Here is a 139,951-nt window from a genome sequence, read left to right as displayed (position 1 = left end):
CCTGCCATGTGCATTAATTTTCCTGCTGTCTTGGCCACTCTCTGGCTCCCTGGCCCTCAAGTCCTGGCTGCAGGGGCTGACTGGCCAGAGGGCCGAGCCTTCTCCTACCCAGCTCGCTCCTCCCAGGCATGCCCTCGGCTTCCGGCTCTCAAGCTGACTTTGTAGATTAATTGCCGGCTTAAAGGTTTCCCAGTGCTGTCATGTGCTGAACTCTGGGGTTAGGATTTCAACACCTGAGTCTTGAAATGCCGTCTGAGTCCCCTCCTTGCTGGGAGGACTGAGGGCAGTCAGGAACCTGGAATGTTCCACTGAGTTTCTGGAACACTCCAATGAAGTGTGAGTCTTTGGTAAACGTGAGCGCTCACATCCACTGATAATTATCGTGCTGCCCCTGATGGAGCTCGGCCAGCACGTGCCAGAGACTGGACAGGCCTGTCCTCACAGTTGGAGGGTCCCTGCGGGGGGGCTCTGGAGCAGGGCAGCTTGCTCCCTGCCCCGCCTCCAGGGGTTCCATCCACATGGTGACCCCATCATGAGGATATTGATGAGGAAGGCTTTTCTGGCAGGTCTCTGAGGAAAAGTCGCCTTCCTCAAGTCCCCCAGATGCACAGTGTGGCCAGGACCATGCTGCCTGGAATTCCAGGGTCAAAGGGCACAGCGGATGAACGGGATAGAGAGAGAGCACCGTCCTGAGCAGCACGGGGCCGGCGCCTTCCCTCGCGGGCTCTGCGGTGCCCCAGCCCCGATGCCGTCTGGCAGAAGCGAGTGCTCAGTGTTTGCTGAATGACCTCTATGTGCCCGTTACAGCTGTCCTCCTGCCTTCCCGTTAAGCGAGTCTTCAGCCCGTGCAGGGACTCAGAGACAGTGCACCGGTGCTTACTGAGCCCTCCTGCCAGTCGGGGGTGACCTCCTGCGTTCTAGACTCTCTCCTTCCCTCTTCTACTTCTGACTGCCACAGCCCCGTGACGTGGATTGTTCTGGAAAGAGCGAATTCTCTATTAGACCCAGCTGCTTCAGTTCTCTGAGCCCCATTCCGTTCCCTTCCATTGGGAGAACCAGATGGCGGGATGCTTCTCTCCATCCAGGACTTCCCCATCATTGCCCCCAAGGCTTCGGAGGTGAAGGAGGAGAGAGGAGGAGACCCCAGCAGAAGGGAGTAGGGCAAGGAGGGGAAGAAGCCTGGCCCAGGCCAGGTGCAGGACCAGATGAGCCAGGCCCTGAGCTGGGAGCCTTTGGGGACAGGGCTGCTGCTTCACCCTCCCTGTGCAGGGATGTGTCAGTCCTGCCCCTCCCACGCAGCAGCCAGGGTGACAGGTGGCTCTGGGAAGGGTAAAGGCAGAGCTGCCCGGGGCGCAGCCTGGGGGAAGCACTGCGGCCCGGGGCCTGGGCTGAATGGGCCCTTTCTCTCCCACAACAAACGCGGGCCTTGTGTGCAGGTTTGTTTGTGCCGCTGCTTGCCCAGGCGGTCTCTGCCCTCCTCCCACGGCCCAGCCTCGGGCAGGCGCCTCTGAGAGCCCGGCTTCAGGAATTTCCAGAGCCTGGGTCATTGCCTCCCCCCAAGTGCCGAGAGCACCTGGGAACCCCGAGGTCCTCGTCTTCCCGTCCACAGGCCGCCCGACTCTATGCCCTCCTTGTAGCTTTCTACTTTGGTTGGTGGGAAGTGTCCACCCACAACCGGTCTGCTCTCCCCTCCCCCTCAGGGCAATGTATAGTGATTGCTTAAGATATTCCACACTTCATTGTACTCCGCGTCAGACCACTGAGCTCCACCGTGGGCTCTCGTGAGTGTTCAGAGCATGGTGAAGGTCAGGTGGGCTAAGCCGGACACTCGGTAGGGCCGGTGTGTTAAGTGTGGGTCAACTTAGGTGATCTTCAGCCTGCAATGGGTTTTTCAGGGTTGAACCCATCACCCGTCAAGGAGCATTGATACCTGGCAAGACAAACCTGTCTGTGGAGCAAGGACCGACCTTGGAGCCCTTAGGAAGGTCAAGTGCACCTGGGATTTGGAGGTCATCCTCTCTCCAGGGCCGGCAATTAGCCATATTGAACTGACCACGTCGCCACCCTGCTTCAGACCCTTGCAGGCCAGCTTTGCTGGCCAGTATGCGGAGCTGAGCAGAGAGAGCTCAGTGCCTGTCCTGCTGACTGGCTTGCTGATTCAGGAGTTCAGGGAGGTCCCAAGGTCAGCCCGGAGCCTTCTGCTCTGAGTTTCTCTGCCTAAGTGAGGCATGGCCGTCCCTGAGGAAGCCACTTCTGGAGTTGACATGGCCCCATAGCTGTGGACACTAGACACTGCCCCTGCACCTCCCTCCAGCCCCCTTCACCTGCTCCTTGCATGGGCCAAGCGTTTCCTGTGGTCACCTGCTCTGCAGCCGTAAGCCCCTGCAAAGCCACCCCCTCAGGCTCCAGAGCACCTCCTGAGGCCCCAGACTCGCCACGGCTGCCCACCTCTTTTAGTCAGGTGTGACTACAGGATCTGACCAGAACAACCGTAAGGAGGAAAGTTCATCTGAGGGCTCGCGGTTTCAGAGTCTCAGTCCATAGAAGGCCGGCTCCACTCCTCAGGGCTTGATCTGGGCCTGAACATCATGGTGGGAGGTGTGACAGAGAGAAGCGGCTCACATCACGGTGATCAGGAAGCAGAGAGAGGCTCCACTGGCCAGATACAAATATCTACCCAAAGCCACGCCCCAATTCCCACCCCTCCAGCCCCACCCCACCGCTTCAGTTACCACTCAGTCATCCCTAGCAGGGGATTAAGTCACTGACTGGGTCAAGACTCTCTCAGCCCAATCATTTCTCCTCCGAACCTTCTTGCATTGTCTCACACGTGAGCTTTGGGGGACGCCTCACATCCAAACCTTAACACCACCCAGGGAGCTGGTCTGCTTCAGCCAGTAGGATCTCCCAGAGCGGATTCTGTGAACCTGATGCCCCCTCGAATGAGAGGGAGAGGTGGGAGAAGGTGGAGGGTGAATGCCATCAGGGACTGCACTTGTCCACTTGTCCTGTGAGTGAAGCTGGACCAGCATAAAGCTCGCCCCAGCCCCCCAGACATGCTGTGGTCGGGGGAAGCTGCTGAATCTGCCAATCCTCGAGGGGGAGAGGCGGGTTCTTAGTTCACTGTTGCCCTAACAAAGTGCCTGGGACCTGGTCATTTATAAAGAAGAGAGGTTTTATGGTTCCTGGTTCTGGAGGCTGGAAAGTCCAAGGGAGGGGCAGCAGCATCCAGTGGGCCTTCCTGCTGCAGTCCGGTGTGGCAGAGTTACGTGCGAGCCCTCTTGACTTTTTCTTCCTTTCCTGATAAAGCCACTGATGCCACCATGGGGTCCTACCCTCATGACCTCATCTAGTCCCAGTGACCTCCCCGGTGCCCACCTCCAAATCCCATCCTCAGGTTAATTTAGTGACCAAGTTTCCAACACATGACGGTTGGGGACGCAGTCAAACTGTAGCCAAGGTCACTGGGTTTCCAGGTCACTTTGTCATCTTCCTCCTAAACTGTGAGTGCCTGTGTCCTGTGGACTACGACTCTGTCCCCTCTCTGTCCCCAGGCCCGAGCCATCCAGGTCCCACCATCTCTGTGCTGGCGTTTGGTGGCACTGTTGAGTACACACTGCCGAGCACTCCGTAGGGACTTCTCTGGGTCACCCTCCTGTGCCACAGAGGGAAAGGCATGGATTAGAGGGGGAAGTGCCATCTCTGAGGTGGGCAGGCTGACCAGCTCCCGACCCTGCCAGCTTCACCCGCTGCTGCACCAGGGCCGCCATGTTCTGGAAAAACTGATGGACAGGAACGCTCGCAGAGGCTGAGACTCCACGGGGCCGGCCTACCTGAAGAGCCTGGCATTCAGTAGGCGCTCAATACAGAACGTTAGGCTCCTCAGAGGAGCTCCCTGTTGGGACCACTGGCAGATCCACTTGAGCTGACGCCACACACACCCCGACACCCCAGGCACTCAGTGAACGCACCACTCTCAGGGGTCCTGAGCCCTCCCCGCCAGGGCAGGGCCTGGAGATGGGAGATGGTGTCCAGAGCCTCTTCCTGCCCAGGAGCTGGTTGGAAGTTGCTCTCCTCACTCACTGACATTTCCACACTGGGTCTGAGCCTGGCGCACCGCCCAAGGCAGAGGCAGGAGGCGCAGGCTGAGTCCGGACAGTGCTTCTCACTGGGTCCAAGTGAGTCCCTGTCCCTTTAAACATTGGAGCTTCAGAACTGTGTCTTACTGAATTCACTAGGGTCAAGGGCCAAGCAGGGTCCCTGCCCACTGGAAACATCAGCCTGCCCCTCCAAGCTCTGGCCAGTGAAGCAGTAATGTTTTCTGGGAGTAGCTATTGCCTGGGGGAGTGGGCAAGGGAGAGACCCCAGCCTTATCTGAGAACTTCAGGACTAACATCCTAGATAACAGGCAACCTCTGCTGCATTATTACAACTGTTCTGAGCACTTTATGTGAATCAACTGAGAGATGAGATAATCACTGTTATTATTCCCACTGTTAGATGAGAAGACTATGGTTCAGAGTGGTCAGATGATTTGCTGAAAGTCACACAGCTGGTATTGTGTGGGCTGGGATTTGAACTCAGGCTTGCAGGTTCCCCGGGGCTCCCAGTGACACTCTTACCCTGCTTTCCTGCCAGAGCCAGTCTCCAGCCAACTTCCCTGTGATGGACGGAGCGGCTTTCATGGTGATAGCAGAGAATGATCCTTATTCCATTTTGTTATTATTTCCTGAATTTTCAGAGCAACTTTATATGGGCCCAGAGGTGGGGAAGAGACCGTTGCCCGTTCTTGAAGGGCGGGCAGTTTAGAGGAGGAAAAGCGAAGCCACAGCTTCCTATCTCCATGTCACGCATGATGGCAGAACCCAGAGTAGAGCCATCGCAGGTCCTGCACGGAGGAGGAGCCTGGGCCCCGTGTGGATCTGGGGGCTCTCCTGCTCCCATGTCGGTGCCAGCAGAGGGGGTACCCGGGGCAGAGGCGCGGCTGCAAGCCAGGTGCAAGGGCCCTCTGCTATCCTAGAGGGGACTGGAGCCCAGCTGCCGCCCACAGGAGAGACCACCACCTGGTACGATGACCTCGCCCAGGGAGTGCATCTCTCTGAGGAAGGCCCGAGGGGAGCAGGGACATCTCTGGCAGGACAGGGGGCCGAGGACTGAGCCCCGAGTTGGCTTGGGATGGCAGAGCACAGTGCTGGCTTTGGGGGTCTGCTTCTGTTCTGTCTGGAGCTGGAGGTGCCTGGGGAACACCCCCTCCCCCTGCTCCTGTTTCCCACGCAGCAGCGGCAGCTGGGTCCCGGCTGGAATAAGGCTGCCCCGCGGCTTCCCTCCAGGATCCCCTCATAGACGGACACTAGGGAAAAGCCAGGGGGCCTCACTGCTCCTGGAAGGCTCCGGCAGTGTCCTTCTTACCTTTATAGAGTCCCACTTAAGAAATTGGTCACCTCCTTTCCTTTGATTGACTATGAAGATGCATGTTTGCAAGAAGACTTACAAAATGAACCCCTCAAGGAAAAAAAAAGAAAGTGGGGGAGGGAAAGACGGGAAAGGAGAGAGACTTCTGCTCCTGGGAAAGCGTCCTGGGCTACAGGCATCGGCCATCAGGAATCGGGGAGGGGTCAGAGCTGGCCTAATGGTCAGCAAAGCCACAGGATTCTAGGTCATGGGAGTTGTTTTGACTTCTCCTGACCATGGCCTGGAGATCGCAGCCCAGGATTTAGAATAACCCACACCCCTGGTCCAGCACTAGCCGTGGTCCTTGGTGACAGGGGGACCTGGGGAAGCCAGCACCTCCCACATCAGGCACAGGGAAAGGAGCCCTTATCCCTCCTGTGGGATCCCTGTGAGGACTAAAGGGGACAGCATGTGGGGTGCCGGCAGGCAGGCTCATGTGCTGAGAGCTTAGCTCCTTCCCTGGCGTTTAGAAATCGTTCCTCGTTTTATTTATTTTTTTTAACTGTAAAGCAATTCCTCCTATATTTAGCCAGAAGTCTATTATAAAAGGCTTTTGAAAAAATAAGTGAATAGTCTCCTTGTGGCAGGAGCCATTACTTGACCACCAATATGTGCTCTATTTCTTTCTTATAAGACCCTTACATTAGTGGGACGGCCACTGCCATCCAGGGCAGCAAGACACCACACAGCTCACAGGGCCACCGTGACCACCCTGTCCTCCTTCGCAGGGGGGTGTGGTTGGTGGGACTCCTTTTCCCTAAAAGAGGAAAGCATCCTGGGTTACAGGCTTCTTCTGTCCCTGCCTAGGCACATCGGCTGGATTCCAGGGACATCTCTGGCAGGACAGGGGAGCTGAGGACTGAGCCCCCAGGTGGCTGGGAATGGCAGAGGGCAGACAGCATCTCCGACCACAGGACCATAGGCTGCTGTGGAGAACAGAGGGGCCAAAAGACAACGGGGACTGAGTAGACGGTCACGGAGCCGGAGCCGCGCTCACCCTGGGTCATTCTGCGAGAAAAGTAAATCTAAGGCTGCGCAAATGTCAGACCCCAGATTTCCGGGGTTTCCCTCAAATGGACCTGATCTAGTTACCGCGGGTACTTCCCTCCCCTCCCAGCCCCTCTGGCACCTCCTGCTCTGGTCTATTCACGCACACACACACGTACAATGGGACATGCCACAAGCCACACTCTGATTTCTTAACAGTCCTTATATGGAGGTGAAATTCCCAGGTCAGGGTGCTCAGGTCTCTGACGCCATCCTTTTGCAGGTGTTTCAACTAATGGAAGAGATATGCATCGAGTACAGCAGCCCCACTTCCACAGTGGGATGGCTGGTCCCTGACCCTGCCAAGTCTCCCTGCATCTCTTCCTTTCAGGGATGAGTGGGAGGGCAGGCTGGACCCCTGGTTACGTCTAGAGCAGCAGCTTCGGGCTGTGCCTAACCCTGTGCTGCTCCAATTTGGAAAGCAGCAGTTTGTCATAAGCTACTCCACTTTGAGTTTAAGTGGAATGGGTCCACACCCAGTTGTACAAATAAACCACCACCACCTGCCTGGCACAACCATAAGCATGAACTGATAAATCAATCAATAATGTGAATAAGAATGGCCGCCTGTGAATTTATGGACTTTATCGGACGCCCATGGACGCAGGGGCAGATCAGACTCACACCAGGAGAAACAGGCCCATGAGATTATTACACACACACCAGCAAACACACCCAACCTCCCAATGATGCAACCCCCTCTCCTGAGACCTTAATAGTAGGAGCACCCTGGGCTGGACACTGTGGCACCCTGACCCCGTCACCTGGTCACTTGCCATGAGCTTTGCCCAGGAAATTCACCACAGTGGGCCCTTGGAAGCTCTGGCCTTGGGCCTAAGCAGAGTGAGGTTTCTCCTGCCCAGGATGACCATGGGTGTCCTGCCGCAAACTGACACCTCAGGCTGACACTCTGAAGCTGCCGTCCATCAGGACCTTAGCCTAGAATAAGCTCCGCTTTGTGGCTCTGTGTCCTGAAGGGGTTCCTGGCTGGCTCTAGTCTTACCTGACCACTGTGCATCTGCTCTCTGCCTTGGCTCTCGGCTCAGCTCCTGGACCCCTGCGGCTGCCCTCTCCCCTTCTTGGCCTTTCTGTAACCTACCTACAGGACTGTGTGAAGTGTGGTACGTGGTGTGAGCGTTACAGATACCAGAGAGTGACGCTGGAGTAGAGGACCTGGGATTGCCCGGCTGATGGCTACCAGGTGTCCCACAGGTGTTCCTGAGGTGCTGCGGATGAAAGTCGTGTCTCCTGTGAGTTTTTGGTTCCTCCCGCAGCCTGACGCTGTGGAGAGCTGCGGACTTGTTTCATCGGTGTCAATGTCACAGGTCCTGGCAGATGCTGTGCCAAAGACAACAAAGAAAGATGGCCTCCAGCCTTCTCCTGGGTGGAATCTGAGCCCCACGCCCTATTTTCCTGGATGGAGACGCAGTGAGATATTACCTGTGGAAGGAACATCCAGAGTGTTTATAGAAAACGTGCTGCATCCCCCTCGCCTGGCATGTCGCCGAGGGCTGGGGCTGACCTCGTTTCTCCTCATCCTGGAGTGTGTAGGCTTCTAGAATGTTCTTCCTTACGATATGCTGCAATCTGGGTGCAGGAAACTTGAGCTTGCTGGTCTCTGTTCTGACCCCTGGGGTCCAGGGGTACTGGTCTACACCCTCAGAAGACAGAAGGGGTTCCACAGGGCAAGCTCGTGGTGACGCGGTACTGGGTATGTACGGTGTTTGGGGCTCTTCGCAGTCGGGCCTTTGGAAAGGGCGCAGTGTGTGCCCCTCAGATCATGGCTCTTAGGGTACCAGGAGGAATAAGACGCGGCCTCAGGAGGTCACCATTCAGGGCTGGCAGGCATCTGGGGGCACAGAGATAATGAGCTCAGCTTTGGGGCACCGTGAGAACCCAGCAGTGCCACTGGGCGTGGTGGAGGAATGCTGGGAGGGGGGAGAGGCGAGGAGAGCGTGGGTGGGATTGAGGGCTCATTTGGGAGAAGTAGCTGGAAATAAAGTTGGCTAAGTGAAAGGACAGCCTGTCCTCCACCAATGGAAGAAATCACTTCTGCTATAAACATGGATTCGTTTTCCAAGGAAAGATTCCTTAGTCACAAGCAGTCACATTCCCATGCAATCCCCTCTCCCCCTCTCTCTCCCCCTCTCTCCTTCCCTCTCCCCCTCTCTCTCCCCCTCTCTCCTTCCCTCTCCCTCTCTCCATCAGAGTCTTTCTAAAGAAAGACAGGCCAACAGAACACAGACCCCCGCTGCTTTTCCCACCCAACCTGCCAGGGAAGCTGAGTGTTTTTGGCCACTGTGAGGGGAGATCACAGCAAGTAGCTGCACTCCTTTAAAATGACAGGTAACTCAGGGGCAAAACCAAAGTTAAGTCGATAGAAATTAAACCTCAAACAGTAAAGGGGGCCAGGAAGCACCTTGCAGTCGGCTGGACGTGGAGCACAAAGCCGGTGGGCCTTGAATTGGAGTCCAAACCTCGCTCTGTCACTGGAGGCGGGGAGACCTGGCCACAACACTTCTTGTATTTCCATATCCTTCTTGTAGAAAGAGGAAAGAAAGAACAGTGTCTACATAAAAGGTGTCTGCAAGAGAAAAATTTTTTAAAAAATGAAATAGTAGAATTAAAGATGTCTGCCAGGTGCTTGGCAGGCCTGGGGTCGGGCCCGCAGACCTGTCCTTGCTGTCTCCACTCGTCATGGAGAGGGTGCGCGTGCCCAGGTTCTCCTGCTCCTGCTGAGTGCTTGAGGATGGTGCTCTGATAAAGAGGTCCCAGCAGGTCCTCTTGTCCTTCCTACCCTGTGAGGACACAGTGACCCTTGTCTCTGAGCCCCAGTCCCTCGTGGTCCCAACTCGGCTGCACCTTGCGTTTGTGCTGTGAGCCTTGGGGGCGGTGAGCAGGACACTCCTGTGGTTTGTAATGTGTCATTTGTGACACCTGAGTAGATGAAGACCGTTTCCCTCGGCCTTCGTCCATGATGCCCACGGGGTCCCTGAGCCACCTGGGCCACTGGCTTGTTCTCCTGTCCAACGTCTTGCTGATGGCAAGTGATAAGCAAGAAGTGGCTGGACAGTGCAGTGGGTGTAGGGAACGAGGCCTGAGCCACGTCCTGCATCTGCTCTAGTCACGGGTGGGACCACAGTGAGTCCCTTCCCCTCTGCCAGCACCAGGCCCCTGCTGTGTAGACAGCGTCACTGACACCCGCCTCGCCCGGATCAGGTCTTCTTGTGGAATTCAACAGTGAAACGCATCCTAAAGCTATTCAGGGGTGAGAATCTGCAAATGGCGGAGGAAGCCCAGGGAACCCCAGCCTGTGGAGCTCCCCTCTGTGGTGTGGGGAGGGGAGAGTGCTGCACTGGCTCCTTCAGCTCTGTCTCACGTCTGGCTGGACCTTCATGTCCACGGTCTTGGTCTCATTGTCGGGGGCCTGGACTAGCAGCTCTGATGGTCCCCACTCTGCAGATCTCTACCTGCAGAGGTAAGTGTGGGGGTCTGAGGACCCCCTCAGAGAGCCAGCTGATGTAGACTTTTGAATTCAGTGGCACTTCTAAATAAATTGGTGCTGATCAGCAGCACCCAGGTGTACTTGAAAACTGACAGCACATTTTGTGGGAGACAAGACTTAGGGTATATGCTATGCTGGGTACATATTGGCTTTGGGTTCCTTCCCTACCATGCTCACTAACTCTTTGCTTATCAGCCACAGGTCAGCAGAACCTAGCTATGGCATTAGTTAGTGTACCTGTTTGGTTGCAGTAATAGACAGTCCCCAGGTAATGGCGTAAAATGCATGAATTTTAATCTACTTATTGTTCCCATAAATGTTTGGGTACAGGACAGAGGGCATGAATCGTGACTCCACAACAATCAGTGCTTAGGGTTCCTTGTCGTGCGGTTCTGTCACTCTCAAGAAGTACCTTACCTCTCGTGTTCCAAGGTGGCTGCTTCAGTTCCAGCTGTCATATCTTCATTTCTTATAATAACCAGGGAAAAGGGGAGTCACACATTGTACTTTCTTTTATATTCTGTTAGCCAGAAATTAATTGGCTTAATTGCAAAAAACTTTGCAAAATGCATATTTTGCCTGGGAGTCCTTCTGCTCAGGTAAGAGTCCCACAGTTCTAAAGAAGGGAAGAATGGCTGTAGAGGATTGGTCAATGTCTGGAACCATCCTATCAAATCAGGGAGGGGACAGCATTTCAAGCAGCAGGAAGATGCTGAAGGGCTTCAGTGGGAGGGGGCCAATCTGCTTGGAGGGTCAGAGGAGGCCCTGGGGATGGACTTAGTGAATGGCCAGAAGCTGAGGGAGGCAGCAGAGCAAGCACCCACTGCCTGTGGCAGGGCTTGTAGGCCACAGGGGAGACTGGCTGAGGTATGCACCCTAAAGCCACCTCTTGGTGGTAAATTAAGTTTTCCTTCAGTGCTGCATGGGCTGCTCAGGCATCTGCCACCTGTCTCAGTGGCCTGTCCTGCCTGTCCCATGTGCTTCCTGGTGTGGTGAGGCTAAGCCCCAAGTGCTCACCTGGCTCCAGGTGTACCACCCCAGGCCTCAGGAAGTGTAGAAGTAGCACAGCCCCCGGCCCCTCTCCTGCTATGGCTCAGGAGGGAGGCCCAAGGCCCTTCCCCCCACCCCAGGGGCCTCCTTCCTAGGCTGCAAAGTCCTTCTAGGTTTGTATAGCCCAGAGCTTTCCCATGAAGAACACCTCTGGGCCTTCCCTGCTCCTGTCTGACCTTAAAATTCTGTCCCCTCCTCCACAGTACTGGTGTTAAGGAGGCCTCCACCTATGCCTTTCTCTGCTCTGACCCAAATCTCCCCCTTCTCTGGTGAGAGCCATTCCTTTGTCTAACTGTGAGCTCTTTTTCCTCTAGTTTACTAGGACTTCATACTAGCAGGTAAAGGACATCGATGGCCTGGGGCACCCCAGCCACTGACACATATTATCCTCATGAAACTTGAAAGTCTTGATAGCATGCAATTTTCAGACAGGGAAACTGAGGCAAAGAGAGGAGGAACAAATTGTTGAGGGCCAGTGGCCCAAGCATACATTCACATCTAGGCCTGGCCTGCCGATGGGTATTTCCACCTCCTGTGCCAACCTAGTGGGGCCTGCCTTGAGCCTCAGTCTGCATCTCCAGTGAGCTATAGTTCCTGCCATCCCATGGCTGAGCACATGTGGTAGGCCAGGCCCTGCCCCAGCCTCGTGTGATTTGGAGATGAATGAGGTGTGGTCATGAGCCACTTGGAGAAGCTGTTGATAAAAGTGTTTCAGAGTTCACACTCTGAGTCACATTGACATGGTTCCAACCCTTGTCATGTGACAGCATGGCAAGCAATGTACCTTCTCTCATCCTCAGTGTCAAGTCCAAAACTGAGATAACTGCCCCTTCCTCCCCTCACTCACAGTGTCGTGAGGACCAAGTGAGATACAGTCAAAAGGGAACCATACAGTATCTCATCTTGGAGGCCAAAGACAGAGACTGAAACTGTGACCTCCATGTGGCAGTAAAAAGAGACCGCATTCCTCAGTGGAGCAGTGACAGAAAATTTTTACCAAAACAGAAGGCCTAAATGTGACCAGAGTCTCAATAATACTGGAAGTCACTCATTATCCCAATAACCAGGATGCTCTCAATCTGACTCAAGAGAGACAATCGATAGTTGACAGTTCCACAGTGCTGGGGTGTTAGGATGATCCAACAAAGATTTTAGAACAAGAGTGATGCAAATGCTTCAATAAACAATCACAAACACACTGGGACAAAATGAAATGATAAAAAGACTTTAAAAGAAACATAAAATCTCATCAAGAAATTGAAGAAATGAAGAGGAACCAAATGGGAAATTTAGAACTAAAAAATACTGTGACTGAAATAAAAAGCCAACTGGATGGGCTCACAACCAGAATTGAGATATAATCCTAATTTCAGGGTTCATCTTCCCTGTTTCCTGTGGTATTCTGAAAAGTCTTGAATCCTGAGAGCTGAGAGAGACCATCTCTGTACCCTGAGGATCTATCTCGGACCCCTCAGGGAGGGTTGCACTTAGCGTTAGCAGAGTTTGATTTGGGCTATTAGTCCAACGGGATGCTCACATTCTACCCCTCAGTCTCTTGCTCATCCACATTGTACATTGACTGTGACAAAGAAAAAAATATCTTTATTTATTTAAGTCTCTGAGATCTGGGCATGTTTGTTACTTCAGCATGATTTTTATTTTATTCAGCATGATTTGTTTTATCCACATTAATACAAGTCCTGACTCTGAGCCAGAGAGACAACACCCAGGTATGAATGGTGGATAGTTGAAAGTTGTGACCCTTGCCCTTGTGAGCTCACAACTTTGTAAATAAAAAATGCAATGAGAAAACCAAGGAAAAAAAATTTTTTAAAAAGTAAATTATAATGCATACTATGAAGGAAAAGAATAACATGGAGAAAGAAATGACTAAGGACAGTGGAAGAGGGGACCAACTTAGACCATGGGTTGAAGCCAAGCTGTCTGCAGCGAATGCTTAAGCCAAGACCAGAACAAAAGCGGCGTCCACGGAGGGAGCAGCATGTGTGAAGGCCTGAGGTGGAGGGGGCCCTGCTCGCTGGAGGGAGTGGGAAGAGGTCAGTGCACCAGGGGCAAGTGGGAGATGAGGGTTCCCAGGATGAGGTGAGGAGGAGGAGGGTTCAGGCTGCAGGTCCTCAGAGCCCACGGGGCAGCTGCAGCAGGAAATGCAGGCCCAGCTGGTTTGTCCTCTGAAGAGGAAGCCAGCTCTAGCTAGACCTCTGGGGGCCGCAGTGGTCCTGGTCCTTCCTTCCCATGAGCCTTTGAGAGGGCATGGTGTGTGCTGCCACAGCTCAGGGCTGGAGGGGGCTGTGGAGGCTCACCCCAGCCTGCACTTCTGTCCCCTGTACCAGTACCCATGGGTGACAATGTCCACACTCTTGGGTGAGTGCCATATCTGCTGGATGGTGGGTGGATGGAATCAAGAAGCAGGGGCAGCCCAGAGGGGTTCTCATATTGCACTCTTCCCAATTTTGCATCCACCCAACCACACACACACACACACACACACACACACATGCGTACACACACACACACATAAACCACACACACCAGCCCTACTACACACTCCGTACCGTACATAAAATCATACTATACACCTCCTTGCCATACTACATACATACTACACCATACCAAGTACACATGCTACTCCACACACACACACTACATCACATACCCCACACCATACACCCCACCCACTCAACCACACACACACACCACACCATACGCACATGACACCACATACACATAATATAACACATCACATACACACCACACTACACATATGCATGACACTTCATACGCAGAGAGACACATGCCACTCACATCACACCCAGACCACACACACACACACACACACACATACACACCCACGCATGCACACACATCACCAGCCATACATATCACACCCACATCGTGAGTACACAGCACACACTCCTTCTCCACTTTGTATCTCAGGGCCCTGCAGATGAGCTGGGAGGACCCCGAGCCTCTCCAGGGTAGGGGGTTTCTGAAGTCCAGCCTCCGTTATTGCCGGGGCATGCTGTTGTGTGTGTTTGGAGACGTGGTGTGCTGAGGTTCTGTGCCTTGCACAGGTCTGCCACAACAGAGCGCTACACCCTGTGTGTGAGGTGCCAGGACCGTGCTCTCTCTCAGGCCAGAGGTCCAGAGCCAGGTGTTGGTGAGGTTGGTTCCTGTCCAGCTTCTGGAGCTGCCCACGTCCTGCCCCTCTGTGGCTTGTAGGCTGCCGTCTCTGCCTCCACACGGCCTCCCCTTTTCTGTGTCTCCAATGTCCCGCTCCTTTCTCCCATAAGGGCCCATCCTAGGTCCAGAACAGCCTCATGTGCTCATTAAGTCTGCAAAGAGGCTGTTTCCAAATAAAGTGTTTCCAGACAGGTTCTGGGTGGGTGCCGGGGGTGGGGGGCACGGCTCCACCCACTGCAGTCCTCGGCCAGCCCTGGACTCCTAGGAGGGTCTGTGAAGACGAGCAATGTGGCTGGCTCCCTGGCTGACCCCGTGCACACCTGCGCCAGCCCACACCCCCACCTGAGCGGCCCCTCCCTCTGAGCCCTGTGAGACTCCCCAGGAGGAATACTGCCCAGGGAGGGAGCTCGGAGGTTCCTGGGGCCGTCTGAGTCCTTTTGCCAACTCCCTTGTGCTAATGGTGTCCTTCAGCAGGGACAGTGGGCCCATGCTGTCTGTGGACAGATGAGGAAACTGAAGCCCACAGTCACATGGGGAACCGCTCACAGAGGGGCCAAGGGCCAAGGGCCCGGCCAGGGGCTCGGACTCTGGATCTTCACGTTACCTGAGAGAGGACGCAGAGTGAGAGGGGTCGGCTGTGTTGCTGCAGCTGGGTGACATGGACATTGTGCAGGGGACAGCCAAGCAGGGAGACACCATGTGTCCAGGGGACAGGAAAGCCCTGCACCAGGACTGGCTCTTGCCTGGTAACCGTCCCTTGGAGGTAGAACCAACTTTTGAAGAGGAAATGATTCTTCACGTGAAGGCACAGAGGGTTGGCTTCCACAGGGCACAACCAGGACTCCTGAGGGATGCCACCTTCAAGACCCCTGAGCTGACTCAGAGATGGGGGTTGTGACTCGCCAAGACACACAGAGCCCAAGTGGCAGAGCCTGGGCCCCAGCCCCGAGACTCCTAGAGGGGCCCCTCCCGGCTCCACTGAGTCCCCGGGGCCGAAGGCTCTCATTTCAGAGAGAAGCGGGCTGGGGCTGCTGCGGAACCTTGGCCTTGGTGGTTTGGGAACAAAACAATAAAAACAATGTGTTATAGAGACTCTTGTTTTGCTCATAAGCCAAGGTCTCCTGGGGCCGAGTTCTTGCTGGGTCCTTCTGAGCTGATGATCCTGTGGGGGAGGGAAGCTCTAGTTTGGATCTTGAGGCCAAGGCCAGTCAGAGAAGCACCTTCCTCCCGCCCCTCAGCTCCATTCCTACGCTCAGAACCCTTGACCCACAAGGTCACTTGTGTTCTGAGAGTCATTCTGGGGAGCGGGTGTAGGGGCGCTGCGGTCTCCAGAAGTGACTCTGTATCCTGGGATCCCCTTTTCCTGGCTGCAAAACCTCAGGTAGGTGGCAAACCCCCCTCCTCTGCAGCGTCTGCCCTCCCAGCTCAGGTACAGGAGGGAAGGCCACCCTGCCCCGACTCAGAGCCCCGGGGCCTGCACCCTGCTCCAGCTCCGGACGGTCCTGCCCAGGGTGCAGACAGGAGCCCAGCCGGTGGAGAGAGAGGCTGTGCGGAGGTCTCTGGCCCAGGGAGCGGGTGTGTCCACATCTTGGTTCTCTCCCTCCAGGACCCTGGGAACAGCTCCAGGCTGGAGCAAGTTTATCACGTTCCTTTCTCTACCCACCCAGCCTTGAAGTTCACGGAAATCAAACAAGCAGCTGGACTCCTGCTTCCTGGGTTTCTGCGCCTGGTAACCAACCAGCTGGGTGCCCTTGGAGAGGTCTTTCCAGCTCTCTGTGCCTCAGTTTCCCGGTGTGCAGGGGGCAGCGAGGCTCCCCCTGTGTTTAGATGGGTGGTCAGTCTTGGAGGGCGGGCAGTTGGCTCTTGGCATGGAGCCAGGGCTGCTGGGGACAGTGTTCCTCTCATGCTGTCTTCTCCCTATAGTCTTGGGCTCGGGTCCTCTCTCTGGGATCATCTAGAAAATTCTGTCTTTGCTGTATAAGTGCTCAGTTGCACACTTGCCAGGGATCTTAGCCAAATGCCGCTCTCTCTGGCCCTGTGCTCTCTCCCTTGAACAGGGAGAGGTCTGGTGATGCCCGGGGGTAGTCCAGCTAGCTGTGACATCCTCGGGTTCCCTGTGGTCTTGCCTGTTTTGGAGAGTTGTGATTTCCTTCTCCTCACAGTCCGACCCCCTCTCTATCCCATGTGGAGCACACGTCCTGCTCCCTGGCTGAGTGGTGGGTCTCTGGTCGAGGCCAGGCCTTTACACTGTCTGTCTGGACTTTGAGTCTCTAGCCAAGTGGCCTAAGGTGGGGTTGGTGGAGGTAGGGTGCACTCCCACCATAGCAGGTGGGAGATGATCCTGGATGGTCCCGGAGACCAACGTCACCTCAAGGGTCCTCATGAGGGGAGGCAGGAGGCTCCCTCAGGCCAGAGGAAGGTCAAGTGGTGGAAGCAGAAAGAGGGGTCCTGAGATGCCACGCAGCCATGGCGTGTAGGCGGGTGCTCAGAGCTGGAAGGCAAGGAGTCGGGTACTTCCTGCAGCCCAGGACTCGGAGCCTTCTCCCCTGCATGGCTGTGGTTGCTTTAAGCCACCAAATGTGTGGTGGCCGTGACAGCAGGGGAGAATGCCTCCCGTGCTGAGCTCTGCAGCACCTGCCCCAGCCATCTCTTCCCCGGGGCTTCCTGACCCCGGCACTGGGCTGGCTCCCCTCTGTCCGCTCCCTTCCCTGTTGCCCCAGCCGAGTGCCTTTTCAGCTGCCATGTGGTGGCTCCAGCCTGGATACTCCTCTGCCCCGTGTTCCCCACCTGGGTTGGCAGTTCTGACTCAGCATGGCTGACAAAGCACCTGTGGAGGATCAGTTATTTGGACCCAACTGCAGACACTTGAGATTTGGACTCTGTGTGGACGTAGTGAATTCACGTTTTGGGGTTCCATGCCCTGCCTTCCAGGAAATGTGGGAGCCAGGGGCAGAAGTCAGCGGAGCAGGCTATGGAGCCTCTGATGCATGGGAGGACTGACTCACGAGGCTAAGGCTTGGGAGCTGGGGGAATGGAGGCCAGTTCTGTTTGTGACTTAGCCCGTTGTTGGCATAGTGTGACCCAGAGGGGCCATGGAAGACCAGTGGCTTTCCCTTTGATTTCATGCCTGTCTGCTCCCATGAATCCACTCCTGGTGCTAAAGGACTGAGCCTCTAGTTATCTGCTTAACGGGGGACCTCCCAGTGGCTGTAAGCTCCTGGAGGTCAGGGCCAAGTTCACTCTTCTCACGTCTCCAGCGCCTGGCATGAGCCACCGCCTTGGCACAGGGTGGGTACCGAAGGGCATTTGCAGAATGCAGCCTTCAGTTCCCTGGCTTCCTCTTCTGAACCGGACAGTGGCGTCCTCTCTGTCTGCTGCACGTGACATTTACTAAAAACTACCAGGAAGGTTCAGAGGAGAGAAACCTGAGTTCAGGTGGCTTGACTTTGGGAAGCCACCCCCACTCTGGCTGGCCCTCGGCCGTGGAGCAGATGGGACAGCATCTTCCTGGGGACCATGTCCATCCCCCCCACGGCAGCCCTACAAGGCAAGGACTCCCAGTGCTGACTTTGTACCCCGAGGAGCCCGGTGTGGCCTGGCAGAGTGGTGTGTGACCTTGCGTATTAACTCAGGAGTTTGTGGACGGCACGGCCCTCTCTGTTTCCTGACCACCAGCTTCATTTCCCATGCACCCTTTTCCCTTGGCCTCTGGAGTCTCTTCCCTTCTGAAGCTGGAGGGCTCTGTCTATGCAGCTGGCTGGGAAGTGCTGACTGTGGCCTGCTTTACAACCCTGGAAGCTCCTTCTGGAACTCAGGCTGGAGGCCCAGCTCTGGAGCAGGGCTGACCTGGCCTTCCTGCTCTGGCCCTGCCCTCTCCACAAGGGCCCTAGCACCCTATGCCAGTGAGGCAGGACTTCTCCAGTCTCCCACCCACTTCGAGGTGGCTCCATGGTGGGCTCGGATGGGTCACAGTTCCTGCTATTCTACCTCCTAGTGGCTTGGCCTTGGCGTGTGACTTAAGCCCTCTGACCGCTGTTTTCTCATTGGTCTGATGGGTAAAGCATCCCTGCTAAAGGGCAGTGGGGGTTCTAGTGATTTCTACAGGCAGAGCCTAGAGCAGTGCCAGGCACACACGTCAGGAGATGCCTTGAGGACCCTCTCAGATCAGAACATCTTTTCTGATTCTTTCAGCCCAAACCTGGATCCTTCCCTGGGGCTTCTGCGAGGGCTCTACCCTTCCCATGTGCTGACCTTTGCTCCCCCTCTGTTCTGTCAGTGTTGGCTTGTACACCCAGGGGCCCCGACGCTTGGTGCACAAACATTTTTAATTATTATATTCTCCTTCACCATTACTCACTGTCCTTCTTTGTGTCTGGCGACAGTTTCTGACTTACAGTCTGCTTTGTCCCATGTCAGCACAGACACCTCTGCTGTCTCTGGCTGCATTTGTGTGGGATTTCCCACCCTGACCCTCCAGCCTGCTTGTCCTTACAGGTGAGGGGAGTCTTCTGTGAGCGGCACTTTGGTGGATGCTGGTGCCTTTTCTCTTTTATCCCTCACCCTCTCCAGGCTTTGGATGGGGGTTAACACCCTGTGGAGCCTCCTTTGACTCCCTTCCACCTGCTGAGGGCCAGTGTCCCATTCTTGGTGTCTGGGAGCCTCACATCTCCAGCCTGGCTCTGGGCTACCTGCCTGATGCACCTGCTTGTATCTGTGTGTTTCATTTAAGCGCTTGGCCCTTGGAGAGCTGGGATTTTGTCATTTCCTGACACTTGGACCCAAGGCTGGGGTCAGCCGTCATTCCATGCCTTTGGTTAATGAAGGTGCTGGTGAGAGTCCACCGCTGACTGCCACCCAGCAGCCACAGTGGGTCCGGTTCAGCGTGGAAGCTCTTCAGTTGCAATATTTCTTTTGATTCCCACTGCAAACCTAAGAAGTAGGGACTGTGGTTAATGTCATCTTATAGTTAAAAGAACCCAGGGTCAGAGGAGTAAAGGAAACTTTCTGATTCACCCAGCTGAAAGAGCAGAGGCGGATTCTAGCCTGGGTGGGCCAGGTCTCAGCCAGGGCTTCAGCCTCCTCACCCCCACTTCAGTTAGCATTGGGTACTTCCTGCTGCATGTGACAGAAAACTCCGAGTAGCTGTGGCCTACACAGAAGGGAAGTGATTTCTGTCTTATCCAAAGAATCTCAAGGACAGGCAGCCTGGGCTGGCGTGGCAGTGTAGCAGACTCACCAAGACCCCAGGGGTCCTCTTTCTGTACTTCTTCCTTTACACACAGAGTTTACTCCAGGTCTTCTAGCCCAGGATGGCTGCCACAGCTCCAGCCAAAACAACACCCACATTCCAGGCTACCATCAGAGGGCAGCAGATCAGAGTTGCCTTAAAGGCCGCTTTCTGCAGGTTTTCTATTGTTCTATAACACATTTCCATGACTCTAGCAGCTTAGCACCATCCGCAGTCGGTTTCTGTGGGTGGGGTCAGGCCTGGCTCAGCTGGGTCCTCTGGTTTAGGGTCTCCTGAAGCTGCAATCTAGGAGACCATGGGCTGCGGTCTCCTAGGAAGCTCCACTGGGGAAGGATGGCCTTCCAAGCTCATTAGGCAGGTTGTGAGAACCATCCCTGGGGCCCTGGGAACGAGGCCTCTGTTTCCCGCAGGTTGGTGGCTGCCAGGTGCCTCGGTCCAGAGGTGGCCTGTTGCTCCTCCCCACCGGCCTCCTTGATGGGTCCCTTACTTCATCCAGGGAGCAAGGAAGACTGAGCCTCATTCTCATCTTCCTCTCAAAATTGGAACCACCAGAGGAGAGGACCACAGTGGCCCTGTGACAGCTGTGGCTGCATCATAAGACGCTTCTACTCTTCCCGTCAGCCAAACCTGGCCCCACAGTCGCCGTGGATGGAGAAGCTGGGAACCTGGTGCCTTAGCTTTTCAGTTGTGTGTCCAGGTAAGGATTGGGGTTGTGCTAGGACAAAGCAGGCCCAGCACAGCCCAGAGCCACCTCACTACCACTGTGCCTTGTGACAGAGTATGTGAAATTGAAGAAGACCACAGGCATTTTCTCTTTCCCCGAAGATTGTTCCTAATGCTCATACTGTTCGAAAAAAGAGAAAATACAAAAAAAGAGAAACTAAACAGGATCGGTGAGACAGGCCCATTCGGGAGGAGGTGTCCGGTGGACATCGTCCTGCGTTGCTGGCTGCTCTCCCGTGGGACCCATTCTGGCTCACCAAGTGCTTTATCATAATACTCTTATTTCTTGACAGTCAATAGGAGAGGCAGAAATAAACTGAGATGCCCAAATAGCTTTGGGACGTGGCCACAGCTTGATGTCCAGCTTTTACCCACTTAGTGATGAGCTGAAGCTAAACCACAGGTGGTAATGTCCAGCTGTCCTAAAACTTACGTTCACAGTGTTTTTTCCCCACAACATTCATATAATAAAAAAGTGCTCATGGTGTATTGGGTAAATAAAAAGTAGGATAGATAACTGTATACTTAATACTATGATTTTGTTCATGTGTAAATATGGTCACGCAAATCATCTCAAAGACACGTTACAAAATGTGGACCATGTTGATCTCTGGCTGATGGCATTTCACGTGCAATTTCTTTCTTTATTTCCTTCTACATATTTACATTTTCCAGACTGTATAATAAGGGAACAGCACTTCTTTGGTTTATTTATTTTTATGTTTTTGAGGTGTTTTTCACAGGTGCGTACACACTGGTGGAATTCGTTGCTGTATTTTTGTACATGCACAGGACATAGCCATATAATTTGGTCAACATCATTTCCAAGCACCTCCCCTAGCAAACATCACTTCTGGTGTCATACAGAGGGAGAGATGTGGACACTCTGGGCGCTGAGGCAGGGCATGGCTGCGCCCAGGTTGAATGGCATGGGTGGGTCACGGTTGAGATGGCAGCTGGCTGGAAGTGCCCCTCATCAAGCTGAAAATTTCTCCCAAGAAACTGTCACCTGGTGCTGAGTGAGGGACTCTCCACCCAGTAGACTTGAGTCTCTTTCCGCGGCGACCCCCGTGGTGACCAGGTGTGGGGAGTTGAGCTGGCCTCGGCCAGGGTAAGGCCGCCCTATCTGGAAGAGCATGCTGGGAAAACCTTTGCATCTCACCTGCTGCCAATGTCCTGTCCTACTCCCCAGCAAACAGTTGCTTTCTATCCAGAGCACTGGGGTGCTGTCATGGAGGGGTGTGGCCAGAGGCGCCAGGGTGCTGGTGCACACAGAGCCAGCTCCTTCAGCTGTCAGTAGCACTAGCTAGGCCCCTGCACTCCCTAGGACAGCCCAGGCCACCCGCAGATTAATGTGTCCAGCAGCATCACACCTGTTGCCCTCTGCCTTTCTTCCTGATTCCTGGGCTTCCTGGGCCATTTCCTGAATCCACGACCTCCTCAGATCCCTGTTAGTTTGACTATTGGGAAAGAACTTAAGCTCTGTCACATCCCCCTGGTCGTCCTACTCTAGGGACACAGCAAAGCCCCGTCTACATTTGGAGCATGGAGCTGCAGGAGCTGCCAGAAACAGGCTAATGAGGAACAGGGAGATGTGGAAGGAGCTCAAAACTAAAGAGAATAACAGCTCTGAAGCAGAGAGCAAGTTGCATTCACCCTGGTTTTGAGAAAAATCAGTAATGAAAAGCACAGCAACAGGCAGTGGGAAAGGAACACAGCCCAAACCCAGGTGAGGGCACAGACTTCCTCGCCTCACACACTGGGGCGTCAGTAGTTGCTGCTCCCCATCAGAATGTGTAACAACAACCCCCCTGAACCCCATAACGTTTTCCCTTTGTCATTGTGTGTGCTTCAAGACAGGGGAACATGCTGAGGTGTGTCGCTCCTGGCGGACACCATAGTGTGTACTTCCATGGACCTACAGGGTGTAGGTCAGCCGCTCACAGGGCCTGCCAAAGCAATCAGGAGACTCAGGAAACACGAGATCTAGGCGGCCGCTGCCTGCGTAGCATGGCGTATTGTTCACAAGATGCCACAAAAATGTGGGGAGTATGGTCTGAAGTCAATAAAGTACAGCAGAGCAAGCCCACAAACCACCGCACAGTCGGTGATTACAAAGGTGCATGCACTGCTTTGGAAGACTGGCAGCAACCCCGGGAACACAGGAGCTGGGTGGATGGAAGGATGGATGAGTGCATGGACGGACAGGTGGAGGAATAAGGGCAGAAGAATGATGAGCTCAAGGATGGACGAGAGCTGAACAGATGGGTGGACAGATGTCGACGTGAATGGGGGGAAGTTGAACTCAAGAAGAGGTGGATGGATTGAGTGCCTGGAATGTGTGGTGGATGAACTGAACGAGTGGACGCGGAGGCGGATGGATGGATGATGAGTTAAAGATGGATGTATAGTCGAAGGCGTGGATGGACAGGTGGACGGTGGTGGATGAGCTAGTCTTGTCCTGTGCACTCTACAATCATGCTCCATCCTGCTGCTGTCACTTAGAATCCACTAGTCCCACCGTTCTCAGAACCTGACTCTTCTTTCCGTTGCCTGCTAAATGAGTCCAGGCTCTTCAGTGTGGCATGTGATGTCTCTGATTCTTCCTTTCTCTCCATTTTCTCAGGGCAATTCCAGCCCTGGTGCAGCATCTTACACACAAGGACCTGCTGCTCTGAGCTGTAAGCCTACGGATTCCTTGACCTGGCTCCCCTGGGTGCTCCCCACCCTTACACGTTTGCTCCCTCTGCCCAGGACTTATTTCTTCCCAAGATCTCTTTCTCTCCTCATTTTGTCTCTCTTTTATTCTGCATAGAAGTGCATCTTTGCATCTCAGACTGTTTGAGTTTTTTGATTTGTTTCCCTATTTCTTATTGGCATAACCCAATGAGAAATTTGGAATAAGGTATCGTACTGCACCTGGCTCGATAAATATGTGTTAAGATATAATAGTGTTGCTGGGCACTGTGGTGCCTGCCTGTAATCCCACCCGCTTGGGAGGCTGAGGCAGGAGGATCCACGTTCAAAGACAACCTCAGCAACTTAACGAGACCCTGTCTCAACATAAAAAATAAAAAGGGCTGGGGAGGTAACTCAGTGGTAGAAAGACCTCTCCGTTCAGTCCTCAGAACCTATGGGCATGTTACTTCACATGGAAAAGGGACTTTGCAAATGTGATTAGGGATTTTGAGACAGGGAGATGGTACCAAACCATCCAGGTGGGACTGTGGTTGACACAAAGGTCCTAACAACACCTTTGTGGGAGGTAGAAGAATGAGGGGGGGAAACGTGAGCATGAGGGCAGGTGTCAGTGACGTGGCTGCCGACCTGAAGACGGACGAAGGGCCACTGGCCAGAGAATTCAGGAAGCTTCTAGAAACAGGAAAGGGCCAGGAGACATAAATTTCCCCAGGGCCTCAGGAAGGAAGGTGACCCTGTGGACAGCTCCTCTCATCCATGAAGTCCATTTAGAAGCTGGGTCCCTAGAGCTGTCAGGTGATGAGCTGGTGTTGTCAGTTTGTCCAGCAGCCATAGTTAGCCAGGGCAAGCGGTCACTGCTCACTTATCCTGAAGGCTCCCGTGGCTCAGCATGTGACATCTGTTGCTTCACCTGGTTCCTGAAAGCTGAAAGACGTGACGTAACAGCCACTGGGACCTGGGCAGTCTGGCTCTAGAGGCCCTGATGTCAACCAGCCCTCTGAATGAAAGACGCTGGAGACAGGCCTCTCTGTGGTCCACATACTCAGTGGTCAACGCTGAGGAAGAATCTAGAAAGAATGGCTGAGCTCCTTCCTGAATCCAGACCCAGGTAGCTGCAGGAACTCTTGTTCCTCTCCACTGTCCCATAAGCAGGCAGGAAGGGCCTGGGCTGCTTGAGGCCCAGACAGTGCCAGGAGAGCCCAGGGAGCGGGAGGTGGCTTCTGGAGCCTCCGCCCTGGCCATCCCAGTCGAGGCCTCCCACCGAGCAGCAGGCATCGTGGATACCTTTGGGTGCCAAGTCAGTCCCGGGCACTGGCCAGGTGGGCTGTGGCTTTTCCCAGAAACCTCCATGCTGTGCCAGATTCTCCTGGAACCCGCTGTGCCGCGTGAGCCACCTCCATGAGGGCAGCAGTGCCAGGTGGCCGCGAGGGCCGACTGTGCAGGCGTGACCGCCAGCCCTGCTCCAACGCAGCACTTGGGGTCTGCACCCTCGGCTCCCATAGGCAGCAGGGCAGGGAGAGGAAATGGGAACAGCTCATGAGGAAAGAAACAGCAGTTTCCCAGGAGCAAGCAGAGGACTCCCTGGTGCCACCAGCACATTCTAGAAACTCAACAGAAGAGAACACAAATACCAGTTCTCCTGCAGGTCCTGGGACACACCTTCCACAGGCTGATTTAACTTAAGTCTTCCTCTAAAAACCTCTTAACCCTCTGCCCCACTGACCCTACTTGTAGGGATGCAGAGAAAAAAATACAAAACAAAAATCATCATTGCAGAATTGATTATGAGAATAAAAATTAATAAATAACACATTTGCCAAATCATGGATAAAATATTCGATGATTCCATATCAGAAATCCATATGATGGTATGCTAAATAGATTGAATATTAAGTGAAAGTTTTATAAAACTTTTGAGCTTTTTTCTGATAAAGGGTCATGCAGAATAAACTACAAACATGTCTATGATGCATGATTCCAAAAGGACACACATGCGTGTACCTATGTATGTGTCCGTGCACACTCAGCACACACACTCCAGAACGCAAGCAGGGTCATCTCTGTGGCTGGGTTGCAGGTTTTTTTTTTTTTGTTGTTGTTGTTGTTGTTTTTGGGGGGGTTGCAGGTTTTGATTTCCCTTCTTATAATTATCTGTGTTGTCCAATTGAACGTATTAAGTTTGTGGGTTTTTTTTTTAAAGTGCTTCTTGTTTAATGTAACGAATTCAAAAAACGTACAGTCAGACCTGGGTGGATTGGTTCACCCGGCCAGGGAGGACCACAGACAGCCGGAGGAGACTCAGGTCACCTAGGACTAACCAAGACCTGCCTCACTGCTTCCAGGGGTACTTCTAGACAGCACCAGGGCTGGGCGGCCAGGCAGGGCACAGGTGCCACAGGCATGGGCTGGCTCTGCTCTACCCCAGGCTGCCAGGCAGGTCTGCACGATTTCCATGACTGTCACTGTCCCATATAACAAGTCTCCCACTCGCTGCAGAAAAAGGTCCTTCTGTGGGGTCCAGGTGACTCCAAATCCCTGCTATCTCCAGATGTGGCACCTGCCAAACTTGCTCAAGAAGGGTTGACCTGCTTCAGGGCCAGAGAGATAATGACGGTCATCTTGTTGCTCCTCACAGGTGGCTCTGTGGGTCCATCAAACCTGGACCTCCACCCAGAGGCCACCAAACCCTGGGGCTGTTGCGCATGGTCATGGTTCTGAGGAGCGAGGTAGAGGGTGGGACCCAGGAGAGCTTGGCCTCCACAGGCACCACCGCGCAGGGACCTCAACCTTGTGAGTCAGCATACACACAGCCTCCTTCATCCATCACCAAGTGCCTCCGTGGGGCAGTGCTAAGGAAGCCAGGAGCTGTGGAGCTTGGAGTCCTCAGACCTGTGTGGGTGAGGGCTGGACGGGCCAGTCCTCAAACTCGCGAAGCCTCAGTTTCCAATCTGTGAAACAAAAATTTGAAGCCGAGAGGTCAGAGCCTCTTCCAGGTCTAATGTGTTTTGATGGTATCAGTGGACACTCTGAAATGTCTTGGGCCTTTCGAACTCTCTGGATCTCAAGAACAATCTGTACTTCTGGATGGTCACAAGGATGCCTCCAGCAAGGACACACAGCCAGGCCCTGTGTCCTAGAGGGAGGCAGGTCTGTGGAACCAGAGTCCTGGTGACCTCGCTACCTCACTACTCTCCCCCACCCCACCCCATGGCTCCCGGTCTCCCCAGGGGTGGGCTGCCCTGGGGCGTGTTGCTTATGGCTTTAGGGCATGAGAGAACACCAACATATGCCGTCCGGAGTGCCCATGCGCAGTAGTCCCACCTCTCCACGGGGAGCTCCCTAACAGACACGTCTGGCCATACAGGACAGATCGTCTCCCAGTCCTCCTGGCAATCTTGGGGGCTCAACTAATTCTGCTCATTTTAGAGATGAGGAAGTCGGGGTTCTGATTCAGAGGGTCCCTTTCTTGAGGATGCACATGGTGCTGTGTGCTGTTTGACCCATAGCCCTCACTGAAGCTCCCTGGGATAGTAACCTGGACCCTGTTCGCCTCCCCGCTCTCCCCTTCCCGACACCTCGCTTAGAGGCCCTGTGTCTCTGGGAGGCCTTGATAGAAAACCCACACCACTTACGTTGGTGTCCAGGGCTGGGAGAAGGCGGTTTTCATCTCTGGGTCATTAATTATTAGGTGCCACACTTTCCCTCATCTGCTGTCCTTCCACTGCATCCTAAACCCCCTAATAGACCACAGAGCTCACGGTCAAGGTGTTCATTGAGTGGACACAGGCACAGCCTTCCAGACAGAAATGGAGGCTCCAGGAGGCTGGACACTCTGGTACTGTAAGAAGAGCAGGACTGAGACCCAGACCAGCTGGCTCAGGGCCAGGTCCCTGTCTCCCCAGAGGCCACTTCTCAACCATGTCAGGTGTGCCTCCCTGTACCGAGTCCCCAGGAAGGTTAGGGCCAACCAGCTGTGTTTGTAGAAGTAGGTGTGGAAGCCTCAGGACCCTGGTTACTCATTACATTTTATTAAATGCTGATATCGCAAACCCTCATAAATAGGTCAAGGGGTGGCAAGTCACCAGAAGGCCAAGTCAGACAAACAGGAGCCTACTTATTAACTAACCCCAGCCTGACAGCTGCTCAGCAGCCCGGGGAGGCCAGCACTGCCACCTCTGCCAAGGTGGCTGGGGAGGGGCTGGCCTTGCACTCTGGGCCCAGTTCCCTGGGAATCCAGAAACGAGTGGCAGGAGGACCCTGCACTTTGGCCCCGATCCCTGGAGCTTCTCCCTAGCCCTGTACCTGGTGTGCTCAGCCGCCCCTCGAGTCCTCCACTCTGACCTTGAGGCTCACGGTGGGGACATGTTCTGGCCTGGCCCGCTCAGGACATGTCTGAGGCTTGGCCACCTCGTTCTCATTGCACCCAGGGCCTTGGTGCCGCCTCTATGTCTACCCTCAAGCCGGAGCAGAGTCAGGGACACTGTCAAACACTCTCAGGCACCCCCAAGACAGGCCCCAAAGTCCTCTCGCCTTCAAAGTGCTCATGAGTATTCTTTGTGGAGAAACAGAAGAGGGGGGAGAAAAATAATCACAAAAGGAGAAGAACAACAACACTAAAGAAAAATTCTGAAATCTTTCAAAGTCTCCAGAGTTGCTGTCTTGGTTGATGGCCGTATGAGATTCATCTGGCTGCTATAACAAATTATCATGACAAATCATCACTAACCTAATGCTTCAAATAACATCCATGTGCTACCATGAAGGGGTGGCAAGTCACCAGAAGGTCTGAAGTTGGAGGTCTGAAGTGAGCTGTGTGGGCTGGAGTCCAGCCAGGCATCATTCATTCTGGAACTCCAGGGGACCATGTCCTGGTTCTCTGGAGGAAACCACTGTTCCTTGGCTCAGGGTGCTCACCCTCTAGGTTTGTGTGCATCATCACACCTCCAGCTCTGACCTGCCCCAGCTTCCCTGCTCCAAGGGCCCTTGTGATGGCCTTGGGCCCACCTAGGTAACCCAGGATCCTCTCTTCATCTCAAGAGCCTGGATTGTTTTTATCTGTTCTAATTAGTTATACGTGACAGCAGAATGCATTTCATTTCATTGTACACAAATGGAGCTCAACTTTTCATTTCACTGATTGTACACAATGTAGAGTCGCACCACACGTGCAATCAAACATGCACCTAGGGTAATGATGTCCTTCTCCCTCCACCATCTTTCCTGCCCCCATGCTCCCTCCCCTTTTCTCCCTCCCCTTTGTCAATCCAAACTTCCTCCATTCTTCCCATGTCCCCTCCCCCCATTATGATGATCCTCAATTTAATTATACCTGCAAATCCCTTTCGCTATGCCAGGTAACACATCCTCAAGTCCTGGATATCAGAGTGTGCACCCCATCTCCTTGGATGGGCTTGACTTGGCCACTCATTTCCTGCTCAATACCTTCTTCATCTCTTCCCACATTTGTCCCATCCTTCCCTGGATACTCAGCTGGACTCCTCTCCTAGCCGTGTGTGCAGTGAGGTGTCCCAGGACTAGGCTTTGGCCATGTGGGGACACGAGCTGGCCTATTTCTAGCTAGACCTGACTCACTAAAAATCCCCTGTGATCTGCCTGTCTCTGTCTATCGGGCCAAGTGCAGGGGGTCCAGTGAAGCCAGGAGTCCCTCACTGTAGGTGGGGTCACCAAAAGAACCCCAGATCAGGGGGGCCTCCTGGTACGCATCCCCGTTGGAACTGTCTCCACCTGACATTTTTACTCCTCTTTGCTTACTTGTTTATGGCCTGTCTTTCCCTTTGAAATGTGAGCTCCGTGAGGGCAGGCCCGGCTATCTTGCTCCCTCTTGTTGCCTGGGCAGCGGGCACCGTCTCTGTAAATTGGAGGTCCACACCAAAAGCTTGTTCAATCCATGAACAGGTAGAATTGGCCTCACTCCCTTTCTGAGCTCTGGGGGTGCCCAAAACCCACCCCAAGTTTCTGCAAATTCCTAAGGATTTGGGCTCCAGGACTCAGACTGGGCATTTGGCTTTGCGTCTGCTGAGCTCACTCTGTCTTTACTCATGTGACGATAAGCCGGGCATGCAGCTCCACCCCGCTCCCTGCCCCACATGCCCAGGGCCTTAGAGTGTGCAGGACACTGAGGTGTGTGGAAGGCAGGGGAGGGTGTCCCCCTGACCCACACAGCATGCCTGCAGCGCCAAATGAAGACAACAACTCATTTTTTAATTCCAGGGCTGCTCCACTCCCTGCTGGACAGTCTATTCCCATTCCCTCCATGTGTGTTCCAGCCCAGGCCAGCTTCCTGGCTATCCTCCCCTCGTGGGCTTCCCTCCATCTCCTGGACACAGATTATGCTTTCTTCCCAAAGGTAGTTGTGGCTGCCTAATCTCCCACCTTGAAGGCTCTCCTCCATGTGATCTTGCCACCCTCCTTCCAAGAGGTGGGGTCTCTGTCCCCTTCCCACGGTTTTGGACAGGCCTGTGACATCCCATGACCTCTGTGACACTGAAATTCTGCCTCATCTGCTGGAATGCTGGCGGCTATGTTTGAGTGTACCCCCAAGATTTATGCATGGGAAACTTGGTCCCCAGTATGACAATGTTGAGAGGTGGGATTTTAAGAGGAGAGTAGCTCTGCCCTTATGAACTGATTAATGCCAATATATCAGGAGTGGGATATGATGGAAGAAGTCTGACTCCCTCTCTTTTCTCCCTTGCCTCTCATCCCCTCCTCTCTCCTTCCCACTCTGACTTTACATTCTCTTGCCTTTCTGCCTTCTGCCATGGGATTAAACAGCACAGAGTTCCTCACCAAATTCATGACCTTAGACTTCCCAGTCCACAAAATTTCTCTTTTTTATACGTTTTCCAGTCTCAGGTGTTCTGTTACAGCAATACAAATGGACTAAGCTACTTGCTTTTGGAAACCTGCATTGACAACCCAGTACAACTCTGCTGAGGCCGTGATTCTGTGAAGACGTTCTGACCAGGTGGAGAGGCCATGCTTGATGGCCTGGTCTCAGCACTGTTGAGGTCCTGTGTGAAGACACCTAGTGACAGCTCCGGCCACCTGCTATTGAGTCTTGAGCCCCCAACCACCAGAGTCTGCCCAGCCAAGTCCCCAGACATCTTGGAGCACAAGGAAGACCCTTACCCTACCCTGCTCCAGCTCTTGACCTACAGAATAATAAAACAGTCGTCTCACGTCACTAGTCCCCATGCTTTGCTTTACAGTAATACAGCGACAGAAACCCCCTGCCCTGATCTCACAGGCGAGAAGACCCGCCCTGTTCCTGAGCAGAGCTGTGCAGTCCTTTCTTCTGTTGCTCCAGGCCCTGCCCTCTGGGCTGGCATTCTGCCCACGTGGCTTGTGGAGATATTTTCCTAAACAAAGCCCTGGGGAGAGGTGCTCCGATGCCAGCAATTAAAATAGCAAAGTCTTCTCTCTGCCAGGTTTCCTAGTCCCTGGAGCCTACTGATGCTCAATTAATGTTGGCCCTGAATTCCTGTCTTTCTCTAATTCCCGGGGTGTGGGAAGGTGAGGAGGAGAGGACGGGGCCAGGGAGTTAGGCTGGATTCCAGAAAATACGCTGCTGGATGCTGTTGGGCCTCGAGTAGGACCCAGCCACAGAAGGGCTCCTACCGGGAAGCTTAGCTGAGGAAGTTGAATACGGAGAATTAGGTGGAAGGTGCTGGAAGAGATGGGAAGCCTTACGGGCAGAGCTGCCAGATAAAACACCAGATACCAGTTCAACTCGCATTCAAGGAAACAATGGTTTTGATTCTTTCTTTTCTTTTTTTAAAATTCATATGAGTATATATCCCATAAAATACTGGGGGAATAATTATATGAAAAGTTGATTTGCTGTTTACCTAGAATGCAATTTGAACTGAGCTTCCTCTGTTTTCATTCCTGGTCTGGCCACCCTGCTCATGGGCTGCAGGCAGCTCAAGTCAGAACAGCAGTGGCTTCCTGTTCTTGGCTGGAGGACCATGTGACCAGGGTCCAGGGGCTGATGCTGCTTGTGAGGTGGGCCTGGCAGGGGCTTCCTGGCAGAGCTGACACCAGGGAGGGGAGCCTGGGCCACGTGGGGTGAGAGTCCTCCCTCCTGCCCTTTCTCCCCAGGCCTCCTCTCAGCCGCTGGGGGAAGCCTGGAAATGGAGTGGAAGTCAGACCTTGGAGACCAGCAGGACAGGGGCACAGGGCCACAGTATACATTTTACCCTGCTTGTCAGAAATACAGCGTTAGCCATCTGCTACCACTTCCTGAGCTCTCCGGTTTTGTGTCTCCATTTTTAGCAGCCTGTATCACCCCCTGCAGCGTCTTTCTCACATTGCACACATGAGGACAGTAAGGATCAGAGAGGTTAAGAGTGTGTGGCAGGTCAGGCCCTTGCTTCAGCCGTGGGGTTGAGGGCAGGAGGAGGACAAGAGTCAGGGAATCTGTGGCAGCGTGGAGTCACCAGGCCAGGCTGCTCTAGACCGGCCACGTGGCCCGGCTGACACAGTTCCTCAATGCCACCACCTTCTCTCTGCCTGAGCTCTGAACTCCTTAGCTTGCACTTTTCAATGTTCAAAGCACCACACTTGGATGGAGGGGTTCAGCAGAGGGTACAGTGACGAGCTTGGTCTTCCAGACAGACGACCAGTTCCAATCCTGCTCTGCCACTTACCAGCCCTGTGACTTGGCCAAGTCACTTGGACCCTCTGAGCCTCATTTACACAATGGGGTGATGAAGATGAGGATGATAACGGTGACAACAATTGTGGTGAGCCGCTTCTGCCGTTTCTGCAGATTATGGTCGCCATTACAAGATGGCGCTGGCTCCGCTGTGGTCTGTGACAAACAATTTCTTATCTGGGAAAGTTGGCACATGATTTTTCACCACCCTGTGAGAAAGTTCCACGCGGCAGCTTTGCATTGGGGCTTGGGATGCTTTATTAAGGCTGGGAGGGGCACCCGAGAGAAGAAGAAGAAATATCCAGGGACCTGAATAAAACTGTTGAGAGAAGATTCTCGAGTTGCGTCTTCCTTGCGGGCAAGGGGTCGCGACAAACAATGACCTCCTCACCGTCGGCAAGCCCACCCACGCAGTCGCTGTTGAAGGTTGCTTGTGGGTGCACTGGACCGGCTGGCCACAGTCCTGTCCCCTGATGTGAAGGATCACTAACTCCAGCAGAAGAGAGCTCTGGCCTGTGCCGGCACATACTGGCTCTTATTATGTGTGTTACAGAACCAACCACTGCAGGGTGGTTTGCTAAGGACTGTGGCTGTGAAGGCCAGGTCCCGTGGACTGAGTCACGGGGAAGTGAGAGGTGGCAGGGACACTGTATGTTGTACTGATTCACTAGCCTCAGGGTGGACGGAGGCAGAAGGGACCAGTTCAGGTTGGTGGTGGGTGGGCTGGCATTCCTTTTAGGCCCAGGAGGAGGAGTCAGGCTGGCAGACAGCACAGGACAGGGCATTGTGGTGGAAGGGGCAGGGCCAGGCAGGAGGAGGGCAGGCGCCTGGAGGGGAGAAGGGGAGATGTGGGCCAGAGGGAGGCACCGTGAGGAAAGGGGGTGATGGGAGACACAGACTCCTGGGTCACTAACGACTGTGGCTTCCCTCCAGGACAGGGAGGGGCTCATGCAGAGCTGACCTCAGGCCACACTGTGGGGGGGGGGGCAGGGGTGCCACCTGGAGGGAGCACTCTCCCGAGGCCTGTCTTCCCCTTGGGTTCCCATTGTTCCCCGTCCCCTTCCCGTCCTCACCTTCCCTTTGCTGCTCCTCCACCCCTACCTCCAGATAGCACCCACGCTGCCAGGACGCTGCATCCCAGAGCCCCCAGCCCGGCCCGAGCTCTTCAGCATGGGCCTGCCTGGGCTGCCCACCCTTGGTGCCTGCCAGGGCCCAGGAGAGCCCACTGGGTGAGTTCCCTAAGGGAGGCTGGGCATCCTGACTTAGCTCCTCCAGGCTGGTTTTGCACGTGAGCAGAGACCTTCAGAGTCTGAGAAGGACAGCCATGCTGTCGGCCTGCTCCAGGCTCCAGTCTCCCTGCACTGCTCTGATGCAGAGCTGGTGGCCTCTGCCTGGTGGCCTCTGTTTGGTGGCCTCTGTTTCCTGGATCTGCAAGAGTGGCTGGACACAAATACAACTGGGAGCACTAAAGAATTTGGGAAAAGTCAGGGCTTGGAATACTGCACAATATTCTGGAGGACACCTGGATCCCCTGTTCAAGGCCAGTCTCCCTGCCTCCTAAGTGGCCACTTCTGGGAGAGTCACTGTCCAAAACTCCACTTTGAGACTTGGCTCTTGGGAAGGTTCTCTCTATCCCATGTAAAGACGTGGGCTCTGAGCCTCCGAGAACCTCAGAGGGGTATCATGCCACCAGCCACCTTACCTGGAGATGAGAGCCTGGGCCAGGGAGGCAGCTGGGAGGGATGCAAGGTCCCTTCTAATGTCCTTCTTTCCATTCTGCCTCCACACGTCCAGGCGTCCATCTGCCTGTTCACCCATCTTTTAAAAAGCGATGTTCCTTTCCAGTCCACTCAACGTCCCCGAGAACATGCCCCACCCTGAGAACACCCAGGGAACTCGGAGCCAGAGGTCCCCACCAAAGGAGGTAGACACAAAGAGAAGAGCACTTCTGATGCCACATGGCGATTCTCGGGGTGCTTGGAAGCCGGGGAAGGGGTAGGAAGAGGAACTCACCCTTTGTTCAAGGCTGGAGGGGACAGGGAAGATTTACAGGAGACCAGGAGGCTCACTGTGGGTCCCACCGCAGCCTATAGAACAGGCCTGAGGACAGCGCTGGGGGTGGGGTCACTTTTCACCACAGCTGGCCTTGATTCTGCAGGTGCCCTGGGAGGAATCTGAGCCCAGGGACAGCCCGACCAGCCCTGAGTTCCCTACACGCCCACTCAGCCATGCCTACGTGCGTCGGGACAGCCAGACTCCTGCTGTCCTTGCCACAACAGCCCAGAGTGGCCGCACGAGTCTCATGAGCTGCATTTTTCCACCTTAATTTGGAAAGTCTGCTGTTAAAGGAAGCACGTTTGTGTGAGAGGAAGTCCGGTTTCCAGACGTGGAGTGCCATCACAGCTCTACTTCTGGAAGAATGCCCTGGGCTCTGGTTTCCTCAGAACCTCAACAGAAACCTCCACAGGCCCATGGACAATGGGAGGGCTCAGCTTTCCACCCCATTTTTCCTGATTCTGAACCTCCCACCTCTTCCACCTGAAAGGCTGGCCACTGGGAACAGGAAATCTGAACCCCTTAATCAGGGCTTCTGGAAGAATCTGCACTCATGGAACACGGGCCACCAGGAGGCTGCCAGGCCCTGGCCCACACCAAGGGCCTGGCCCAGAAACCCCGTGGCCCCTCTCCTCCTCTGCTGGGAGATTGAATGTGTGCTGACCCCCACGGCCACCCTCCATGGTCACTCTGCTCCCCTGTGTTGCAAATTCAGTCACACGTAGGCTCTGGGGGTAGGAAAGATAGTCACACCTGCATTTTTTCTTATGATGAAGTCTACTGACCCCCCACAGACACCTGGGCTTTGAGCTGTGGGGACGAGGTCCTAATCACAGTCCTGAACAACCTAGCTTTGGGACCTCGGGGCAGTGGTTCAGGCTACTATGCCTTGTCCTCCCCATTGTTACCCTGCGAGTATCACTACTGCTGTGGCTGCAGAGATCTGGGACATCAGGAGCAGGCAGTGGCCCATTTGGAGGAGGAACTCCTAGAACCTATAGGTGTCCACTTGTAAATATCCTTGGATGCATTTCCTCATTTTTAAAATTTAAAAAATTTTAATGGACCCATAACAATTGTACATATTTAGGGGGTACCATGTGATTTTTATTTTTCAGTTTTTTGAGATGAGTTCTCACTCTGTTGCACAGACTGGCCTTGAACTCAGGGTTCCCCGGCTCAGACTCCTGAGCAACTGGAGTTACGTGCTTATGCCACCATGCCCAGCCATTGTGATGTTCTCATACGTGTGCACGTTGTGTAATGTTCAAATCGGTGTAAACAGATCTGTTTCCTTGAACATTTGTTTCTTTGTGGTGAAGACATTCAAAATCCTTTTTGAGCCTTCGTGGTATAGACAACATGTTGTCATTATCTGCAGTTCCCCTGCTGTGCATTACAACACTGGCTTCTCGTTTTACAGCCAAGAATACCAGGGCCAGGCAGATCTGCTGCAGAACCCCGTATGTGCCACCAGGTCACCATCCCTTAGCAGATGATTGACAGATCAGTTCCACTGAATGTGAGCCACATTAAATATGTGTTGGATAAGAAAAAAAAATGCCTTAAAAAGAAGTTTGTTTTGATATTTAAAAAAATTTATATTTGCATTTGACAAATAAGTGTTTATCATGTACACCGTACAGTTTTGAAACGTGATCATACCGGGGAACGGCTGAATTGAGCTCGCTCCCATAGTCACTACCCCACATACTTAACATTGCTTTGTGGTGAGAACATTTAAATCCTACTCTTTTAGCAATTCTCAAAACCACAAAGCATTGTTATGAGCACACTCACCGTGTTGTACAATAGATCTCTTGAGCTTACTCTAAGAGATTCTTATTCCCCTGAAACCCTGTATCCCATGACCAACTCCCCTGCCTCTGATAACGTCTTACTCTGTGCTCCCGTAATTCCAGCTCTTAGATTCCATGTGAGCTCCCTCAGGATCGGCCTTTTTTGTGCTCAGCTCATTTCACTTAACACGGTCTCCTCCAGGCTCCTCCGTGACAGGACTTCCCTCCTGTTGAGACTGGAATTGCCCCGGAGAACACCGGACTGCAGGTGTCTCCTTGCACCTTCCCTTTCTTTTGGCTTTGTACCCAGAAGCGGAACAGCAGGATCATGTCGCAGTTCTATTTTCAGCTTTCTGACAACTCTGCATACTGTTTTCCATAATGGCCGTGCTCATTTACACTCCCACCGCGTTGGTCCTTATCTTGATGTGGGAGCTGGTCAGGGCCTGACCAGGTGGACAGCAGGAGCACATGACAGGTCAGGTGAGGTCACAGAGTCCACCTCCACCCTTCCATGGCTCCGGGGACAGTGCTCTTCCTCACGTCTGACTTTCAGATTGGCCATGGCTCTAATTAGCTAATGCATGTAACACCCCAAGACTTAGGGTCTCAAAACAACGACACCTCAAAAATCCCCATCAAGATGGGCCTCGGTGGAGAGCACAGCTCGGGCCACACGGTGTGGAGCAGCTCTACTGGGCTGGGAAGTATCTCCTAACACGGCCCACTCACGCCGCAGCAAGTCCGTGTGGCCTGGGTTCCCTCCTCACCTGGGATGGGGCTCCGGGAGGGAGTGTTCCAGGAGACAGGAGCTGGGAGCTTGCAGGTTGCTAGGTCCTGGCATAGCTGGCGCAGTCTCTTCTGCCATTTGGTATCCATCAAAGGGGCCACAGAGCTCGTCTGGATTCTGAGGCGATGTGCACTGTTAACGGGGGAACGTCAAAGCCTTTGCTGCTACTTTCCACCTGCCTCAGCAGGTGACTTTCTTCAGCAAACCTGGAGTTAAAGAATGTGACAGAAATCATAGCTGAAACGTGCTCTCGTGGTGGTTTTTGGCCCATGTGCCCCTGCCTTCCTCAGATGCACGTGGCAGGAAATGCAGGCTGTGAGAGAAGGTCTGGATTCCCCTGCAGGCTGCAGCCACACTGGAGCAGAGCCTGCTGGGTTCCCTAGACTGTGGGTTGTTACGCAGCATCTTTGTGACACAGCTGACTGATACAGTGGGGCTTGGGTTTTAGATTCACGGGCATGGCAAGAGCAGAGAGTGGCAAGACAAGTAGCAGAAAAAAGGGATCCATAGGGGTTGGTCTTTGATAGCATGAGACTGGAAGATAATTCTCTGCTGAGGGAGCGGGCTGGGAGAATGCAGATTTGAGCAACAGGTGTTATGGAAGCAGCGACAGGGCTGGGGGTGGAGTAGCCGGGGGAGATGAGGGCGTAGTGTCCAGCAGGGTGGTGTGGCCTCTCCTTGCAGGACACAGTGTCTCTCCTGTAGTGAGACCCAAAGAGTAGCAGCAGGGAGGGAGGGACTATGGGACTTGAAGGGGTTCCAGGAAACCAAGGGGAGCTTTTCAGAAGAAGGTGAATTTGGTGAACCGAGTGAGGAGGAAAAGAATACGTGGGGAGACGTGAGCACAGGAGACAGAGGAGGAGGGCAGTAGAGGACAGAGGAGGGCCACGGGGCCAAGGAGGGCTGCGGGGCCTGCAGCCAGGACGTCCCTTCCCTGGTTTCCTGTTTGGGGCACCCAGCTCCGCGTGCCCACCCTCCCTTCTCTGGGCGGCTCTAGATTGGCACTGCCGACACCCGGGTCTGGCCCATGCTTTTGGCTGAGGCGACACTGAAACTTCTGGCGCCCCCTGGGTCCCTGGACTGGCCCTTCCTCTGTGATGAATCTGCCCACAGGGCTCCCCTCAGATGCCTCTGCCTGGAGCAAAGCTGAGAGGCCCCCGTCTTGGGCCTTGGAGGCGGCAGGGAGCCATGGACCCTTAGCCAGGCCTCCCGTGGCTTCCAGTACATGTTCTCTCCCAGCTCGGCCTGCACTTTGCTTACACAGTATCAGGTGGCTTCGGGGTGTGTCTGGAGGCTATCTGGGGGTGTGCAGTGCAGGCGCAGAGCGCCACCGCCCAGTTTGCATTGGGATCCAGGGCTGCTGAGCTGTGCACCGTGGGCAAGGGGCACCAGAGTCCTCCTCAGTGGAACTCCCTGCCGGGGGTTGTGTGAGGAGCAGATGAGGGACCTCATGCAGACCTGGGGGTGGGCTGGAGTGTGGAGCCCCCAGAGCATGCTGGCTTTCAGTCCACCTGCGTGGAAAATGGAAGCAGCAGTCCTGGCTGTCTGCGGGAAGCAGGTGGACCGGTCACCTGGCAGGAGCCACGCCATCCTTCCAGTATCTCTTCCCTGATGCCCAAATGGCTGTGCAACATCTCCGGCAGATGGGCTCCCGCCTCTGCTGGTACGAGTCCCAGATAGAGTGCACGTTGCCCAGAAGACATCAGCTCAGGCCGTGGCTGGAGGGAGTGCCTGGGGGTGTGACAGGGAAGAGCTGTCACACAGAAGGAGCCAGGGAAAAGTGGCAGCTACAGTCACTGGAGCTGAGCAGCCTCCACCCCACCTCCTGGCCTCTGACCTCTCCCTGGGTTTGCCCTGCTCTATGGACACCCCCTGAACCTGCAGATCCAAGAGCTCTGTCCCTGCCACTCAGGATTGACCTGGGCAGAGCTATCAGGCCTACTGCCAGCCAGCTCCAAGGACGCAGGGTCTGTGACATGAAGACAGAGCATGGACAGAGATGGTTAGCGGTCCTCATGATTCCAGGTGCTCCATTTGACTCTCCAGCTTTCCTTGCGGTTTGGTTTGGACAATGTCAAGGTGAAAACCGATGGCAGCCTGGGTCACCCTAGGGCAGGCCCATGTGGGAGAACCGCCAAACCCCTTAGACAGGCTCAGCAAGAAGTAAGCTTTGGTGTTTTGTTCCGCATCCCTGGGATTTGAGGAGCTTATTTGTTATTGCAGCATTCATCTGACCCATCCTGACCAATATAGACAGGTTTTTAATCCTGGCGCATCAGTCATGAGCTGTGTGGCCATCAGCAGATGACGGGCAGTCTCTGTACCTCCAGTTCTCCATAAGGACCATGATCCTATCTGATTCACAGGGCTCCTGTGAGATCTCAGTGAGAAAACACATGTGAAGTGCTTAGTGCACAGGAAGGACTCAGAAAGAAGTGCCTGTCCCTTTGTTTAAGCATCTATGTCATTTAATATCCATTTCACAGAGTAGGAAACAGGTCTCTGGTCAGGTTTCCCCCAGGGGTCTTTCTCACACGGCTCAGTCACAGGAGAGTCACACCTGGCCGCACTCAGCTTTCTGGACTTGGCCGCCCACCCCACTCAGCCGCCCCGCCTCCCCTTCCTGGTCCGGAGGTCCGGGTGGACCGGGGCTGTTGTGCATCAAGGCCATAGGACCCTAGCAACAAGGTCACTGCTGTGGAGCTCTGGCCTTTGCCAGCTGAGACCAGACTTTCCTCCTGACCTGTTGACCTGGCTGGGGGCGGGGATATGTATCTTATCTGGACTGTGTTGGCTTGTGAATATCCAAGGAGAAGTCCTCCTCAGGTTCTGACCTTACACGTGGGGGTGACTCTTCTCCTGTCCTTTCAAGCTGCTCCTGGGTCCCGGCCAAACCGTCTTCCAAGCAATCTGGCTGAGGGCGGGTCCACTGTGCCCCCTGGTGGCCACCTTCACCAGGCGCGCTGACAGGCACGGCCAACACTACAACCTGCAGCCCTGGGCGGAGCCAGCTCTCGCACAGAGCACCAACCCGTGGAGGCACGTCTCCAGAGAGCTTCAGTGAGAGCACAGCTAAGTGTCCCTTGTCCCCATGCTTTTGAGGGGAACAAAATACATGTCACCATGGTCCAGGACTCAAGAACCCCCCGGGCTCCTGTGCCCCCCTCACCTCTGATCTTCTCACACAGAGACCTCTTCTGGTGCAGCTCTGCATCTGCAGCCCCCTGTGGCCTCGGTCCCATCAAGTGACACATGCGTACAGTGGCTTGTGACCCCTGAGGCAGGCGAGCCAGGGGCCGTGACTCCCGCTCTGAGGAGGGGTTAGAGTGGAGTGTGCCCGTGGTCCAGCCACCCTCCTACCTTGGAGAAAGAATCTCCCAGCCTTCTACAAGCCCAGGCCAGCTCTGGCTCTCTGGTTTGACGAAGCTTGAGGAAGCCGGGGCACAGGGAGGCATCCTCAGAGAGGACTGGGCCTGGGTCCTGTGGGGCCAGGGGCCCTCAGCATGCTGAGCTTTCCACGCCATCGGCCACATGGAAGTCCTTTCCCCAGCATTGGAGAAGGAGCTCCCGGGCTTCCGTGGGCCCGGTGCTGAGGCATCCAGGGAGCTACCAGCCCTGCTGGGGGTGGTGTGTTCCCTAACTTTGGAACATGCCGAGAGTGTCCTGAGGACCTGCAACTTTGTCCCCTGCCACTGCCCCAGCCTGCAGCTGCCCCTGTCCAGCTCCTGCAGCAGTGCTCAGGAGAGGACCACGTGACACCTGGCCGCACTCAGCTTTCTGGCCTTGGCCGCCCACCCCACCCAGCTGACCCGCCTTCCCTTCTCTCCTGCCACCTGGCTGCTCTCGGTCCCTGGGTCACCGCAGGCTGCAGACCAGTCGGCGTGTTTCCTCGCAACTTGGAATCCTGTCCTGTGAGGCGGTCATGCCCTGGGTGCTCACACACAGCTCTGGGGACAGGTGACCCTTCCGGTTGCTCCCTCTCATCTCACCTCCTTGCATGGTCTTCCTCCTTACCACCTGCCTCCCCTCTAGGCAGCTCCCGCCCACACCCGGGGCTTCCAGATCTACAGCCCAGCATGGCCCAGACCTCAGTCTCTAAGCAGTGGGGGTTTGTCCCCACAGGCTCTGAGCTGGTGGGAAGGTGATCCTTCTGCATGGGCACTGAGCATTCTCTGGCTCCAACTGAACTGGAGCATGTGGCTTAGAGTGGCACCAAACCGTGTACGCCCCTCCTCTTTATCACATCTAATGGAACTGGCTTCTCTGTTCACAAATGCAGCCTCAAGCCTGTGGTCACCAGGTCAATTGGCTGGAAGAACAAGGGGTGCTCTGCTTCCAAAAACTGACCTGAGCTGGGCTTCCCTGAGAACCCTGGGTCCCTGTGTGTGCCATAGCAAACTAGCACAGATGGGTGCCTACACAGCAGGACGTAATTTTCCCGGAGTTCTGGAGGACGGGAGTCTAAGGCCAGGAAGCCAGGATGGTTGGGTTCTGGTGAGGACCCTCTTCCTGGATTGCAGAAAGCTGTGGCTTTCTTCTTACAAGGGCACTAATCCCATTACGAAGGCCCACCCCCTCCTCGAACCCTAATTAACTCCCAGAGGCCTCATCTCCAGTCCCACCCAGATTGGAGCTGGGCTACAATCCAGTCCATAGGCTTGGAACTGAGTGCCAATAAAATACTAGGAAGTCATGAGCAGTAGATGACCAGGAATTTGTGGATTCTGTGAGAAACCAAAGTCCAGCTGGAGAGGATCAGGAGGGCTTCAACTTCTGATGGTGGAAGAAGAGGCCTCACCGTGCTCTCTGGGGCTGAGGGCTTGGACCTGCCCGGTGATGGGCACTGGAGGGGGAGGGTGTGGCTGGGCAAATAAACACATCACTGGGATCCTCCCAAGGTGGATATGTTGAGGTTCTGGTAGTTGAACTTGACCCTCAGAGGTGCTTGACTGAAGTGGGCAAAGGACCAGACCCTCCCCAGACAGCAGATGGGGTCCCAGGAATCAGTTGGGCATTTCCTGCCTAGGTCCCCTAAAGCATAGGCATGCTGGGCCTCGGATGACCACAGATCTTTAGTAAGGGATAGGCCTCTGAGTATATAGATGTCCCTCTGAATCAGCAGGGGATTGATTCCAGGACCCCCTGAGGATGTCAAGATCCGCCTGAAGATGCGTGGAACCTATTCACAACCTGTACTTTAAATCATCCTCTCGATCCTTGTCATATAACACACAATGGAAATGCTCCATCAAGAGTTGTTGAACTGTATCGCCTAGGGGATAAGGACAAGAAAAATCTGTACCTGTTCAGTAAAGGCATACTCTAGAAAGCATATTTTCACTCTACAGTTAGCTAAGTACAAGAACACATGTGGATACGAAGGCTGACTGAGTATGTAGTTTCTTCTGGTGACAAGAGGATCATTAGTGGATTGCAGGGATAATCCAAAAGCCAGAGGCATTCCAAGGACAACTGGAATGGGTGTAGAGGACAGGGCCACAGCAGTCAGGCAGGCTGTGTGCATCCTAGGGAGCCCGCTCACTCTCCGGCAGAGGCATAGGAGGCTTGTCTTAAACACTGGGAAATCAGCAGCCCCAAGAGAAAAGGAAAGAGGGGAGGGAGGGGCCCCTGTGGAAAACAGTGGGACAGAGCCTTGGGGGAGAGCAGGTGGCGCGCCACATTCTCCCTGCAGTCCCTACGCACACTGTCAAATCCTTACACAAAAAGACAATTAGAAAACACCGACTCAGAAACTTCTCCTTAGTCCATTAGTTCTTTGCTGAACAACTGAGCATATGTGGAAGACAGACCACGGGTATTCCCAGGTTTCCCAGGACCAATTCCCTGGAGGGTCTGTTTGTGACAGTTGGGGTGTGCAGAAGCAGGTAAGTGGCGGCTTTGGCTAATGTGTGCAGGAGGTGCCTGGAGAGTCCTGAAGGAGTGTCTTTAGATGGTCAGGGCTTGCCAGGCTAATCCCTTTCCATCCTGGGACCCCCTGGGACGTGCAGGGGCCAGGCAGTTGGGCACCTGCAGAGCTACCCAGTGGGAACAACTGCAGTGTGTTGCCACCTTGTGGACACTTGCCTGTATTGCAGCTGTAATGTGAGGCCAAAAAGGAGCTGATGGGGAAGCTTGTCTTTTTTCTTTTTCCCTTTTTAAATTTTTAAAATTTATTTTAATTAGTTACACATGACAGTAGAATGCGTTCATTCATTTTGATATGTCATAAATAGATGGATACAATTTCTCATTTTTCTGAGTGTACATGTTGTAGAATCATATTGGTCATTCAGTCACATATACACATATAGTAATCATGTCTGTTTCGTTCTACTATCATTCCTACCCACACATCCCCTCCCCTCCCCTCCCATAACTTCCCTCTACCTAATGTAAGGTAACGCTATTCTTCCCTAGTGCCCCCCTGCCTTATTGTTAATTAGCATCTGCATATTAGAGAAAACACTTGGCCTTTGGATTTGTGGGATTGGCTTATTTTGCTTAGCACGATGTTCTCCAACTCTAACCATTTACTGGCAACTGCCGTAATTTAACTCTTCTTTAAAGCTGAGTAATATTCCACTGAGTATATATACCATATATTCTTTATCCATTCATCTATTGAGGGACACCTAGGTTGGTTCCATAGTCTAGCTATTGTGAATTGAGGTGCTATAGACATTGATGTGGCTGCGTCACTATAGTACGCTGATTTTAAGTCCTTTGGCTATAAAACAAGGAGTGGGATAGCTGGGTTAAATGGTGGTTCCATTCCCAATTTTCTGAGGAATCTCCATACTGCTTTCCACGGTGGTTGCACCAATTTGCAGTCTCACCAGCAATGAATGAGTGTACCCTTTTCACCACATCCTCACCAACATTTATTGTTGCCTTTATTCTTGATTATTGCCATTCTGACAGGAGTGAGACGAAATCTAAGAGAAATGATTTGCATTTCTCTAATTGCTAGAGGTGTTAAACACTTTTTCATATATTTGTTGGTCAATTGTATTTCTTCTTTTGTGAAGTGTCTGTTCAGTTCCTTAGCCCATTTATTGATTGGGTTATTTGTGTTTTGAGTGTTAAGTTTTTTGAGTTCTTTATAGATCCTAGAGATTAATGCTTTATTGGAGGTGTATGTGGTGAAGATTTTCTCCCAATCTGTAGGCTTTCTCCTCACTTTATTAATTGTTTCCTTTGCTGAGAAAAAGCTTTTTAATTTGAATTCATACCATTTATTAATTCTTGATTTACTTCTTACATTTTAGGGGTCTTGTTTAGGAAGTCAGATCCTAGGTTGACATGGTGAATATTTGGGCCTATTTTTTCTTCTATTAGGCGCAGGGTCTCTGATCTAAGTGCCTAAGTCTTTTATCCTCTTCAAGTTGATTTTTGTGCAGGGTGAGAGATAGAGGTTTAATTTCATTTTGCTACATATGGATTTCCAGTTTTGCCAGCACCATTTGTTGAATAGGCTGTCTTTTCTCCAGTGAATGTTTTTGGCACCTTTGTCTAGTGTGACATAGCCATATTTATGTGGGTTTGTCTCTGTGACCTCTATTCTGTACCATTGTTCTACAAGTCTATTTTGGTGCCAATATCATGCTGTTTCACACTTGGTTAACAGTGTGAACCAAGCTCTGTCTATACCCTCCACGTGTGCTAGCTCATTTAGTCTTCAATGTGTGTTTTCATGTATACTATAGCTCTGTAGTATAGTTTAAGGTCTGATATTTTTTTGCCTTCTGCTTCACTTTTCTTGCTAAGGATTGCTTTAGCTATTCTGGATCTCTTATTTTTCCAAATAAATTTTGCCGAAGTCTGGCTGGGCACAAATGCCGCAGTCTGGCTGGGCACACAATCACGAGCCACCACACAGCTTGTAGATTCAAACAGCAACTCTTTATTCCCGAACTCACACCAGCCGTCTATAATCACGTTCTGGGGAAATCCACGTTCTCTGCCCAAATCCACGTTCTCTGCCCAAATCCACCTCCACTGGGCTTCTATCTCCAAAATATACTGTCTGAATCCCGTGAGAACTCAAGGGGAACTCAGGCAGCAGGATACGCCCTATTCCCAGCAGGAATAATCTTAAACCTTAAACCTGGAACCTAAACTGGGAACGCCCTAAACAAGATTATCTTAAAACCGGGAACACCCTAATCTGCCTTGGTCCTTGAGCAAGGTTAAGTACATTCAATGTCACTGCAACATGGGGTACGCTGGCAAGGAAATTGTCATACTTACTTGGCTAATGGCTCCCAGCAAAATTTTATGATTGATTTTTCTAATTCTATGAAGAATGTCATTGGGATTTTGATAGGAATTGCATTAAATCTGTATAACACTTCTGGTAGTATGGCCATTTTGACAATATTAATTCTGCCTATCCAGGAGCATAGGAGATCTTTCCATCTTCTGAGGTTCTCTTCAATTTCTTTCTTTAGTGTTCTGTAGTTTTCATTGTAGAGGTCTTTCACCTCTTTTGTTAGATTGATTCCCAGGACTTTTTTTTTTTTTTTGAGGCTATTGTGAATGGAGTAGTTTTCCTAATTTCTCTTTCAGTGGATTCTTCGCTGATGTATAGGAATGTGTTTGATTTATGGGAGTTGATTCTATTTCCTGCTACTTTGCTGAATTCATTTATTAGTTCTAGAAGTTTTCTGGTGGGATTTTTTTGATCTTCTAGATATAGAATCATGTCATCAGCAAATAGTGATAGTTTGAGTCCTTCTTTACCTATTTGTATCCCTTTAATTTCTTCTGTCTAATTGCTCTGGCTAGAGTTTCAAGGATGATATTGAACAGAAGTAGTGAAAGATGACATCCTTGTCTTGTTCCAGTTTTTAGCAGGAATGCTTTCAATTTTTCTCCACTTAGAATGAGGCTGGCCTTGGGTTTAGCACATATAGCTTTTACAATGTTGGGGTATGTTCCTACTATCCCTAGTTTTTCTAGTGTTTTGAGCATGAAGGGGTGCTGTATGTTGTCAAGTGCTTTTTCTGCACCTATAGAGATGATCATGTGATTCTTGTTTTTAAGTCTATTAATACGATGTATTGTCTTTGAAGGGAGGGGAGAGGTGGCCTGTGAACAACTGGTGAGAGCAGCGCCCTGGGGTGGGGGCGGGGTTCGTGGACAGGAGTGAGGGGAGAAAGGCAGAAAGGGATCTCAGAGCTGAGGAAGCCACTTGCAGAAGGTGCAGAGGTAACATAGTGGCCCCAGCCCTGAAGGGGCAGAACAAGGATATGCAGGAAGGGAGGGGTAGGGGTCAACTCAGGCAGGCAGGACCCTTGCTTCTTTTGGCCCCTGTTCTGTTCAGTAACAGTGTGAACCAAGCTCTGTCTACACCCTCCACGAGTGCTAGCTCATTTAATCTTCAATGTGTGTTTTCATGTAGATGCTATATCACCCCCAATTTAAGGTCAGGCACAGACAGGTTAAGCAACTTGCAGCAACTAGCAAGCTAGGAAGTGCCCTGGGCTGCTTGGCCACCTGGTATCTGGGGATGCCTTTGGAGGAGCACCATATGCCCACGTCTAGAAAACTTGGGAAAAGTCCTGTTGCCGAACACAGGGGAGCGTGGGGCAGCTGGCTGCCGAGGAAGCTGGGTCTGCGTCCCGTCTCTGCCTCCACCGTGGCCAGCCTTGGCAGGCTGTGGGGAGAATTCAAGGTCATGCCCAGGAAGGGGGTGTGCAAACTTGAGGATCCCCATTGGACATCTACAGTAATTTCACTGCAGGGGCTACTACTGGTTTTCTGGATCAATTTAAAAAAAATTGAAATGGGAGGTTTGTGCCAACTTTAGACCCAACTCATGTCCACATGCCTGTCTCTGTGGGCGACAGAAAGACATTACCTCAGCCATGTTAGGCCCCTAGACCAAGCGAATACGCTGAGCAGTGGGCTTGTGCCTGCTGGGGTGGTCCCTTGCCCCAGGGGTGACACTGACAGATGGGACAACCACAGGCTCTGGAGGCTAGGAGACTCATTGTCACAGAGCAGGGAGTGTCACAGCCGAGTCCAGCCCTGACGCTGGCTCTGTCTCCCAGGTCTCTCTCCACATGTGACAGAAATGACCCAGGAGGCTCCCGGAGATCTCGAAGCCTCGAACCACTCAGGACTGAAAAGTTCTAGGGAATGCATACATCGGGCCAGGACCAAGCCAGGACACGATAGAAAAGCACCCACCACAGCCAAACGATAAAATAGCTCTTTTTTATTCACTTCAATTAGGATCATTGGAAATATTCCACAATAAATAAAACCGAGCAGGGGCTGAGAGACAGACTCGCCAACGTCAGGTCACTCAGATGCATCCAGGTCACTCACTGCTCTGGCAAAATCAACACGGAGGGGGCGCGGGGAGGGGAGCGAGATTTAAATCACCAACAACCAAGGGAGGAGATGGCAAAGGAGAAAGTGCTCAATCAGCTTTGGCTTTAAGGGGAGTGGGCCAGGGCTGAAGGAACCCCCGGAGGGGGGACCCCACGCCCACCCCTGTGGGCAGCTCCTGATGTGGGGAGATTAAAGCTACCGTCCTGGTCCTGGGCCCTGGCAGGGGGGCAGCTGAGGGCAACTGGTAGAGCTGAGCTGGGGTCGGAGTCCTGGGGCGACCAGGAGCTGGAGGCTGGTGGGCTCTTAGGAAGGGAAGAGGCTGGGCACTCTGCTGGGCTGAGGCCTCCCAGGAGTGGCCCTGACGTCTCCTCCCAGGTGTCAGGGGGTACCAGGGACACAGATCAGGGACCCTCCTGACAAATAGAGAGATCTGACAACTTCAAAACTGGCTGGCCCAGGCCACAGGGGGGATAAGCAGCTCAGGGCACGTGGCCACAGACTAGAAGTCCACACTGGACACCATGGTATCAAATAGGGGACTGGTGCTGGTTCCTGAGGACACGGTAGGCATCCGGCCCTCTAATGGCTGGACAGTGGCCATGCAGAGCTGGGTGTCCCTGGAGAAGTGGGTTCCATCATAGCAGGTGTGTGTGGGGGGGGGCTCCTTGTTCTTACGCTGCCTCGAGGGGAACAGAGAAGCACGGGAGCCAGGCTGAATGCTCTCTCTGGTTCTGTTCCACCTTTGACCCAGAGGCCCGAGTCACATGGAGGTAGGATTGGCTTCTAGGGCCCTTCTGATGCCACAGCACAGAATTCCTCAACTTGCCCTTTACAGGAGAGTGTCCCTGGCCCAATGGTGCTCCCTGCCTGGCTTCCCGACTCCGCCCCCTAAGCCCAGCCCACATGTTCTGCTGGACAAACCCGGTTTCAAAATGTTGAAGAATTGCTTCTCTGTCCTGTGCTCCTCCAGGGAGCCAAAGGCTGCAGACCTCTCCTTTTCCTAGCAGTGGATATGGGCAGGGATGTAATGCAAATCACTAGCAGGTCAGGGGCCGGCTCGCTGGGGCCCCTGAAGGACTGGAAGTTGCTGAGATCTCGTGGCCCCACCTCGGGGGTTTTGGGTTCACTGTGTGTGCCGCAGGCAGGAGCCCCGTGCTCCCCTGCAAGCACAGAGCTGCTGTCCACCCCCTGAGGGGCATTTGCAGTAAACTCTGCCTGTGGTGGACACAGAAGAGCCTGTTCACCTGCAGGTGGAAAGACCTGCTTCTCGGCCATCCTCACCCCAGGGCCAATCAGAGCATTGCATTCTGGCCATGTGACTGGCTGCCATGTGGCTAGGTACCCACTGCTCAGCCAGGGAGACGAAGAAGGTTCTGCATTTTAAACACGGAGCCAACAAGGTCCTGATCTTGCTCCAACTCTTGTGCTCTTACAACAGGGGCACTTTCCCTAGTCACATCCCCTCTCTGGGCCCTGCTTTGCTCATCTGTAAAATGAAGAGCTGAACCCGTGGGCTGGAAGGTCACTTGCAGGAGAGAGCAGATGGCCACCAGACTAGCAACCCAGGCGGCATCCAGCCCAGATGCAGGCGGACTGCAGCTCTGGGACCTGCTCTTACGCAGTAAAACCCAGGAGGTAGCCTGTCAGCCTGAACCTGTCACCTGAACACCCGAGCTTTTAGGAGATGGTCAGGCGGGGCCCGGGAGTCAGCGCCCTCTCTGCACCAGGGCCTACCTGTCTCCAGTTTGTCCCTGGGGTGGATCAGCGACCAATAAGCATCTGTGAGTTCTTTACACCACGTGTGACGGTGACCTCTAGCCTCAGAAGATGCACCCAGGCCTCACGGTGACTGACCACCCTTTACCCAAGCACAGAGTCTCAAATATGGTAAGATTTTAAAGCTTAAACAGATTTAAAACAAAACAAAACAAAACCACCTTCTGGATCCCGAATCTTGAGTGTCTATAAAGAATACGGAAACTCTCCCATCCCAAAATACTCCTATGCAGACTTGGGAAAATCACAGTCAGTGTGCAATTTCTGAGGACCCTTGTGAATGGCCTGAAGCCACGTGTGGCTCCTGACAGAGGCCCCCAAAGTCCAGTGATTCTTCCCTCCCCATCAGCTGTGGGGACCCTGAGCTGGGGAGAGCGGGCCCTGCGGCTGCCATGACTGCAGCCTTCCTGCTCCACAGGGGCACGGACCTCCCAGAGCAGCACTGGCCTTTAGGGAATGCCTTCCAAGGGAAAAGTGGTTTTCTGATAGGGCATCAGTAACTGCAGCCAACCGTCACTGTCCCCTGTGGCTCCCCACCTCCAGCCCCAGGGAGGTTTCATTAAGTCGGGAGTCGCCTGGCCTGAGACTGAGTCGGGTGGGAAGGAGGGACGTGAGGACTGGGTGCGAGTGGGGAGGCAGGAGGGGACTTCCAAACTCCACCAACACAACCCTGGGCCACCCACCGCCGGCCCCCAGCCACTCACTTCCAGGGACTCCCAGGCCCTTCCTTTAAGCTCTCCGCCCCAGCTGCCGGGAAGCAGCGGAAGCTCTGTGGAAACCCAGGAGGGTTGCAGCCGCGTGCGAACAGCTGAATTAAAAAACCAATCAATAAATAATCAGGAAGGTGACGAGGCGGGAGAGTGACGAGGAGTGACGAGGAGTGACGAGGTGAGGTATGTGCAGGTGGCCGATCCATCCGTGGGTACCCCATTCCACCCCAGGACACCAAGAAGGCAGCCAACACAACTGGCCCGGAGCCCAGGCCCTTGGGAAACAGGCACCAAACCCAGTGGTCCATGGAAACGAGATTGGATGACCGGTGGCCGAGTGTCATCCCTCATAAACCAGAACCCGAGTCCCCGCCGCCGGGGAGCAAGGGGGTGGCTGGGGGTGCCCACCTCGCGTGGGGCCCTTGGGTCTCTTCAGCCGTGCGTGCATTTTCCCCAGTACAAAGGCACATGGACGTGGTCAGGTCTGCTCTCGGCCACGATCAGAACCACGGAGATTGATCACTCCAGGGAAGAGTTTGGGAAGAGGCGTCTGTGCCCGTGGGAAACCGGTGGCCAAGCAGCTGTGACGACCTCCAGTGTCAGAGGCCTGTCCCGGCCATCCTCAGTGAGCTTCAGGAAGGGATGGCACGACGAGAGGCCAGGACGAGAGGCCAGGCTTCGTGCACAAGGCAGGTCTCGCCCCAGTGCTGGCAGGGCCCAGTGGGGCTCTGGCCTAGAGGTAGCCGTCACTCACGCATCCCAGTAAGCGTCAGAGAGTCAGGCCTGGCCAGCCTCTTCCCATCTTCCCAGGGGTCACCTGTCTTTTAGAGTAGGGGGTCTTCGACATTGGTCCCCTCCACCCCAGGAGCCAAAATAATTTTCACTTGCAGACTGAGCCTCCCAGCACCTCCCTAGCTCCCCCAGCTCAGGGCAGCAGAGGGGCTGCTCCCACCTGGGACAGGTTCTAAGCCTCGCTCTGGGGCCCTGGCAGAGTGGGCAACTCTGCTGGGTAGCTGCTGCTGAAAATAGGGTGCAGAAGGCTGTGCCTGGCCCTGGGCACACCACCAGGCTGGCCCTGGGGGCTCCGGGAAGGGAGAGACTCCAGCAAGATGTTGGGGCTGGAAATCGAGGTGCCATGTGTGTGCGTCCTGATGCCTTCGCAATGTCATCTCCCCTTAAAGATCCGGATTTTGTTGATGGCTGCCAAGGTGGCGGTCACGTTGGACTCAAAATCGGCATCATGCACCCCTGTCTTGCGGAAAGCCCCTGCTGATGGGTTGTTCTCCCAGTAGTGGTGCCAGTTCCCCTTGCTGTCTGCCCCAAAGCCATACAAGTCCACCTGGGGGGCAAAGTGAAGGTAAGATGAGACACAGGACCTGGAGCAGAGACTCCAGGCAAGGGAGCCCACCCTGAACCCCACGTCACAGTGGATATCCAAAGATTCTAGAAATCCTTCTCCAGGTCCCCAGGGGCTCGACAAACACAAAGCAAATCAAGCAAATCTCAGTCCAGAGCAGCCTGGAGGCCTCAGGAGGCACGGCAGGCGGGTGACCTGAGGGCAGCCCTCGCCAGGGCGACCTCTTCTCCACCCTCGAGGGCCTGGGCAGGGGCAGTGGAGAGTGGGCTTGGAGCCAGGCAGAGGCTCCTGACCCGGCTGGCCCTGGGTGTGTCGGGTCCCTTTTCTGCACCTCACTTTCCTCATCTGGAAAATGGGCCAGGAATGGTGGTCACAGGAGGCAGGTGACAGGAAGTGCTCCTCCCCCGAGGGGAGGCCAACATCTCCTGGTCTGAGCCCCCGCTGGCCAGAGGCGTGGTCCTCACATGTGGTAAGCACTAGTGAGCAGGCCTCCCATGCCCAGCGCTGGCTGGATGCGTCAGAGCTGGGTGGCCCTCTCTCTGAAGCCACCGGACAGGTGACATGGGAGTCAGCCTCGGCTTCCTGGGTGTTTGTGGCTTATGTTGCCACCAGCTGAGCTCCTCGGAGGGACTAAGGCTGAGCTCAGGGCTCCCACGGCACAAAGGAGGCAGGACCCAGGCCCCAGGGGCGGAGGAAGCCCCTCTGAGGTGGAGACATTGGAACTGGGTCTTGGCAAGTGAGTAGGAAGGGGCCACATGGGTCCTCCAGGGAGAGGACGTGCCATCTGGCTTGGAGGACAGGTTTGAGGGGAGGGGACAGCTCTGCTGCACGTGCAGGTTCTCAGTAAGTTCCTCCACGGACCCAGGCTGACAGGAGGGCAGACAGGACCCTGGGTGGCCAGCAGCCGGCTGGAGGTGGGGGTGGGCAGTCCCAGGGGGAGGGACATGGGGACCTGCCCCTCAGGGCCACTCCCTGGGATTCCAGCCAGGGACCAGGCGGGCTGGGGGTGGGCACGGGTTGTATATGACAAGCAGGGACATTGGAGTGCCCTGTCTGAACCCAGGGCTGAGGAGGAGGGCAGGTGTGGCCCCAGGTCTTGCTCCTCAGCCACGTGGACACACAGACCCAGGTGGGCAGACATCTCCACAAGGTCATTGGTCCTCAGCCTTGGTGGGAAAGGGCACCCGTGGGCACCCGGCTCCCACTCCCAGAATTTCCAGTGCGTGTGGGCCGGGATGTGCCCGGGTGCTGCCTGGGCTGCACAGACAGTCTTCAGGAGCACCTGAGGTCACGACCATGGGTCAGCCAAGTGTCCCTCCCAGAGTCCACACGAGTATGAGGTTCCACCACCCCGTCCTCGTGCTGCCTTGGCCAATACCCAGAATGTACCAGAACCCTCACTCCTGAGGACCACCTCACAGAGGGCCGTCGCTCCTGGACGTTCCCCAGGAGGCAGGCCTCATGGGCCACGTGGAGACACGGAATCTGAGCCATGAGGAGCTGGTGGCCCACCCTCCCACCCGCCTCTCTCAGGACTGTGCAAGGGCAGCCCTCGTCCCCAGGGGCCTACCTCGTCACAGATGTGCATGGAGAAGATGACCGAGAGGATGCCAGTGGACGGGTACCGCCCGTGGCCCTGGAGCCAGCTGTCGAAGACGTACTTGATGAAGGCCGGGTGGTAGATGAGGATCTGTGGGGGGGGGGTCGGGCCCCGAGGGGCTCTGGTCAGCAAAGGTCGCGAGTGCTACTGGCCAACACCATCGTGGTCAGGGGGACACGGCCCTGGAGAGGGCTTGCTCACATGCTGGTGGGAAGGATGGACCCTGCCTACATTGTGAGGTGGCGCTGAAGGGCCACAGAGCTGGGAGAGACCCAAGGAGGCCCAGGAGTGAGAGCTGAGGCCTCCCACAGAAGGGGTCCCAGGAAACAGCAGGAGAGGGAACCAGGACCCTGGCGTGGCTGCTCTGCCTGGCACCGTGGGGCTCATTCTGACCCTTCAGTGGCCCGGGATGGTGGTTTCCCTCTCCTCCTGCCACAGATGAGGAAACCGAGGCTCAGGGAGGCACATGACCAACGCGAGGGATCAGTGTCAGGCCACGTGAGGACATGGGGGGACTTCTCAGGCAACAGAGCTGTGCACGTCCAGGAAGCCTGATGCTGCCTCCTGACTGGACTGCAAGGGAGGGTCTGCAGTCTCTGGGGAGCAGTTCACCTCTCAGTCTGGCTTCTAGGTGCTGCCACCTCTGCTCTCCCTCCCTACAAACTCCTGGTGGTTTCCCCTCAGGGCAGGCACAGGGCAGGGTGTAGGAGGAGCAGGGAGACCTCAGTCCTAGCCCTCTCACCAGCTAGCTGTGTGTCCCTGAGCAGGTTAGGGACCTCTCTGAGCCTACTTCAATGTGACGTGTGTGTGAAGGGCCTGCGGTGGGCACTTGGCTTCCTTCCTTCTTTTGCCCTTTACCCGTGTCAAGTCGGCACAGGAAGCCCCCTGGAAAGTCGGAGCCAGCTGGGGCTCGGCTCAGAGCCGCTCGGGGACGGCAGGAGCTGCCCTCATGCAGCCCACACCCCGGATTACGGGGCAGCACCTCGGGTTCGGGGGCAGGTCTGGGGTGGCCTGCAGACTGCCATCTCTGCTGCTGCTGCTCTGGAGACCCCACTTTGAGGCCCGTGTGCACTGGCCTGGGCCGGGGCCTTGTGCAGCCTCAGCACCACGGCAACGCAGGGCTGAGCAGGAACCCTCGGCCTACGGGGCAGAGTCCACTCACCTTGTCCTGCTTCACCCCGATCTTCGAGGGCACAGGGACGTAGGTGCTGCAGGTGGGGAGAAGACGGTTAGCACGCGGGAGCAGCTAGAGCACCCGCAGCCCCGGGGCGTCCACTGGAGAGCAGGGCAGGCAAGGCCAGGGGGGCCTCTCCATCCCACAGGTGCCTCCCCTGCCTCAGCGGGGCCCGGCCAGCAGCAGACCCACTGCGACACCAGGGGGCGGCCTTGGCTCAGCAGGGGACTGTGTGGCTGGTTTCCCAGAACAGTCAGGACTGGGATTTGTTCCCAGCACAGGCTGAAGGACCACAGGGGGACCCGTGAGGCCTGGACCTTGAGGTCCACAGTACCTGTGCTCAGTAGCTGGGCTGCTGGCTGGCGACAGGCGCAGGCTGATGTGGCCCCAGCTGGCCTTGCTCACCTGGCAGGTCAAGGGCACCAGCCCAGAAGCCAGGGCTCCACCCACTGCAGCTGACTCGGCAGAGCCTGGGATCACCACCAGGAGACCACTGCTGAGGCCCCCTGGGCCCTGCTCCTCCCAGCCCTGGACTCTTCCCTGCTCCCTGAGCCCTGGGGGCACGGATAGCCCAAGCAGTTCCCGAAACCCGAGTTCCTGGCACTAACGGCTCCTAGGAGACCTGGCCTGGGACCAGGCGGCATGTGGAAAGAGGAAAACTGAATCTACTCCCTCCTGGGAAGAGCTCAGGCCTCAGAATTGGAACCAAATGGCTGCCCAGGCACCGGGTCAAGTTTGATCTTGAGCATGTGGTCGGGCCAAACCCTGTTTCCTCCCTGGGAGAATGGACCTAAGGAGGACCATGGCATGGGATAAAGACAATCCCAAGCTTCAAGTGCCCTGTATGGGGCCTGGTCAGAAGACGGGGCCCCTTCGCCTCCAGGAGCCATTCCTGCTTGCCCATGCTCCGTGCCCAGCGTACCTGCCTGGGGAGGCAGAGATGGCAACCACAGTGCCCACCTGACCCTGTGCCCCAGTGCAGGCCCACTTTACAGTTCCTGGAGCAACGGCTGTGGCCCTTGGGAGCTGGCCAGAGCTGTGGTGGGGGTGGACAGAACATGTGTGCAGTCTTTGCAGCAGGGGACCCGAGTGTCCAGGGCCTCTGGGGAGTGGACCTTGGAGGTCCACTCAGGAGTCCCCAGTAGGATGGTGAGGCCTGTGTCTTTGTGGAAGAGGTTGGAGGCGGAGCCCAGTCAGAGCTGGCCTGGCCAGGGGAGGCAGGAGGAGTGGGGGGCAGGTGCATGCCCGGGGGCTGGGAGGTCAGGCCGAGCCCCAACCAGTGCGCAGTGGGGACTCACTGGGAGATGGTGCCTGTGGTCGTGGCGCTGACCACCCATTGCAGGTCGGTGATCTTGAAGGGCACGAGGACCATGCTGACGTTCTCCCCAAGCTCCCGGAAGCTCTCGGGGTACACCAGGTGGTGAGTGGTCTTGCTGCCTACGTCGGCCTCAAACCCCGCCGTGGGGGCCTTGTTCATCCTGGGAGAGGAAGGGAGGGAGAGTGCTGTGTGGCCTGGGTGTCCCTGGAGCCTCAGGGCACAGGTCACATGGTTTAGATGTGCTGTGACCTCGGGTGTGTCCCCTCTTCCCGGGGCCGCAACTTCCTCCCATGTGCAGATTAAAACAGGGTGAAAGGCTTTCGACTTGTCCTTCTGATCTCAAGGGAGCCACCACCCATGGTTGATGGCCTCTCATATGTAACACCCAGAGGTCTCCATGGTCCTTTATCATGGTCCCTGAGACCTGAGGTCGGACAGGTTGTCCAAGCCATGGAGCTACCCAGTGGCAGCCTTGACCTCAGGTCTGTTTGACCCCGAATCTGACTCTGCCTCCACCACAGACGTTCCCACTGGACACCAGGTACACTGAGAGCCCAGTCAGGGGTCTGAGGACATCATGTCCAGGCACAGAAACAGGGGCTGTTGGAGGAGGTGGCTGGGGAGCGCCAGCCCACCCAGGCTTGTGCCCTGCCCTGGGGCCCTGGTGAGCAATGCGGCCAGGGTCACAGGAAACCCAGGGTAGACTTGGGCCTCTGTGGGGATGTCTGTAACTTGGGACAAGGAAACAGATTGACATTAGAAGCCTAAGGTTCTGTCACAGCCTCGACTGCAAACGGGGTATGAATTTGAAAGACCAGTGTCTTCAGACCCCCGCCCTCTCTCCAGGCCTCCCACGCCAAGCTCCCAGGAACCCCAGGTTCTTCTCTGCACCCACAGAGGCCCTCCTGGCCCACTCAGCCTGCAGAGCAGAGCTGGGGGACACAGGGGAGTGGGCCCTGGGTGCACCTCGGGGCTCCAGGATCAGAACCTTGGCCTTCGGACCTGAGCCCTGCCAGGGCCCTGTGTGCAGCCAGGAGACTGGGGCTGGGGGTCCGGCCCTCACCTCAGCACAAAGTCGTGGCTGTCTATCTCAGGCCCGTAGGAGGACTCCTTCAGGTTGCCCGAGTTGCCCACGACCGCGCAGCGCCGGCAGCCCACCAACCGCTTCTCCAGCAGGGGGTCCACGTTCCCGGGCACCACGCTGAACAGCTCCTTGATGGTGTCGTTCAGGCTGTTGGGCTTCTTCTCCCGCTGCAGCTTCTGTGGAGGAGGGGACGGTGGGCCTGGTGCTGCTGCTGGCCCGGCAGACTCTGTGCCCCGGCCGCCTGCCCACCAGCTTGCCTCTGCTGGCACCTCCTGCTGCCCTGCCTGTGGGCTCTGGAGGTGACAGCAGCTCAGACACAGCTGCCCACCAAGGAGCCCAAGGCTGCTCAAGGGACAGAAAGGACAGTGCCCTCATTCACTCTGCCAATGTCCACAGACGCCTCCTGTGTGCGGCGGCCTGTGCTGACAGCCGGAGGCAGGACGCTGGCTACAGGGGAGGGCCCAGGGAGGCTGGGGCGCTGCACCCCTCATGGTCCCACAGCCCCTCACCCTGGCCCCCCACCCTCTGGAGTGCCTCCATCTCCCTAGGGTCCCAGCAGAACCTCTGGGGTTGGTCACACTCCTGCCTGCTCCTCATGGCTCCCAATTCTGGATGCCAGGTTCCTGGGGCTCCGGGCCCTTGGTCACGCCTTAACAGAGCAGCAGGGCCTGGGACACATGGACTGCCCACCCCGCCTCTGTTGCCCTCATGCTCCCACCCTCCGCAGCCCCAGGACTACTGCACCTCCCCATCCCGACCAAAGGGCGGCCACTCGTTGGAGGCACAAGGCCCTCCCTCGTGTTGACAGCACACGGCTTGCACCTTCTGAGTCCAGCTCAAAGGCCCCTTGCCCCAGGACTCCTTCCTGGTCCCTTATGCAGTACTTCCTGGGCGCAGTACTTTTGGTGCTAAAGCCAGGACAAGTAGGTCACCCTCTTGGTCCCTAAGGCACTGCCCAGTCTGAACGGTGTCTCCGGGGACACTTGGGCCCTGGAGCCCTCGAGATACGGTGTGAGCTGCGTGGCACCTGGCCCATGAAGACACAGGTGAGGAAGGTGCTCTCAGCGAAAGGTCAGGTGACTTGTGCCACATGCAAACCAGGAACTGAAGCTGGGCTTTCAAAAATCCACCCTAGGTTTCCCCCAAACACAGCCGACGACCTCCAGCCTTGAGACTTGACCTTCAGAAAGCCCAGCCCTGTGGGTGGGGTGGGGGAGATGCTGCGCTATGGGGTGATTCCATCAGCTACTACCCTGCCCCAGGGACGGGGTGGCTGGGAGAGGAAGAGGAGGCCAGAGACGAGGGAGATGAGTACAGAGGTCCTCAGAGTCCAGTCCCCGCCACATGGAAGGGATCCAAATCCCCCCAAAGAGGCATGTGAGGAGACCCTACTGTTGCTCTGGTCTTCACCAGCTTAGCATCTCCTGGGGCAGGAGACGTGGGACAGGCGCTCCAGTTTGGACATGGATTGAGTGACCCCAAGGCTGCATGTGTTGACACCTAATCCCCGTTGTGAGGTCTTAAGAGGATGGAGACTTCACACGACCATGGTGTTCAGCTGTTGGGCCACCTTGATTAGGATTTAAAAAGGACATCAGGGTGCAGCCCCCTGGCTGAATATTTGTGGCTTTACAAGAAATGGAAGAGAGAGGAGGAGACCCACACATGTGCCATCTGTCTATTGTCATGCTCCTGCTGTTGCCTTGGGACTCCACTGGGAAGAAGGCCTTCTCCAGATGAAAGCCCTCATCCTCCAGAACTGTGAACCTAAACAGACCGTTTTTTCTTTTTATAAAATGGTCTCTCTCAGGTATTTCATTACAGTAATGAAAAATGGACTAATAAAACAGGCCACAGGGAAACTGAAGGCAACATTACCTGTAGCACGCGTCACCCCCACTAGCACACTTATAATTTTTAAAAAGGAAAATCACAAAGGATGTGGAGAAAATGGAACCCTTGTGCACTGCTGGTGGGACTGTAAACTGGGGCGGTTACTGTGGAAGACAGTGACTCCTCATGTCATGCCATTCCCAGCTGCCCAGCCAAAGGAGTGAACACAGTCCTGAGCCAGTATGGGCCAGTATTGGGAGACCTACGCCCATAGGAGCACCGTTCACCATAGTCAAGAGGTGGACAGACGCACGGATCCAGACGTGGAGGGGCAGATAAGCCCAGTGTGGCCTGCAAATGAGAGAGAACATCATCCGCTTACACAGGAAGGGGATCCGCTCTAGGCTGCCGCTCTGGGCCTCAGAACGTCACAGTAAACCCGCCTGACGGGCAGGGCAGCTGGCAGGAGTCCCGTGGAGGGGCATTTCCTGGAGAGTCAGACTCACCAAGGTAAGAAGCCAAGGGCGGGTCCAGGGGCTGGTGGGGCGGGGGCAGCTGGCCTTGTGGTGCCGACTTTGGGTGGGGGTGAGCAGTGGTGAGCCACAGGACGCTCTGAGCATGAGGGTGCTGGTGAACTGTCCCCTGACAGGTGTCAACGTGATGGACGTCGCGCTCCGCGTGCGTTACCACAATAGCAACCCCATGTTCAGGGTGGACCCCGGCTCTGATAAGATCCCTGGGGCCACCCCACCTTCCCAATGTGCAGACAACCTCCTGGGGACCCTGCCTGTCTGACAAGCTGAGTGGCACCACTGCTCCTGGTGTCTAGGGACCACCCTGCGCCCCGGGGTAGAGGACCCCAGCCAGGCCCAGGTGGGAATCTCAGTGGAGGCCATCAGAGAGGGTTGCTGTGCCCGCCTGCTCGAGACCAGGTGCTGGGAGCAGCGAGCGGCCTCACCATGTGCCCTTACCAGGGAGCAGGCACTGCGTGTGCCCGTGTCCCCAGCAACGACATTCCCTGGGCACCTACTGTACCACACACGGGCTTTGCAGGGGCAGCTGGGGCTGAGGGCTTGGGGTCAGCTGTGCGCCCGGCTAGAAGCACAGCCCATGCCCACTTGGCGCCAGGGCAGGGCAGCAAGCGTTCCCACGGGACCATGCCAGCGGCAGTGGGAAGCGTGGACCACAGGGTGGAAGTGAAACTGTCCCGCAGACACAGTGGAGACCGGACAGTACCCCAGGCACCCGCCTAGCGTGTGCGCGGCCACACTGCTACCCTCTCTCTGTCAGAACCAAGACTGGCCAGAGCTAGAGATGGGGGGGACTTCAGGCCAGGTGATGGGCAGGGAGCCCAGCAGGAATGACCGCAGGTGCCCACAGTGCCGTGCCCTGATCGCCTGCCCGTCTCCTGCAGCAACGTGTGGCCCACTCTGCAGGGACCCTGGTCTGTCCAGCTCTGCATTGGGAGGCAGAAGCAGAGCCTGCGTCGGGGAAGGGGCTCGGAGGTCAGCTGGCGAGAGCATGAGGACAGACCCAGGAAGAACTTGGAGGAAACCCGAGCATCAGCATCTGGGATCTCGCACATACGGCATACAAGGGGCGGGTCACTCAGCATTATGTCACTGATGTCACTGGGGGGGACAGTCTGCAAGCCAAACACAGGAGGAGGTTGAGAAGTTCACACACCCTGTCCCTTAATGTCCTGGCCTGTTTCCAGGTACATGTCCAGTGCTGGACAGGGCTTGCTCACCCCACAGCACCACCTGGAGAGGCACCTGTCTCCCTGCAGGCGAGTCCCAGGCCTCCCAGCCCTGCCCTGCACTGGGCCTGTAGCCGGTGTCCCATCTGCAGGCAAGGTGGCCGGTGACCCTGTCAGTCCAACATCAGTGGAGCCAAGGTCAAGGCTGAGCCCCTGCCCTGTCCCTTCTGTGGCTGAGCACACCACCTCCTTCTCCAGACATGGGGGTCCCCACCGGTCCTGCTCTTTGTCACATCCCCAGAGCCCACTCAGGACCTGGTGCTCAGCACAGGTTACCAGGCCAGGTCCAGCTGGGCTCCAGACCCACCCCGCGCTGGACCCCCTGAGGCTCACAGGCGTCCCCACTCCTGTCAAGGAGGCCACGTGCTCCTCCCACGCAGGGTTCCTCACAGAAAATGCCTTGAGGGCAGCCCTGCCTCTGCAGCCCAGTGCACTCCAGGCCCTGCCCTCAGCAGGGCGCGTGAGGGGTCCTGAGCGCCCCAGGCACGGGTGGCCACTTGCTCGTGATGCCCCTCCGTTCCCGCACGCTCTCTCACTCCTCCAGCCCGACGCACGACCCGACCCCCTGCCCACAGGGGCCTTGCTGCAGAAGTCATGGGGACAGCCTCTGAGGGCCCGGTGGCCAGCTGCTCCTCCTCGGCCTCTGCCCGCCCACCTCCTGCTCCACACCCCTCACCCAGGCTGGGGACTGTGTGTGCACTTCTCCCTGCACAATGTCGCCTATTCCATCTGCATAGACTGGGCCTGCACACAGAAGTGCTCAGCAGTCCGACACTGAGGCAGATTTCTCACTTCCCTTCCATCCACTTTGCATTTATCAACCAGAATGGCCTTTCAGATGAAGAGGCCAGGCTCGGCTGGGTGGGGTCCCACAGTGGCTTCCTGCTGGACCTCCTTCACTCGGGGTCTTCCTCTTCCTGGCACCTGCTCTCCTAGCACCCCAGCCCCCGACCTCCTCCACCCCTCCAACACACCAGCCACCCCCAGGACTCTTGCACATGCTATCCCCAGGACTTGCAGCATGTTCTCTGGAACTTCTCACGCCTGGTGCCTTTTTTTGCATTTGGGTCTGAGCCTCAGAGTCGTCCCTGACCACCCCATTTACAGTATTACGTCATTAATGTCACTGAGGGGGGGGGATATTCTGGCTTTCTCTGTCCTTTGTGAATGGCAGTAGAAGCCCCACAAGGCTACTGATCCGAACCCAGGAGGGGAGGTTGAGAAGTTCAGACACCCCGTCCCTTAACTTCCTGGCCAGTACGTCTCAGTCCTGGACGGGGCCCGCTCACCCCCAGAGCACCACCCCGAGGAGGCGCCTGTCTCCCTGCAGGTGGGTCCTAGGCTCCACACTTGTCATGATGACACATCTCAGGTGACCTTCCTAAGAGCACTTCCTTCCAAGGCTACTTTGCTTGCACTGGGCCCTCCAGGCTCATGGGTTCTGCATCCATGGGATCAACCAACCGCGGACACAAAATAGCTGAAAAAATCGCATCTGTACCAAACAACGTGCATTCAGGTGGCATTCAGGTGGTGTTGGGGACTTTAAGTCATCTAGAGATGGTCAAAGCTCATGGAGGATGTGAGCAGGTTATATGCAAATGCCCTGGAGCATTAGGGGGCTCACCCCCAGATATGGAGGAACCCCTGCAGTCAGCTTGCTTCTTATCTCTACCTTCCCATGGCAGTGACCTTGCATTCTGACTGCACCACCTGCCACAGTGAACCGCTGGTACCCAAATGGGCCCAGGGCCAGTCCCCAGAGCCTGAGAATGTGGCCTGGAAGGAGGGCCCTGCAGGAAGCCGTGAGGGACCTCTAGAGATCAGCCTGGACACTGGGTGAGCCCTGGCTCCAAGGACAGGTGCCCTCATGGGAGGAGAGGGATGGGACACAGGGAAGCATGGCCCTGCAGGTGGAGGCGGTACAGCTGTCAGTCAAGGGACAGCGTGCTCCCCAGAGTCCCCCACAGCGTCACGGAGGAACCGGCCTGAGGACATCGCGACCTCAGACTCTGGCCTCCAGCCCTGAGCAGCAGGCTTAGTTGGTCCTAAGCCTCGCGGTCCTCGGCAGTTGCACACGTCACAGGTGCTCGCAGGGCTGGCGTGTGGCCCTGGAGCCCCCGCCCCCGCCCCGTGCCCACTGCAGGACTCACCAGCCACCACTGGTAGGTGTCCTCCTCCAGGAACGCGTTGTGGGCGTTGAGCAGCGGCGGCGGCGTCTGGTTGAAGCGCTGGTCGAACCAGGCCGACAGCCCCTGCTGGCTGACGCAGTGGGCGCAGGTGCAGGGCCGGGGCCTGAGCAGCTTCCTGAGGTTCTCTGAGAGCTCCAGGACCATCTGCTTGGGGAACCAGGCGGCGGGCACCGTGGTGTGCGAGTAGTTGAGGAAGAAGGAGGTGAGGAAGATGAGGAGCACCAGGAAGGTGAGCACCTTCAGGGTCCTCCTCCGCATGGCCACCATCTTCACTGTCTGCGGGGGACCCCTGTGACGGGCCGGAGGAACCCCGCCAAACTGAGCAGGAGCACAGAGAAGGTCCTGGAGGCGCAGGCGCGATCAGAGGGGAGGCTGGGGTCCCCAGGAAGGCCTCAAGGGCTGTGAGCGCCAGCTGCACCCCCACGGAGATGTGGCCGCCCCTGTGCCCTGGACACGCCCAGGCAGTGCCCAAAGCCCATTCCTGGGGCCTGGCTCTCGGCCTGCAATCGGTCTTTTAGGAAATAATGTGGCCTGTTTCTTCTACGATCCCAAATGAGCTGATAATGTCTCTTGATGAAGTTTTAATTAAATGTAATAACAGTGATTTCCTTTCCCACTCAGAGGGGCTCGCGGGCAATTAATCTTTGCAACAGTCCAGGGACCCTCGGGATGAGGACCTGGAAGGACGGGGCTTGGCCCTGGATGCAGGGCGCCCTCCTGGCTACCCTCCTCCAGAACGCGTGGTTTTTGGTGATCCTTAATGAGAGCCGTGTCGCTCCATGCTGTCACCAGGGATGTGGCAGTTGGGCAGCCGTCTTGATGACCACACAGAGGTTGTCCATCATCTGCATAGAAAAAGAGGAAGAAAGAAAGATGACATCCGGCCACCTCGCTCTCCTGCATGGCCTCAGATGGATTCTGGGGTCTCCCCTCTGTGTGTGTGGCCAACCTGGGGGGCTGCGGGGACTGGTTTGCCCTCCTGAGCCCCAGGGTATGTGTGTGTGCAATGGGAAGTTCCTGTCTGTCTGAATGGCTACCAAGGCCAAGGGGGGGGGACCCCTCCACGCCTCGCCCAGCCCGAAGCTGGGACAAGGAAGCATTCAGCACAAGCCTGCGGGGTGAGTCGGGGGCTCGGGGTGCACATTGCACCCAGGATCCCAAACACTTTATCTGACCACCTGTCCTGAACTGCAGCAGCAGAAGCCGCAAGAATCACAAGAAAAATGTCACACTTAGCGCACGGTCCCCGCCTCTACCACCACAGCTGGGCTTCCCATGGCCACCGTCAAGCTCTGCTTGAGCAGTGTGTGGCCGCGGTGTGTGAACGTCCTCGATCCCTTCAGGGCCACCGTGGGGCTATCTCCAGATAGTCCTCAGAGCCCACCCCACTAGATACCAGTTTCCCTGTGTGTCTTGGAAGAAACTGAGACTCAGGGATGGTAAATGACTCTTCCAGGGTCACAAGGTCACAGGAGAGGAGGACGCTGGATCTAAGCCCTAATCCATAACCCCCTGTCCATTCTTGGTGGTCTCTCCGAGACCACAGCAAGAGGGGGGCAGTGACTTCTGGGGCCCCCACTGGGGCCCTCTCATGGGTCGTGGCTTGGAAAGTCCCCATTCAAATGCCTCAGTGCTGCGGCAAGTTCGTCATTGAGATGTGGAGGTCAATAGCTTGTGGAGGGACAGAGGAGAGCTGAACAAGGCCCAGACAAGTAGTGGGACAGCCCAGACCCAGCCATACCTGCAGCCAGCCCCACACCTTGACTTTCCAGTGAGCTGAGAGAATAAATCCCCACCTTCATGAAAAGCGGATTCTTTGTAACTTGAAGCAAAATGACTGACCCACGTGTGACAGGTGCTCCTGCCCAGGCCGTCCTACTGTCCAGAAAGCCCAGCCCACTGTGCCTGGCTGGCTGGCACTCACAGGGCTCAGCTGGTATAGAGTCCTGGGGAAGCCCGCTCATTCCGAGGGTCAAGTATAGGTCTTCCTGGCCCCACAAGGCCCCAGCTCCACTCTGCCTGCACCGTCCACTCTCCTCCCTGGGCAGAGAGCTCCGGAAGGACAGAAACTCGGCCTCAGCCCTGTGGTCCTGTCACCTGGCACATACCCTGTGCTCAGGGGAAACTCGGCCTCAGCCCTGTGGTCCTGTCACCTGGCACATACCCTGTGCTCAGTGGAGTTCCATGGCCAGAAGGAATGTGGGAATGAAGGCCAACACAAGGTCTGGCAGAGAAGCACAGAGCAAGAGACAGAAGGTCTGATTCTCCCCAGGCGGTACCACCATGCACTGTGTGAGTGTGGACAGTGACCTAACCTCTCTGAACCATTCATTCAACTGCAAAACAGGGCTGATAACTGATTCTGCTCAAGTCCTGCCCTTCCATCCACCAAGGTCCGCCCATTGAGCTAATTCATTCCCTACAAATATGCTGGTCCTCATGCCATTCCAGGCCCTGGCTAGATGGTCAGGATGCATGATTGAGGCTCCCAAGGCAGCAGCAGGCCCAGGGCTTCAGGAGCAGGAGCATCAGGGTGGCAGGCTGCATGAGAGGGGGTCGGGCTGTGGAGGCCAGTCAAGACCGGGTCGTCTCTGAGGGACAAGGACCCTTGTGTGGGTTGGAGCACAGGGGTGACGTGGTCTCACACACCTGTCTTCATAATGAGCAGGGCTTGAGACGTCCTCACAGACCCCAGTGCGTTGGTCACACAGGTCCTACGTGGAGATGAGGCCCCCGGGCCCTGGCAGGGCTGGGAGATTCCAGCTCTCTGGGTTGATGCTGGTTGGGGTGACCCCATCCAGGGAGCAGAGGGGTGCGACCCCGTCCCTGCTGCAGAGTGGCCATCAGCCCCTGGCCCCGCGGGAATCCTGGAGAGGCGTGGGGTGTGTGCGCCTGAGCAGGTCACTGGCACAGTGGGACTCAGGAGTTGGGGCTGCCACTAGGGGGGCCTCTGGAGAGGGTCAGCACCCCCTCCCCGCCCCGCAACAGGGAGCTGGGGACAATTAGCAGGGACAAAGAGGACATCTTGGAGCTCGTGGACTGTGAATGGAGAACAGCGCGGGGGGAGGATGTTCACTGAGCCCCTGTGAACGGCGGGCAGCGCTCCCCACGCCCCGGGCACCACCGCAGCTGCAGACAAGCCCCAGGGAAGGGGGCAGGCACAGCCAGGACAGGCTCTGCCGCCGGGGCGCCCACAGTGGTGTCGGTCACTCCTCTCCTGGGCTCTCTTCTTCTTGCCATTTCTTGGGTTCATTTCTGGTCTTTCCCCACTTGTTGGATGGCGCCCTCCATAGGACCCTGCACAGTCTGCTGGAATCACACCTCAGTCCTTCCCCGGGTCACATTTCTCTTCCTTCTAGCACGTCCGTCTGATCACTGTTGATGACCTCCGGCTCTCAGTGCCTTCTCCGTCTTGTCTGTTTTTTAGCAAGTGACGATCGCAGTGTCTTCAAGGTCCACCTCGGCCGCCCTGGGGTGGCTGCTTACAGTGGGGCTGTTCCTACCACCTGGCCTCTCGCCACCCTCTCTGGACGCCTGGTCCTGCGCGAGGCTTGCCCGGCTGCCGTGGACATCCGGGGTGACGCGGGAGGCTGGGGAGGGCAGTCAGCTGACGGCGGAGGGACCCAGGGACGGTGCTCCCGTTGGGCTGGGCCTGCCCTCCTGGGCACCTGGCGTGGTTCTGGTCACCGTTCCCGAGGGCGCAGGCTTCTGAAGCCTAGACCTTCCTCACAGCCCTTCTCTCAGGTCTCTGTCCCCTGTGCCGTGACATGGCCCCACCCCAGGGTGGCTTGTCAGTGTCCCCGCTGCTCCTTCCTGCTTGGCTTCTTAAACTCTGAACCCAGGTAACTCGGACACTGAGGACGCCCGACAGGAAGAACAGGGGCGCAGCCGTGAATTCCTCTGTGTGGTCCCCTCGCTCCAGCTTCTTGGTCCCCTGGAACGTGGCTGTCCTGAACCCACGCACGTGCTCATCTCCCTACCCGTCCGTTTTAGCTTCTCAGCTTCTATGGTCTAACGCAGCTTCTGCCATAGCCAGACCTGGAAACCACGGTGTCCACCCCTGCTCCTCTGTGTTCGTGGGACCTGGAGGGGTGTCCTATATGTGTTAGGGGCCTGGAAAATGCAGAGGAGACTGTGGGGGCGGAGGGCCCTCGGGTGCCCAGCGTATCTCCTTGCACCAGCCACGAGCAGATGGGGAGGGGAAGCCCAGCAGGTCCACAGGCTGCAAAGTGAGAGATCAGCGCAGCCTCTGCAGCCACCACCTCCCTGTTCCCAAGGCCAGCTCTGGCAGCCTTCACTGGGTACCAGAGGCCCTCCACACACACCAGCTACCCCCACCCATGTGACTTCCCGGTCCCTTCTGGGTTCCAGCTGCTGTGAGCCTTCTGGTCACTAAAAACCAGGTCTTCCTGTGTCCTGACCTGGGGGGACGCTGGCTGGCTGGCTTCCCGTGGTGGCACAGGGTACGCAGAGTAAGTCTGGCCAGTGGAAGGAAGAACAACGTTTCCAATCTGCTCTCCAGCCCCAGCCTTGTCGCTGGACAGTTGGAATCCATCAACTGTGTTTGCATGAAGAATTTGCCAATGGATCCCAGCCAACAATTGTTGGAATAAAAATGTCACATTCAGACCCAAGTTTAATTCCCAACCGTCCTCATTCCTGGCTGTGTGCCATAGGCCAGGCACTTCACCTCTCTGATCCTTGGTTCCTGAGTCTACACAATGGAGCTCATGATGCTCATCAGGGCCTCCTGTAGGATGCAGTGACTCGCACAGTGAGCAGCTCAGCCCTGTGCGCAGAGTAGGTGTGCGACGTAGATCAATTCTGTGCTTTGGCCTGTCCTACTGCCAGAGTTACGTAAAAGATGGAGGGAAACCAGGCACCAGCCAGTACACACCGGCTGCAACCAACAGGTTGCCTCTGACCCACAGAATTCCTTGCTTCCCTTGCTCAGGGCTTTGGACCCTGGCGCTTCATTGCTTTCTGCTTCAGTGGCCAGGACCTCTCAGGGGCTGCCAGGAGGGGGTCATAATGCACTGGAGGGGCCCAGGTCTCCAGACCCTGAGTGCTCAGCAGCAGACGTGCCTCAGGACAGGATGCAGTGGCCTGAGGGACAGTGTGGGGGGGCTGCAGGGACAGACCCGCCTGAGTTGGTGGTTCTCTCTGGCCCCTGAGTTCAGCTCCCAGTCACTCCAGTTTTCTACTCCTGGATCCCTGGGATCCTCTTCCCACAGGCTCAGGAATGCTGGTGTGCCACCCTCTGGAGCCTCTGGGAGTTACAGCACCCAGCACAGGCCAGCCCCTCTCAACTCCGGCTGCCAGTGTCCCACGGGGCATGCTCCAGGCATTGTTCTTCAGTCTGCAGATTCACTGTCCCCATTTGAGGCCACAGCAGCCCTGGGTGCAAATGCTGTATCAGCTACTTCCTGGCAAAGGGACCCTGGGTACAATAATCTACACACTGCACCACTGCACCCCGACCTCAGATGAGGAAACAGAGGCTGGGGGTGAGTCCCTGCACCAGGAGAGGCAGAGAGGGCCTGGCCCCTGTCTTCCTACCAAGCACCGTGTCCTCCAGACGTGGGACCGATGGCTGACTCTGCCCCTCCCTTCTCTTTCCTCCCCTCCTTTCCCATCCACTGCACATCTGCTGGTTGCTAAGCCTGGGTTTCCAGGAAGAAGGTGCTGGCTCTGGAAACGGAGTGTACCCTGCGCAGAGTCCCTCGTGCCTCTGAGCTGTTATAGGGAGTGTCTGATTTCTGCTCTATTTCCCTATTCGGAACATCGGCCCGAGGAGCAGCCGTGACCCAGTGATTCAGAGCTGCAGGCTGCGCCTGCCTGGAAGCCTCGCTGGGTGGATGCAGCCCAGCCCTGGCCTGGGCCTCCCGCCACCTGTCCCTCCCCTAGGCTCAGGAGTCCTTCTGGCCACATGTTGCCGTCACTGGATGATCAGACCTCCCTGCTCATGTCTGTGGTTCTGCAGGCTCCCTGGCTGTCACACAGGGGGACCTCTGTGATGGAGATGTGCAGAACCTTCAAGGAGACCTCGAGGAACTTGCAGTTATGATCCAAGGCCAGAGTCGGGGCTGACGCGGGGCCAGTTCACAGCACAGATTCTGATTTGGAGATGTAACTGCCTGTGCCTTGACCCTGTCTGGCCCGGAGCTCTTAGGGTGCCCTGCTTCTTGCAGGCCCCCAGTGCAGGTCACTGTCTGCTGGAGTGGGCCTTTGTCCCCACCTCCTCCATGCTGCCCCGGAGCTGCAGGGCTGGAAGCTGGGGCCGCAGTTTCCTGCCGGCAGGGATCTCGATGCCTCAGTCGGCCAAGGACGCTGGGTGGGCAGCAGAGGGACCTTCCTCCTGCCTGCACGGGTTGGGGGGCTGCTGGGCAGCTGCAGCTGCCTACAGACCTGGGTACTGGCCTCCAGACCCATCTGCCTCCGTCTCCAGGATGAGGACCGTCTTGGTCTGTGCTGGCCTCCTGAAGCCTGCTGGCCTCAAAGCCCCGGGCTGCAGCACTGGGCCCAAGCATCTGCAGGTCTTCCAACAAAGGTGCAGCGGGGACCACTTGGAGTTTTGCCTCGGATTCCTCGTCAGAATGTGGGGATGGACTAGTCCCTGCCTCACGTGGTTGTGCAGAGAGGGAAATGAGTCGATGCAGCTCATACATTCAAAATGGCACGCTGAGCCCCAGCAAGGAAGTGCAGAGGAGGGGTGCACCATCCCCGCTCCTTGGTGGCATAGTGCACAGCATGTGCTGTCCAGCTTGGAGTGGGTGCCAGTCAGCATGAACCCACCTAATCCCCACCCACCCTGAAGGAGGCAGCTGCACTCCCCTGGCTGAGCTGCATCCGCACACTCTTGCCCCCGCCATCAGACCCAGCTTCTCCAGAAAACCAGAGACATCTGCCACTGCGAGGGAGGCCTGAGAGGCAGCCTTGATCTCCATGATAAGGAGACGGCCCTCCCCAGGGCATCAGCCAGGAACCACCTTAGGACTTCAGGTAGCCAATTCTCCTCTGCAAAATGGGACCGTGACCCCAGCCCTGGCTCACCCTGGGCTCACGGAAAGAGCAATTTATCAGATACTCAGTCAGCCCTGATGGTCACTTCACAAGACCCCTCTGCTATAACCAAGATACTTAGAATCTGGAATATTTAATAGACATCAGAATCAGCGCTGTCCATCTACGGATGGCGAAAAGCACCCACAACAACTCCCGACCCCCAGGAAAGGAGTTAGAGTCTGTAAACAAGTCAAAATAACACCTGGCATTTTGCCAGGGGAATGTTAGAGTTCGTAAACAAGTCTGGATGGTGCCTGGCAAAATGCCAGAGGGAGTGGTTTGAAAAGTAACAAAAGCGACCAATTAAGTGTGGAGATTCCTTATTGGTTGACTGATGTATCTAGTTTATGCTAATTAGATAAGCTGTGTGGAATGTATAAATACTGCTCCTGTCCTGCAATAAACGGCTCCTACTCCTGCTGTATCAACGTGCACAAGTTGTTCGTCACCCCCCTGATTATTCTGCTGCAGCCGGACTGCGGCAGGATAGTACTGGGGCCATCGGGAATTGCTTAAGGACCTTCTATGCAATGGTGGTCATTGCTGTTGTCTATGACACTGGAGCTGTCACAGCCAGCAGGGCACAAGTATTCCTGGTGACACTGGTACAGACAAGCCTCATCACTGCCAGCATCCGATGCCGAGCAGAGCATGACCTTGGTAAGAGCGGCACTAGTTGAGCCCATGACCTTGACATCGGCATTGGCCTCAATGACAGTCACAGGATCATGGGAGTGCACAATATGGCACTTCTGAGAAGGGATCCCTGTCATCAGAAAGCGTGTGACTATACTGATATAGCCAATGTCACCTGCCCTGGGATCACCGTTGCTAGAGGAATTCAGTACTGCGAGTGAGGAGCACGTGTTCGAGCACTGGGTGTGGAGAATACATGCTCGTGAGCGCGACACGGGCCGCCACCCCCATGTCCAACACGTCGCCTGGCCATGGCCACCGCTGCCTTCCTCCTTTGCAGATTCCCCTCTTGCTTCCGTCGCTTCCTTCACCACTCACTGGGCACTTGCTGCCAAGCAGTTGCTCCGTCCAGTGCTGGACAGCTGATGGCCAGGATAAGGAGAGTGACCTCCAGCCTCACCTTCCTTTAATTCAGCCTCCCGGGGTTGGGGCGGAGGCTGAGGAAATTAGGGATCACACAACACTCTGCAGTGGGTGGCTGGATGGATCATCTCAGCTGGGCCACCGTGCCTGGCAGTGTGGCCCAGCCAGCCTGGGGGCTGGCGGGAAGGTATTTAACAGATGTGGTCAACATCCACAGGGAAGAAAGGAGGGTCTCTCATCCAGTGAGTGGGCTCCATCCACTGAGCAAGACCAGCCCCAAGACTGAGGTGCGAGGCAGGTCCTGCCCTGCGCATTCCTGATTGACAGCCCCAGGCAGGACAGCGTGAGCCGACTCCTTAAATGAGGCACTGCACAGGCGTCCATGCCGTGGGCTCTGCCCCTCTGGAGACCCCCCTGATACAGCAGACTGCCCTACCATGAAGCAGAAGCGTGGATGGGCCAGCAGTTGTCCTGAGCACCTGGCAGTGGCCAGGGCCTAGCAGGGTGGGCAGGTCACTGGGTGCAGAGGACAGAAGCCCCCCAGGCGTGGCAGCAGCAAAGGAGTATCAGGAGAGCAGGTGAGTCCAAGAAGCTCAGGAAAGGTCAGGGGCAACGCCCAGCGGAGGAAGGATGGCAGGTGGGGCTGAGGGCACAGGCTGCCGTCACTACCCATGAGGGTGTGGGCCACATCCTGGAAGCCAGAAGCAGTCCCAGGGGGTTTCTGACTAGGTGTGGGGTCACAGCTGGTGGCAATTCAGGCAAAGTCAGGTGTGACAGAACGGCCCCACCCACGGGGTCATCCTGTGCCCTGGCACTGCCTGCCAGGGAGGGCTGCCACGTGTGTGCTCAGGCAGCCGTGACTACCCAGGCTCGGGCAGCGAGCTGGGTGTCTGCTCTCCTCTACACGTAGTCCCCCACCTCCTCTGCCCAAGTGACTCAGGGGCTGAGTCCATCAGTGGCTCCCACGATCCCAGGCACGATGTTGGCCCTCGCCAGAGAGGACGTGGCCAGGAGCATGGAGGGAGGGCACTGGACTGCACTGGGCAGGCTGGTCACTGCCTGGAACTAGCTCTATGGGGCAGTCAAGGGCTGATGGCCTCTTGCTTCTGTAAAATGTCCTGCCTATAAATGGGCTCTGTCGAGGGAAGCAGTGAGTCTCTGTCCTCTCGTCCCTTGAGCTCAGGGCTGGAGACACCCCCACTCTTTCCATCCCAGGGACCACACCACCCCCGTTTCCTCGACCACAATGAAACTTTGTAAGTGACCCTTCCACTAAAGTGCCCTCCTCGGCCACCTAGAGTGCCCCATCACCATCTCGCCAGCACAGATGGCCCCACGGTCCTGTTTGTTGTACACTCCAGGGGACACTGAGGTGTCATCTCTACAGACGGCGCCCTCAGGTGGCTTGATTCCCCCTCCACATGGGAGAACCAGGCTACTCCTCCAGACGCCTGCCAGAGAGCTGACTCCCTCCGCCTCAGGTAGCCCCTCTTTCTAGAATCCTCTCCAACCCCATTCAACTGCTGCCAGCACTTCATCAACTGGGGTGGTCATCTAGACCTGTCACTGGTGTGGCCTGTGGCCGGCACAGAAGCAGGGTCTGTCCTGCAGCACTCAGGTGCAGGTGCCCTGCATTCCTTCCTGGGGCTCCCTGTGACAGCCACCAGCCCCTCCAGAGCACTGTCTGCCATAAAACGCCCAATGCCAGCAGGAGGCACCCGGTGAGGTGGGCGCAGCCCTGGCTGCTCCTGGGCTGGCTTCAGCTTAGCCGCCCTCTGGGTCTGGCCCCTGTCACCTGCATCTCACCCCTTCAACTCCTGCTAGGCTGCCAGAAAGGATCTTGGCTCTAGTTCTTGCAAAAACCCACAGGAGGTCTCCGGCCAGATCTGGGGCCCCTGGCTGTGCCCTTCCTTGTCCAGACCTCGGGTCTCTTTGGCAGCCCCGACCATCTCTTCTTGTGTGCGCCTGGCCTGCCATCCGGGCAGTGTCCGTGTAAGTGCCCCGGGTCTTCAGGCAGCTGCTCTGAGCTCCGCTTTGCAGAGGAGTTAGCTGTGCGGAGAGGCCAGGCCTTCCTAAGGCCACACAGCTCCTGAGGGACTGGCCAGGGCACAAACCAGGCAGATCAGGGCCTGGGGGGTGGGGCAGCCAGCCCCAGTTACAGACAGGGAGGTGGAGGCCTTTGGAATGCGGCTCTGGGACCGAGGAAGGACGGCCACAGCTGGCTCGTGACCAGGGACTGCGGTGAGCACAGAGGCAGAGGGAGCCTGGAGGGAAGGGCAGCTCACAGGTCACTCCATGGGGATCCAGAGGGCAGCCCGTCTCCATGTAGTGACCGAGGAGGCCTGTTCCTTTGGGGTCTCGGTTTCCCCTCTCCTCCCGCACCAACTCTCGCTCATCCCCCGCCCTCGTCCGTCGCTGCTGTTCATGCAAACCCTCCTCCTCTAACCCGGCACCTCTTGCTGGGGTCCCCCGAGAAAACAAGCACTCCCTTGAAGCAGACAGAGGTTCAGAAGGGTGGGTTGGAGACTCGCCTGGGGAAGCTTGTCACCGGGATCAGGGCCAGGTGAGGAGGTGGTAGCCTGGCTGTGTTCTCACATTTACAGCTGCACACAGGGAACTTAGATCCACGGATCTTCTTATGCACCTGCATCCAGGGGAGTATGTGGAGCCCCAAAGAGATCCCTGCAACATGAGGAGCAAGAGGCCTGCACCGGGAAGCAGAGGAAAATTTGGCCCTGGGCGAAGGGATTTCTGAGCAAGTCCACTGGGGAGACTGGGAGCGTGGGGGCTGGAGCGGAGGAGCAGGCCCTGGCACTGCAGGGACGGGGACTTCAGGCAGCTGAGGCCAGGCGGCCCTGGTGAGGTCACGGCTGGAAAGAGCAGGGTAACGTGCCAGTCAGTCCAGGCTGCAGAGGCCAGTAATACTCGAGCACCCGGGCGGCTCCAGAGCCTGAAGTAGCCAAGGGACGGGAGGCTTGGAGCCATGGAGAGAAATCCTAGTGCTGAGGGGCAGCCAGGGGCAGCCAGGGGCAGCCACGGCCAGCTGGTCCTGGGGAAGTCCACACACTTTGCCAGCCGAGGAGGGAGGGGCAGGGATCTGTCCCTGCCGTGCACAGACTCAGGAGGAGGCTCCTTTGATCCTCATAACAACGTTGCCCTTTCACAGCACAGAACTGGAGTCAGGGAGGGCTGAGGCCACCCACTGACTGATGGCCACACAGCGGGCAACGGATTCCAGAGTCAGAACCGGATGAGAAGCCTGGGCATGCAGGCTGTGCCTGTGAGGAGAGCCACATGCTGGGGCCACACACTCTAAACCACGCAGTCCTCTGGGGGCTGGGGAGCACCCCAAGCTGTCCCCCTCTGCTGGAACCTGGTGGCCCTTGATCTCACTTCCTGCCTAGTGCCATCGGTGCAGAATGGAAAAGCAGCGCCCTGGCTACCAGGAGGGCCGTGTCCCCGCCAGACCCTGCCCCAGTAAGAGCCGACATTCCCGTGGTGCGTGTGGCGCTCAGCAGGCCTGAGAACTTTCAGGTTGGTTCCACTGAAACTTCACACACCCACTTTGCAGATGAGCAAATGAAGCCTAGAAAGCTTAGGTCACGTGGCCCAGGGTGCGACATTCTGTACCTAAAAGGCGATCCAAGCAGACTGGCTCCAGAGTCAGGGCCTCCCGGCCCCCGAGAGCCTGTCCACATGACAGGGAGCTTCTCCCACCCAGCCCCTCTCCTCCCAAAGTGATCACACAAGCTACTCACACTCCACTCCCCCGAGGAGCTGAGCTGATGGGAGAGGCCCGCTGAGCAGGGAGACTCGCGGCTGCGGACGGTCAGCTGGCCAGGAGGTGGGCACTCAGCACTGGGTTTTCCCACCATTCCATGCCAATGTCCCTTCTGAGAGCTGGGGGTGGAAGACTGGACGGCACAAACCCTGCTGCCCATTAAAGCGCCTCCCACGTGGGGTGCGTGGCCATCTAAAGACACCTTGTTCTGCTCCATTTGCTTTAAGACACACAGGTGGCCTTGAGTTCCTAGAATGTGGTGCGACATGCGGGCCTTCAAAGGGCCAGCTGCTCTCCTTGGTCTTGAGGAGGAACCAAGGCTGACAGTGGGAGGCCTAGAGCTGCTCCTGGGAATAGGAGGACACACGGATACAGGCCAGAAACCCCCTCCAAGACCCCACTAGCCCCGACATCCGCAGAGGGGCTGCAGGTGTGTGTGAGGGCTCCTCCCAGAGCCTGTCCAGTTGTGCAGGGCACAGGGGCCGCCTGGGTTCTCTGCTCCCTGTGTTCCACCCTCTCCTTCCTTCCCTCCACGAATGACCCCCCCACACACCAGGGAAGACACTGGCAGGCACATTTTGTGAATGGCAGTTTTCACGTGTTCGTGCCTGGTGTCCTAGAGCCATGTCCAACACCACTGTTCTCAGTAAACAAAAGGAACAATCAAAACCTAGGAGGTTTTTTGCTTCCTCATGTTAATGTGGGTAAGAAGTTTGTGGTTTTCAGATTCAATCTGTATTTTGAGGTCCCCACACTCTGCCTAGGCGCCAGGGTTCTCTGCCTTGCAGGTGTGACATCAGGCTGGAAGAGAATCAGAGTTCCTGATACACAGAGACCTGGATCTGTCCCACGAATGTTTACTTTTTCTGTTTAGTGAGCTCAGCCCCTGGGTTAGGCTGGCTGAGCTGCAATTGTCCCCCAAATTTAGAAAATATCTGATTGAGCTGACGCTCCATACACAAAAGGGGTGCAATCTGCCTCCCTTCATGACAGTCTCCTTTCTGACCCGGGCGTTTCCTGTCCTCTGCCAGGCCCCAGGCAGGCTATTGTTAGCTTCTGGCTTTGAGGGGATCAGGTTGCACACGGAGGCCTCTCCGTCCCTCCTTTTTGCTGTTGCCTGCTCATGAGCCACCCCCACCCAAAATTCTGCAGGGGTCCCTCCACACTGAGAAGGAGACCTGGGGCTCACGGGGCAGCTGCGAGACCCTACACAAAGCAGCCCCTGCCTCTGTCTGACTGCCTCCCATGCCTTCCTGGCCCACCCTCTTGAGCCACACCGGCCTTTGGGCTAGTCCTCAGGCTCCCAAGTGCGGGAACCATGTGTGGACTATCCACCCTGCCCAGAATGCCCTTCCCACAGACTCAAGGCCTGCCCTTCACTCAAGTTAGGATGCTGCGTCCAATGCCAAGTCCACGGAGAAGCCCCTTTGCATGGCCCCCACCTTGGAACCCCTCACCAGCTGCCACCACCACCAGACAGGGTCATGCAGGGCTGAACGGAGATGCAGCTGAGTCCCTCGTCCCCACCGTGCTCCCTGAAGAGTGATCACACCCGTCTTTAAGGACTGCCTGGAAGGCAGGCACTGTGCCCATTGAAGAGACTAAGAGAAGTTCAGCAATGGCCGCTGGTCCAACCCCACAGCCCAAGGTTGTGCACAGAAGTGTCGCAGTGGAACTTCCAGTGCCTGCCTGTGGTTGGAGACCCTCCCTCTCCCATCCTTGCAGGTCTTGCTGGAGGCATTCAGGGCCCAGGGGCCCGCCACTCTGCAGCTGGTCCTAAGACACAAGGCAAGGCCTCCTCCAAGTAGAAACTTCGCTTGCTTGTTGTTTACCACAAGATGGGTCCCCAGGTGGGGCCCAAGTGGCCCATGTTGCAGCCACTGCATGGCAGGCGTCCATCTCGGCCTTCTGCCAGACCCCTGGGACTGAGGACACAGGGGAACAGCTCAGGCCACCTGTAGAACAGTGAGTACAAAGTGCCTGCAAGTCCCTGGCCTCAGGGGCAGGGGTCTTGTGTCTGCTGCCAGCTGCCATGAAACACCCCGGGCTGGGGATTAGCTGGTCGGTGCACACAAGCAGGGCCAGGCTGTGCCCCTCCACACTGAGAACAAAACCCGAAGCTCACGTGGCAGCTTGGAGACTCCTCCACTCTCCACACAGTAAAGCACTGTACTCTGGGTGGTCTGGCCCTGTTGAAGGAATGACTTTCCATCCCTCCCCCCCTTCCCCCAGGTGACTTCCCCAGCTGAGTACAATGCCCCAGGACCCTGCCCGGCCTCTGGCCCTCTTCCTCCTTCCAGGATTCCCACGAGTCGGATGTCCCCAGGGGACAGGCCAGGAGTGGAGTTTGACTGAGGGGGAGGGATGTCCGCCCTGGCTAGTGAACACCGCCCAGTGGAGCTGGTGACCTGGGGCAGATACTGGGGAAAGCAGACGACACAGAGAAGCAGACACTTTTGCGTGTTTACATTTTGTGATGGCGAGGGGCTGAGCCAAGGGCTCTCCGACCCACCCAGAAGGAACTCGGGTGGAGCTGCGCTGTCATTGGGGGCGCGGGCACACAGGGTCTTCAGTGCTGTATTCCCAGCAGGATGCCCCTGCCCGCTCCTCTTGGTGGCCCACGTGATATCAGGTAGATGGACAGAGGGCAGACCCAGCGGTGGTCGCAGAGGACAGAGCGCGGCCGACCGCTGGGCAGGCTGCCCCTCAGGGACCAGCTGCCCCTCAGGGACGAGCCGCAGGGCTGGGCTTCGCACCTCCCTGGGCTGCAGGTTTTAGAACATTCCTTATGAGAAACTTGAAGGAGCTCACAGACCAGTAACCAGGCAAAATTGCTTTCTGATTATTATTTTTCCAGCTGAATGAGACTCAGTTAGTGGAAGGCTTAATAAGCCCTTCTGGGCCCCGAGGAAAGAGCCATTCTGCTGCCTGCGGAAATGAGTTTCTGGTTGTGTAGCCGCAGCCCAGGCGGGAAGGCGACGAGGGCCTGCAGCTCTGGGCAGCCAAGGCAGGACTGCGAGGCAGTGCCCACTCACGGGGGCCTCTCCGCGAAGTACACAGCTCTGCAAACCCAAGGGGAGACGACGGAAGAAGGCTCGTCCCCACGTCTGCTGCCGAGGCTTGGACGCAAGACTAATGGCATTTCGGGATCCCAGGGAAACACATGGATGCCTCCACCTCTCTGCGTCATCTTCTGAGGCTCAGCGAGGGGAAGGATCAGCCCAAGGTTGTGCACAGACTGCAGAGGCGCTGAGACAGAACGGGGGCCCCTAACTCCCTGAGTGCGTCCTAGCACGCCCAGCCCCAGGGGCTGCCCACAGGAGCCTCCAGGTGCCAATACCACCATCTGCCAGAGGGCAGAACGGAGCCCACCACCCAGAGCCTCAGTCTGATGGCCACATCAGGACAGGTCTGCACGCCCCTGCACCCGACTGGCCCCCTGGACTCTGCCTGCCAGACCTCCCTCCCCGAGGACAGCGTGAGGTTAGCCAGGCAGCCTGTCCTGTGGTTGACGAATCCAGGCTCTTTGTCTGCTTAGAAAGATGGGCCTGAAACAGTAGATCACAGCGTGCTGCAGGGGATTAAGACAAGCAGCTTCCTGTTAGAGAGGCACCTTGCTCTCCCTGCTCCACTGCCCGAGTCTTCTCGGAACCCAGCCCCCACTCCGTCCACACTCCTACAGGCCCTTGGCAATGACAGGAGGAGGAAATAGAGAGATGAGGAGCTGCTATGCAGGTGGAGGGCCGAGGCAACCAGAGAAGCAGCGTGGGATGGCGCACTAGGTGTGTGCCGGCCCCAGGGCCTTAGTACACACTGCTCCCTGTGCAGGAATCTGCCCTCCCAGGAAGGAATCACGGAAGGAATCCACGGGGCTGGCTCCCTCCCTGCACTCATGGCTCTGCCCAAATGCCCTCCCTGGAGAGGCCTGGCCACCCTGCCTCAGAACTCTGCCACTCGGCCCCAGCTCACAGCACACAGAATGACTTCACCAAGAAGGCCGCCCCTCACCACCCGGCCCCTGCTGAGAACGGCCCTCAGCAGACACTGTGGACCAAAGACAGAGGGCCACGACGCAGCACAGCCCTCAGGACCCGGGGAGCAAAGCCTGTTCCCGGCTTGTGCATCACCAGCAGCGGTCACCTTGGTCACCTTCGGGCCCCAGAGTCCTCACATGGAGGACCGAGTGATCATAATGACAACCACGAGTCAGCCTGGACAGCGTCCCGCGGGAGCAAGTGACTCTGGTCTCTGACCCTGTGTTGGAGGCTTTCCCCTCGTGGCTGAGCGGACTGAGCAGATCAGCCATCCTGTGGGGGGTGGGGAGGGCAGGACCCGGCCCACGGACTTCCTCTGGATTTTGCCAAAACAACAAAACCAAAAATCCAACGAAACCACCCTGTGGCCAGTGAGGGTGTCAGGCCCTGCCCTCTGGGCTCCTGTGGCTGGGCAGGGTGAGGCCAACGGCCCATGAGCAGAAACCTGGCCCCGCTGTGAGCCGGGTTCCTAGACAGGCTGGATCCTCAGAGGGACTTTTCGGGTGGGTGAACTTGGGCCTCTATTAGCCACCAAGGGCTCATTCCTGAGCAGATACCCATGGGGAACAGGGCGATCTGTATCTAGTACAACCCCCTTCTCAGCTCTGAGCCCTGGGGCTCTTCCCTGTCCCCCCAGAAGCCTGCATGAGCTCACCAAAACAGGATAGTCCCAGGTGTCCCCTGTTGAGACTCCATCTTTTGGTGGAAGGGGACAATCAGTTCAACACAGTTTTAGGCAAAGAAGTCAGGCAATCCAAGAGCACAGCTTCTGGAGTCAAAGGGAGCTGAGTGCAAATCCAAGCTCTGCTACTTACCTTCTGTGTGACCTCAGTGAAATTCCTTAACCTTTCTGAGCCTCAGTGTCTTCATCTGAAAAACAAATGAAGTGTTCAGAATTACCACCAGGAGAGACAGTTTCTACAATGTGCTTGACTCAGACATACAGACAGAGTAAAGGTTTTCTGCTAGTGAGGTGGCCTAGCCCTGTCGAGAGCTGGTGAGAACAGCACAGTTACCTAAAGAGCGCTGGGCGGGAGCAAGCAGGCCTGCGCTCACACTTCCTGTCCCAAAGATAACAGGAAAGCTGGTATTGCACACTTGAGCTCTGAGACCACTTCCTGTTCTGAAATGCTAGTTTGGAGTGCCCACCCCAAGGGCGTCACCCAACCTATGAAGCTGGGGTTGGCGGAGCATAGCTGTCCCAAGAGCCGGGAGTGACAAGATGAGCAGACAGAACACGAGTGGAGAGCGTGCCCCCTCTCCCGGCCCCACGTGTGCGGGCACCTGGCTGAGCCCATTCATGCACACCCACCTCACAGTTGCCCTAGAGGCAGCCCAGCCTCCCGCTCTGCAGGGAGGAGGCCAGGGGAGGCTGAGCACTGGCTGGCTCCTGGCAGTGAGGGCGGGACTGGGGTCCGAGTCCCCACGCCCCCCCCCACAGAGGTGCCTGCAACAGGGCTGGTGGCAGGTCACAGGTCACCCTGGGGCAGGAGCAGCAGGGATACTCTAACTGGCAGGAAACAGGCAACTACGCGCCCCGCTGAGGGGGAGAGCTGGGGTCTGAGCACCGGGCAGGGGCTACTGTGGTCTTGGAAGGCTGAGTGGGACAAGGGGCCTCACTCAGGAGGACAAGCGAGGGCGGGGCCTGCAGCTGCCTCAGTCACGGCCACCTGTGCCCTGTCACCAGCGAGGTGTGTCCTGTGCCTTCCCCCCAGGGGCGAGGAGAAAAGGACTTCTGAAGGGTCCAGGCCCCTGGACTTCTCCTCACGGGGCGGCCCCACGGCCACGAGCCTGACCTCACTGCCTGCTGCCTGCCCATGGCGAATGCGTGGCCGGGGCCACGGACGCTGACGTTAACGTGGGGCTCAGGAGCCAGGCGGCCTGGCTCCAGGTCCCGGCTGTGCTCAGGGGCTTGCCACCTTCTTGTCGCTGCTTCTGTTTCTTCATCCGTAAGGGGGGGACGATGCTGGGGCTAAACCCTGGGCTGCTGAGGCCATTCAGAGAGTCAAGGTAAATGAAGGGCTGTCTAAGGTCACCATCGCCCAGCCACATCAGGCAGAGGACATGGGAAGGCCAGCTGACTGTCTGCTGATCTGCCTCCCAGCTGACAGGGGCCTCAGACACAGCTCCTTGGGGCGAGGCCAGAGATGGGGCCAGAACACGACGAGGAGGGAAGTCGGGGTTTCTAGCCTCGCTGCTTGGATCCAGGCGCTGCCCAAGTTCACGACCACACTCAGGCTCCCAGCAGGACTGACAGCCCAGACACGGGGCAGGGTCCCTCCATCCCAGCCCTGCCATGCACGGTCATCACTGGGCCTTGCTGGGGGACACAGGACCTGTGGAGGGGACTTGCAGACGCACTGTCACTTTGGAGCGCCCGAGATGGGTTTTTTGAAACAGATCTCCCTGGGTCGACCTTGGCCTGAACATGCCCCACTTCCTTCTGTGGAACAGGCACAGGAGGTCATAGGAAAACAAAACCTGCTGAGATTTTGCTGACAAAGCATTCTGTGCCCTAGTGTGCAGAGCCTGGTGGGCGTCAGACAAGGTCGTGCCCCAGGTCACAGGGCTGCTGAGCAACGTGGCTAGGGGACAGCCCAGGGTCCCTCCAACCCTGTTGGGTCCTGACAGCTGCCTCATGCTTCCCAGAACGAGTCCAGAAATTCTCTTTTCTGAGCCCAGTTTGTGCCATGAACTGGGGTGGATTTCATGGGTGTAGATATAAACTCGACGAGGCGCCACCACTGCAGAGAAGCCGCATCAGCAAACAGGACAAGCTCCCGGCAAGGGGCGGGCAGGCTGGCTGTTGTTCAGAGCTTCCTCGGAGTGTCTAACCCACCGACACCATCACAACTCCACAAAGAAGCAGGACCTGCCTGTGCGTCCCTTCTCAACCCCTAGGTTGAAGTCCCTGTCCTCGAGGGGACTGCATCTGGAGACAGGGCCCTCAGGAAGGGGGTGAATGAGGTCACGATGTGAAAAGGCTGAATCCAGTGATCTGGGGACCTTTGGGGAAGTCAAGCAGCAGAAGGATCTCTTGCTGTAGGCAGAGAGAAAAGGCCAGCGAGGGGGGGAGTGATAGCAGGCCAGGAAGAGCCCTCGCCAGACCCCGCCTGCTGACGCCCCATCCCAGGTGCCAATCTAGAGCTGCCAGGAGAGCGATTTCTGCCTTTGAGCCCGGCCAGGGGTGCTGTATTATGGCCACGCTGGACGGGTCAGGGCTGAGGCTTCGGTGAAGCAGGTGCCCGCACTCCTAAGGGATGGAGCCTCAGGCCAGATGTGGCCAGGCCTGGAGGAGGTGCATCTTTATCCCCACCCCCAGCCCCGCCTCGCTCTGGAAGGACAGCACCTCACTGACCCCGACATGGTTTTGGCCAGGTCCTTGCTTCTGCCCAGGGTGTGAGCAGTTGCAAGGTGTGTGGCCTCTGGAAGAAGGCTGGAAGGCCACCACTCCCTGGTGCGTGGTCCCTTGTGTTGTGGAATGAACTGGCACGCCCCAGTGAGGGATGGCCTTCAGCCTGGACCTGAGGCTGAGAGGACCCAGAGAAGAGGCCAATCCACAGCCGCCTGAAGGCAGCCACCACTGGCTCATTGTAACGTGAACAAGATCCATTACCAGCCACGGAGCTCTGGGGGTGGTCTGTTATGCAGCAGAGCTGACCAGCACACACCCACTTCCCACTCCAGGATCCCTGAGCAGGGGCTCAGGACATCTGCCTTCCACGGGGCTTTGCCACTTAGCAGCTCGGTGGCCGTGCAGGAGCACTTTGTCTCTGAGTCAGTTTCCTCATCTGCAGAGGTGGGTGACAAGAGTACCCGCCTCCTGCGGTAGGGCGGGTAGTGCTGGGTACGTTGCGTGGCGGCTACGGGCAGGGGCTGGCTCCCAACCCAGTGCTGCTCTTTCAGCAAATCCTCAGGGCCAGCGCTCCCACTGTGTGGGAGGTGGGCGGTGCAGGGCCAGCAGCCAGAGCTGGTCCCCCAGGCAGGCGGCAGGAAGGAGCTGGGAGGAGGGGAGAGGAAGTCTGGGCACCCCAGGGGGCACAGTCACAGAAGCACAAAAGGACAGGTAGGGTGGGAGGGCTGGTGGAGGGTCTGACTCCTCTCCCCAGTGAGGTCCCCAAGGCCACACAGCTGGCCAGCCTCAAAGCCTGGACCAGAGTCCCAGTCTCCTGAGGCCAGCCTGGGCATTACTCCACTGCCTCCTGCTCCCTTAGCAGGAAATGAGACTGACCCCTTCCACCGGCTTGAAGGCCCAGGTCCAGCTCTGCCACCTCGTGGGTGGACTAGCTTGAACTTGGCACCATTCCACAAGCCCTTGTTTGAGTCACTTCAAAACCACTTCCCTTCCCTTCGGGGAAAGAGTCGAGCCTTCCCTCCCTCCGTCCCTCGGTGCTGGGGGTTAGTGGTCAGGGAACCTGGAAGTCCATTCAGGACACAAAATGGGTACTGTGGTTTCTGGTTGGTTTCAACTCGTGCCCCGCGGTAGGTAGGTAACATGGGGAGAGTGGACAGGGAGGGTAGCGCTCAGCCCTTGAGAGGATGGGACGGGATGCCATGTGCCAAGGAAGAGGGGGGCAGTCAGCAAGCTGGGCTGGGCAGGGCGGGCTTCAGGCTGGAGGTGAATTCCCCTGGGAAGACGGAAGGAACATGCCTACAAGGGAGCAAGGGAGACCACGACCCCAGGTGTGGTGTCCTCTGTCCTGGGGAAAATGGGTGGGAGACTGTGATGTCAAAGTTCAGGCCGTGGGGTGGCAGCGAGCCTCTGTTTACCCATCTGCTAAGTGGGGAAACGGAGGCCAGCCCCATGGACCCCTGGACTGTGGCCAATGACGTAAACATGAAATAGTGCAGAGTAGCTGCTGTGGACATTTGGGGTTGAGCTGCCAGGAGCAGCAGCCACTGTTCGGAGACAATCCCTGGGGCTCCCCTGCACTGCCTCCCATCTTACGAGCAGAAGCACCAGTGACCTTTCCCTGGACTGTCCTCCTGCGGGTGTGCAGAGCAGGGCACCTAGGAGAAAGGCTGGCGAGGTTTGCTTTCAGCCCCTTTAAAAGAACATGGTTCCACATCTCTCCGGCAGTCCCACAGGGCCGGGGGCTCGGGGTAGCCTGACCCCCCCAAGGAAATGAAACCCGAAACCTGCTTTTCCAGGGAAGTGGCTCCAAGGGTCACTGCCAGTAACTTGCTACCTAAGAGAAGCTCAGCAGCAGCTCTTGATGACCAGCCCTGCCTCTCTGCGCTGGCTGCTCAGGTTTCCTGCTGTCTTCTGGCCAGCCAGGGGCCCAACAGGAGCTGCTTCACCGGCAGGCGACCACTCCCTCCCGGGCCACCGCCCTGGACAGCCCACAGGCCCACGGAAGGACACAGCTGCATGAGGCTGGAGCGGCTTGCCCTGCAAGATCCTGAGCAGGGTCCTGATCTAGGCTCTTGGCTCTTGTAATGGCTAATTGGAATTCTCAACCTGATTGGATTAAGAGGTCAAGGATTAAAGGGCTATGGGTGTGTCCGTGAGGGTGTGTCTAGGAAGGATTGGCATGTGGGACAGCCAGCTGCAATGGAGACCCTCCTAAGGTGGGCTTCTAAAGAGAAGCCAGAAACCATTGGTCATCCCAAGAATAACCGAGAACCACTGGGTCTCCAGAACACGCCAAGACTTTTCTTGGATGCTGGTGGTACCAAGGCGAACCAGATAAACCCCCTTCTTTTCTGCAAGCTTGTAAGTCAAATAAAACAGGGCAGCTAGTAGGAAACACTTTTTGCAGAAAACTCTACAGGATGGGGGAGGCGGGCAGAAAGGCTGCAGGAAGCTCAGGCTCCTGGGTGCTGTGCACAACAAGGTCCTCTCTCTGATCCAGGAAGCTCGCGTCTACTGCCACATCTGCCAGCAGGAAGGGTGACAGCTAAAGAACCCAGGAGCCTCAGTCACCTCCTGTCCCCTGGAGCCACGGGAGTGCGGTGAAGGCCACCGTGGCCTCCTGCACTCTGGGCACCGCGTCTGGGCATCTTGTCCGCACACACAAGCTGAAGTGCAAGGGCAGGGGGCGGAGTAGGAAGGAGCGAGGGGCGGCCATCCCGGGCCTTTCTTCAAGGCTCACCCTGCGTGCTCACGCAGGTGACCCGTGACCTTTCCCCGTGGGATTTTAAATGACAAACAGAAGAGCTCCCAGCCGCTGCAGACGGAGGGCAAAGAGCCGGAAGCCTTGTCTTTTCCCTCTTGAAGTCTGCAGCCTTCTTTCCTAGCGCCTCAGTCAAATCCTTTTGATACACTTGCACATTTGGGCGGTAAATACTGATCTCTGGGGTTTTAAAAGACCCACAAACACATTTTGAAAATTCTTATTAAGCCAAAGTTTGCTAAGGACAGACAGGCAAGGTTATCTGGGCTTGGGGCCCTTAATTAATGGTGTTTGGGGGGAGGTGGTGATGCATTAAGTCTGCGATCCTTGCAAAGGAAGCAAAGAGCAACAGAATGGAGTTTTTCCAGCACATTTAATAGACAGAGGTGGTTGAATTTATTGAGCACTTACTGTGCACTTGGTACGCACAGTGACTCCTCAAACCCTTCATGTGGTTCAAGCTGCCCGATCTTCCAAACAACCTATTAACAGAGCCTTATTGTCACTTCACATTCAGGCAATGCAGAGGCAAATCCCCTCATCCTGGGTCACGTGGGTCCTAGATTGCCAGGGTGGTACCCGATCCAGGTGGGCTCCGGAGCTGGTGCTGACAGCGACTCGAGATCTCAGCCCCTCCCCTCATATGCCCTGTACCTCCATGGGCTCACTAGTCCCCCCCAGACCTGAGAGGAGGCCCGGACCCAGAAAGGCCATGTGTCCTCACAGGCTCTGTGCAGCCCCGGGCCCATGTCTCCAGCATGTCACAAGGGCAGCTGAGCAGAGGCCTGGGGAAAACACCCCTGTCACCTGTCCTTTGCAAAGCCAGTCGGGATCTTGATCCATAGTTCACGACGGGCATGTTCTGTCTTAAATACCACACTGGGTGCAAGAACACCCCAAAAGCTGGATCAGAAAAATGGGGAGAGGGTTTTCCTTTCCTGAGTGTGAAATTCCCACTCAGACCTTAAATCAGACCTGACATTCCCGTCCCTGGAAGGTACAGGCCCCACAGGAAGAGAGGGAAAGGGGAGACCAAAGCTGGGGGTCCTCCCCGGGGCTACCGAGACCGGGTGGCTGAATGGACACATCTCTCAATCCTCAAGGCTCCTGAGAAAGCACTCACCCAGGTCAGTGGTGACAGCAAAGGTCAGAGAAGGGGAGGGAACCCTTTGGAGCATGTCCCCAGCACAGCCCTGCCAGGCCCCCAGACCCGGCATCTGTCCCCTCACCCCCTGGGGACTTGGGGACCCACCAAGATGCAGGCCAAGGCCAGAATGGTCACTTAGCCTTGCCCAGACTGCCCACCAGAGTTCATCACTCCTGGGGCTTTTGCCTTGTCTGGTCTTGAGAGCTTTTTCTCTTTTAAGTTTTTGCTTATTCATTTTTCTTTCATTTTAATTTTTGGCTGGAGAGGGCTCTGCTTATCAAATCCTACTGTTTAAAGGGACGACTGGATACCTGGGAACTAAGCTCTAAGGCAAAGGCCAGCAACCGAGACCCAGCAGGTGGGCTTCCTGTTTTGTTAATAAAGTTTTATTGGAACACATCACGCACAGTCAGTTACACGTGGCTGAGTCCGCTTTCCTGCGGCATAGATGAGAATTGATAGCTGAGACCACTGGCTCTAGAAGCCTAATGGTATTTACTGTCTGGCCCTTCACAGAAAAAGTTTGTTGATTTCTGCTCCACAGAGTTAAACGCCCAAAAGGTCATGAAAAATAGATGGCAAACCAGGAAGTGCCTGTGCAACGCACATCAACACCTGGCTGATTTTCATCATATGCAAAGAGCTCCAATAAAACAACAACCACACACACAAGACACACAAACCCTAACATTTAAAAAAATGAGACTTAAAAGGCACATAACCCAGAAGGTCTGCCAACGACCAGTAAGCCAAAAGGAACGCTCTGCTTCACTGATATTGAAAGCAACACAGCCAAGAGAGACACGCCACGTTGGTGTACCCAGTATCTAAGATGCCACGTCAACCAGCCCTAGCTCATCTCCATGACCGTTTCCTGCCCAGTGCTCCCCTGGGCAACAGGCAGGGGCCCACTCAGCCAGTCTCAGGAGCACAGAACGTGGGGCTGGGACTCACCCCCTGCCAGAGAACTGGGGGCAGGAACCGGGGAGGGCGCAGGGCCTCCTGCGGTTGACCCAGACCATGGCCCCCACAGCCACCCGCTCTCTGCTCTCTCTGGAGGGCTCCTCCCTCACTGTGCGCCCCCTGCAGGATGAGAGACCCCACTGACCTCCCAGCAGGGCCGGGGAGTCCCTGGAGTCTCCCTGTGGTTCTTCCTGCTTCTCGGGCAACCTGGCGGGGCCCCACTTGTGCACAGATGAGCGAGGCCACAGGAACTGCATTGGCATCCCCGAGACGGCCGCATCCCGGGTCGGCTCAGAGCCCTGACCCTCCGGGGCCCGGCCTTCGATCCACTCCTCTCGCAGCTCCCAGGGGAAAGGAGGCAACCTGCCCAGGGCTCGCCGGCCCCGAGCTGATCCCAGCCCCAGGGAGCCGTCTCCTGTCTACACGGCCAAGCCCTGCTCACACACACTGGCAGGTGGCCACCCTGCCCCTCCTGGACGTCTTCCGGAGTACCTGCCCTCACCACTGGCCTCTTCGTTTCCTGGACCCTTCTGCTCTTGCCCACGTGGCCTGGGTAATGGGCATGCCCCAGAGGTGAGCTCCTCACCGCTGTCCTGGGGGAGAGCTGCTTCTGGTGAGACGGCAGGCCGCTGGCCACATCACTGCCTGGTCCACAGGCTCTCCCTGCTCTCTCTGTCTGGACATGCCAGCTCCATTTCTGCTCTTCACCTCTGCAAGTTCATCACTGCCTCAGGGCCTTTGCACAGGCTGAATTTTCTGGCTCCTTCCTACCATTCCTGTCCCAGCAGCTCAAACATCATCCTCCAGGGAGAAGGAATTTCAAGGACAAATACAGTTGACATTCCTTTAACCCTTTCCTTGCCAACTCAGGTCCATGTGCTCAACTGGCCTCTCCTTATAGGATGCCAACAGGGCACCAATCATCAAAAGAGCCAGCCTGGAGTCACAGCCAGGGCATCCCGAGCTGGAACTGCTTACGATGCTCCTGACCTCAAGTCCAGGCTCACTGGCTAAGCCCCAGGGACGACCATGCAGGAGAACAGTCCCTTTTCAGTCTGGGACTCTCCAGGCAGATTCTTAAAGAATGTCCAGTCAAGGGCAAGAGCAAGTCCTTCCATCAGACTCCACGCTCCTCCCAGGAAGGGCCTCAGGGTGAGGGCAGAGTGGACATCTGCGCCTTCAGGGTCACCCTATTGGTTCTGCAGACACCTCTTTCCCCGGGCAGCGTCCTGCCCACTGGCATGAGGGCTGCTTCCTGCAGGCCGGCGGGAGTCAGGCTGCCCCGGCGTCAGTGAGGCCATCACAGGGTGGTTTCTGGCAGGTGGTGGCTGACAGTCTCGGGGACGTGGGCCTGGATGCCCCAGCCTTGCTCTGGATTCTGCGGTTGTGAGCTGTGTGACCTTGAGCAGGTCCCATTCCCTCTGTGGAGAGGACCCCCAGGGGGCAGCATGGCCACACTGAGATGCCTGCTTGGTGTCCACCAGGGTCAGGGCTCCCTGGGGACTTCTGGGAGTCCCTGAGCTCTGAGCCCCAGTTTCCTAATCCGTCAACGACCAGGCTAAGTTGGAGCAGTGGACACGGTGACTTTACAGGCCTCTTCTCTGTGCACCCGATGACACTTCCCATTAGCTGCAACTGTTAAAAATCAGAACCTTTAGCCCAGCAGCTTAGGTTGAGGCAGAAGGAAGGCGAGTTCAAAGCCAGCCTCAGCCACTTAGCGAGACCCTGTCTCTGAATGAAATTAGAAGGGCTGGGGATGTGGCTCAGTGGTTAGACACCCTGGGTTCACTCCCAGATACCCAAAAATTAATTGATTAACTTTAAAAAAGAAAACTTACAACATTTCACATAGAAACGTAGACCCCTGGCTCCCTGGGGGAAAGGAGTCCTGGGCTCACGGTACCCAGGGCTGAGCAGCAGCCTGGTCCTGCCCAGCAGTCTTTCGCCACAGGCCTCACCACTCCCTGCTGCCTGGCCCATGCCTTGGCACCCATCCGTATTACCTGCGTGGCCCCTGCAGAGATGTGAGGCTGTGACCTGGGGGCTGGGGACTTAGGCCTCCTTTGCTCCTGCTCTCCCTGCTTGCAGCCCTGTCATCCCTCATGGGGTCGACAGTGGAGGGCCACCTGGCTTGAGTCCTCCCGGGCTGCTCCCTCTGCCGGCCAAAGGGAGGGCCCCTGCCTCTGCCAGGATATGGGTGCCCTGGTCAGTGGAAAGATGAGAGCCTCCTCAGGCGGCCTCTGCGTCAGACACCGCCGGAGCGCCCCGCTGCAGTTGCGGGCTCCTTCAATTACCTGCCGCGGCTAACACAGGCCCTGTCAGAAAGCTCAGGGAAGACCCGCGGGAGGACTTGCCCCTGGTAGTTGCCTGATCGCAGAATTGCAGCTGGGAAGGGACTTCCAAAGAGGCCTGCAGGCCACCCTAACACCTGACCCTAAAGTCTCCTCCGGGGAGGCCGCATGGCCCCTTCCTGGTCACTGCTGGAAGCTGGGGATACAAAGAGGCAAGCACAGCCCACCAGGAACCCCCAGGCTAGGAGCCCACAAAGACTGTAAGGTCCCCAAGTGTCCCCTGCCCAGCCTTCTAGGAGCTGGATACTTATATCACCTCTCTGCAGTCCCAAGGGAACTCTCCCGGTCGGTCTGTGATATTTTTAACCCCAACTTTGCAGGAAGGACCTGCAAAGAGAGGTCAAGGCCCTTGGTGGAGGCTGCACAGCCTGCAGGGACAGGAGCTGGCCTTGGTCCCAGTGGTGTGACATGGAGGGGTCTGTGAACAGGGCCTCAGCCGCTGGTGTGGAGGGCAGCAAGAGGGGCTGGAGAGGCCCGAGCCCAGAGCCTCCTGGGGGGATGAATAGCCCCACGGATTGTGAAGGGCAAGGAGAGAGAGGCCGGGGTGCGGGGGGAGGGAGGCCAGCGGGGCCAGGCTGAGGCCAGGACCGGCACAGAGGCCTCCTGAGTCACCGGAGAGGAGAAATGCAGACAGCAGGGACACCGTTAGACGTCCTGGGATGCCGAGAGCTGGGGCCTGCTCAGCCAGGGCCTCCGCCCGGCCGGCCGATGGGAGGGCGGACCTGGCCATTCTAGGGCCCGGCAGGACTGGGGCAGGTTACACAGGGGCACACCCTGAGCCCCAGCCGCTCCACAGCTGGGTGAGTTCCAGACCTATCCCCACCACCAAGCAAATTCCAGAATATTCTTCCATGGGTGAGAGGGAGGGAAACGTTGGTCCACAGGGAGTCTACAATAGCACAGGGGACTGATTCTACTCAAGGCCCAGGTGGCAGGAGTCAGGGAAACCGAGAGGGCAACGGAGCCACCGTAGGGGTAGCAGAGGCTCCGGGGAGGTGCACAGGCAGAGCTCAGTCGTGAGCACAACAGTGTCTGGGCGCCTCTGAGGGGTCTCCCATGGGCCCCTCACGCCTTCGCATTACAAGCTCTCGCGAGGGTCAAGTGCTCAGAATCCCCTCCCTGGGATTTTCTTCATGTCATTGAAGCTGCACACGCCACGGGCCTTGCTTGGCCCACAGCATGTGGAGAGTGTCAGGGTGAGTTCCAAACCAGGATCTGCAGAGCGCTGCATACCTGTCCCTCTGAGAGCAAAGCCTCCGGTCTGTGCCATCAGATAGCTGTGACCGTCCAGTCCAGGCCAACTCGAATGGCAGACTAGACGTGAGCAGCAGGCCCAGGATATCAAGAGGCCCTGATGCCATATTGTGGTCTTTGTTACCCAGCAAAAGCTGCCCAATACACCTCCTCTGCCCAAGCACTCCCACCTCGGCTCTGACCGGCCCCTGTCCAGGACAGCCTGAGACAAAGGCATACCTACCCCTGAGCATCTAGTAAGAGCTGGGAGAGTTATCACCATTCCAATTTTTCACATAAAAATCTAGAACAGAGAGTCTAAGAACTTGCCCAGTGTCACCCAGCCAATGAAGGGCAGAGCTAGGCAGCCAGATGGACCCCTGGACCACCAGGCCACACGAGGGCCTGCAGGTGACACTGGCAGTCTGCAGATGAGCAGATCCTGCTGATTCTCCAGCTCCCATGAAGCAGCCGTCCCTGGGAAGCCTGCCTGGGCACTGGCAGCCTGCACTTCGGCCAGCACCCGAGCTGAGGACGCCCCTCTGCAAACATGGCAGGTCCGCCAGTCCTAGAACCTGGCCACAGGGACCTTGCCCTCCACTCTTCACCCTGCCCTCTCCCATTCCCCAGCCAGTGCTGGTGGCAGTGCTCTGGATCAAGAGAAGGGGAGATGGGAAGTTGGGGTGAAGGTAGAAAGGAGACACTTTGCCTCTGTTTGGCTGCAGGTGCCAAGCCAAAGAACAACCTCGGATCAGCCAGCTAACAACATTCGTTAGAAATCATATAACCTAGCCTCTAGAAGTGCTGTGTGATCTTGGCTAAAAAACTTCTGTCTCTGTGCATCATTATCCTCCTCTGGGCCAAGGGGTTGGAGGCAGTGAAATGAGACAGATCCACTCCAGGCTCCTGCGGCTCTGAATCCTTTCCATCATCTGTGTCAGCTGGCACGGTGGCTATAAGCAAGAACCCTGGCATCGGTGTGCCAGGGTTAAGTCACACTTTGACAGAGCTGCTGGTGACCTCAGCCAAGCAGCTCTTCTGTGGTGCAATTTGCCCTGCATGAAACGGGGAAGATGATGATGTCCACAGGGCTGTTAACCACTCAGCTGACCCTTCAGTGAGATGGCGGGTGCACAGCTCTTAGGACAGTACTTAGTGCAAACCCAGGCTCTGCGGGCCCATGTCAGGGCTGCACCCAAGCTGCTCACCGCTCAGGCTAGCCTGCCCCCAAGGTTGTGCCCACAGCTCAAGGACTCCACCGCACCTGGCCCTGCCCATCGGGCCATCACTGCTCCTCTGAGAAGTCACTCCAGACCGGCCCTGGATAGGGCTGCAGCTGCTGCCAGGAGCCAGGCATCCAGATGTTAAGGACAGGGGCTGAGCCCAAATCCTCCCCCTGGCCACCCCGCGGAGACCACGCCTACCCCCACACAGCTCCCTAAAACATTCCAGAAACAGTGCACCTGGAGGAGAGGACTTGGTCTGACTCCCAAGACCTTAGGGCTGAGACCATACTGTGCTCTACAGGAAGGAGCCACCAACTCGCTCCTGCTCCTGATTTGCTCTCACGGGGGCTGGCCGGGGCCAGCACGGAGCCAGGCACTGGAGTGCGGTGATGGGCACAGGGCAGGCTGTGCCTGGGGGGCGTCCTGGTCTGGTGGGGGCCCAGGCCTCACAGCTACGCCCCCTAGGTCTGTAAAGGACATGTGTGTCATGGAACACACTGCACCCCTTCCTTCAGGAAGGTCATGGCTGCTTCCTGCCACAGAGCAGAGCTGTGGTCACGAGGCTCCACCTGGCCCGCAAACCTCAAGGTTCTTGGGTGGCCCTTGATAGAGCACCCTGCTGCCGGCTGTCAATGGCAAGGGCTCTGGGCACAGGGTCACGACCATCCTCTCTGCTCAGAGCCCTGCATGGTGTCAGGAAGATCATGCTCTGGTGGCCGATGGGAACTGGCCAGGACAGGCATGGGGACATCTGGCCCGAGGGAGGGATGCTGTTGGGTCGGGGGCTGCAGCCGACGGGCAGGGCCAGGCATCTGGGCTTGCAGGCTGAAGCCTGTCGTGAGGGGTCCCCACGTCCCTGCAGCAGATGACACAGTGGTGCAGGCCCGGTCCTGGACCCATGGAATTTAGCATCTAGGGCAAGAATCTGCCAGGTAACTGCCAGGCAGCAAGTGAGCCGTGTTCCGCGGAAGGGGAGAGGAGGATGCTTTGAGGGACGGGGTGACAGCACTGCATCCCAGAAGGGCCTCAGGACGCTCCTGGGCAAAGGGGCAGGGCATTAGGATCAGGACCAGCCCCGCCCCATTTGGAGGGATGTAAAGTGGAAAGGTCTGGCTGATCACGAGTCAGCCGGACAGTAGGACAGGCACCCATCTGCCATGGGGGATGCCACACTAGGGGTCCTATGGGGTGCCATGGAGTCAAGGGCAAGGACTCCAGGCCCAGCAGCGGGCTCAGGGGCCATTTCCCAGAGAAGCCCAGGAAATCAGCAAGCAGTAAGCGACACGAGAACTAACAGGCGTCCAGTAGGAGACACTGTGGCCCTTGAGGCACCCTGAGACCAAACGTCACTGAGGCCTCTCTGACCTGCCCGTCCCTTCCTCTCTGACCCACCCTCCCTCCTCTGCCCGCCCCCCCAGCCCGCCATGCTCAGGTTCACCAGGACCCGCCTCCCGTCAGTGGGTGGCTGTGGCCTCACTCTGCCACTGCTCTCCCGGGACCCTCGTGGGCAGCGCTTCCCCTCTCCAAGCCTCTGCACCCTCTTTTTGGTGTGGCCAACCTCCCTACCTCTTTCTCCTCCTCTTAGCACTTCCAGTGTCCCCCAGAGGGGTGTGGCACCCCAGCTCTCTCACCCACCCGGCCTGCGTGTTTGTCAGTGGCCAGCCTGGGCGCCCAGAATTCCCCAGGCGGCCTCGGGTCACTGTGGTGCAGGCAGGGAGGTGGGAGGAGCTGCCTGCAGGGGGCCTCCTGGGCCAGGGTGGCCTCTTTCCTTCCTTTGTTCCCTGCATTTCCAAAGCCTAAGGGACCTCGGCTAAGGGACCACCGCTGCCTTGGTCAGGCTCACACTGGGAGCTTCCAGACAAAAAGCCCTTCTGGAAAAGGACGCCAGTGTGAGGTGGCCCTGGGCCTTTCCAGGGAAGCCTGGCCAGAGCAGCGGCCTTCCTCTTTGATTCTGTGGTGACTGTGGCCACTCTCCAGCAGGCAGCCGAGCAAGCACAGCTCCTCCCCCCGCACCAGGCCGGGATCCAGGCTCCAGGAGGCCAGGGGCAGGGCTCCGCAGGGCCCTGGAGGCCCAGCAGCTGGGCAGTTATGCACCACTGGCACCCTGGACGCCGTGAGGCTGTCACTTTGATTTCCCTCATTCTGGGTGTGGGGGACAGAAAGCTGCCTTAGGAACTGGCTCTTAAATATTCCAGTTCTGAGAAATGACTCGGAGTGGGTGGCTTTTGCTGGAGTAGCTGGGGAGATTTCAATGCTTTAGTGCATGTGTCGTGTCTGTGATGCACAGTATAAACGCACTTGTGTGCCATCTACGGCATGCGGGCATGCATGCAGTCATGAGTATGCGTGTGCACAGGCGTGTGCATGCAGCTTGCATGGGTAGCATGTGGATTCAGGTACGCAACTTACCCAGCCCTTCCTGGGCCCCCTGCTCTGAGAGCTTCCTAACGTTAACTCATTGAACTCTCCTCCTCCTCCTGAAGCAGGTACGTCATCCCGGGTCAGAGGGGATGGGAGAGAAACACGCACCAGCCAAGGCCGCCTGCTTGAAAAGCCATGTTCTCAATCGCTGTATGGAACTTGTGCCCCAGCACCGCAAACAGACAAGGAAAAGAGAACAGTTCAGAGGGCAGACTGTGGTCCAGGCACCACGAGGGGTCATTGCGGCCCTCTGTGGAGTCCAGTGTCCACGCCATCTTCACGAGGGTGCCCAGACAGCCTGCGCCTTCTCTCACCCTGGCGGCTCATGACGTGACTTCACGACAGGCTGAACACGGGGCCGCCATCCTTCATGTCAGTCGCTGAAGGGGTTTGCAAAACCACCCTTCTCATGAGTGGTTTTGGGGGTGGGTTTTGGTACTTATTTTTCATTAAAACATTACTTCTGTTATCATATGGTGGGTTTACTATAATTCTTTTTAAATGATGCAATAGAGATTTCAATAATTTTCCAGTTTTAATATCTAATATGACACATATAAATGGACATGAGTCGTGTGGACAGGCTGCTTGGGATGATCAAGCACTGTGTAAGGGGTGGCTCCGGGGCCCGTGCCGTGTCACGCACGCTGCCCTCCACTCCACATGTCCTGGGCGTTTCCAGAAGGCGCCTGGCGTTTGCTGCTCTTCCTGCAGAGCATAAGGCTGTCCCTTTGACAGGAGGTGGAGCATGGGCGACCTCGGTGCTTGGACCTGGCAGTAGCCTGCCCCTCTGCAGTCTGTGTGGGGCGGGAGGGGCCATCTCTGAGCAGAGGAGCAGGCCTGGGACAGAACCTTCTGCCCGCTCCTCACTCCTCTCACGTACCTTCAACCCACCCAGGGACCGGCCTGCAGCAGGTGTGAGCGGCTGGAGCTGCATGAAGCTCCCTGTTGGGAAGGTGCCTGAAGGGGCTGGGGGCTGTGGCTCTCTGGATTCCCACTGGGCACTGGAGGGGATGTGGGAATAGCCCGGTGGCCCTCTGACTATCATGGAGACCTGTGGTCCCTTCAAATCCTGAAGGTCAGTGAAAGTCCTCTGCTCTGTGGCACCCGGCGGCGGGGGTGGGGTGGGGGGGGTGGGGGACCAGGGCAAAGGATCTCCAGGTGTGATGGACACCTGGAATGGTACAAGCCTTGTTTGTGCTATTTTCCGCCTGTGGATTACCAACACCCCGATTTTGCAAATGAACTTGAGGTGAGCCAGATTCCAGTCCTGTCCCCACGCCATCTGCTAGTGCTCACCTCTCCCCCAAATAACACAGTAGCTCCCCCCAGACGAGGGACACGAGGAAAAAGCTCTTCAAACCAGGAGCAAATCCCCTGCCCCATCTGCCTGACCCAGCACTGGGGCCCCCCTCCCCGACCAGGACGCTGGGCCCATCCCAGATCCCACTGCTGCTGTGGGGTCTCCCTCCAGTCTCTCTGGCTCCTGTCCCCTGACCTCCCTTCCACAGCAGAGTCACAGTTGGCAACAGGTAGCAAGAACCCTCAGGACATTTTTGGTATCTCTGGGAACTCATCCAAGGACAGGGTTCAAATAAAGGGAAACACTCCAGGCAGCATGTGGCCATCGACTGACGGGGTTACACTTCAGCGTGGAAGGAGCGTTACTTAAATAAGCCAGGGCCACTCGACAGGGTGTTAGACAACCACACAGCAGGATAAGTGCTCAGCACAATTGCAGGAACACTCCCTGAGGGTCCCTCCTTGACCCAAGTACCGGCTTCAGTGGGAAGGAGACCACCGCCCTGGCCCCTGGAGGCTCCTGTTGAGGGGCCCGTCTGGAAGGCTGGTGAGTATAGGGAGCCAATTCCACTCTAGTGGACCATTTCCCAGCCCCAAAGACTTCCTTCTTCCTCTCCGGCAGCCGGAAGCCCCGAGGCTCACTGGAGTGCCCACAGGAAGGAGTCTACCTGGAGACCGTTGGGCAGCATGGTGACGTGTCTTCCCCACACAGCCTCTCGGACGGGGGCCGATGGCTTGCCAAGTGGACTGAGGTGTGCTGCCTTCGGTTCCTCCCCTCCCGCCCCTGGCCAGGCCATTGATTCAGAAAGGGCAGTGGACTACCGGGCACTGTGTGTTGGCTTCACTTAATGGGAGGCGTGGAGACTCCTGTACCAATGGCGGGCACTCTGACCCACACACGGAAGGCCCAGGGAGGGGACCCTCCCACAACCAAAGGACCCTGAGTCCACAGACACGGGACCCTCTCCGTTCCAGTTCTCCAAAACTGGAGGCAGAGCGGGGAGGAGGTGTGGAAGGCCGGCTGGTGCCTGAGACAGGATCCCTGCGGCCTGCCCAGCCATGTTTATGAAGCCAGCGGCTGGGCCAGTTCTGTCGAGGAGGCAGGTGGACCAACTGTGCTGCCTCTGGGCGCCACACTCAGTGGGGAAGATGCAGAGATGCTCCTGACCCAGTGTTTCCTCTCTAAGTCCCCAAAAGAGGAAGCACAGCCCCCAGTCCCCAAGGGGCCCCGCACAGGGCCACCCACGCAGGACAGTATGTGTGCCCTGTGAGCAAGGGCGCTGTGATGCCAGGGGACTGGGCAGATGCAGGAACAGCCCTCATTGAGGGGGAGGATTCCCAGAAGAGGTATGTGATCTGACAGGCAGGTGACAAGATGACGCAGCAGGATCAGGGCCCTGCAGATGGCGGATGGCATAGCAAGCCACACAGGCCCTTCACTGGGAGGGGACGCTGCTTGGGGCAGGAGGACATATTGATTTCTATTCCCACAGCCACACCTGTGCCTACTGGTCCTGTTCGTAACACGGGCTGTTAGAGACACTGTGACCAGAGCTGGCCAGGAGGGGGGCCTGGCTCTCGTTCTTCCACATCACTGGGTCCCACTACAGAGAGGCCCATGTCAACCATAACAATATCTAAGTCTGTCATTTATTCAGCACTTGCTGTGTGTCACCCTGTCATTTAACCTTCGGGGAGCCCAGCAGGTGGGCATTCTCTTCTCCTTTCTAACAGATGGGGAAACTGAGTCTGAGAAGTGAAATACATGCCCAAGCCCCAGCACTGGAGAGGAACAGAGGAGAGGGGCACCCCAGGCTTCTCAAACCCCAGGCTTGCTCTGGAACCCTCGACAGGTCATATACCCATCTCCCCTGGGGTGTGGGGTGGGCCCCAATTCATAAGAAAGCAAGGTGTCCACCGGGTACAGTGGCGCACTCCTATAATCCCACAGGCTTGGGAGGCTGAGGCAGGAGGATGGTGACTTCAAAGCCAGCCTCAGCAATGGTGAGGCACTAAGCAATTTGGTGAGACCCTGACTCTAATAAAATACAAAATTGGGCTGGGGATGTGGCTCAGTGGTCCAGTGCCCCTGAGTTTAATCCCTGGTACTGGGAGTGAGCGAGAGAGAGAGAGAGGTGGGGGCGGAGGGAGGCCGTAGGTGAAGGTCCTGAGCTGGCAAGCAGCAGAGTCAGGAAGGTGCTGGGACTTAGGAATCTGAGGCCCATCACCCCACCAGCCCAGCAGCCCTCCAGGGTTGGACCCTGGGCACCTGGGAAGGCACTCACTGCTGCTGGCTGCTACGGCTCCAGTGTGGGCCTTTCTAGAGCAGGGTACTGAGGAGCTCATGTGTGCCTCGGCCTCCAGCCACTATCCCAAGAGCCCCGAAGCACTGACCGTCTGCTGGACCCTGGAGTCTTCTACACATGAGCCAACAGGAGCAGGGAAGGTGGGCGTGAGGGCGCCCGAGACCCCAGGGCTGTGGGAGTTGTCCCTGGTGCAGGGCAGAGGGGGCGGCGGAGGCAGGGAGCAGCCCGCCGGCTGGACCATAGCCATGACCACAGAACCCACCCTTCTAACTTGCCACGGTATCCCCAGGCTAGGGAGGGGACAGAAGGGCATCCTGGTGAAGGAGCCTGTCCCAACAGCCCAGGAGAAGGAGCAAGGGCGGGGGGGCTCAAGCCCCTGACGCCTGGTCTTCCCTGCCCAGGTACAAGTGCAGCCTTCCGCCTCGGCACCGGAGGGTCAAAGCTGCCACCCCTGACTCTGCATGGATCAACTGTCCAAAAGTCCCCTCAGGCTGTCCTGGGTTTAGCCATTCTCCTAATCTTGGCCACGCAGAGAGGAGAGGAGGGCCTGCCATGCAGGAGGCCTGGGCTCTGGAGATACTCTGTTTCTTCCCAGTCCAGCTCTCCGGCTATTGGCTGTGCTCTGTGGGTTAACTGATGCACCCCCTCTGAGCCTCAGTCCCGTCATTTGTGAAGCAGGAGAGGGCAGCAGTCGCCCTGGGACGGCTGCGGAGCTGTACCTGCCCGTGTGCAGGGCTGGTGGAAGTGCAGGACCCCAGTCAGCTGGAGTTCAGCCGAGCCTCAGAACCCAGGGCAGATGTGGGTTAGCCTGGAGCACTGACACCGAGTGCCTTGGAGAATCCCAGAAGCCCTAAGAGCCAGGGTCTCCAAACCCACTCCATTAGCCCCAAGTCAGGAAGCCAGGAGTTAAATCCCCTACTCTGAGCACCAGTATCCCCCTGATGGCCCTTCTTCCAGGCCCCTGGGTCTGCTCAGCCCTGCAGGTCCAGATGCCCAGAGAGACAGCATTCACAGCTACCCTACAGCCTCCAACCTGGGTGGTGACAGCCAAAGGTGACAGCCAAAGCCCCCTTATCACAGCCCCACCCCTCAGCGGCACTACCCTTATCTGGAGCTTGCCTCCTTTGAAATTCACACCGTTGTATTATTTCTCCTCAAAGAGGCCTTCCAAATTCTAAAAGCTTCAGGCCCTAGAACCAGAACTTCACCTGCACATGACCTAATTAAGGTGTCTGTTTTTCCTTTTAAATCATGAAGATTCTGAGGACATGGCTCTTGTCCTCTGGTGCTCAGCAAAGTGACCACGAGGTGCTCACGGATGCTCTGATCGGGGTGAGAGAGGGAGTCAATGAAGGGGAAGGGAAGCAGCCCAGGGGGAAGTTCTCTCCTCCCGTTTGCTCAGGCCGCTGGGACCCTGCCTTAAGTCCCCTGCATGTAGCCTCCTCCACCCAGCCTCAGACATTCCAAGGGGCTCCCCCGTTCCCCTCTGTTGCTGCTAAAAGGGAAATTCCACCAGCCCTTCCCTGCCACTCAGGTCAGCAGCAGGAAGCCCTCTTATCTCACTGGAGTGCCCGGGCTGCTGTCTCTGTGCCTGCTGATAACACTTTCTTTTTTTAAAGAGGAAATGCCTGAGTTCTGAGTGGCCCTGCCCGTAACTGTGTCTAGGAGAAAACAGGCCTGGCCACAGCCTGCCCACAGGGAAGAGCGTGCCCGGCTGACCTCTGAGCAACGTGTCCCTCTCACCAGCAGTGGGGTCTGGTTCCAGACACCTGACACAGCCCGCCTCACCCACACCTGGCTGTGTCCTCCGCCTGCCCCCTCCCTGCCACTCAGATGCCTGTGTTTCCTCGTCCCCAGCCCCAGCCCTGGCGAGGAGCTCAGCTCCCTAGGACTCAGTCGGCTTTGAGCAACACTTATTGATGACGCATGAAGGGGCGGCCGCTGGCCCACGCACATGCTGCCTGCTTCTGCCGGTCCCAGTGGTACAGATGTGTTAAAGTCAAGGCTCTGCCAGGAAAACCCCAGGGCACAAGAGGAAACGCTCTCACTGGCTCACAGAGAGGAGGGTTCTGGGGCCACGCCCTAACTCTGAGGCAGGGCTCTGCAAACAGAGCTGCAGCCACGCACCCTCTGCCTGGAAATGCTCATGACACATGCAGAGCATCATGTGCGTTCACATGCCGGGTGTCTGCACGCAGCTCCGTGGAGGACTGAATCGGAGCGACGGAGACCACACACAGGGTTCTGGGAGTGAAGGACGCCGTGTCCCATGAACACGATTCAGATGGCCTTGCCACCATGAGAGCCAGAGAGACCTGTGGAAAAGCCCTTCTCCACCTTCTGCCCTGCTTTACTCTGAAACTTGGTGTATTCCCGGGCCTGCAGCTCACAGGCTCACTGTGGGCTGCCAGTGTGACTAGGTGTGCAAGCTGGCACAAGTCAGTCAGTACCCAGGGCCTCGCGTTGCTCATCCGTTGGCATCAGCGGTAACAGCACACGACGTGGGGTCTGAGACAGGGCCTGATCCACAGCTTAATAAGTGTGGTTTCTGGGGGTGTGCAGTTGGGAATGGGAAGATAGCTCAGCCCCAAGACAGGTGTAAATTTCAAGAAAGTTCTCGGGGCAAACACACGGTTTTAACATATAGGTAAGTGAATTTACAAATGATGGAGATGACGTACATGGTTAGATATGGGAATGTGGGTAGGCGTGGGCCCTGAGCCTTCCCCCCTACACCCCGATTCTGTCTGCTCAGAGGGCCTAGAAGCAATGCCACCCCAGGAGGAACACTCTCCCAGCGGCTGGATCTTGGTTTCTAGACACCATTCTCCACTGGAAGGAACCGAGGCTTCTTGACCAAATGCTGAGTCCTCAGAAAACAAAGGCTGTTTTCAGATCTAGATCCACAGGGCACAGAGCAATAGAGCCTCTTCTCACCAGCGGAGCCTCTGCCTGCCTCTTGCTAATCCTCGGGCAACCTGAGGATGAGGAAGCCAGCACCTGTGCCCAGCTGGGGCCTTTGCCCAGACCTGGTGGCCACCTGGAGATCTCTCTGGTCCCTCTTGGGTCCTTCAATCAGATCTTCTGACCCGCCTCTGATTCTCGTTATGCACCAGGTGGAACCTCCTATTGTGCCCCAAGTCCTGTCCCATCCAGGATGCTGGGACGCCAGCCAGGTCTTCTGTGTAAGCCTGGTCATGGGGCCCCTCGGTGGCGTGCTCCCTCACAGCAGGTTCAGGGGCGTGACGGGCAGCCCATTTTCTGTGCACTGGTCCTTCCTCAGGCTTCCAGGACTCAGAGCCGCCCTGTCCTCCGCTTGTATCCTTCCTCTCTCCGTTTCCTGATCTCTCCGCTCGCTCATGAGCGTGTGGCCTGGCTCACTCCTTCTCAGGAAGGCTTCCCGGGCGTCTGGCCTGCCTGTGACCACAGCAGGCTCCAGCTCCAAGCTCTGCTCTGTCCCCTACACAAAACAATAAGCCCCAAGGCCCACGTGCCTCGCTTGACGGGCAGAGACCCGGGCTCCCCAAAGGGATTTTAAGTCATTCCACTGCCTTCTTGAAGAGACAGGGGTGGAGCAGTTGCCCGGCAGGGGCGGCCCCGTGTTCAAACTCCAGAGCCACGGGGGGCGGGGTGGGGGAGAGAAAGAGGAAGAACGATTCTCACCAATGATCACACAGAAAACAGCCACAGAGGCCCTCTCACCAACCTTGGTGGCCTCCACGGGTACAACTGTGCCGGAGCTGGGTTAGGGACGGGCAGAGGAAAGTGACAGGTCCCAGGGTGATGACCATCTTCTCAAGCCATGTTCTGTGAGGATGGAAATGTCCCTGGATCCTCTCTGACTCATGTGGTGGCCACCAGTCCCCATGTGGCTACTGAGCACTTGAAACGTGTGACAGAGAACTGGGTATTTCACTGCCTTTACTTTTAACTATTAAAATTGAAGCAGCCACAGATGTGGGGGCTTCATGGGGACAGCTCAGCTCTAGACGGGGTGGGCGCCCTTCCTCTGTCGAGGACCCGAGAGCACCTACGTCAGGCTTGTCCTGGGCCCTGCTGCTGGGCAGTGGAGACCCTGATGCCTGGACATGAGACGCGGCGGGCCGGCTGGATCTCCCTGCTGACAAATGGTCCCAAACCTCAGTGCCTTCAAACGGCCGGAGTTAGGACTGCTCCTGATGCTGCGGGTCGGCGGGCCTCTCTCTTGGTCTGGGCAGCTTGGCTGGAGCTCTGTTGCTTTATTTATGAAAACCGGCCACGTTTTAAAGCTTTCTCCAAGACACAGCAGACTGCCATGCCAGACCTCCTCGGGGGTGACAGAACATTATTAAAGCATGTTCCCACCCAGGTGTCCCTATCATCTTCTTGAGAACTCGCAAGGACGTCCTTGGAGGAACAGCCAGGCTGCTTATGACCTTAGCAGAGCTGCATCGTCCCCGAGGGACAACACAGAGGACATGCACCTCTTCCACGGGCAGCCCTCTTTACAGAGTGTCTGGCCGAGTTACAGAGACTGAGAAGCAGGGGAACATCTCCCCTCCTCTGCAACATAATCCACAGAAAAATCTGGAAAGTCGCCTCTCACCAGCACCGGGTGGAGACAGTCGCTTTACTCAGCTGGCTGAGTGACTGTCCACCTCAGGCCCACAGGTAGAGTCGAGCAGGCCCAAGGCAGCACAGACTTGCTGACCACAGCCTGGGAGATGCCGAGGGCCCCCCGCGGCCACTTGCAGGGGGAAGACCAGCTGAGCACAGAGGGAAGCAGGGACGCAGAAGTCAGCCCTGACGCTGGATTCATCCCCGGCCTTTTTGAGACACGACTGTGTAAAGGCAACTGGCCACAGGCTTGTCCCCACCCCACCAACCACTGTCAGGTCACTCAGACTCCAACAAGCACCCCTCTGTTCATGCTCACCGCAGGCACAGAGAGGGCCTCGGAAGTCCTGCCCAGGAGCTCAGGCGGGCAGAGGACACAGAACGACGCACAGATGCTCAGGGCACTGGGCGCAGGGATGAAGGGCATTCTGGAGAATGAAGTGTTCTAGCCAGCTTTCCGCCACTCTGACCAGAAGACATGACAACATAGAGGAAGAAAAGTTGATGTGCTCATGGTTTCCGAGGTCTCAGTTCACACGCGGCCAGCTCCGCTGCTCAGGGCCCAAGACGAGGCAGAACATCAAGAATGTAGTGGGGGGGGGGGGCAAAGCAGCTCAGAACACGGCCACCAGGAAACAGTCCTGGCACCTAGGACAAAACATAAACCCCAGAGAGACGGCCCCCGGGGACCCACCTCCCCCAGCTACACCCTGCCCACCTCTGTCACCTCCCAGTTAATCCCCACCACGGATCAGTCCACTGACTGGGTCAAGGCTCTCATAACCCAATCGTTTCACCTCTCATCTTCCTTGCATCGTCTCACACACGAGCTGCTGGGGTCCCCTCGTGTCCACGCCATAACACTAAGGAATGACGAGCTCCGTCCCAATGGAAGAAGAACGTGAAGAGCCCATTGCCTTTATAGCTGCTGCTGGAGTGAGGCACAGGTGACGTGCCATTGGACAAAAGCAAAAGATTTAAGGGACGTTTCTCCAATGAGCAGGTGAAGGTACGAGGTCAGGCCAAGGCCAGAGAGCAAGGGCTCGAGAAGACCAGCTGGCAACAGGAGCAACGCCGTGCCCGTCCTCGGGGGCCCCTCCTCATGTCCCAGGGTCACCACCCCCATCATTCCCACATTACACGGGTAGCTGAGGCTTGGAGAGCTTTTGAGAGTAAACTCGTCCAGGATCACAGAGGCAGGGACAGCCAACAACGGCGACGGAGACCATCGCCGTTCTGTCTGCACCGGAAGTTTCCAGCGTAACACAGCTGCAGTGGCCTCTGCCTCCCCTTCCGACTTGAGCTGGAGTCCATTTCTCCACCCCACGAATCTGAGCTTGCTGCGGCCAGTGGCACAATAGCAAAATGTGACACAAACAAAGGCTTTTACAAGTGTTCATGCATCAAGTTCCCTCTTCTGGCTGAGGATCATGCTCCACCACATTGGGCAGGCCCTAGCCAGCCCCTCAGAGGATGAGGAACAGCGTGGAGACAGGCCACCAGCTGGCTGAGCCCCCACATCTGTTTGTGAGGCCATCAGAAGCAACCGAGCCCAGCCAAGACGCACAGACCACAAGAAATGCCCACCGACCTCAGAACCACAGCAATCACAACTGTTTGCTGTGGTAAACCCTGAGGCCTGGGGCTGCTGGGCTGCAGAGAAAGTCAGCTCACGTGACCACCAGTGATGTCCATGTCGGGGGCCATGGCCACAGAGCATGTTAGGAAGGAGGGTCTGTGCTGGCGACTGGCAAGAGGAGGACTGGGGGCAAGGGCAGGAACAGGAGACTGCAGAGCTCTTTCAGGGGTGGGACCAACAGGCTTAGTGACCGACTGAGCCCAGATCTGTCTAAAGGCATCCTCTGGCTCTGGGCCAGGTGTGCTGTTGACTGTACACAGACCTGCTTGGAGCTCACTGGTAGGAGCAGGAGGTTTACATGGAAGAACTCAGAAGTGGCCACAGTGAAGGCCGGGCAGGTGAGCGTCTGGAATGGAAGGCCACGGGACCTAGGCTTTCTCAGGCCCTCGCCACTGGAAGGGGAATGTCAGTGAGGGAATCACAGGTGGCCTCTATGCCACCTGCTCCAGGCCAGCCCCTCTCTTAGCAGCAGCCGGAGGGATCCCACCAAGAGTCCCCAGGCCACAGGTCACCACATCCCAACCATTCCCAGGGAGCTTCCAGTTGGGAACAGCCCTGAACGTTCACTGCTGAACCGTCCCTGCAGCCGGCTGAGACACAGGAGCCACACGAGCAAGGAAATCACCAGGGCCCATTTTCTGGGAGGGACTTTATGTGACTTGAAGAGACCACAGAGGAGGAAACCAAGTACCACAAGGTGGTTCCTCCAGAGAGGCGGGCCCTGGGTCACCCCGCCTCAGAGCGGAGCAGTGGACGGGCCGAGGGCTTAGACTCCAGCCTGCACCGATGGCGGCCTCCTCCCATGGCGGCCCTTCACCTATCCCCTTCACTTGTCCCCACCCCACCCACAGCCACAGCTACCAACTCGGGACCTCAGCTGGCACTGCTGAGAAATGTCTCCCAGCTCCAGCTGGAGCACAGATTAAAACAAATTCCAGTCAAACAAATCACAGTTATGTTCTTATTTCTCCTGCTCTGGACCCATAAATCTTCCTTCCTTGACCCCATTAGTGCATCCGCCACTCGCTCCGTCAGATGTTCCTTCCTACTACACAATGTAATGCAGTAAATCTCATCAGAGATTTGTTCTTCCATTTTGCTCCTTCTCTGGGTAGGACTGGGGACTGGGACTCAAACTGGACAGGACTCCAGTCTGCTTATTAAATCAAAGCGTTCCCCTCCAAGCAGAAAACGATCGGCTGAGTAAATGTGAACACGGAATCTGGCTGAACACTAGGGCACATTGTGAATTACAGGAATCTTTTGCAGAGGCCTGTGGGCATGTCATATTCCAAAACAGGGTGGCCTGCTTTTGAGGTGTGCCCCTGGGGAGACCGGTCTGGTTAAACTGTGTGATTGACAGGAACAGCTTTCTCGTGGAGATTACTCCTTGGTAAAACACAAAGTCTTACCTACTCCAACTATTTTTCAGGGCTGGGTTGAAAAATAAATGAATGAAATCACTTTCATAATAATGAAGTAAAACTGGTGATGGAAACAGAAGATAACATTTTTAAGTGCTTACTACCACTTTGCTAGAAACTCAGTCTTTTGAACCCTACTCAGAAACTCAGTTAATCCCAGTTAATCCTCTCACAGTGGCCTTTGGAGTGGATACAATTATTTTCATTATTTTGGAGATGAAGCTTTGGAGACTTGAGATCAAGTGCTTGCTCACGGTCATATGGCTAGTAGTGAAGTGTAAACTAATTGCAAACCCAACCCAACTGTAAAACCAGAACTCACAGCTTACTGCAGGTGGCATCTGTCTCCGAGCCCTGGCCCAGGCTGTGCCAAGCTGTGTGCTCTGCCCCAATGGGGACCACAGTACACAGTTGGACTCTACCCTCAAGGAGCCCACCATGTGGGAGGGGGACACAGGCTCAGATGCAAGGAGCCACGCACGGTCCCTGTGGAGTGCCGCACACGCACACACGGTGGTTTCCCAGTCAGAAGCCCCGACCAGCCCAGAGCATGATGCTGATGAAGAATGAGATCAACACAGAGGCTGTCTGGCCGGGTCAGTTTGCAGGGAAGCTGACGCAGGAGTGGGAGTAGCCAGGGCGGGCAGACGCTAAGCAAGGGGCAGGGCCGGCCAGGAGAGCCTGTGTGAGTTCCCTCCACCGTAGGGCTGCTGGCCAGGCTCTATGGGGGACATGGGACCCGGGGACAGGGCTGATGCCTAGGGCATGGCGAAGCTGAGCAAAGAGTGGAACACAGGACCCTCCCCTGGATGCAGCTAACCCCGTTCCCTGGAGGCCCAGGGGCTGCACAGGCCAGCAGCTGTTCTAAACCGGAAAGACAGAACTCCAAACAGGAAGCCTGTGTGCGTGGCCGGCTGGGAAAAATGTTCTCCCGCCTGGAGTCTTCCTCCCTGAAAGCTTTCCTCACAATGAAGTGGATTTCTGGATCTGAAGGTCAAATGCCGAGGTCTGTTGGCATTGCTGGGAGGGGTACAACTGACCACAGCCACCCTGGGTTGACGGACAGGGCAGCTGACGCCATGCTGAGCCTCTCACACACTTGACTCCACTCCCTCTTCCCAGAAGCCCACTGAGGCTGGAAGTCTTAGCCCCATTTCATAGATGTGGAAACTGGGGCTCCATAGTTTTCCATGGCTGCACAGAAATTGGCCGAGGTGAGGTTAAGCCAGGCTGTCTCGACACAAGCCCCCAGAGTCCACAGGCAGAAAGCTGCACCGTCACAGGTCCCCAAGGCACCTCTGTCCACTCCCCATGTCCCTCTCTTCATGACCCCTGTTTGACACAAGGAACCCTCCCCTTAGCTGTCAGTGCCTCTCAGCAGTGCCCAGCTGTGAGCAGGTACCAGCTGGGCAGCGTCCAGGCAGAAACAAAACTGAAGCAGCCTGTCCCCTCGCGGATGCCACCTAGGATGCCACCCTACGTCCAGATGCTGGGCCAGGAAGTCACCTCTTCAACTGCCTTGTCTCGCTCAAAGCCTGCTTTCTCGTCTGTAAAGCAGAAATGGTTGTGATGATGGTCATGGAGAAGACAGAGGGTGCTTCACCTTGCCTGCCACTCACAGGGGACAGACATGACAATGTCTCCACAGGTGGCTGGCCGCTGGGTCACTGGCAAGTCACCAACTCACACAGAACCGTGGTCTCCCTCTGTTGATGGGGAGGATAGAAGTCCCTGACCACCACGGTTCCCAGATCAAAGTCTGTGACAGGTCAGAGCTGGCCTCTGCAGGGAACATCTAAGGGACCCACAGGGAGCGTCCAGAAGGATCTGGGCAGCATGGTGGTAAGGGCCAGGAGCAAGAGACGGGGAGGAGCGCAGGGAGGTGCCTTATTCCTTCTGCAGCCCCCACCCCTTGAGCCCCAGCAGAAGCAGGCCCGCCCTATAGGCTGTCCCCCAGAACTGTGCAGCTGCTTCTGATCCCGAAGGAGGTGGAGTGAGAGGACCGTGGCCTTTTTTTTTTTTTTTTTTTTTTTGAGAGAGAGAGAGAAAATTTTTTAATATTTATTTTTTAGTTTTTTTGGCAGACACATCTTTGTTTGTATGTGGTGCTGAGGATCGAACCCAGGCCGCACGCATGCCAGGCGAGCGCACTACGGCTTGAGCCACATCCCCAGCCGGGACCGTGGCCTTTGAGGACCAGGACCGTTCATGGATGAACTCCTGCTGGGTGCCAGGCGCCTTTCCAAAACTTAATTTCATAACCAATAAGAGTGAGGTGCACTGCAGACATCTTTTTTCAGCATCTAAAATGCCCTTCCTGAGGTCAGCAGGCGGCTGGGACAGCAAAGCCTGGATGCATGTGCCTGCGCCAAGCTACTCCCGCAGAACAGGACCATCTGAGCCAAGTTCATACACAGCTGAGGCCCCTCCATCCACCCTGGCTACTTGACAGGGAGGTGAAGGCAGAGGCAGGCAGAGGGGCCTCTGCCTACGAGAAAGATCAAAGAAAAGGGGCTTCCTGAAGTGGCTGCCCACTGACCGGCTAGTGACCAGCTCAGTGTGGCCAGCAAGGAGATCTCCTGCTGCTCTGTCTCCTTCCCCAGGCCTGCAACTTGGCCTCAATTCAGGTTTGAGAAACTTCGGGTAACACCTAGATTCTCCCAAGTGCTGGCCCCACCCGATGGCTCGGGTATCAGTCTGGGAGGGACCATCATTGGAAAGTGGGGGATCTCAGTGCAACTCAGAGGCCTGTGGGAAGCAGAATGCTTCCTGCAGACATGGAGCCGCCTGGGCTTCGCCACCTGCTGCAGTCAGTCTGGCTGGAGAGGTCTGTCTGGCCTCCTTTCAATCTCCCAGCTCTGGACTGGAGGGACGGCCCTCCCCTCCCTGTCGTCCTGCGCCCTGATGTCAACCATACTGCCCAATTCTCTAGGTCACCAGGTTGGGGATCCCCAAGTTGCTTTCCATTTTGAGATTCAAAGCACCAAAATACCAATTCGTCCTCACACCCAGGAGAGATGAAGTCACCGAGTCTTACTCTGGAGCAAACGTCCCAGACTCCCAGTCGTGACTCACAGAAACTTTCACCTGGACTCCTGGAGGGACAGTCAGCCCTGGAGCCCATCCATTAACAGTGGCCACACTGGCTGTCCTAAGCCATGGGGTTCCAAGAACTCATTCTGCATGAAAGAAAAGACCTGACTGCACCTCGTTAGAGCAAGAACACGGGTCAGGGGCCCCCTGTTCTCAGGCTCTCTACCCGACTGCAGCTGTCAGCAGGTGTCCCCAATCTTCCTAGTCCCAGTCTGAAGTCTGCCTTTTCTCTGGGGCTTTCCCCACTCTGCCCATGATGTCAACTCCCCCTGAAAAGAAGGGTGACATTATCCCTGTGCAGAAGTCACTTGCCCCAAATCCCACTGCTAAGAAATGGTGGCCTGAGCAGGAGCCTGTCCTCTCCTTCGCCAGAAGTTCATGGCTGGCAGTCACCCTGTTCTTCAGGGTGAGCTGAAGAGGCCTGCAGGGGACTTGAGAGCCAGGCCCAGGACTGTCCTTCGTCAGCTGGGAGAGGGACAGTAAAGTATGGGCATTTGCTTTCTAGGCAAGTTCTGCCTCACTGAAGGAGGCAGAATTATGTGCTTTGGAACATAATTTCACGGAGAGGGGAAAGAGGGAAGGACGGAAGGAAGGAAAGGAGAAGAGAGGCGTGAAGTAGGAAAGAACTCTACTGACCGTGGAAACCTCGGGCCAAAGGACAGGGCTGACATCACAATCTGTCCCTGGTGGAGGTGACCCAGAATGCCACCACTAGCTGTCCTATTTATAACCCTCTGAGATACAGTTCAGTGTGTGGGGGGAGGTGCTTTGTTCTTTGGGCCTCCTATCTGTTTCCCAGGGACACAGATAAGGGTGGAGGGAGGAAGGGGGGGGGTGCCAATAGTGCAACCAGTGAGACCAGCTACACTGGGTCCCCGACCCTTCACCACCTGGGACCTAAGTGTGTCAGAGGGAACCAGGGAGGGGATGGGGGAGAGTGGTGACCCCCACCTGACCACCCCCACCTGGGGAGCTTTGGGCAATGGCCGCTCTGGGGAGGTGGCCAACTGACAGGACACTAATGACACCATGGCCCTGTCGAGGAGGTGAACGAGATCAGGAGGCACGGTGCCTGGCAGACCCTGGCAGGCAGGAAAGAGAGGACAGACACCAAAGGGCACAGACGGCACAGCCCTGCTCAGAGGGGCCGGGGGAGCTGGAGCTGCTGGTGTTCACGGGTGGGGTCTTCCCGGGCATTGGGACCTGGAGGAGACCTGGCAGTGTTGGCAGGGCTGCTGCTCCAGCCCTGGGTGCAGGGAGGCCAGAGATGAGGCAGAGACCAGCCCTGCAGAGGGTCCAGCAACGGCCCCAGTGTGGCCTGGGCTGGGCCATCTTCCCAGTGTAAGGAAGGGTCCTGAGGTCCCGCTCACGTGCCGCTGCCCTGCAGTCCTGTAAGTGCACACACCCAGATGACGTTCCTGCCTTAAATTCACATGGCCCTGGAGAGAGCTCACTGCAGGAAGAGCTTTCTACGCCAGGGGTCCAAGGGCCACCACGTGGCATGGGGCAGAGAGCACCCCATCACCAGGTGTGTGCAAGCAGGTACGGTGTAACCACGTGGAGTCTCATCCAGAAAAACTGCCCCAGGAGCCTGGGCAAGAGGGTTCTAAACCAGAATGGTGAGGGTGGATGACAGGGGGTTACTCACAGCATGTAATCAGCAAATGGTCCCAAACATTAACTCATTTGATGCTCATTTAGTACCTCTTGGGAGCTCCATACTATTATGATCCCTATTTTGTAAGTGACAAGGAACAGAGAGAGTAAGCAATTCACTCAAGGTCACACAGCTAGGAAGTGGCAGAGCCAGGACTTTTAATAAAAGAATCACTGACTCAGTAGATGGCAATTGAAGTCTTGGAGTAGAAGGTCAAACAAGGGCACCGCTAAGGCTCTTTGCAAGCATTCAGATCTTACTTGTTTCATGTTATCTAAATGTGCATCACCTATAACTTATCATTGAATCGACTCCCGCAAGTCCAACCCACCCCATCAACACAGGTTTGCTCCCTCAGCTCTGGGAAAGGAGGGAGGCTCCGGTCCTCCACGGCAGGCACAGGTCCCGACCGTGCAGGGTGTCCTGAGCGTGAACAGGGCTCTGTGCCAGCCTGTGCTTCCTCCTGGCTGGGTATCTGGCTGTGGAGGGATGGCTTCCTGCAGAACCTGGGTTCCCGCTCCTGCCTGCTGGGCTCAGCCGTTCACCTCACAGTAGACCCAGCAGCTGGAGAGAGCCTGGAGCCAGCTCTTGGGCCACCAGGAAGGGTCGTTTTCCATCTCAAGTCCCCACCAGGAGCAGGGTGGGAGGACGCCGTCCGCCGGCCTGATCTCCCCCTCTTTTAATTTCCTTTTCTGCCAGAGACTGAGCTTGAGAATTTGAGATTAGGCCGCAGGAACACCCATTCACCCCCGAGAGACATTCTTGTCTGCGGCAGCGACACTGTTCCGCAAGCCACGGTCTTGATCCCTGAGACCCTCCGCCAGGTGGTGGGATTAACAGCGCCTTCCCTTCCAGGAACAGGAACAACCACCACCCACCGTCCTCTCCATTGTGAAGATATTAAAAAGGAATTTTCTAAAGTTGCAGCAGTGACTTTTACAATTCAGCTTACAAAACACAGGGTGCGCCCAGGAGGCGCCGATCTAGAGAGCAGGGTGAGTTCACAGGCCTGATGGCAAACTCACTATGGCCTTGGTGCTCCATCCGGGTCTCCAGCCCCGGGACTCACCGTGCCCCTGCCTTCCTCAATCCCCAGAAACCAGGGCAACATCAAGAGCAGCACTTGTGATCAGCAATGTGGGATCCACTGGAGATCAGCAATGTGGGGTCCACTGGAGATCAGCAATGTGGGGTCCACTGGAGATCAGCAATGTGGGGTCCACTGGAGATCAGCAATGTGGGGTCCACTGGAGATCAGCAATGTGGGGTCCACTGGAGATCAGCAATGTGGGGTCCACTGGAGATCAGCAATGTGGGGTCCACTGGAGATCAGCAATGTGGGGTCCACTGGAGATCAGCAATGTGGGGTCCACTGGAGATCAGCAATGTGGGGTCCACTGGAGATCAGCAATGTGGGGTCCACTGGAGATCAGCAATGTGGGGTCCACTGGAGATCAGCAATGTGGGGTCCACTGGAGATCAGCAATGTGGGGTCCACTGGAGATCAGCAATGTGGGGTCCACTGGAGATCAGCAATGTGGGGTCCACTGGAGATCAGCAATGTGGGGTCCACTGGAGATCAGCAATGTGGGGTCCACTGGAGATCTCACAATCTGGCTAGACCCTCACAGGCCAGGTGCACCCTCAGAGCCCCCCGAGAGGAGAGCAGAAGCAGACCACTCAGGCCCCGGCTTTGGAGCGTGAGGCTGTGGTCTATGACTGGGGAGTGGGCAACTGCAGAACCACCAGGATCTCTTCCAAAAAGGCAGCCCACGATTGGGTCCGTGGCCACCAGAGGACACGGGTGGGCCTGGCGTGCTTCGGGGCTGGGCTGGTGCCTCCTAGAGAAGCTGTCCTGTCCGCCGTGATGGACACCTGTGGGAGGCCCTACGAATTCCACAGCGGGAGCTGGCGGCCTGGGCTCTGGACATTCATGGAGGGCCTTTCTGGTTCTGCCACTTTCTAGCTACGTGACCTGAATTTTGTGACTCACGCTCTCCAATCCTCGGTTTCCACATCTGTAAATAGGATCAGGAAAAAGCCCCAACACAGGTCTTAGAGGGCTGTGGTAAGAGAAAGGGCACTAGGTCAGAGGGACAAGAAGCCCTGGCCAGGGGAGCCGGCCACCTGGCCTGCCCAGGGTGTGGAGCTGCTGCCAGCCCCGAGCAGATGGACAGAAGCCCAGCAACCCATCCAGCCCCCTTGGCAGGTGAACTCCTGGGCCTCTGATGGCTTTCTGTGAAACTTTGCTCAGAGTTTGCCCAGAACAACCTCTTTGCTCCTCTGGCTCATGAACTTAACCTCCAACACTAGGCCTTCCCTGTGGGCAGGAAGGTTTCCCTCCTCTCCCTCCCCTCCTCCGGAGCCTCCCCAGGCCTCTGTTCTTTGGCTCTGGTCCTACCCAGCTGCTGACCCTTCTCTTGTGAGAAACGATTGACTGACATATAGGATGCGTACCCAATGGCAGGGCGAGCTGCCTAACCAAATGCCCGAGCTCCTCCCTGACCTCCCGGCCCACTCTGATGGCCTGCTCACCAGCAGGGCCCTGGGACTAGCCTCTCCAGCCTACCCTGCCATGCCTGGGCTCTCTGACTCGCTAAGGCTGAGCTGGTCCCTTGCCAAGCCTGCTGCTGGTTCCGGCTCATCCGGAACGTGGTGACATGGACTGTGAATGGCAGTGTGTGCGCTGTCTGGCTGCTGTGTCACTGTGATGACCAAGTTTGGATCCCAGGAGCTGGGCTTGGTTGTGTTTTTGTGCTACTGTTCTCAGGTCCCGCTAAGCAATGAGGGGAGCATGGGGTGAACGACGGGGCAGACATGGGGTACTGGGATCAAGCAGGGTGCTTCTGGGGCTGGAGGCCACACTTGCCCTTTCCTGGCCGCTGGCCTGGTACTGGGCAGGTCCTCCAGCAGAGCTTCCCCCTCACCTGCGCAGGAGGGAGGGGGGCGGAGGGCTGAGTGGCGTAACTTCAGGTGTGCCACGTGGCCACAGGCTGTCCAAAGTGTGCCTCATTCCCTCCCCCAGAGTGGCCCAATAGTGAGGCCTGTGTGACCTTGCTAAAACCCAAGCTCAAACAGATAGCATCCTCAGACATTTTGCTACTTTACGAAACAAAACAGATTCCATTTGGAGCCCAGGTCTTAATCTGGACAGTGGCGGGACCCTCGTTCCAGGCTAGCGCTCAGAAGAGCTGATCAAGGGCCAGCGAGGGGCCGGCTCAGACGTGCAGAGCACTGTGCCGTCTGTTGCTTCCAACGTGTCTTAGCTCTCGCCACGGGGACCTCTGTCCTGTGGCAGGCTACAGGGCACTGAAGGGAGGAGGGCAGCGGAGTCCTTCATGACTCGGCTGGACAGTTCAGGAGATTTATCTTGGGCCCTGCTCTAGTCTTCTAAGGATCTAAGCAAAGGGTTGTGTGTGTGTTTGGTTTCTTTTCTTTCCGTTGAACCCTTTCATTTCTGAAAAGGTAAAATGCCCAATCAGAGGGATTTTCCTCTTTCATTGGCAGTTTTTTCAGGCTTTGGGGGCCACAAAACAATATTCTGCAGTCATTCCATCTTCTCAGAGAAGTAGCTAGGTTTGCTGTGGTTGGGTTTTTCTCCGGAGCTCTCTGCTAAGTAAATATGCAGGAAGGGAATTTTTAGCCACTCTGGTCTATGAGTTCACTGTGGATTCAAAAGGATTCTATTTTGTTGTTTGTAAAGCAGCAAAATTTATTTGGATGCTGTCTGTTTGGGTGTGGATTTTTTTTTTTTTAACTGTACCTAGTGACATTCCCAGAAAGTATTTGCAGAACAAAATGTGAACTTTCCAAAAGCCATTTGTAACACTCTTTTCAATTCTGCCAAACAATTGGGAACTAATGCTCTTTTGTTCTCAGCTGTTCTGAATTTTAACTCTTATATTCTCTCAAAGGTTTACCTGGCTAGATATCTTTTATGTATTTTAGAGGAGAAAATATACCCACACAGAGATAATCAGAATCACTGTTCCAAACATTCCTGGACTAACTAGGAGAGAGAAACTTCTGCCAGACAAATAGTCCAATGATAGCATTTGAACGTGAAGAGACCAAGGGGCCAGGAGCACAGCCCGCCCCACACCACCCAGCTCAGGAATAAGAATGAGCGTTTGTCAAGAACTCCTGAAGCCTCAGGATCCACGGGAAATTCCCTAATGAATACACTTGTCCAATTTTCATGACAACTGTACAATACTCCTCATGACCAAAGAGGACACCAAGGCACAGAGAAGGCCGGTGATCTGTTCACTGTGGGGATAAGCCACGCACTGATACCCCAGCAAACCCCAAACCTGAAAACCTGAAGCCATCTGCCTGGCTTCAAGATGGCGATGGTGACATCAGGGCCTGCTTTGGTTGGAGGGTGGTTTGAAGGATCCCACAAAGGTTCTGTGTCGGAAGTTTGGTCCCCAGTGGGGTGACGTTAAGAAGTGGTGGGACCTTCCAGAAGTGGGATCTAAGGGGCGTTCCTGAGACTGACCCCTCCCCACCGTCTGGCTCCAGAGCCTCCATGTGCTCTTTCCCTCTCACACAGGGGTCTAGTCATGAGGCCACCGGCCACAAGGTAAATCAGTCAGGGGTCCCTCACCAGAGCGCATGCCAGGCTCTTTGGACTTCCAGCCTCCCGAACTTTAAAGCTAAAAAAAAAAAAAAAACTCTTTTCTTTACAAATTTCCCAGCCTCGGACACTTTGATACAACTAAACCATAAAAGGTCTTAATAATATCACACATTCGATGCGTTTAATTTACATTCAAACACGATGGGTTAAACCCCGGGTTTCCACCTTCAGTTCCTTGGGATTCTCACCTGGCCCTGCCCTGGGCTGTTGCAGAATCCAATGAGATGACAGGAGTGTGCCTACTCTCTCCGCCACCCTCCAGGCCAGCTCCTGACAGGGCTCCATCCTGCCTCGAACCTCTCTCGCTCCTGTGCAGAGTGGCCTGACCACGTGAGCTGGTAGAATCTGTGTCTTCCTGCCTCCTCCTCTGCCAGCTTGACCGGGTGGTGGGCAGAGGTCTCTCTCCTGCTGAAACCCACACTCACAGGGTGTTTAAAACCCCTGACGGCCCTGGGCACAAGCCAACAGTACAAAGTAGATGCCACTGAAGTTATTCTTAGTAAGGCCTGGTCAGGCGCCTCACCCTGAGGGCTCCTGCCTGCTCCCCGTGGCAGAAGCATAGTGGGCACTTACCCTGCCGTCCCCTACTTAGGAAGCCGAGAGCCCAAGATAGTAAGTGAAGTGTCCCAGTCCCCAGCCAGGAGCAGGTGGGCTGGGCTAGGCCCAGGACCCAGGACACAGGAGTATAGGGATTTCCCTGACCAGGAGCCCCCCTATTGCCCAGGGTACCCACAACAGACAGCCCACCTGGGAGCCTCAAATTGACTCCAATTACATCCCTGCTGAGCAGCCAAGCCACACAGGACAGCACCTCAGGTGCCCAGAGTTCCTGGTGCTGAGTACCCTCCCCTTCCTGACAGCTTTGGGGCAGCTTTTAGGCCCCTGCTCTGGCTAATTAGTAACACTCTGTGTTCTGCCACAGGGAAAAAGACATTTTAAAAGTTTCACACAACCCAGAGAAATGAGAAGGGCATGCAGCTGTGACCAGCCCTTCGGCCTTGCTCCTTCAAGGAAGGTCATTAACAAGCCACTTGACCTTAAAACTAGCCTCCTATTTCCAGAGTTTTTCTATGAGCTTTCTAGAACATTCTGACACCTGTCCATTCCTACATTCTGCACAGGCTCTGTGCTAATGCCAAGCCCCACACAACCACTTCCTCTGAACCCCAGGCTTAATTCAGCTGGAAGGCAGGAAGCTCTGGGGTCTCTGCATCGGAGCCCTACCAGCCATCCCCTCCTTTCATCCTCTAAGGCCCTGCAACCTGGGGTGGGACCCTGTGCCCTGGAGACCTGGCCCACCTCAGACTGCAGTAATACACCCTGTAAACCTGGCCCTTTTGCTACCCACTACCCATCTTGCCCTTAAACCTCATCCTCCCAAATTAGCTATTGAAATCGGAGACAAATGATAAAAATAAGTATTCAAAATACAGCATTAGGCTTTAGTTTTTAAAGTAAATACATCACTGTTTCCCACACCATCTTTCTGAGGCTAGGCTCTAGGATGCCCCACAGCGCGACGGTCTGTAACAGTGGTCCGCTCTACGCCATGAATATAGCCTGGTGACAAGTCCCTCCCACCTCAGCCAGCCAGAGACCAGTTTCCATGTCTGTGAATTGAGTAACTGACTCATGGGGCCAAAGCACCAGAGCCTTCCAACTCCCAGGCCCCTCACCTCTTCAGACGGCACAGAAAGGCCTGTTGGCAATCTGTTATCCGACTTTTAATTTTCTTGCACACGCAGGGTACAAAATCCTTGGTTATTATTTTTGTACATTCAAGAAAATACCACAGACTGACTCCTCTTAAAAGAAACCCCAGGTTCTTGGGGCTTCAACTCCCCAAGGAATCCTTCTGTGGGTCCCTCAAGGCAGAGGGAACCTTGCAGCCCCCTCTCAGCACACGCATATTTGAATTCTTAATACAAACAAACCAGGCATGACTCTTCAGGTCTCCAGGCGCCTCCTCAAGTCACTGGGACCTCTGGGAAGGCAAGACGGCAAGTATTTCCACCCCAGTATTTTCAGCACCTTGCAAGGTTCCTGCAACAAAATAAGCTCCCAAGAAACACAGGCTGAGCTGAATCCAAAACCATCCAACTACCACCATCACCAAAGCCAAAATCAATACAGCCCCAGCCTTCCAGAACAGGTGGGTTTCCAACAAGAAACCAATGGGTGGCTCAAATGCATGGAAAAGTGTGGGTTTGGGAGCGAGGAGGCACAAAGGGTTAACCCGTTAGCTCTGTCACCAACAATCCTGGTGAAGTTCCCTCTGACCTCCTAGTTTTGCATTAAAGCAAAACAGTTGAACAAAATGATTGCTAAGGTCATTTGTAGTTCATAGGTAGGAATGAACTAGGCCTGGCAAGGTCCCCATGGTTCCTTTTATAATATGTATCCCTTGGAAGTCCCCATTGGTATCACTCAGTGCCATTAGGTGTGTGAAACTTCTGGGCCATCTTTCAAAATCTAGTGTTAAGAATTGCTAGAAAATGACTTTGCCAAGTAAGTGCGGACTCCCAAAGGTCCAGAGCCACCTGTGTGTGAGAGGAGGGATGCCCTTGGCACAGGGTAGTGGCTGGTCCAGTCTCCCCAGTCAGGGCTGCAATGCCAGGCCATTTTGAGGAAGAATTTGTAGCCAAAGTAAATGAGGTGGGGCCTGTCTTCACAAAGAAAAGCTTTAATGGAGCAAAGGTGACTGTCAACAGAACTGCAGAGCCTCTCATCTTGCAGAATGAAACAGATCCAGAGCCCAGAATAGCTTGGGTGCCAGGCTGCAAAGCAACCGAGCACTAGCAGAGAGGCTCAAATGCAGACTCTCACGAGCCCACATCTGGCTCCTGTGACCAAAGCAGAGCCCGAGACGGCTCTCAGATTCCCAGGTTTGCACGCAGGGCCACTGAAGTTTCCCTTCGGGTCACTGTGCATAAACCTTAGTCTAGAATTCTTCATGCCCAGGCTGGCTCTCCCTGGGCCTGTGGAGGCTGTGCACACATGTGCCCAGGACTCACCACAAAGCTCCACGGAAGTCCCCAATGCATGGTTTTATTTCCCAGGTTTCAGTTCCTCAATTTCAGTTCCTTGCAATCAACTAGAGCCCAAAACTATTCAATGGAAAATTCCAGAAGTAAATAATCTGTACCTTTTTAACAACTTATATCACAGTATATGGTTATAAATGGTCTATGTTGTTACTAGTTCTTATTCATCCCTTCCTGTGCCTAATTTATGAAGTCTATCACGGCTATGTACATCTAGGAGTGCCTGTTCATGGATGGTTACAGGCATCCACTGGGGTCATGGAACATACTTGAGGATAAGGGACAACTATTTAAGGACAAATGGCCCGTAGATTTTGTCTTTCTTGGTTGCTCTGTGGTACCGGACAGGTTGAGATAAGAGTTAAAGTTTAGATCCTACAGGATCTATCCACAGATAATTCCTTTGAGTCAGCAACCTCTTATCAGGGATGACCCCAGCAAAGTTCAAGGTAAACTGACCAGGAGGTCAGAAAGCCAGTCATCCCAAGAGGCTCCTCCCTGGGGGTCTGCGCCCTGGGGGTCTTGCCTCTCGAGTGGTGTCCTGGCTTGGGGGCTGCTTGGAGGGGAGACAGAGCCACCTGGTGTGAAGTCTATACCCTTCCCTGCCAGGCCCACACATGGACCTGCTCCCCATGCCTGGAGGTGGGGGATCTAAGTGCTCCCAATATTGGTGATGGTCCCCGGACTTTAGGAGTGAGGTGAGGCAGGAGCCTGATACTGCATGCAGGATCACAGACCTATCCGCGGCCACAGACACGCTCAGAAGTCGGCCTCTGCCTGCTACCGCAGAGAGCTAAATCCACACTGAATGCCACCCTCTGCCATCACTTCCAACCACACTCCCCCTTCACCCCAAGAGCTCAGTAGGCTACTGTGGCCTCTAGCCTAGGAAGGTGAGGTGAAGCCCCTGCTCAGTCCAGTCCTGGCCTTGCTTGCTAATACCACGCCAACAGAGACATGCAGGACACCAAATGTCAGCACTTGTGCAATTTCAGAAAGGCAGGAGAAGGAGCCTTCTATCCAGTCTTTCCTTTCTTTATTCAGCCAAAACTGTGTGGTGGATCTCCTGCTGCCCAGACCTGAAGTCGGGGCACATGCATCACACATATGCATTGAACTTATGTGTACACAGTTCACACCTATCCACACACTCACATTTTATATGGAATACCTATTTTGCAGGACACAGTTTGGAGACAGTAGTAATGGACTCAAGTCACAGATATGGAAACTGAGACTATGGGAGGTGAAGTCTCATCCTCAAAGTCAGAGAGGCAGAGGCAGATGAGAGGAGTCAAGAAGAGAACCCACTGGCACCCAGACCTGGGCAGAGGCAGGAGGTTTAGCAGAGTGAACTCTGGTGTGTCATTTCAGTCCATTAGGGGATTTCGGAAAATCGCCCTGGTCCTGGGGCTTGGGGCAGGAAGGGGAGGTACAGGAAAGTGCAGAGAGTGACTCTGCCTAAGTAAGGCCTCCAGGCCCCTTCCGCACCGAGGAGCCAGGCGGCAGTTTCCACAGTAGCCAGCAGGGGGCAGTGCACCTTGCGTTTTCGAGCCCTGCGCGCTCTCCCGCAGCACCCGGGAAAGAAAACCAGGGGGCACCGCCCGCAGCTTCTAGGAACGTGCCAGGAGTGGAATGTGGCACGCAGTAGGGACTGAAGACATGTCCAGAAGCCGAAGGGCTAGAGCAAATATATGAATTTGAATTTAGTAGTAGAAATGGGGAGGAGAAGGAGAGAAGGTGTAGGGCCCCTGTCAGCTCCCCCTATCGTAGCGGCCTTGTCACTTAACAGTGTGTGCACCTACTGTGTGTCAGGTGCGGTGGCGGCGACTGGGCAATCTCGTTCCCTGCTCACGCCATTTTCCGGCTGGCGAGGCTCTCCCCATCGCTCCCCTTCCCCACCCCCACTCAGCCGCAGAGCCGGGGTGGGCGCTCGCTGTCTCCCTGGGGAACCATCTCCGCACAGATCGTTGGGCGTGGGGGCCCGCGAGGGCGATAAGCCGAGAAAGGCGAGAGGTCCCCGGAATCACACGTGAAAACCCGGCGAATGTCTGATGCGGCGACGCGGCAAGCTTGTCCCTGCCCTCAGGGTCAGGGCTGTCTCCCTCTGCGGGACTCGCCTGGCCCACGAGACGCAGTGGCCGGCCCTGCCCCCACACACTCTTGCGTTTCTGGGCCCGCACGTGCCCCGCTCGCGGAGTGCCACCACGCCGGGTGCGTGGTGGGTGCCGGCTAGGACCCTCCCATTGGAGAGACGAGAGACTCAGCTCCAGCGTACAGAGCCCAGCTGGGAGACCTGGCCACCAGGCAAGGCGAAGGTTTATCTGTGCTAAACTGGGGCGCAGCCTCAATCCCCATCTCAAGTTCGGCGGCGCTTACTCCTGCAAGGTCACTCTCAAACACTCACGCTGAAAGTTGCGCCACCGTCCCGATTCCGAACTAGCTGTACCCCCAGCAACTCGCCAAGCCCCAGAGTCACCGTTCTCCATCCCAGTGCACTCCTACAAGGGGAGGACCCTGCTTGCGCAGGTCACACACGCTAGAGACGCAGACAAGTTGCTAACTTTTGTCACATTATTTCTTGGCAGCTGAGACGCCTAACGGGGCTGGGGAGGACTCAAGAGTTTCGAATTGCCACCAACACCACCACTGCCACTGTGATCCCTCCGCCCACCGGAATCCCCCACCTCCCACCACGCCGCGTCCAGCTGACCGGTCCCTGGCGCCAACTTCTCCCCCGATCCGGGGCAGCCTAGGCTGGAGTCGTCCCGGGAGCTGATAGCCTCCACCTGAGTCTGCGCCTGCTCACAGCGGATTGGGAGACTGGATCCGGATACTGTCCCACCGCCTCTGGGCCGGATCACTAGCGGCCTCTGCGCGCCCCCGCGGTATCCCAGCCAGAGACCCCGGCTTCACTCTAGAGCACAGGGGACCCGCTGCCCCTACGGGTCTCCTGACCCCTAGCGCGGGTGGGGTAGATCCAACCGGTGCCGGGCGCAATGTCACTGGGGCCACTACGGGACCGCTGCCCCAGACGGCCGTAGGCTTACTGCTGAGCTCCGGGCGGTTCCTCCAGTAAGCTCTGGAGACCCCAGAGCCCGAGCCTCCTCCCATACCTTCCTCTCCAAAAGACCCAGATGGCAGCTGCGGCCCGGGAAGGGGTCTCCCTACCGGTATCTTTCTTCCAGTGCCTGGGGTCTTCATTCCCACCTCCACCGTCACACCCTGCTAGTCCCCTGCCTACCCCTTCTGTTCCTGGGTCCGGACTATCACCCCTGCACTAGGAGAACACACAGGAAACTGCCCGAACCCCAACTCGCGCGGACGCAGTCCCCCGCGCACCCCGGGCAGCATTCGGCTTCGCGCGCACACTCACCACGGCTGAAGACAGGCTAGAGTTTCCCGGCTTTGGGCATGGAGGGGTTCCGAAGAGTATGTAAGACGCGGGTGTCCCGAATACTCACCCCTGCCCAGCTCACAGAGCCTCTTCCTCCTTTCTCCCCTTCTTCTCCTCCTCTTCTTTCTCCTCCCTCCGGTCTAGGGCTCTTTGTCTTTGCAAAGTGTCGAAACTGTCTGGCATAGTGGGGCTCCTCCGGCGGAGGCTAGAGCCGGGGAAGCGGGAGGCGGGGTGAGGATGGGAGCGGTCTCGGGAACACCTTCCCCGGGGTGTAACGGGAGCGGGAGGCGGGGCGACCACCGAGGGGCCGCCTCCCGTGGCCGGCCGGGGCCGCGAGCGGGGCGCGCCTGAGCCCGGCCACCGCCTCCTCGGCGCGCGGCCCTCCCCTTCCTCCGCCCTGCGCCCGCCCTCCGCGCCCCGCGCTCCCTTGCGCCCCTCCCGCCGGACTCGGCTCGGCTTTCCCCTCTCCGGGGCTTCCTGAGAGCCGAAAATAGCTCTGCCGAGCCACGTGGACTGCCGCGGGCTGGGCTGAGGCCCGGCCGGGGAGACGCTGGAGGCGGCGGTAGCGGCGGCTGCGGCGCGGGGACCGTATCACCGCCCAAAGAGCGGCTGTGCTGGAAAGCTTCGCGACTCCCCGGGTCCGATCACCGCCGAAAGCGGGAGAGGCTAGGGAAGAGCGCCGCGGCGGCCCAGGGGCCCTGGGGTCAGCCCGGGGAGGAGGCGATGGGCGCACTCCGAGCGGACTTGGCGGTGCCCAGAAGAGCCCGAGTCGGGTGCACGGTGGCGAGAGGGGCCGATTCCCCTGCTGGCGACCGGGCAGCCAGCCGACTGCCTCTAAAGGCGCGGGACTCGAGGTGGGATTTAGAGAGAAGGAAGAGGGAGGAGCGCGGTGAGGGCGTGGGGACTAGTGAGGCCGGAGCCCGGGCCGGCGCATCCCGGCTTCGGAGCCGCATAGCTGGTACCGAGATCTGGCCCCCGCCCTTCTCTCCTCTTGCCGCGGATTTTCCTCCCTGATGCAGAGGCTGCCGCTCGCGGTCCAGAGCCCGGGAAGGTTGGGTAGTGGGAGCCAGTGCGGGAGTCGGCACCGAGGCAGCCTGGGTCGTGTGCTTTGGGGTTTGGGGATTAGGTTTGAAGTTATGCCCTCCCTCTTATAGGGAAATGAGTCGACGGAGACTTATTTTGATGAATGGCAGAGAGCTGATCTTGGAGGCTAAATGCTGTACACAAGATTTAAGAGGGATTTCCAAAAATCTGTTTTTTCTGCCTTATTTATTCCTCACTGGTTGGGACCCTCTCTTTTGCAACTTCTGGTGGAATGTTAAGAGGAAGAGGCAAAGCGTGCCTGTAGGTCAGTTTATTCTTCCAGCTCCCGTTTCTCCAGGAGGAGGCCAGCCTTTTGTAGTGAAAGGTGAGAGAGAACTGCCTTGCCATTCCTTCAGCCACCTGAGGGCTGCTGCGTCGCATGGTTTCAGCCCATCTGCAAACCCTGCGCTGCGCTCCATGGAGGGGTGATCTTGAGCTAGTTCCTGGGTCCCTCCGCATCCTGAGCTTTGTGCCTTGTTTTCCTTTTTTTGTGAAAAGGGGCCCAATAACAGTGTCTGTCTGGTGGGGCTGTGGCGATGATGATTCGCTCACATATAGTTGATCCCTTGGAAGCGTACTTAGCACCTACTGAGCGCTCAGGTGGATTTGGCCTGGAGGCAGCGCACCTTTCTGGCAAGTGGCCTGCCCTAGGTGATGAGGTGGAAGTGTGCTGAAAACTTCAGGGGCATGGGAGAGAAGAGAGATATTTAAAGAAGACTGAAGTAGAAGAGAAACTGATCAAAAGGAGAGGAGGAGAGAGAATGAGAAAATCAGCCACTACCTAGGGAAGAGATGTCAGAAAGAGAAAAAGGCCAAAACAAAACAACCAAGCATTCAAAAGGCGCATGGATCTGTTGGCCGCCTTCAAGGACCCTGTGAGCCCCATGGGCCTGCCCTGCCTGACCAGGAGTTTGACAGAAAAGGTTTGGTGCTTCATGAACTGCTGTGAGCCCTTGGCCTGGCCCCATTGCTTTTGGTTTTGATGCTGGGGAGTGGGTGGGCACTTTGTCCTGTCTGGAAGTGTCTCCTGGGGTCAGACTTTGCCACAGTTGGCACTCCCCAGAATGCTTGTGTTGGAAGGAGAGGGGAAGCAGAGAGTTCCAGTATCACCAGCTGCCATCCTTTCCAGCTGAGTGACTTCCATCTGGACCACTCAGATTCTCAGCACCCAGAGGTGTGACTCATAGCATCATCCTTGTGACTCTGCCGGTGGTCGGCTGCTCTGCTGTCCTCACAGGGAAAGCTGAGCTGGCAGGTCTGCATGGTTCTCTCTGCTGGCTGTGCGCCTCTGGATTTGACAGCTGGCTGTGCACAGGGAACACGCTGTGTTTTGCCCCCTGCTGACTGCAGTCCCTGTCTCTGCTGATCACGTGGTAGATACTCAGTAAAGAGTTACAGGATGAATTAATAAAAGAAGTGTTGTTTATTGTGAGGATCAAATAAAATAGTGCATGGGGAAGCACTTTGAAAAATGAGAAAATGCTGTACTGATATGAGACTATATTACTCTATTCTGGTAGAGTTTATAGTCAGAAGTTCAGATTAGGCAAAATAAATAGCTCAGGCCATTCATTCCGTTGCTCCACTTTGCAGCCTAGAACCAAAACTAACTCAGGTTTTGCCCCGGATTCTTGGTGGGTCCCTGGATATCTCCACAGTGATATGGAAGTTTGTGATTAAAGTGACACAGTGGTTAAGCACGTGCACTATCACCTTATCTGTATGAAAGGCTGCACACCAGCAGCCTCTGTGTCCAGTCTGGTGGGTTAGCCCAGGCATGGCCTTTCTCTCCACCCACCCTGCTTCCTTTCTGATAGAACACTTTTCTTCCCAGGTAGCAGGACCCTCTCCTGGTCTTTTTTTGTGTGTGTGTGAGTTGTGAAATTCCATGCAAGTAGCTCTTTTGATGCCCTGGACGATTTCCAGGAGCTAGGGAAACAGGGCTCGGTGCCAGAGGCCTGTGCATGCATTCCTCCTTGTCACCCCCAGTGGATCTCCCCACAGGCGCTGCCAGAAAACAACTGGTAGGAGTCCCTGGGGGGAGCACCTGCATAGTGGGTCTCCTGGGAGCCTTGACATTGATTTAGTGCTCACTGCTACCTCCCACTTGTTCAGAGCAGCAGCACAGCTCTCAGTAACAATGGTTAAAGAAATTGATTGCTTCCCTTCCCTACCCCCTTCCTTGGCACTTCAGAGTGGAAAGATCCTAATGGGTTCTGAGCCCATTGGGGTGATTGTGCAGAAAAGGAAAGGGCCACCTAGCTTGTGAGAGATGAGCTCAGAGGTGCCAGGCACATGGAGTTCTGTGTTTTGAACCAGGCTGTACTTAGGTCCTGGGACTATACAGACCTCTATGTTTCCTTAGCAAAAAGAAGTTGATCCTATGCCCACAGAGGAAGCTGGGAGGAGAAACTGCCCGTCTACATGCCTGTGTGTGTGTGCATGCGTGTGTGTGTGTGCACATGTGTGCAGGCCCCTCCTCTCTTCTCCCTACCCCCAGGCTTCCTCTGTTGAATCCAGGATCTCCCCTACAATTTTCTGCATGTTGGTGGCCCCGGGTCATGGCAATTGTAGAAACAGTCTTGACTTCATTTTCCCCTCTTGATCCACTTCACATTTTAGTTTTCCCAGGAGAGGAATCTGATTGACAGGCCTCATCCCCAGGGTCATGGGTCACCCACCCAACCTGACCTGAATAGGCTGCCCAGGCAGCATGTGTCCACCCCACTGGTGAAGTCAGAGAGCCCTGCAGAAGATGTGGCACTGTGGGGAATGCAGGACACATGGCACTTAAGCCCCCTCTAGCCTCTAGCACTGAGAATCCGGGGGGGCTTAGGGTTAGCAGAACTATTCAGCAGAACTGTAAACTTGACACCGTTCGCACAGACCCAAGTTCCCACTAAACCAGCTGATAAGTTTCAGTCATGATCACCGTAATCTCTTTGTCCGAAATGGGCTCAGGAATGAGACTGAATCCATATTTGGACCACCAAGATATGGAGACAAATATGCCTGAGTCTTTCAGGAAAAATGTTAAGAGTAAGTCCTGGTTAGGGGGTGGGGGGTGTAGCTCATGGTAGAGCACCTGCTTAGCATGATCAAGGTCCTGGGTTCAAACCTCAGCACCACCAGAAGATAACAAAACAAAACAAACAAAAAAACACTAAGCCCTAGAAAGCTCATTTCCAATTTGACATGAGCAATAAAATGTTTGTGGCATAGTTTCTCCAAGTGATATCTTATGTGCCTGGAGGAAGTCAAGTTGAAGACAGGTTGCTGTGGTTTGGTGGTTTAATCGTGTCCCCCAAGGATCCCTATATTATAGGTTTAGCCATGAGGTAGAAGTACTGAGAGGTACTATGGACTTCAAGAGGTAGGGCTTTGTGCAAAGTCCTCAGGTCATTGGGGGTGTGTCCTTGAACTGGGTTCTGACCTTCTGTGTGTGCTCTGGTTGGAGATGTGACTGCTCCTATGTAGGCCCTGACATGATGCTTTGCCATCTGCCATCTTCCCCAGAGACTAAGCCAGTGGAGCTGCCTGTGGAGCTAAATGAACCTTTTCACTTTGTAAGCAGCCCGTGTCAGGATTCTGTTGTAATAGCACAAAGCTGACTGATACCAAAGTAGATCCAGAAACCTGGCCACACCACACCTGAGCCTCCCTCCAGACTCCCTGTCATATAAGTCAATGAAAGACCTTGTTTTAAACTATTTTGGGTCGTGGTCCTGCTACCTGCTGCCACTCATTTATTTTCCTGAAGACGCCCTTCTTTCCCTCAGGTCACTCCCAAGTTCAAAACCCTTAAAACTGCAGTGGCTCCCCATTGCCTAGCCAAGAGAATCTGACTTTCCTGAGGTCGGCAGTTCAGATCCTTCTTAAAGTGGCCCCAGTGTGTTTCTCACTTGTTTTCTTCTAATACTTTTTACAAACCCTGTATTAACAGGCCTGACTCAGCCCAAAAGCACTGGTTAAATTCTGTGTTGTATATTCCTGAAAACATATCTCCATCTTGCTGGGGTGCTGAAGATTTCCTTATCAGCCATGATGGGGTCTCCCCAGCCCCCCAGGGCACACAGAAGTCCCGAGACCTAGTGCAGGGCCCAGCGTGATGGAACCTGCTTCTTATTGTCCTCTCTACTCCTACAAGGATGCCCACTGCCTTGGGTGGCAGATGTATAGGGCCGTGGCTCCTGAGCGTCCTCACCATAGGGTCCAGCCTTCCTAGCTGGAGGGGGTTTCCTAAGCTGCCGTGAGAACTTACCACAGACCTGGTAGCCAGAAGTGGAGGAAATCGGTCCCTCTGTAAGAGGCCAGAAGTTTGATATGAAGGTGTAGGCAGGGTGGGTTCCTTTGGGTTCTTAGAGAGAACCCGTCCATGCCTCCTTCGAGTTTCTGAGCTAATGGCAATCCTGGGCACTCCTTGGATTTCCTGCCCCTTGCTCCTTCAACTCTCTACATCAGGGACACCAGACCTCCCCCTGCTCTGCCTTCTTTAAGGTCCTGGCCTTGAGCAGTGGCTTCCTCTCTTGAGCACCAGCTGATCGCACCATCTGGAACGTGTTGTTTCTCCTTTCTTCCTCCTGCTCTCAGGAGAGGCTCTTGCCCCTTTTCCTGTGCCACTGGGTCCAGGTTTGCCTTTCAGACGACCCATGACGTAGGCTCTTCTTTCCGGCAGCAGTTCCTGAGGCCAGAGAATGACTTCGGCTTGGACTTGGCCTACCCAGGAGACCAATACAAATGGACGTTTGGGTGAAGTGTCCCGCCAGGCCTGTTAGCCCAGGTTCCACTCACGTCGGCCAGAGGAACGCTCCCAGATACCCACCAGTGGACTTCACATGTGGACCACCCGTTCCCTGGCAGGACCCTCACCACCCGAACCCTGTCTGATGCACTTCCCTCTTTTCAAGGCAGAGTGCAGGGGTCGTCCCTGTGTGGAGGCTTTGCCATTGTCCCCTGTCCATCCTGTCTCCTCTGCTCATGAACCCTTCCGTCTCCCAATCAGGTATTACTGTGTATTTAGTAGCTGTTTGATTATTAAGTTCTATTTCCACTTAGATGGAAGGACCTTGGAGAAGAAGTACAATCCTTCCTTCGTTCAACAAAAATATGGGGAGCACCACTTTGCCAGAGGTTGTCCTAAGTGTGGGAATGTGGAGGTGACCATGACAGTGCCCATCCTCAGAGAGCCCAGAGTTTGTCAGGGGATGGCCACTCTATCTCACTGGGCAGTGCTGTGATATGGTGGAGGGTATACTGAAGCCACTGAAAGGGCTCCTTCCAGGGTCAGACACAGGACCTGTGAACGTGAGCGAGACGTGTGAGCGGAATGTCTGCAGCACCCTCACTACACGGCTCTGGAAGCCAGGGAGCAGGCAGGGCTCTGGAAACAGCTGGAAGCACTGGACAGTTCTCCGTGGTGGCGTTGGCAGTGCCAGATGATCTTGGGCATCCAAGGCGCCAGGGGAGGGAAGCTGGAAGGAGGTAGCTGCAACTTGGGAGCATGAAGCAGAAGACAGGGCAGGTCGGGCAGTGAGACAGGCAAATGCTCACACTTCTGTTCCCAGCATGGCAGGCGGAGGCGAGGCTAGTGGCGCAGTCCCCAACAACCGTCTCCTGCCTCTTTCTTGCAGTGTAATCATGTTGGCTTTCCTTTAAACACATGTTTTATCTAGAGAGAGCAGATTTTTAATGGCCACCCAAAGTGCGAGTGATTAGGGTGAGAGGCAGAAAGACCTTGACCCTGAAGGCGCTTCCGGCAGTGGGACCAACACCAGTGGCATCTTTGGGGACTCTCCTGTTTTGTGAAAGGAACTGTGCAGCAGTGTTTAACCACATACCTAGTGCACGCAGGTTTTCTGTTACTGCAACCCAAGTAAAACCGTGACTCCGGGGGAATGGTGGAAGTCTCCTGGGAAGGAGGAGAGAGAGAGGGGTACTATTTTTATATGTCACATTTCAGTTTTTTATGGAACACTCATTTGCAACTCATTCTGATTACCAATCTTGCATAAAAACCTCCCCAAAATTAGAGGCAAAAGAAAAGACACCTCTTCCTTATGACCATCTGCTCCATGGGTCAGGGATTTGGACAGAGCTCAGTAGCATGCTGATCTGTGTCCCATCATGTCTGGGTAGACTTGAAGTCGAGGGCAACTCAGGGCTGAGGGATCTTCACTGTGTGAAGGCTGAGGCCACGGTGGGCTGGACTGAAGGCTGAGCACAGATACATTGACCAGAGCATCCTATGGCCTCTCCATGTGGCCTGGGTGTCTTGCAGCATGAAGGCTGGACTCTGAGAAGGAGTGGCCCAACTGAGCTGGTAGCAACCGCATGCCTTTTATGACCTAACTCATCAGCTAGTCGTCCCTTGGTATCCACAGGAATTGATTCCAGGAAACTCCTTTAGACACTAAAATCTGCCAGTGCTCAAATGACATAGTATTGACGTAATATATATATATATATATATATATATATATATATATATATCCTGTTTGTATTGTGTCTAGCTTACTTAGAATACCTAAGACAATGTAAATGCTACGTGAATAGTTGTTAGACTGGATTGTTTAGGGAATGGATCATTTACAGTGTGAACAGTATAGATGCAATTGTTTTCTGAATATTTTTGATCTGTGTTTGGTTGAATCTGCAGATACAGAATCTGCAGGTGCTAAGGGCCAACCAGTAAGTAACCCTCTTACAGGAGGATTGACAATGTCTGTTGCTATGTTTTGGCCACAGGCCACTGGGTTTTCAGGACTTGGGAGGCAGACTGGATTCACAGCCAAAAGGTAGAGGTGGGAGGCTGTGGATGGGATAGCCTGGGACAGTGTGGCAAATGCCTGTCCTCAGTAAAGGCTTAGAGGATGAATCATTCACTCGGGAAGGGGCTTCTACAGGTGATCTCCACCCCTGCCTAGAGCAGCCACTCTTTGATCTGATCTGAATAGAAGGATCTCGGTTGACTGAGCCCCCAGCTACCCCCTGGCATTGGACAAGGAGCCCTCAGAGTCCTGCTTCTCAAACTTTAATGTGCACGAGAATGACCTCAGGAGATTCATTCTAAGTACAAAGCCATGGGCTTCCTCCCAGGGATTCTTTCCAGTGGACCTGGCAGTGTAGGGGGACAGGAATCTGTCTTTGTAAAACTAGTTTCAGCTGTAATATGGCTTCAGGGGCTGGGCCACGGCGAGACATGTCAGTGTTGTTTGGATAATTAGTAAATCAAGTTAGAGCAGGATTTCAAACTATGTTCTGTGGGGCCTGAGGGTGCCACACGGGACACCCTTCTGCATCAGTGGATATAGTGGATAGTCATTGGGTGCTTTAGGCCAAGCCTGGGGCTGGACATCAGGTGGAAGACAGTATTCAAGGTGGACACTGTGTCTGCCTGCAGAGAGCTGGCGTCCTAGCAGCCGGGGAGGAGCTGCGGCGTCAGGAGCTCAGTAAGGTCATTATGAAAGGGAAAGCACAGGGTGCCATGACATGCAATAAGAAGGAAAGGGGGGTGCACCCATGCCACTGTGCGCCCCCCTCACTCCACATCAGGGCACACTCTTCCTGGGAACCAAGTCACCGAGGTAGGTGATCCCTGAGGGTCTCTGCACCAGAACCTTTCATCCTATGACGTTCTGTGACTTTACCTCTGAATAAAGTCAAAACAGGCCGAAGGCATGACTGAATTTAAATTTGAGATTGCGTGGTTAGTACCCTCATTCTTGAAATTGCGAGGCTCTTTAGGGATCAAAAACATCCTGTGTCATGGTTTGGAGACAACTGGAAACAAGGACCTTAGCCTGGGGGACTGAGTGAGAGGTCAGGAGAAGCCAGCAAGCCATCTGAAGCAGGAAGCCACAGGCGGGGGCTGGCCCTGGAGGGTGGGCCCGGCTGTGGCTCAGGTGCTTTGGGCTTGTGCATCTGAGTTGATGAGTTTTCATCTGCAAAAATGGGCATCATGGTGCCCATACCTTGAAGTCGTCTTAAGGAAAACAATTATATGGAAAAGAATTGCTAGCTCAGTGCCAGATACTTAGCAAGCACTCAATAAATGATGCCCATTACTAATTTAAGTATCTTTCCTATGCGTATTGTACTTGTCAATATATCTGCAAATGTTTTATAAATGAGAATGGAAAATTCCATAGTTTGGGAGCTGCCCAATGTCAGGGCCCTGCCCGTCTGTGCCTGCCTCCCCGGGTCGGGAGCCCGGGGTGGTTTTCTCCAGTGTGTGCCGCCAGGCTGGCCTCTGAGCATTGAGTTCACCCTCTCCTCATTTTTTCTTGCTTTGTGCAAAAGGGAGAAAGTTATTTTTTCCAGTGGACACCAAGCATACATATCCAAATTTGGACTGCTGGGCTTCCTTGTTTTTAAAGAATGAAGATGGTAGCCATGTATGTTGTTGAAAAAATAAAGAGGAACCTGAAATAAATAAAATAAAATAAAGAGGAACCTCTCTCCCTCCCTCCCCCCTCTCCCTCTCTCCGTTTCTCTCCCTCTCTCTCCCCATCTCTCCTCCTCTTTCCCCCCTCTCCCTCTCAATATTTCCCTCCCTCCCCTCTCTCCCTCTCCCCGTCTCCCCCTCCCTCCCCCTCTCTCCCTCTCCCCGTCTCCCCCTCCCTCCCTCTCCTCCTCTGTCCCTCTCTCTCTCTGTCCCTCTGCCCCTCTCTCCCCCTCTCTCTCTCCCCCTCTGTCCCTCTCTCTCTCTTCCCCTCTCCCCTCTCCCCCTCTCACCCTCCCCCCTCTCCCCTCTCCCCCTCTCCCCCTCCCCCCCTCCCCCCTCCCCTTCTCTCCCTCTCCCCCTCTCTCTGGTGCTGGGGATGTGAACCCAGGGCTTCACACATGCTGAGCTGCACCCCCAGCCCTTCTTGTAATTTTGAGACAGGGCTGTGCCAAGTTGCCCGGCTGCCCTCAGACCTCGGCTCTGAGTGCATCTTGGGGCCGCGGGCCTTTGCCTCCACTCCTGGCTATTCTGATGGGTTAACTCTCCTATCACTGAGCTGCAGCTCTTTTTCTGTTTTTCCTTGATTGTTAAATAACCCACAGTGCACAGGTAAGCAAGGGCCTCTGCAGCTCCCTGGTCTGAGGAGGGGCCGGCCGTGGCACCCAGCCTCAGCTCTGGAGCCTCCAGAATGAAAGGGGACAATGGCAGAGGTCACTCTCCAGTGCTGCTGCTGCAGCTGGATAAAGTGGTGTGTGCAGAGCTCAGTGAGCTGCTGTTGCTGTGTCCATGGGAATTGACCACACACCCTGGTACTGACTGACAGCTGAACCTGACACGAAGTCCCATGGAGCTCTGGCCCCTGGTCGAGGCATCCACCTGTCTCAGTCACTTGGCATCGCTGGGACCAGAAGATCCTTCAAGAGCAACATAAAGGAGGAAAATTTATCATGACTCCTGGTTTCAGAGGTCCACTCTCTGGTCACCTGACACCATGGCTCTGGGCAGAGGTGAGGCAGGCATCATGGTGGAAGGGTGTGGCCGAGGAACGCAGCTCAGGACGTGGCAGTCAGGAAGCAGAGAGAGGGATCAAGGCACCAGGGACAAAAAGTGTCCCAACAGCATGCTCTCAGGGACCTGCTTTCTCCAGCCACACCCCACCTGCCCAGGGCTACCACCCAAATAATCCATCAGTGGACTAATTCCCCCGACAAGATTATACTTCTCATAGTCCAATCCATCCACCTCTGGAAATCTTTGCATTGTCTCACACATGAGCTTTTGGGGGACTCCTGATACCTAAACCATAATAACTTGGTGTCTAACTCAGAATAATATAATATCTAACTCATAATAACATGACCACTTATTTTGAATGTCAGTTAGGTAAAACCACCTAAGTCATTGGGGTGTCTTACGAATGTGACCTTGAGCCAGATCTGGGAGAAGGCTGGATCCATGGACCAGCGAAGGTTGGCTGTGAAGCCCTCTGTGTGGAGGGGTGGAAGGTTCAGGATTCACTCATGTCGATCAGGTGGTGGTGTCGGGAGCAGTCAGGAGTAGGTTTCCTTGGAAATAAAGATTCAAAACTGTGGCTTCATCATGTAGAAATTAATTTCTCCTTCACATCCTCAAAGCAAGGCTGGTGTGGCATTCTTCGGTGTTAGGGGGGGACCCATCTTCTTCTATCCATCTTCTTCTATCTATCCATCTTCTATCCATTCTTCTATCCTCCACACAGGGAGTAATAAGAACCGCCATCTATTCCCAAATTTACCTCATAGTCTAAGTTGGTTTTTCCAGTTCCTGCCATCAAACCTTTATTCCAAGCATCCAGAAAGAGAGAAGAGCAGATCCTTTACCTTCAAGGACATTTCCTACAGAATTCATACAGCACTTCTGCTTACATCTCATTCCCTGGGATTCTCTTAATTACCTAGATTTGAGGGATGCTGATAGATGCACTCTTTATCCTGGGGACACAGATGCCAAGGGGACTATTTATTTGGGACCCATAAGCTATTATACTGCAGGGTAAAGGGGGTTAGGCCCCTATGCTTAGACCAAAGCCAAGGCTATGAAAACCAGTCCCATCTGTAAAATGGGGAGCTGTAGTTTCTGGTTGCCATAGTAATGGAGAACAGACCCTGATCGGGAAGTGGCTCATCCTTGCACCTGAGGCCCTGAGTGTGCACCCTAACTCTCAGAGGAGACTTTCTTGTGAGGTCAGACACAACTTGTTGACTCTGGCTCTAACTCCCTGCCCACCGTGGGAAAGTCTAGCATGGAGGCTGGAGAGGAGGAGTTCGCAGGGGTGGTACTGTGGTGAGGCCTCCTGTCTGCCACTACGTGCTGGGTAATAAACGAGGTCTGCGATGTGCGGATGGTAGATTCGTCTTCAATGGCATTTAAAAACGGGATTGGGTAGTCACTTAGCTTAGATGGAAGTTTTCATGAAGAGACTTTGAAGAAAATATTGCAAAGCGTCCCCACTCAGCTGTGGAAGAGAACCTGAGAGCCTCCTGGGTGTGGCTCCTGCTGCCCTGTTCCCTGAGTGCTTTCTCCTGTCATGTCACAGGGGCACATTGGCCTTAACCATCCATCATCAGGATTCCTTGTTTAAAGCTACTGAGGGTTATTGCAACATTAAGAGACCCCTGGAAAGTCACGGTCAAAACATAGTCTACGTTGAAATGGATTTGCAAGTTGAATTCAAAGACCTAAGGAAAACTGGATTTTTTATTATTTTAATATTAATACATTTATAGTAATCAATGCCTACCTTTATCAATACACAAAAGCCACCCTCACAGGGGATGTCTTTTGTAAACGCATGTTGACATATTCACTTTCATCTTTATTGATTCATATGCAAAATAAGAGGGCTCTGGGATCATTTTTTTTCTTTATTAGTAGAGCCAGTGTTTGTTTTTGCTCCAAATTAAACCCTTATATGTTGACCTATGTTTTGAGAGGTGACCCTCCACGTAGTCTGGGGTGCTTGGCAGTTGAGGTGTCCCCAGCTGGGTTCACTCGGACCACTCACTAGAGGAAACTATGCTTTATTTATTCTATCTACATATCTGACCTCGACTTCCCATTTCCTGAATTTAAAGTAGTAGCAAGAATCCCTGATTCCAAGTCCAGGGTTTGTGTGTTCAAGTTAATCTCTGAAGCTTCCTAGCTGCGTGACCTCAGGTTCCTTACTTAACTTCTCTGTTTCTTCATCTGTAAAATCAGGATCTTTCTACATTCCTATGAGTACGTTAATACATGTGAACTTCTTAGAATGACAACAGGTCTACAGCAGGTGCTCAATATATGTCAATTACTATAGTTTATTATGGTTCTCTTATTATTATCATCTAGCTGCTGAGCTTTTCCTGCAATTGTATGAATTAAACCACATTTTTCCACTGGATTCTTTTTGTCCGCCTTTTGAATTAGGATTAGCTTCTGCTTCTTGTAAGTAAAGTTTTCTGGCTACAGCAAGCTCAGTGTGAAGAAAATGACATCATGGGGTGTGCAGAAGAGGCCTGGCCTTGCCCCCAGGCCTCCCTTTGTCTGCTTCAGCAGCTTAAGATCACCCCCATGGACCAGGGGCCACCTAGACCCTGTCTCAAAACCCAGTAGCCTCCGTGACCTGCTGGACCCTTCTTGGCTGGTGCTCCCATGGCCTACTGCAGCCAGCGCTGCCATCCTGGGCCATAGGATCCTGTGCAGAAGAGGGACTTCAAACAGGCACAACATCCCCGGTGGCTCTGTGACGTTCACAAGGATGCCTTCACACGGGGACCCAGAGTGTTTATAAATGTGTAGTACACTCAGCAGAGGTCAGCCTGGGGGGGGGAGGAGAAGCAGTGGAGGGGGGGGATGGAATGGATCACACTGATAGCTGCACTCCATCAGGAAGGGGAAGAGGAGGAGGGGGTGGGGGTGAGGAAGGAAGGAGGGGGAAGGGAGCAGGGGAGGGGGAGACCCAGCCCACCCAGATGTGCATCTAGCCATTGGATGTCTTCTAGGACATCTGTCATCTGCAGGATGAAGGTGCCAGCCCCTGCCCATGGCTCCCACAGACCTGCGTGCACAGCCCCTGCCAGCCCTCCGTCCCCAGTCCTGCCCCTCCCTCCCCACCTGGCCTTATGATCCTGCTCCTCCTACTTGAGCTCCTTCGAGCCACCATTTCTCGGTGTCTTTCCTTCCCTGCGGGCCACCTCGTCCCCCTGGCAGTGGCCACAGTCTTGGCCACACACGGTCTTCCTGACTTCTCCACCTGCTGCCCAAGGTGCCTCCCAGGTAGCCCTGTTCTAGCCCTCCTCATAGATCACCTGGCCTCCTTGATGGCGGGTCTGTGTGTGGTGCCCACCGTCAGCCTGGTCCCTGACACGGAGCCATGGTGCCCAGTACTGACTGGACTTGGCCTCCCTGGGCCACACTGCCCCTCTCCATGAGGGTGAGGAGGGGCAGTGTGGAGCACGGTCCCCTGGTGGTTGTGGTGTGGGTCTCTCCTGCCCGGGTGCTGCAGGAGGGCACAGGCTCTCTTCCTTTCTCACGGAGGGCCCCGGAGCTCACACAAGTGGCTTGAGATGCTCAGAGGGACGCTGTTTAAGCAGGATAACAAACTCACCCAGCACGCAGAGGCACATCCTGTCCACCACGACCTGAAATGGAGAGGCGGCCGGCCTTGTAGGTGGACCACCATGTTCCACTCAGCCCAGCAGGAGGGGTCCCCAAACTCTCCCCAGAAGCAGAAGCAAGGTCCCTGGAATCCGTGGATGCCGGGGTTCAGTGTCAAGATGCAAGAGTTCTGATGCCCCTGAGCAGTGTCTGGGCTTGTGACAGCCAGGTGAAAAGCGAGCGTGTCAGTGCCACTCTCTGGTGACAGCGAGACAATGTCAAAACAACTCACAGCAAATGCCACTGACTCAGACTGCAGGGAGCTGCTAGGACGTTCGAAGGGAGACATGGTGGGTGTGGGGCCCCTCCCCAGAGGCCCTCACCTGCTCCATGTCCTTCTGTCCCCTCCAGCTCCTCAGTGGAATTCAGAGCCTCTGACATTCTCCCCTTGCTATTCTGCTATGAAGGTGACAAAAGAAACCATATGTTGTCTATTTTATGCAACCATTTCTCTTAATAAATCATGATGTTTCTTGAGAATACAGACAGGATACTGCAACAAAAACCCTAACAAAACAGACTTATCCAGAATTGTTGGGGACCCTGCAATGGCCACGGGAGGCTGTGCTGGGCACCCACCGTGTGTCCAATTTGACCTGTACCCTAGCAGGCAGGAGAGGAGCCATTCCCACCTCCCACAGCTGCCTGGACCATTTGGCGGTTGCTACTCTGTTCATTACAGTCCACCACACACACAGGAGGGTACACAGTCAAATCCCAACGTCACCAGGAAGCAGCCAGTTCCTGGCCACATCTTCAATATCAATGCTGCTCTCTGCAGGTGCGCTCTGCCCACGGCCCAGAAACTTCAGGCAGTGCTTTCCCGATGACCTTGGAATTCACTCTGCAATTCACTCTGCAACCACAAACGGGTTTCTCAACCTCTCTGAGCCTTCTTTTTCTCAGCTGAAGCAAGAAGGAAACTCTGTGACCTCATGGGTCTCTTGCAGGGACTGATCATGGCATGACTCCTATAAATATCAAGACATTTCTGCAGCACAGGAGCTGGAGGCAGACGAGTGTCTGGTTCTGCTTAGAGTCTCACAGTCAGAACCTGCAGGTGCTCAAAGACTCATTGCAACCTGTCATCGAGCTGCTCAGGAAACTGCGGCCACAGGAACTCACAGCTTCTCAGAGTCCTGCATGGAAATCCCCTGTGAGGAGCCTTGTGTGCTGATTTGCATGTTTAATAAGCACAGGTCCCATTTTGACCCGTCAGTCACTGTTGAAGGTGTGTGGCAAATATTAGCACATTTAATACTAATCAGGCTTCACAGCCAAGGAACTGGGAGGTTACGTAACTTGACCAGTTGGAGGCTCACGGTTACTGGAAGAGGACGCCAACCCAAGTGGTTGGCTCCCAAGTCTGCGCCTCGAACCGCTGCCCTGTCTCCCTTCATCCTGTTCCGCATCCTGTCCAGCTTCTTTAATAGCCCTGGCAGCCAACACCCCTCTCTCGGCTCTCTCCTCGGCCTCGGCTCCCCTCCTTCCACCACTGTTACTAAGAAGGAGAGTAGAACTCCCGCTGCCTCCCACTGGGTTTCCTGGAAACCTCACAAGCTGCTCCTGACCCAGGAGGGTGATTCCAGAGAAGCCCCTGGAGAGAGCGGAGGGCAGGGTGGCGCGGGGTTGTTCCACCCCGGAGCCAGCCCTCACTGGGTTCCAAGCACAACAGATTGTTCCACCTCCAGGACAGTCTTGCAGGACACCTGGGGACTATTGCACCTCAGTAGAACTGGTGGGGGCCTCAGGGTGTGTCCAGCGGCTGCAGGCCGGCCATGGGCATCAGCTCTGCAGAGGCTGGGCTGTGACCATGTGGCCACAAAGGGGATCCCGATATCCCGCCCCTCAGCAGCAGTGGAGGGGCGGCCTTTCAAGAAAATTGTCACCACCCCTGCGGAGCTGGGGCAGAGAAGCTGGGTGGAAAAGGGGTGCTGAGACATAGGAGCCCCCAAGTCCTCCCGGGGCAGCTGGTGTCTGATAAACCTGCCCCATGGAGTTCCAGGGCCCGCTGGTCACCCAGCTCTGGCCCTGAGTTCCAGCACAGAGGACGTGGCTGACTCCGATTTTATCCACAGGCTAATTGTAGCTTGGGGTGGGTCTCGATTTCTGTTGCCATTCACTTATTAAATGGGATAGTGTGAAGATCCAATAAAGTAGCAAACAGGAAGGGGACACTTGCAAGGTCACATGGTGGAGTGGGGAGGGCAAGAGAAATCAGGTCCCCGCGCCCACTGGGGAGGGAGCCTCACACTGTCACAGGCCAGGCACTCAGGGATTCACCTGAGGAACCTCACCTTCACCCCACACCCCGCCCCGCAGCACCTCAGGTCGGTGGGCTCCTGGCAGTCCTGGGGCAGAGGCGCACCTCACTCCCCGGTGGCTGAGTTGTGAGTTGGCTAAAGGTTTTGTACTCAAATGCCCAAGGCAGACAGGCGGCATCACTAGATGGGAATGCATCCCTCGTTGCCTTGCTGGGGATGGGCTAACAGATGGGAGGTTAAAGTGTTTGCTAAAATGTGAGATTACAAGAATAATGATGAGCTACAAGCACTGCTCAGGTACCAGAGGCTGTGCCAGGAACGGGATATCCATCAGCATGATTAGCACTTTTTACGCCTGTCTTGTATTCCAGGCACAGCTCATTCCACCTTCCCAACAGCCCTGGGAGCAGTACTCTTGGGAATGTCTCTGTCTTGCCAATGAAGGAAATGAAGTTCAGAGAGGTTCGGTAACTCGCCCACCTCACACAGCTGGGAAGAGGTGGAACCAAGATCACAGAGCGAGCGTCCTGTCTTGGAAGCCTGCTCTAGACTCCCAAGTGGTAAAGACTTGGATAAAGTGCTGATTCTTTGCAGGATGGACAACTCGGCCAGGATCCTGATCACCCATGCCCCTTTGCTGGTTCCAAGGAAAGTGTATTCCAAATCCTGAGTCAGTTATGTTCTAGTTCAGTGACTGTCACCTTGTCAACTGCACCTCTCAACTCCCACTTCCTTGTCTTCAAAGGAGAGACCCTTCTGTCCCATGGGTCTGGAGAGCAGCCAGGCAGTGTGGGGTAAATGCCCAGTTTGGTGCCAGGCACCCCAAGCTGTTTGGCCGATGCCCCTTTCCTCCCCCTTATGCTTCTGAAATTCTGAACTTCAGAGATGAGCTTGCAACTCACTGCCCAAATGCCCCAGTCATGATGCTTTTCACGCGCAACATGTGCCGTGGCCAGGAGCATACGGCATGGTCCTTGGGTGGTGTGTCTGCCCTCTTCCAGGGTGATCTGAGGGCCAGGCTTTTAATTTTACCTCTTAGCAATGTCTCAGAGCCAAACACAGGTCTTGATGTCACAGGAACTCTATAGATAAGTGGCTGAATGAAGGAGGGAATGACCATGCCCTGGGTTTTCTGCATTATCACTAGGTGATGGGATTTGACCTGGTCAGATCTGCCTGGCTTGGTCTCCAGGAGAACAGGGTGCAGTTTTTCTGCACTCAGTTCAATTCAACAAACATTTCATTAATGTTCACAATGAGCGTGAAGAGGAACAGACAGGCTTGTGCTAATGAATGGCACGGAGCCCTGCCCTAATTCTGGCCTCATCATGCCAGTTCTTCCAAACCCTGCACAAATGAGCCACTTGAGGAGCACTTTGAATGAATGCACGTTTGTCCATGTGCCTGGCTTGGACTTAACATCTCAGCAGAAAAAGCAAGCAGGCAGGCTTCACCGTAAAAGGGACGCAGAATGTTTACCTCCTGTGTTCTCTCCAGGGCCGTCTGTCTGTCCCTCACTCACACACACAGGTTGAAGAGTGAGCCATCTGATTTCGAGCAGCACAGAACCAGTGGTCCTGCTCTCCTTGCAGCTTAGATTTCACCTAGTTTTGCGGCTGCTTCCTGGAGGTGGGCTATGGAGCCCTTCACACCGAGCAGGAGGATGGAGCCCGTGCATCTGGCTCTGAGCAACGGCTGCTCTGGGGCTGAAGTAGCCCACACCAGGAGCAGAGGGCCACGAGTCCACCCTGCTCCTCCCACAGCCAGCTGTTGTGGGGTGCATGGTGGCCACTGGCCACTGAGTCAGTCATCATGAGGAGTGGGTGCAGCAGAGGGGGAGGAAGGCCATGGAGGCTTCGTGTCCCCACCTCCAAGTGACCACTGGCCAACAGAAGATTCCTTGCAGCCTAACTGACCTTGAACCACCTTCAGACAAAAAAGTGGGAGTTTCTGGGAGACCAACAGAGCTCCCAAGGACAAGTGGCAGGGCTGGCCCTCTGTTCTGTCACCCGTCAATCATTCCATACAGGAGTGCAGTGAGGAAGGACAGACAACACCTGAAGGACTCACACCATATGTGAAGAGGGTCTGTGGTGGAGAGACACCTCGCAGGACACTTCCTCCTTGTATGGGGCAGGTCTTCTCTGGTGCCATCACATAATGTGGAGGTTGATGCACGGAAGTCCTCGTGTGCGAGCCCTGAGCACAGAGATGGCGCCTCTCAGGTGATGACCACATCACTGTGCCACACCCAGCTGTCTCCGTTCTAGGGACTGTTAAGGTCCCTGTCTCCTTCCTTTCCCTCTCTCCTCCCCTCGTACAATCTGCCTTCCTGTTCAGCCTCTCCCCGGCTCCCAACTTACAGGACACAAGAGACCTTGACATGAGCCCTGCCCTGGGAACTGAAGGTGGCTGGAGATCCCTGGTCCATGGCTCCTGGGTTGCCGTGATTGTTTCCCCTGAGTGTGTGCTGGTTGTAGTGACAGTCTGGTGGCCATTAAAAGATTCTGAGAAACTCCCTTCCCCAGGAATCTGAGTTTTTCAAGAAGACATGGAGACTGGCTTTGTCCTGTGGCCACGTTCCTGTCAGGGTCTCCCTTGTCCAATCTGGCTTATTTGTAGAAATGTCCTTGGGGGACGCAGAGCCAGCTGCACTCCAGCCTGTGGCCTCAGGCAAATAGGTCTGTGCCTGAGCCCCAGATTCCCCATCTGCAGAGCACCAGGAGCAATCTCGGCTTTCCATCCTTTGTATTTAAGGTAGAAATGCTTTAATTTCCCAGTCCTGTCAGGCCTGGCTCCCTCCAAATCTCCAGGCCGAGAGCCAAAGCACGGCTGGCCTTTATGGCATTTCTGCATGTTTAGAAATAAGGTGCACCAGCTTAACTAGGAGTCAGCTCCGAGGGGCACAGCTCAGGAAGCAGGAGGCTCCTTTGGGAGAGGAAGAGTTCCTCTTGCTCTGGTTGGCGTAGTCCTGCACAGTGCACATAATCTGGCCACGAGAAGGTAGGCTGGATTTCAGCCCTTACTCATGGACCCCTTTGTGCAGTGAGCAACCTGCGGAACTGCTTGTGATGACCTGCTCAGAACAGTTGCCTTGTTCTGGGTCCTGGTGGGAGCCAGTTGGTAGGGTCTTTTGGTCAGTCTGACAAGCTCTGTTGGAGGATTCCCCATCAGTTGCTCTTCCAACCGCCCAGGGCTGCTGCACACAGCCATGCTGCTGGTGTCCTGCTCCCTGCTCCTCCTCACAGTGGAGTCAGGGCTCCTGGGCACCTGAGGGCAGAGAACAGACCTGCTGTTTCCTTCTGTAGGCTGCACAGCACAGGGCTTGTGGTCAAGCTGTCAAGCTCAGATGAAAGAAAGGAGCTAAGGTAGAGGAGGGGAGGGGGAGGTACCAGGGACCCTCCTGGCGGGGCGCTTCCCCTCCCTCAGCGTGGCTCAGCTGTGTGGCTGCACCTCACTGTGGCCTTGCTGAGTCAGGCCTGAATCCTGTACTGCTCCCTGCCCACGGGTTCCAGTGTGGGGCAGAGTGGGCCAAGCTCAGTTTTGCAGGCTCACGTACCTGCTGTTGTCCCCGCGCACAGGTGGGGCTCACTACTGT

The 139,951-nt window shown here is 55.9% G+C and overlaps 2 protein-coding genes and 1 long non-coding RNA gene across 17 annotated transcripts; 2 read left to right on the top strand and 1 right to left on the bottom strand.

Moving 5' to 3' along the window:
* Positions 1 to 46,451: 46,451 nt before the first annotated feature.
* St3gal1 (ST3 beta-galactoside alpha-2,3-sialyltransferase 1) lies at positions 46,452 to 120,191 on the bottom strand. Of its 5 annotated transcripts, none has more exons than XM_046448918.2 (8): positions 119,869 to 120,191; positions 78,148 to 78,202; positions 61,355 to 62,238; positions 55,589 to 55,785; positions 54,506 to 54,685; positions 53,196 to 53,241; positions 52,004 to 52,123; positions 46,452 to 50,415 (listed from the first exon to the last, which is right to left on the bottom strand). In XM_046448918.2, the coding sequence occupies exons 3-8, from the start codon at positions 61,658 to 61,660 to the stop codon at positions 50,242 to 50,244; spliced, it is 1,023 nt and encodes a 340-aa protein (XP_046304874.1). In that variant the 5' UTR covers positions 61,661 to 62,238; positions 78,148 to 78,202; positions 119,869 to 120,191; the 3' UTR covers positions 46,452 to 50,241. The 5 variants fall into 5 exon arrangements, with proteins under 5 accessions (XP_046304874.1, XP_046304871.1, XP_058436854.1 ...); XM_046448915.2 differs by having other exon boundaries at positions 119,957 to 120,191; XM_058580871.1 differs by lacking the exon at positions 119,869 to 120,191 and adding an exon at positions 118,900 to 119,120.
* On the top strand, positions 93,538 to 103,579 carry LOC124095695 (uncharacterized). 11 transcript variants are annotated; one of them, XR_009227202.1, is made up of 4 exons: positions 93,959 to 96,537; positions 97,355 to 97,450; positions 97,655 to 97,729; positions 98,017 to 103,579. It is a non-coding gene; the product is annotated as an uncharacterized LOC124095695 (long non-coding RNA). The 11 variants fall into 11 exon arrangements; XR_009227201.1 differs by adding an exon at positions 93,538 to 93,867 and having other exon boundaries at positions 94,714 to 97,729; XR_009227194.1 differs by having other exon boundaries at positions 93,959 to 94,638; positions 95,826 to 97,729.
* LOC124095722 (translation initiation factor IF-2) lies at positions 119,630 to 127,433 on the top strand. The gene is made up of 4 exons (XM_046448954.1): positions 119,630 to 119,665; positions 119,777 to 119,924; positions 120,242 to 120,743; positions 125,648 to 127,433. Exons 1-4 carry the CDS (start codon positions 119,630 to 119,632, stop codon positions 125,655 to 125,657), a joined length of 696 nt encoding a protein of 231 aa, XP_046304910.1. The 3' UTR covers positions 125,658 to 127,433.
* The last annotated feature ends 12,518 nt before the right edge of the window (positions 127,434 to 139,951 follow it).

The sequence above is a fragment of the Marmota monax genome, unplaced genomic scaffold (genome assembly GCF_021218885.2).
Source record: "Marmota monax isolate L192 unplaced genomic scaffold, Marmota_monax_Labrador192_F-V1.1 WCK01_AAM20220418_F8-fsc00073, whole genome shotgun sequence".
Lineage (NCBI taxonomy): Eukaryota > Metazoa > Chordata > Mammalia > Rodentia > Sciuridae > Marmota > Marmota monax.
The sequence above is the reverse complement of the archived record's forward strand: the minus strand, read 5'-3'. Positions and strand labels throughout refer to the sequence as shown.

Bases quoted from the DNA above. Each gene is read 5' to 3' on its own strand.
- LOC124095722 (XM_046448954.1), top strand. From the start codon at position 119,630: ATGGCAGCTGCGGCCCGGGAAGGGGTCTCCCTACCG. The intron at 119,666-119,776 runs GTATCTTTCTTC...CCCCTGCACTAG, and splicing joins GGGAAGGGGTCTCCCTACCG to GAGAACACACAGGAAACTGC. The intron at 119,925-120,241 runs GTATGTAAGACG...GGCGCGCCTGAG, and splicing joins GCATGGAGGGGTTCCGAAGA to CCCGGCCACCGCCTCCTCGG.
- St3gal1 (XM_046448918.2), bottom strand. From the start codon at position 61,660: ATGGTGGCCATGCGGAGGAGGACCCTGAAGGTGCTCACCTTCCTGGTG. The intron at 55,786-61,354 runs GTGAGTCCTGCA...CCTCCTCCACAG, and splicing joins ACACCTACCAGTGGTGGCTG to AAGCTGCAGCGGGAGAAGAA. The intron at 53,242-54,505 runs GTGAGTCCCCAC...CCCCACCTGCAG, and splicing joins ACCACAGGCACCATCTCCCA to CACCTACGTCCCTGTGCCCT.